This window comes from Bombina bombina, chromosome 5 (assembly GCF_027579735.1).
Source record: "Bombina bombina isolate aBomBom1 chromosome 5, aBomBom1.pri, whole genome shotgun sequence".
In the NCBI taxonomy this organism is placed as follows: domain Eukaryota; kingdom Metazoa; phylum Chordata; class Amphibia; order Anura; family Bombinatoridae; genus Bombina; species Bombina bombina.
This window is the reverse complement of record NC_069503.1, coordinates 1,044,792,220-1,044,936,398: the sequence shown is the minus strand read 5'-3', so window position 1 is coordinate 1,044,936,398 and position 144,179 is coordinate 1,044,792,220.

Below are 144,179 nucleotides of genomic sequence, written 5' to 3'. Positions count from 1 at the left end.
TGTAACTTAGGTTAGGATTTATTTTTCAGGTAAATTTGTATTTATTTTAACTAGGTAGTTATTAAATAATGACTATTTAATAACTATTCTACCTAGTTAAAATAAATACAAAGTTGCCTGTAAAATAAAAGTAAACCCTAAGATAGCTATAAATGTAACTATTAGTTATATTGTAGCTAACTTAGGGTTTATTTTACAGGTAAGTATTTAGTTTTAAATAGGATTAATTTATTTAATTGTAGTAATTTTAGTTAGATTATTAAGTTAGGGGGGTTAGGGTTAGGTTTAGATTTAGGTTTAGGGGTTAATAACTTTAATATAGTAGCAGCGACATTGGAGGGGGGCAGATTAGGGGTTAATACTGTAAATGTAGTTTGGGTGCGGCGATGTTGGGGGTGGCAGATTAGGGGTTAATAAATATAATGTAGGGTTCGGCAATGTTGGGGGCAGCAGATTAGGGGTTCATAAGTATAATGTAGGTGGCGGCGGTGTCCGGAGCGGCAGATTAGGGGTTAATAATGTTATGCAGGTGTCAGCGATGTCAGGGATGGCAGATTAGGGGTTAATAAGTGCAAGATTAGGGGTGTTTAGACTCAGGGTTCATGTTATGGTGTTAGGTGTAGACATAAAATTCCTTTCCCCATAGGAATCAATGGGGCTGCGTTAGAAGCTGGACGCTGCTTTTTTGCAGGTGTTAGTTTTTTTTTCAGCCGGCTCAGCCCCATTGTTTCCTATGGGGAAATCATGCATGAGCACGTTTAGCCAGCTTACCGCTACCGTAAGCAACGCTGGTATTGAGGTGAGATGTGGAGCTAAATTTTGCTCTACGCTCACCTTTTTGCGGCTAACGCCGGGTTGAAAGAAACCTGTAATACCAGGTTTGTCTTAAGATAGAGTTAAAAAAAAAAGGCTCGTTAGCAACGCACTCCTGTTACCACAAAACTCGTAATCTAGGCGAAAGTATTTTATAGAACAAGTTGCCACGGAAGAGAGATAATGAATCCATAGCATTTATCAACACCTTAACTTTTAGATGCTTTACTCTATTAGTACATCTAGTGTTAATTCTATTAGGTTCAAATATCTCTACCTTAATAAATCTTTTGGCACAAAAAGAAAACATACTAAATGCATTAAATGAAATGTTACTGTGCATAGTGCTATTTAAACAGACAAATTAATTGATAATTCATACATAAGAGTACCTCTTATCTTATAGTATGTCTAAATGCCGCACATGATATATTGGACTCCAACAGTGGTAATAAAACCTTATATTATTTCACCCACTATATAATGGAGGTTAATATACTCACAAGTAACAATAATTAAATGCTAAGTTGATGTTGAGCTTAACAGATAGTGAATTGACAATTCATTCCATAACCAGAAGTACATCTTAAAAATACAGAAAAAGAAACAAGATGAACCAAAATAAAAATCGAAAACAAAATCAAACATAATATAGGTGTTGGATACACAGACCCAGGACCATTACTCCCAGAAATTGATTAAATCAAATTCAGAGTTTAGTCCATCAGGTACTCTAGTCCTGAGCCTGTGTATCCAAAAAACCTCTCTCTTAGCCAACAATTTATCCCTGTCACCTCCTCTTCTCTTACTTTTAACCAGTTCTATAATGGTCCATCTAAGTGTATTAATACTTTTATTATGTGTCAACTTAAAATGTTGGACTAAAGGTGTTGTCAATTTTCCAGCTTTAATATTGGAGACATGCTCCCTGATTCTCTCACGGGTCTCCCTTGTTGTTAAACCTGTATATTGAATTCCACACTCAATACAGGTCAATAGATAGACAACATAACTTGTCCTACAATTAAGACATGTGAAGTGTCTAAACGACTCTCCGGTGACAGTACTCCTAAAGCCCTCTCATTGTTGTAAATATTTGCATGCTATGCATTGCGAATAGCTACACTTATAGGTCCCTTTAAATCTAAGCCAGGATGACCCTTCCAGGTTTTCTATCTTAAGCTGTGTTGGAGCTAGCATATTACCAATACTTGTACCTCTCCTAAATGCATATCTGCAACATTTTGACACTATATCCACCAAGCTGTCATCAGCTTTTAATAAATTAAAATGTTTCCTGATGATATTACAAACTTGGTGGTATTGGCTGCTATATTGTGTTATGAAAGATACACTATCAAAACTCTTAGTTTGTCTATTTCCTTTTTTAGACCCAAGGCAAACTTTCCTCTCAGTATCCATAATACTCTTTCTGTAGGATTTCACTTCACTTCTTCTATAGCCCCTTTCACAAAATCTCTCCTCCAGCTCAAGATATTGTTTTTCAAATTCTTCACCTGTGGTACAATTTCTTCTGAGTCTGATGAATTGTCCCTTAAGGACTGACCTGAACACCCTTTTAGAATGATTACTCTTGGCATGGAGAAGAGTACTTCCTGTGATGAGCTTCCTATAGACTTTTGCATTAACACTCCCCGCCTCTGTGTCTACCAATGTGACATCCAAAAAATGTATACTTTTTTCACTAAATTCATGTGTGAACATAATTCCTATCTTGTTGTCATTTAGTTTATGCACAAAGCTGGTGGCTTCCGCCTGGGTACCTTTCCAGACGACCAAAAGGTCGTCTATATATCTTCTGTAATAAAGTATTTTGGATTTCCAACGCTCATCACATCCAAAGATGTGGGACAGCTCCCACCAACCCATGAAAGGTTGGCGTAAGAGGGGGCAAATTTTGCCCCCATAGCTGTCCCACACCTTTGGAGGTAATGAACGTCTTCAAACACAAAAGCATTATGAGTTAACAAAAACTGAGTTACTCTCATAATGTATCTGCATAAGTCTTGATTGAAGTTAGTAAACATTTGTAAAAAGAAATTTAAAGCTTATAAGCCTTTATCATGAGGAATAGAGGAATACAGCGAGGCAGCATAAATAGTTAGCCAGCCGTATCCCTCCTTCCAAACAAAATTATCCATCTCCACCAACAGTTGCTTAGTGTCTCTTAGGTAACTAGTCAACCCCTTGACCAGTGGCTTTAAAATATCATCCAGCCACTGGGAAAGAGGCTCAAACAGAGAACCAATTCCGCTGATGATGGGTCTACCTTTGATCTCTACTAGAGATTTATGTACCTTGGGCACAAAATTAAAAACAGGTGTCACTGGATTTTCAGCTATTAAAAATTGACTTGTAGATAGATCTATAAAGCCCTCTTCTCTACCATCATCTACGTGTTGTGCCAACTCTCGTTTAAAGCGGTAAGTGGGATCAAAATCAAGTACCTGATATTGAGCTGGGTCTGATAACTGGTGTAACGCCTCCTGAATGAAAAAGCTTTTATCCATCACTACCACAGACCCACCTTTATCAGCTGATCTGATAACCAATTGCTGATTCTCTTTAAGACTTTTGAGAGTAGTTTGCTCTTCTTCACTTAAATTTGAGTTCTTTCTCTTGTTAGTGGTTTATGCCAATTTCGTGAGGTCTGATTCAATTCTCTTCTGAAACTTTTCTAAAATAGCTCCCCTAGTGTGTATTGGATAGAATTTGGAGGCACCTTGGAAAGTGGGACCTTTATTAATTATGTCAATATCTAAATTGTCTGACTTAAGTGCCCCTTCCAATAATAATGCCTCCAAAGCCTCCAAATCCCAGACTTCCTGGAATGTTAAAGTGGAAGCTGTTTCAGTTAACCCCTGTTCTAAATTTTCAGGCCTTATGGGATCATCTCTGTGGGGTATGTTGAAATATTTTTTAAGAGTAAGATTTCTTATCAATTTATTCACATCCACCAATGTCTGGAAAAGATTAAAATTCTCTGCTGGTACAAAACTAAGACCATAACTTAATACTATGGTTTATAACCGATTTTAATTGTATTTGGTTCTCGATCTCCCCCGTCTGGGTGGTAGTGATGACTCCTTCAATATTCCTTTTTCTCCCTTTTCTCCCCCCCCCCCCTTCGAATCCTCTTGGGGGCCTGGAAAAAAACTGTGCAATTTCTAAATTATCAGAACCTTTGGTGCTAACAAGACCTATCTCTTTATTTGATTCAGACTGATACTTAGAACCTGAGCATTCAGTCAGTGCAATAGATGCGACCAATGGCCTATGCTCAACATTACTAGCAGTGCTCTCTGTCTCTCTTTCCTCTCCAGAAGAAGAATATTCACCTGATGACTCAACCTCGCTTTCATTAAATGGAAAGGTTATGGGTTATTGTCTATCAGAGGATATAAGTGCCGACACATAAAGACTATTACATTTCACAAATGTAGATTTAGTGCATTCAGTATACAGGTGATACTGACAGCTACAATTGTAATCAAAGTCATATAACCACCATTGCAAATTAGGTCTATTGTCAAAACGTGGTTTCCCCAAATTCAACTTAAAATGCAACTTTTAATGAATTCTGCAGTCTCAAAATTATCCAACCCCTTGAATAGAATCCCTTACAACAGCACAAATATGCAAAACAGATGTTGTCTCAAGCATACCTGATGCAACTAATCAAGGGCTTCATTAGCTGCACCAGGTGTGCTTGAGCTAGAACACATGAAATACCTGAACTAGCTAGAGGTTTGTTGAGTGTCACGTTTGACTGCATGTTAGAAGAATGGTCCAAAAAGTTAATAGAAGAGATAATCGCCCTTTACAAACAAGGAACAGGATACAAAGAGATAGTGAAAGGCACTGAATGCTCATAGAGACACCGCTGGAAGCATAGTTCACAAGTTCAAAGTTAAAGGAACACTTGTTACACTACCTAAAACGGGCAGAAAAAGGAAGCTATCAACAGCTGCAACCAGATTTCTGAAAAAGCAGGTTGAGAAAATCCCTTGAGTGACTCCAAAAGACCTGCAGCAAGACTTGGTGGCAACAGGCACTGAGGTTTCATTTTGCACAGTAATGCAGAAGGTTTTTATGCCAGAACTCCAAGACGTACACCACTACTGACCCAAAAGCACAAGAAAAATCTGCTCCAATATGCTCAAAATCATATAAATAAGTTTTGGGATTCTGTTCTGTGGTGCGATGAAATAAAACTTTTTGGTCTTATGGATCAAATGCCAAAACAATGCCAAAGTATTGGAAGACTTGGAGAAGTAAAGGATGATCTCAAAATTTACAATAGAATTAATAGGGTCAAAAAAAGAATTTAATGTGAGAAAGTGTGATAGGCATTTATAATAAACTATTCCAAACGCTTCTGAGATGAGAGGGAGTAGAAAATAGAAAGGTAGTTGATAAAGGCGTCTGTGTTTAGAAAATGTTTCTATGTAAATGTTTTTTTAAGGATATGTGTGATAAAAATGTGCCTATATTAGGGGAGAGATAGGAGAATGTGGGATTATTACTGTAAGAGTTCATGCAATGGAGGGTGGCAGTTGTGAGGGAATGGCGACAAGGAGACACTTGGTAAGGATGTTAAGGACAGATATCAAAGGAGCAGAGTTTGTTTTTCTGGGAAAGAGAATAATAATCCTCAGTGTCCTTGGCCTTTTTGAAGAGATTATTTTTTTTTGCATGATAAAGTTGATTTTGTATTTTTAAATGGTAAACAGATTCTTATGTTGGGCAGGCATTGCTGGAATGTTGGGAGTGGGCAATGAAGGGCATTAACATTTAAGAACATATGTTTAGGATTTGAGAAAAGTGTTAAAAGGAGAGATAAAAAGTAGTTTTGGTTACAGAAAATTAAAACCAAACAGGAAAGTATCCATATTGCAAAGCGTTGCTCAGGACAGAAATGAGAAAAGAGATGAGATGTTGGATATAAAGGGTCTAAAAGGTTTGGAAATAGGGTTTATCGATTTAATTCAGCCTTATGTGGGATCTTCAAGAGCAATGAAAATCTCCAGTTTATTTCTGTTGTCAAATTTGCTTAATTCTTGTTATCATTTGTTGAAAAAGCATCAGTTTACTACAGGGAGCTTGCTGAACACATCTGGTGAGCCAGTGACAAGAAGCATATATGTACAGCCACCATTCAGCAAACATCTCCCAATAGTGCGTTGCTGCTCCTGAGATAACCTATGTACGGTTTTTAACAAAGGATAACAACCCAAATGAATTCTATTAAAAAATACATGTAAAAGTACAGTTACACTCATAATAACATTGTCTGATAAAAAATATTTAAAAAAAAGATATGACTTAGAGACATACATACATACACGTTTAAATATGTATATATGTATATATAACTGCCTGTGACTCTGTAAATAGTGTAGCTTTATGTGAGTGCAATAGCAACCAAAGCTGAGCCTGTTTATGGGTCATGGGATGTGTACCCGGTCCGGTCTGGATGTGCTGTCCTTTCTCCTTGTTTTGCTTATGCTCAGGGTGATTACATAAGTCTGTGAACCCTGACTTGTTCCCAGTTTGTTTGATTACTAGCTTGCATTTGTGTGCGTGGCTACAGTTGTGTGGCTGTATTAGGGACTCAGGTACTTGGAAGAGACCATAATGTGGTACCTGAGCTTGTCTCATTTGGCCAAATGCGGTAACTAACTCTTCAGTTTTGCTTTTAATCCTAGCTGAGAGCTTGTGAGCGAGTGCTGGACTTTTTTTTATTTGTATATATATATATATATATATATATATATATAGATAGATAGATATATATAAATATATATATGTTTATATGTGTGTACATATTTATTTATGTGTTTTGGTGATATTTACTACATATTTAACATTACAACATTCTTTTTATTGTATATATATATATATATATATATATATATATATATATATATGTACCTGTATATCTATTCCTATAGATATATAGGTATAGATATGTATTTTACATGAACAGAATCATATATATATATATATATATATATATATATATATATATATATATATAAAAATATAAAATAAACAGTACATTATTTTCTATATGAAGAACATAGGAATGTAAAATATTCATTTTGCGCATCAGGGTTAACAATTTAGTTTTTAACATGTCATATTAGCGCACATGAAAAGTTAGTAATCTTAAAGGGACACTGAGCCCAAATTTTTTCTTTCGCGATTCAGATAGAGCATGCAATTTTAAGCAACTTTCTAATTTACTCTTATTAACAATTTTTCTTCGTTCTCTTGCTATCTTTATTTGAAAATGAAGGCATCTAAGCTAAGGAGCCAGACAATTTTTGGTTCAGTACACTGGACAGCACTTGTTTATTGGTGGGTGAATTTATCCACCAATCAGCAAGAACAATCCAGGTAGTTCACCAAAAATGGGCCGGCATCTAAACTTACATTCTTGCTTTTCAAATGAAGATACGAAGAGAATGAAGAAAATTTCATAATAGGACTAAATTAGAAAGTTGCTTAAAATTGCATGCTCTATCTGGATCACGAAAGAAAATATTTGGGTTCAGTGTCCCTTTAAGGAGCGTTCTTAAAATTTTACATATAAAGTATTAATAAACATTATTAAATATTAATAAATATACTGTAAAATATCTAGCCATATTCTATGGATTATTTTACAGAATGTTTAATCATTTTTATATTTTTTTTGTATATTTTATATGTAATATTTCAATAACGTGCCATGTATGTTAACACAACCTAAAATCTAAATTGCCTATCTCTATGCACAAAAATGCATACTTTACATTCCTATGTTCTTCGCATAGAAAATAATGTAACTTTTATTATTAAATATATGTATATATTTTTATATATATCTAATACTGTTAATGTAAAATACATATCTATACCTAGATATCTATAGGAATAGATATATAGGTATAGGTTTATACACACACACACACATATATATATATATATATATATATATATATATATATATGTATAAAAATGTGCATTTAAGAATAAATAGAGCATACTCTGCTATGTTAAGAACATTGGAATTAATATGATATAATAGAGTGAAATATTTAATAGAGTGAAAATATTAATATATCATGTCGTGTTTAGCGCCCGTGTTAGGATTAGCGTGCGAGTATGGGTATTATTTTTTTTTCTCACTCTATTACAGTTTTCTATAGAAAAAGTTAATGTGGTCACAATATTTTTTTGCGTGTCGGGTTTATGTTCGCACGCAAACTTTTGAGCGCAACCCAACGCACGCAAAGCCTCAGCCTAGCAAAGTTTACGCTTGAGCAGGAACACTCCACTCATAATCTAGCCCTTAATTAGTTTGTTTCACAAGGTTTTTAATGCTTTTTTGTGATACGGTATCCTTGATAGTGGGGCTATGTGGACCAAAGGGAACAGTTGTTTATGAGTTAGATTTGAAACACAGACTACAATGGAGCGGAACAATCAAATTCTGGTTGGGACAAGAGGTGGTTACACATATTTGATTTATGGAAACTAAATTTTGATTTTGCAGCCATTTTTTTCCCCCAGGAGAAATTAGTTTAATAAATAGGTCTTATTGAACCCATTGTTTGGACTACTATTGCAAGAGACAATCTAGCACTTTCTGGAGCGGTTTGTGAAACTCTCCAGGAAAGGAAAACATTTTGGGAGTGGGAGATAGCTATAGGACATTAATTAAAAGAGTACAGATACCGTTTTTAGCATAGAATATACATAATTAAGGGATTTAAAAAAAAAGTAATTTTATTGTGATTTTTTCATTTTATTGTGAAAATGTCTCTGCTCTTCCTCAGTCCTACCCAACCAGACCTAATGAGCTGACTGGGAATTTGCTACCAGATTTGGAAAATAAAAATACATTTAAAAAAAAAAAAGTTTGTAATCAACACTGATTTACCAATTACCATATGAATACCATATATATATATTGGCATGATGGGCATACTTTTATAGTCACTTAAGGAAAACAACATCGACAAATAGCTTGTTCTTATTTTTCATGCTAATATTTGATTTTAAGTCACACTCTCACTATCGTGATTGTTACTAAGAGTACTGGCATCTTTAAAATCAGGTTTTAAATGGGAATCGAGCCATCACAAGTTTCATAGGAACCTATTGTAGCCGTGTCCATCCACACCACAGCTAAACCATCTGATTACATTGTTTATGTTGTCAGGATGGGCAGACTGTGCATCACTTTTTATCGCTATATGGTCACTTTTGAATTTTATTGTTTTTAAAAATATTTGTTCCTATTATTTTTTTAAGGAACTGTTTCCATTTTGTTGTCATCTGAAAAAAAGTTGGAGAAAACACGTTTCTATGGATAGGGCTTATAATATCTATCTTCTACTTATACATTAAACTGTAAATCATGATGCCTTGCAAAAGTGTATCTGCCTTGGAGACATTTAAACTTGATTGTACCTTTGTGACCATGTTTTTATTTGGGACGTGCCTCCATACACACAAAGGGGACGATTTACCAAGCAGTCAATCGGCCCCAATGCATCTGTTTCCGCGCAAACCTTCGGGCTCGCAAGAAACAGGAGTTAAGAAGCAGTGGTCTTAAGACCGCTGCTCCGTAACTCGTCTGCAATCTTTGAGGCTGTGGACATCAATCTGCCCGATCTCATACGATCAGTTAATTCACACCCCCTGCTAGCGGCCAATTGGGCACGAATCTGCAGGGGGCGGCATTGCCCAAGCAGTTCACCAGAAACAGATTATATTAGGTTTATATAAAAAAAAAAAGATTTTACTGTTAGTGGCAATCATGACAGTGTTAGGGTGACAATCAAATATTAAAATATTAAAAAACTAATATTAAAAAAAACACGCCATTTGTAGATGTTGTAGATGTCCCCAAGAGTAGCATAATTATATTTTGCGCAAATATTATTGCATAAACTAAATTCTATTGTTTTTATATTGTAAAACTATATATTTGTCCTCATCTGTCTCAAGCATTGAAGATATACTATATTAGCACTTACCTTGATTTCTGTTTTATGTTGTTTTTCTTCAGTTCCTGAATATCCTCAGCATGGAATGTCCCTGGAGGAAATGCATTAGTACAGAGAGTACAAAGATATATTTACAGTATTAAGTATTCACTCATATTTACACAATAAATTATAATTATTGGAATCTAGCACTGCATAAAAAGGTCCAGTTACAATTCCAGAACTAATAATATTCCACTGAATAAGCATTGTTTTAAAATATTTTCCTAAGGTGTATAACAAAGACTATAATTTCTCAGTTATTAAGGTGCTCTATCCCACATCATATTTCAGTGTATGTATTTGCACATACATGAATAACTCCTGGTATTGGTGAGTTTTTGATAGCTGTTTGTTATATCAAGTTCACAGAGAGGCATAATTATCAAAATGTCCTTATTTAAATTATACTGAAATATCAGTAGGGTGGGAAGATTGGGGTGTATAGGATGGAACACATTTTCATTTTATAATTATAGGGTACACAGTAAAGTACAGCGCAATCTACAATTTCAATAAAACTTACTGGGAGTGAAAGACACATACAACCAAAAAAACAGGTCTGCAAGGCTTCTTAAACTGAGGGTTCCTTAAAACACTTTGGGAGACCCCACAAGATTTCATACTGTACTTTGCACAGAGTGACAAGAGAGAAGGAGGGGCCACAACCGTAGGCTAAAAAAACAAAAAAAACAACAGTGACACAATTAGGAAGAAAGGAATAGGAGGTTGTTGCTGACCTCTGCTTGTTCTTTAAATGAATGTTTTATTTGGCTAAATGTCTTCAGCTTTTCACACAACCTTGTTCATAAAAGAAAATAAATGCAGATAAAATTCCCTGTATTAACTGCTTTGATGCACATGACAAGGTGTTCTTGTCACTCAGGGGGACTGCCAATCAGAAGATGTTTATGGAAATCCAATGGCCTAGTGAGAAGCACTCCCAAACCATCAATGGGAGTTCCGGTGATGTCGCCACAAAATTTGTCAACATCATAGAGGGTCAGAGTCACTGTAGCTGCAAGAGAGCTCGATGGCGGGAGGTTATTCAACCCTCTCTATCTCTGCTCCCTTAGCAGATACAGACAATAAAGAGCCCTCATTTGAAATAGAATCACCTGCTCTTTTAAATGGTGAACAAGCCCTCAACCCCCCCCCCCACAAATAAAATGGATTTCACTAGGGTTTGTTTCTTTAGGGACACAAAAAAATCTAAAAATGTTTATAGACCCCAATAAAGTTTATTTTATAGTGTACAAGTTCTTTATTAAAAAAAAAAAAAAAAATATGTGCATTTGATCTGATAAGCTAGGTGATCACTATGGTGGCAGTGACCAACTAGCAGAAGCCTTTATTTTTACGCAGAAAGGGGCATTTTAATTTTTATTACAATTCCCAAAAGCCTGTATGGGCCCCTTTTTCAAACTTGGATACCCCTGATAACAATTTAGTAGCAACAGTTGCCATCTGACTATTTTCAATGTTATTTTCTAAATCTTAACACAAATATAAATACATTTGTTGTAGTAGCCTTTTCAGATGCAATGAAGTTGAAATATAGTAATAAACAATACAGAGATGTAAAAAAAAGCTTTTTACTTGGGACACTGGTCCTGGGCTGTGTGTATGTGTATGTATGTTTTTATGTATATGCAACAACCATTTTACTGTTAAGGTCCGCATCTTTGCCTCCATAATAACTTGTCCTGACTCCCAATCAACACTAGGATTATGTTTCCTAAGCCAAAGTAACCCCAAAATAATAGGAGCATTTGAAGATTTAACCACATCAAACTTGATTTTTTTTCCACATGAGAATTTTCAATACACATTTCAAGTGTGCAAGTCTCAAATATAATAGGATCAGAAGCTCATAACTAATAGGACTACAATCTACCACAAACATCATGGCATGATCTTCCTTTGCTTCCAAAGGTAAAAACATCTGCTCAACATAGGTATAAACTAGAAAACAACCACTAGCACCAGTAGGGCTGGTGTTAGCATTTTTGGCTACACAGGCGAAGACACATTTTGCCACCCCCTCATAGAAATAATATATCCTACCATTACTGCTTCTTAACAAATGTTCTAGTAATGTGTTAAGCAGCTATAGATAACTCTTGAGCTTACGCCTCTATATCAATATCTATATATATATAGACACAAACAAACAAGGATGACATTTTCCATTACTCTTGGATATTAAAAAGCAAAAAAAAGTATATTTTTAATATTGAGTTGACAAGAATTGTATTTCCTAACAGACAAGACATCTTTTTTATCCTAACTGGTAAACTATAATGTTATTTTCCTCTCTGTATGTATATGTATGTGTGTATATATATATATATATATATATATATATATATATATATATATATACACCCACAAATACATAGTCATGGGACTGATGGTTTCAATCGCCTAGATTTAGAGTTCTGCGTTAGCCGTCAAAAGCAGCGTTAAGGGCTCCTAATGCTGCTTTTGGCCGCCCACTGGTATTTAGAGTCAGGCAGGAAAGTTTCTAACGCTCACTTTCAAGCCGCGACTTTTCCATACCGCAGATCCCCTTACACCAATTGCGTATCCTATCTTTTCAATGGGATCTTCCTAACGCTGGTATTTAGAGTCTTGGCTGAAGTGAGCGGTACACCCTCTACCGACAAGACTCCAGCCGCAGAAAAAAGTCAGTAGTTAAGAGCTTTCTAGGCTAATGCCGGTTTATAAAGCTCTTAACTACTGTGCTCTAAAGTACACTAACACCCATAAACTACCTATACACCCCTAAACCGAGGTCCCCCCACATCGCCACCACTATAATAATTTTTTTTAACCCCTAATCTGTCGACCGCACACTGCCGCCACCTACATTATCCCTATGAACCCCTAATCTGCTGCCCCTAACACCGCCGACACCTACATAATATTTATTAACCCCTAATCTGCCCCTCCAACGTCGCTGCCACCTAACTACACTTATTAACCCCTAATCTGCCGACCGGCCCTCGCCGCTACTCTAATAAATGTATTAACCCCTAAACCGCCGCACTCCTGCCTCGCAAACCCTATAATAAATAGTATTAACCCCTAATCTGCCCCCCCCTAACGTCGCCGCCACCTAACTTCAAGTATTAACCCCTAATCTGCCGACCGGACCTCGCCGCTACTCTAATAAATGTATTAACCCCTAAAGCTAAGTCTAACCCTAACCCTAACACCCCCTAAGTTAAATATAATTTTAATCTAACAGAATAAATTAACTCTTATTAAATAAAGTATTCCTATTTAAAACTAAATACATACCTGTAAAATAAACCCTAATATAGCTACAATATAACAAATAATTGCATTGTAATTTTGCTATTTTAGGATTTATATTTATTTTACAGGCAACTTTGTATTTATTTTAACTAGGTACAATATCTATTAAATAGTTATTAACTATTTAATAGCTACCTAGTTAAAATAATTACAAAATTACCTGTAAAATAAATCCTAACCTAAGTTACAATTAAATCTAACACTACACTATCAATAAATTAATTGAATAAATTACCTACAATTACATACAAATAAATAAACTAAACTAAATTACAAAAAACCCCCCACTAAATTACAAAAAAATAATAAAAGATTACAAGAATTTTAAGCTAATTACACCTACTCTAAGCCCCCTAATAAAATAACAAAGCCCCCCAAAATAAAAAAAATTCCCTACCCTATTCTAAATTACAAAAGTTAACAGCTCTATTACCAGCCCTTAAAAGGGCTTTTTGCGGGGCATGCCCCAAAGTAATCAGCTCTTTTGCCTGTAAAAAAAAAACACAATACCACCCCCCAACATTACAACCCACCACCCACATACCCCTACTCTAACCCAAACCCCCCTTAAATAAACCTAACACTACCCCCCTGAAGATCTCCCTACCTTGAGTCGTCTTCACCCAACCGGGCACCGATGGACCAAAGGAGGACATCCGTAGCAGCAGAAGTCTTCATCCTATCCAGGCAGAAGAGGACATCTGGACCGGCAGACATCTTCATCCAAGCGGCATTGAATCAGCCAATCAGATTCAAGTTCAATCCGATTGGTTGATACAATTAGCCAATCAGATTGAGCTTGCATTCTATTGGCTGTTCCGATAGAATCCTATCAGCCAATCGGAATTCATGGGACGCCATTCATCGGAAGGAAGAGGATGTTCCGCGCCGGAGTTTTTGAAGATGGAGCCGCTCCTCGTTGGATGGATGAAGATAGAAGATGCCGCTTGGATGAAGATGTCTGCTGGTCCAGATGTCCTCTTCTGCCCAGATAGGATGAAGACTTCTGCTGCTACGGATGTCCTCTTTTGGTCCATCGGTGCCCGGTTGGGTGAAGACGACTCAAGGTAGGGAGATCTTCAGGGGGGTAGTGTTAGGTTTATTTAAGGGGGGTTTGGGTTAGAATAGGGGTATGTGGGTGGTGGGTTGTAATGTTGGGGGGTGGTATTGTGTTTTTTTTACAGGCAAAAGAGATGATTACTTTGGGGCATGCCCCGCAAAAAGCCCTTTTAAGGGCTGGTAATAGAGCTGTTAACTTTTGTAATTTAGAATAGGGTAGGGGATTTTTTTTATTTTGGGGGGCTTTGTTATTTTATTAGGGAGCTTAGAGTAGGTGTAATTAGCTTAAAATTCTTGTAATCTTTTTTTATTTTTTGTAATTTAGTGTTTGTTTGTTTTTTGTAATTTAGTTTAGTTTATTTAATTGTATGTAATTGTAGGTAATTTATTTAATTAATTTATTGATAATGTAGTGTTAGGTTTAATTGTAACAGGTTAGGATTTATTTTACAGGTAATTTTGTAATTATTTTAACTAGGTAGCTATTAAATAGTAAATAACCATTTAATAGCTATTGTACCTAGTTAAAATAAATACAAAGTTGCCTGTAAAATAAATATAAATCCTAAAATAGCTACAATGTAATTATTCATTATATTGTAGCTATATTAGGGTTTATTTTACAGGTAAGTATTTAGTTTTAAATAGGAATACTTTATTTAATAAGAGTTAATGTATTTAATTAGATTAAAATTATATTTAATTTAGGGTGGTGTTAGGGTTAGGGTTAGACTTAGCTTTAGGGGTTAATACATTAGCGGCGAGGTCCGGTCGGCAGATTAGGGGTTAATAAGTGTAGGTAAGGTAGTGGCGACGTTAGGGGGGCAGATTAGGGGTTAATAAATATTATGTAGGTGTCGGCGATGTTGGGGGCAGCAGATTAGGGGTACATAGGTATAATGTAGGTTGCGGCGGTGTCCGGAGCAGCAGATTAGGGGTTAATTGTGTAATGCAAGTGTCAGCGATAGCGGGGGCGGCAGATTAGGGGTTTAATAAGTATAAGGTTAGGGGTGTTTAGACTCGGGGTTCATGTTAGGGTATTAGGTGCAGACTTAGAGAGTGTTTCCCCATAGGAAACAATGGGGCTGCGTTAGAAGCTGAACACTGCTTTTTTTCATCCCAAGCTGCCCCATTGTTTCCTATGGGGGAATCGTGCACAAGCACGTTTTGACAACTTGCCGCTACCGTAAGCAACGCTGGTATTGAGGGTTGAAGTGGTGGTAAATTATGCTCTACGCTCCCTTTTTGGAGCCTAACGCAGCCCTTCAGAGAACTCTAAATACCAGTGTTGTCTTAAGGGTGCGCTGGAAAAAAAAAGCAGCGTTAGCTACGCGGGTCTTTACCGACAAAACTCTAAATCTAGACGATTATTAGCAAAAGAGGGGCAACAGAAGGGGCAATATAAATAAATAAATAAATAACAGATTTGGCGCCTGAAATAAAAATAAACTTTGAGAATGTAATTATTGCTTTTTAACTCTTTTTAAACATGTCAGTGCTATCATTCACTGTACGATTATCATCAAATAAATATCAATCATCCATATTAGGTACAAGTATAATAAGACTGCATTATGCCCACTTTGGGATTAACATGTACACAGTGCAATGGATAACAAGTCCCTTCTCATTATATTAGTGTCAGATAGTCTCACCTCCAATCTCTCCCACTCTGTGAGTACTCCTCAAAGATCCTCTGACTCATCTGCTTCCCAGGAGCTTAAGCACCGCTTCAGTCAGCTCTTCCTCCACCTCCTCTTATCATGACTAACCGCTGCTTTATGTAGTTACGTGCAGCTGCAAGTCCTGCAGAAGACTCCCCAGGAAGCTCTGAGTTGCCCAGTCCTCCTCCATGCTGAACACTATGCGGGTGCAAGGGCCCGGAAGAAGCAGCGAGCAGCACTTGTGGGGATTCGGGTCTAAGGGACGGGGTTGAGTGACAAGGGGCTTAGATACTTAAAAGTAAAATAGGGAGCAAACGTTAGTCACCGCTAGCAGCATACTTACTGTAGTGAAGGTTAGGATGGATGAACTTTTAACCTACTATGAATGCTAGGCAGCAAAATAAAAAAATATATGGCCTAGATTTGGAGTTTGGCGGTAGAAGGGCTGTTAACGCTCCGCAGGCTTTTTTCTGGCCGCACCATAAAATTAACTCTGGTATCGAGAGTTCAAACAAATGCTGCGTTAGGCTCCAAAAAAGGAGCGTAGAGCATTTTTACCGCAAATGCAACTCTCGATACCAGAGTTGCTTACGGACGCGGCCAGCCTCAAAAACGTGCTCGTGCACGATTCTCCCATAGGAAACAATGGGGCTGTTTGAGCTGAAAAAAAACCTAACACCTGCAAAAAAGCAGCGTTCAGCTCCTAACGCAGCCCCATTGTTTCCTATGGGGAAACACTTCCTACGTCTGCACCTAACACCCTAACATCAGGGCCGGTGCTAGGATTTTTGGCCACACAGGCGAGGATACATTTTGCCGCCCCCCCCCCCCATTACATACCATACCATTGCTAATTAAAGAGGGATATGAAAAACATTTTTTTTAGAGCATGACATTTTAAGCAACTTTCTAATTAACTCCTATTATTAATTTTTCTTCATTCTCTTGGTATCTGTATTTGAAAAGCAGGAATGTAAGCTTAGGAGCTGGCCCATTTTTGGTTCAGCACATGGGTAATGCTTGCTGATTGGTGGCTAAATTCAAATCAAACAGTGGCAGTGCAGCACAGCAAATCATGCAGTGGCTGTGCTGCATAGCAAATCATGCAGTGGCTGTGCTGCATAGCAAATCATGCAGTGGCTGTGCTGCATAGCAAATCAGACAGTGGCTGTGCTGCATAGCAAATCAGACAGTGGCTGTGCTGCATAGCATATATATATATATATATATATATATATATATATAATTTGTTGCACTGGGGAGATAGAGAAATTTTACATTGACTTAATGTCACAAAAAAAGGAATGTTGTGGGTGAAAATTCAGCACTCAATATACAATATATGTGAGCAAAAGAAGATTTACTATCTCTCATCTAATGATTAGTCATTAGCTTGGTCGGCTGCAGTTAGAGAGGGAAAAATACAAATTTGTTTTCCCCCTTTGAATATATACTTTTTACTTCCAGCCATAGGTCACATTGCTATGGCACAATAAGCAAAGCACCTTTACCACCCAAAGGGATTAGAGCCAGACAATATTAACCACTACCTCAAATATACTATATATCTCAAAAGTACAATATGTGCCATTACTGTGATCTATCTATATATTATTTATACTACACATTTTAAATATATACTTACAGACACACACATATATATATATATATATATATATATATATATATATATACACACACATATACACTCTATACACACAAATATATATATATATATATATATATAAATATATATATATATGTGTATATATATATATATGTGTATATATATATATATATATATATATATATACACACACACACACATATATATATATATATATATATATATATATATGTATAAATACATACATATACACTACACACATGTATGTGTGTGTAAATATATATATATATATATATACACACACACACTATATACACATTCATATATACACACACACATATATGTGTGTATGTATGTATGTGTGTAAATATATATACATATATATATATATATATATATATATATATACTCTCACATATATACACACACACACTCTATACAAATTCATATATATGTGTGTATGTATGTGTATATGTGTGTGTGTGTATATATATATATATATATATATATATATATACACACACTCTATACACATATATACACATCACATACATATACTATTTGAGATCTTAAGAGGTATTCGGCAACCAAGGAGTTAAATGTTAGATGAAGGGGCCGGTAGTAGGACTGGAAGAAAATAAAACTTGACCTCTTAAACTAAAAGTGATGTCTAGTGACAGGAGAGCTACATTTGCCCTGCACCCGACCCAACAACTGCATGAGCCGCAGACTCACGCCCCTTCTCCCTCCCTTGTCTTACCTAAGCCTGCAGGAAACGCCACTACGCAGTAAATCTTCAGACTGGATTATCAGTGACAGACTCAGTGCCCTCCGGTCTCACTGACTAGTAACCCTCGTGTACTTGTTTTGATTCATCCCCCTCCCGGCCTCAGTTCAGGCCGGCTGCCGCCTGTATGTCACTCTGCTCTCAGTCTCAGAAGCAGAACAGACTGACTGACTGGCTGCAGACAGTGCTAAGCAACTTCTACTCTGTTGCTGCTGCCCCACACAGCTGCTGAGCGCTTAAGTTAGGGCGCTCCTGACTGCGTGCACAGTGTGCACTAACTAAACCGTTACTGCCAGAAATAAGTATTTCTCACTCTGCAGAGAGCCCGCTGCCCGGTGTCCTAGGCTAGTGGGCGGGCCTGCTGCCTGACACTTCTTAAGGTCCCTGGCCCTGCAGTCTGCAGTTAGAGCGGCAATACAAATTTTTATTTTTTTTTAAATATCAATGTATTGCCGCTCTAAGTTTGCGCGCCCTCACTGTTGAGCGCCCTAAGGCCGGTGCCTAACTTGCCTTTATGCAAGCGCCGGGCCTGCCTAACATGTACCCCAAGTCTAAACACCCCTAACCTTACACTTATTAACCCCTAATCTGCCGCCCCCGCTATCGCTGACACCTGCATTATATTATTAACCCCTAATCTGCCGCTCCGTAAACCGCCGCAATTTACATTATCCCTATGTACCCCTAATCTGCTGCCCCTAACACCGCCGACCCCTATATTATATTTATTAACCCCTAATCTGCCCTCCTTAACATCGCCGACACCTAACTTCAATTATTAACCCCTAATCTGACGACCGGAGCTCATCGCTACTATAATAAATGGATTAACCCCTAAAGCTAAGTCTAACCCTAACACTAACACCCCCCTAACTTAAATATAATTTAAATCTAACAAAATTAATTAACTCTTATTAAATAAATTATTCCTATTTAAAGCTAAATACTTACCTGTAAAATAAATCCTAATATAGCTACAATATAAATTATAATTATATTGTAGCTATTTTAGGATTAATATTTATTTTACAGGTAACTTTGTAATTATTTTAACCAGGTACAATAGCTATTAAATAGTTAAGAACTATTTAATAGTTACCTAGTTAAAATAATAACAAATTTACCTGTAAAATAAATCCTAACCTAAGTTATAATTAAACCTAACACTACCCTATCAATAAATTAATTAAATAAACTACCTACAATTACCTACAATTAACCTAACACTACACTATCAATAAATAAATTAAATACAATTGCTACAAATAACTACAATTACATAAACTAACTAAAGTACAAAAAATAAAAAAGAACTAAGTTACAAAAAATAAAAAAATATTTACCAACATTAGAAAAATATTACAACAATTTTAAACTAATTACACCTACTCTAAGCCCCCTAATAAAATAACAAAGACCCCCAAAATAAAAAATTCCCTACCCTATTCTAAATTAATAAATGTAAAAGCTCTTTTACCTTACCAGCCCTGAACAGGGCCCTTTGCGGGGCATGCCCCAAGAAATTCAGCTCTTTTGCCTGTAAAAAAAAACATACAATACCCCCCCCCAACATTAAAACCCACCACCCACATACCCCTAATAACCCAAACCCCCCTTAAATAAACCTAACACTAAGCCCCTGAAGATCTTCCTACCTTGTCTTCACCATCCAGGTATCACCGATCCGTCCTGGCATCCGGTGCTGAAGAGGTCCAGAAGAGGCTCCAAAGTCTTCCTCCTATCCGGCAAGAAGAGGACATCCGGACCGGCAAACATCTTCTCCAAGCGGCATCTTCGATCTTCTTCCATCCGGTGCGGAGCGGGTCCATCTTGAAGCAGCCAACGCGGATCCATCCTCTTCTTCCGTTGTCTCCCGACGAATGATGGTTCCTTTAAGGGACGTCATCCAAGATGGCGTCCCTCGAATTCCGATTGGCTGATAGGATTCTATCAGCCAATCGGAATTAAGGTAGGAATATTGTGATTGGCTGATGGAATCAGCCAATCAGAATCAAGTTCAATCCGATTGGCTGATCCAATCAGCCAATCAGATTGAGCTTGCATTCTATTGGCTGATCGGAACAGCCAATAGAATGCGAGCTCAATCTGATTGGCTGATTGGATCAGCCAATCGGATTGAACTTGATTCTGATTGGCTGATTCCATCAGCCAATCAGAATATTCCTACCTTAATTCCGATTGGCTGATAGAATCCTATCAGCCAATCGGAATTCGAGGGACGCCATCTTGGATGACGTCCCTTAAAGGAACCGTCATTCGTCGGGAGACAACGGAAGAAGAGGATGGATCCGCGTCGGCTGCTTCAAGATGGACCCGCTCCGCACCGGATGGAAGAAGATCGAAGATGCCGCTTGGAGAAGATGTTTGCCGGTCCGGATGTCCTCTTCTTGCCGGATAGGAGGAAGACTTTGGAGCCTCTTCTGGACCTCTTCAGCACCGGATGCCAGGACGGATCGGTGATACCTGGATGGTGAAGACAAGGTAGGAAGATCTTCAGGGGCTTAGTGTTAGGTTTATTTAAGGGGGGTTTGGGTTATTAGGGGTATGTGGGTGGTGGGTTGTAATGTTGGGGGGGGGTATTGTATGTTTTTTTTTACAGGCAAAAGAGCTGAATTTCTTGGGGCATGCCCCGCAAAGGGCCCTGTTCAGGGCTGGTAAGGTAAAAGAGCTTTTACATTTATTAATTTAGAATAGGGTAGGGAATTTTTTATTTTGGGGGTCTTTGTTATTTTATTAGGGGGCTTAGAGTAGGTGTAATTAGTTTAAAATTGTTGTAATATTTTTCTAATGTTGGTAAATATTTTTTTATTTTTTGTAACTTAGTTCTTTTTTATTTTTTGTACTTTAGTTAGTTTATGTAATTGTAGTTATTTGTAGCAATTGTATTTAATTTAATTATTGATAGTGTAGTGTTAGGTTAATTGTAGGTAATTGTAGGTAGTTTATTTAATTAATTTATTGATAGGGTAGTGTTAGGTTTAATTATAACTTAGGTTAGGACTTATTTTACAGGTAAATTTGTTATTATTTTAACTAGGTAACTATTAAATAGTTCTTAACTATTTAATAGCTATTGTACCTGGTTAAAATAATTACAAAGTTGCCTGTAAAATAAATATTAATCCTAAAATAGCTACAATATAATTATAATTTATATTGTAGCTATATTAGGATGTATTTTACAGGTAAGTATTTAGCTTTAAATAGGAATAATTTATTTAATAAGAGTTAATTAATTTCGTTAGATTTAAATTATATTTAAGTTAGGGGGGTGTTAGTGTTAGGGTTAGACTTAGCTTTAGGGGTTAATCCATTTATTATAGTAGCGATGAGCTCCGGTCGTCAGATTAGGGGTTAATAATTGAAGGTAGGTGTCGGCGATGTTAGGGAGGGCAGATTAGGGGTTAATACTATTTATGATAGGGTTAGTGAGGCGGGTTAGGGGTTAATACATTTATTATAGTAGCGCTCAGGTCCGGTCGGCAGATTAGGGGTTAATAAGTGTAGGCAGGTGTCGGCGACGTTGAGGGGGGCAGATTAGGGGTTAATAAATATAATATAGGGGTCGGCGGTGTTAGGGGCAGCAGATTAGGGGTACATAAGGATAACGTAGGTGGCGGCGCTTTGCGGTCGGCAGATTAGGGGTTAATTATTGTAAGTAGCTGGCGGCGACGTTGTGGGGGGCAGGTTAGGGGTTAATAAATATAATACAGGGGTCAGCGGGGTTAGGGGCAGCAGATTAGGGGTACATAAGTATAACGTAGTTGGCGGTCGGCAGATTAGGGGTTAAAAAATTTTAATCGAGTGGCGGCGATGTGGGGGGGCCTCGGTTTAGGGGTACATAGGTAGTTAATGGGTGTTAGTGTACTTTAGGGTACAGTAGTTAAGAGCTTTATAAACCGGCGTTAGCCCAGAAAGCTCTTAACTCCTGCTATTTTCCTGCGGCTGGAGTTTTGTTGTTAGAGCTCTAACGCTCACTTCAGAAACGACTCTAAATACCAGCGTTAGGAAGATCCCATTGAAAAGATAGGATACGCAATTGACGTAAGGGGATCTGCGGTATGGAAAAGTCGCGGCTGAAAAGTGAGCGTTAGACCCTTTAATCATTGACTCCAAATACCGGCGGTAGCCTAAAACCTGCGTTAGGAGCCTCTAACGCTGGTTTTCACGGCTACCGCCGAACTCTAAATCTAGCCGTTAGTTTGTTAAAAATCATGGACTAAATTTGCGCCCCCCTGCTGGGGCGTCCTTAGGCGGTCGCACTGGCCCTGAGCACCGGAATACAAGAAACCCCTTGAATTTCAGAGAAAAAAATGTCTAAAGTACCAGAGACCTTTTAGCATTTTTGCTATCACACTTTTCAAATAGAAATAGAGCATTTGTTTTGTTTTTTAATTTACCTATGAAAACTATATATTTTTAACGTAGACAACCCAATATAGATCCTTTTTTTTAATTCAATTGTTTTTTATTGGGTTTATAAATTACACAGTAAGACAACAAAAAGAGATGTTTAGATTATTAAGTGTTATAAGACAACCCAGTAGTTTAAGCATTTTTCTAAAAATATAACAGGTTTCAGAAATATACCATCTGTTAAGATATGGGGTAAAGGAAAGTGAGGAGGAGGAGGAGGAGGAGGAGGAAAAAAAGGGGGGGGGGAGAGGAAGGGATAGGGAAAAAAGGAGTTTGAGTCTTCGCATTAGTCCCATTCGTGTATATTAATAAAGTCCAGTAACATGTCTCAGGGGATCATCATTACAACAAGGTAAACCCTCTAAATTTTAAGGTGAGATAATTAAGTATTGGTAGATGCATTTCTACCATGGCCTAACTCAGTAAGTCCTTGTTCCCAGATGAAGAGCATATCAGTGATAAAGTTTTGTTTACCTATATAGTAACAGTGCTGTTTTTCAAACGCCAAGATATGTTCTACCTCAGATAACCATTGTGTATGTGTAGGGATCGTTTGGGTCTTCCAAAGTCTTGGTATAAGCCTTTTTGCACATGCTATCATTAATTTGAGTAATTTTGTGCGATATGTACAGTGGAGTGGTGGAAGGAGATTAAGAAGAATAAGACCAGGGTTGAGATTTATATGTGAGCCTAAGATCTTATTGACACTTTGTTCCAGTTGTGACCAAAAATCAGAGATGAGTGAACAACTCCATCAGATGTGGGTCATAGTCCCTATACCTCCACACAAGTAGATGAAGCGGTCAGAAAGATATACCTAAGTCGGTGCGGTGTCAAGTACCAACGGGCTAATATTTTATAGTTCATTTCAGATATAAGTAGTGAAGAGGAGGCTGAGTGAGAAGCTCTGAAGCAAAGCTTCCAGTCTTCATCGCTAATATTCTCTAATATTTCTGTATTCCATTTTGCTAGGTATGTAGGTCTCTGGGCAGGGAAAGACCCTTTGAGTATTTTATATACCAAAGAGAGATGTGCTCTCTTGATTCCAGGATTTGTGCATATCCGCTCAAATACTGTTAACGGTCTTAAAACATTAAGCTTGTGTATGTTGTTGTGTGTGTCTGATCTGTAGGTACGAATACCATTTGTGAAAGGGAGGGCCCAGGTCGTTATTTAAGGATACTCTATCCTTGATCACACCGGAGTCTAATAGAACATATATGGGCAAATTGTGCAAATGTTCGATATAGACCCTTTTTATATATTAGGTGCCACTATTTGGCCACCAGATACAATCATATAAAAACAAAATTGATAACTTTTTTGGCAAACTTTTGGGTTTTTACTGAAATTATTTACACACAACTACATCAGTCATATGAAAATGGTTGTTATATCTTCCCTGGGATCCCTTTGTTCAGTGTATATGCTTTTTTTTCATTATTATTTGTATTTTTTTTTTCTTTGCAATTTCTCCCCTACCTCCCCCCTCCCGCGACCATTAGTTAGGGTGCCCCCTTTCAATTCCCCTGGTGAAGTGCAGCTTCCCATCCCTCCCTCTCCCTTCAAAATTATTTTTGTAGCATATGGCCCATCCTTCCCCACCTCTGCCTCTGTGCCGACCACAGATAGTATTTTGGTACATATGCCTATATATATATATACTGTAGATGAATATTTATAAGTATAGATATATACAGAAATAGGAATATCTATTTAAAATATTTATAACATATTCCCTTATATGAAGAACGTTGGAATATTTACAGTAAATACACAGTATAATACTTTATTAAAAATAAATATTGCATAAATATGTTTTTACATGTTTTAATCTTACTTAACTGCAAAGGGCTCCAAAGCACTTCTGTACAGGGAGTGCAGAATTATTAGGCAAATGAGTACTTTGACCATATCATCCTCTTTATGCATGTTGTCTTACTCCAAGCTGTATAGGCTCAAAAGCCTTCTACCAATTAAGCATATTAGGTGATGTGCATCTCTGTAATGAGAAGGGGTGTGGTCTAATGACATCAACACCCTATATCAGGTGTGCATAAATATTAGGCAACTTCCTTTCCTTTGGCAAAATGGGTCAAAAGAAGGACTTGACAGGCTCAGAAAAGTCAAAAATAGTGAGATGTCTTGCAGAGGGATGCAGCACTCTTAAAATTGCAAAGCTTCTGAAGCGTGATCATCGAACAATCAAGCGTTTCATTCAAAATAGTCAACAGGGTCGCAAGAAGCGTGTGGAAAAACCAAGGCGCAAAATAACTGCCCATGAACTGAGAAAAGTCAAGCGTGCAGCTGCCAAGATGCCACTTGCCACCAGTTTGGCCATATTTCAGATCTGCAACATCACTGGAGTGCCCAAAAGCACAAGGTGTGCAATACTCAGAGACATGGCCAAGGTAAGAAAGGCTGAAAGACGACCACCACTGAACAAGACACACAAGCTGAAACGTCAAGACTGGGCCAAGAAATATCTCAAGACTGATTTTTCTAAGGTTTTATGGACTGATGAAATGAGAGTGAGTCTTGATGGGCCAGATGGATGGGCCCGTGGCTGGATTGGTAAAGGGCAGAGAGCTCCAGTCCGACTCAGATGCAAGCAAGGTGGAGGTGGAGTACTGGTTTGGGCTGGTATCATCAAAGATGAGCTTGTGGGGCCTTTTCGGGTTGAGGATGGAGTCAAGCTCAACTCCCACAGTAATAGTCACCTGCACACACAGATATCCCCCTAAAATAGCTAAAACTAAAAACAAACTAAAAACTACTTCCAAAAATATTCAGCTTTGATATTAATGAGTTTTTTGGGTTCATTGAGAACATGGTTGTTGTTCAATAATAAAATGAATCCTCAAAAATACAACTTGCCTAATAATTCTGCACTCCCTGTATATGTCTATATATGTATACATATATATTTATGTGTTTATACATGTACAGATGTTTTATATATATATATATATATATATATATATATATATATATATATATATATATACATATAAATACACATGTACATAAATATTTATGTGTTGATACGTGTACATATGTTATATATATATATATATACATATAAATACACATGTACATATATATTTATGTGTTTATACATGTACAGATGTTATATATATATATATATATATATATATACACACATATAAATACACATGTACATATATATATATATATATATATATATAATATTTTTAAATATATACCTGTATATATACAAATATATATATATATATATATATATATATACACACACATAGATATTTAGACATGTATATGTGTGTATCTCTATGTTAAAGTACTTTGCCTGCCTGCCTGCCCTTATAACTTTTTTTTTAAATGATTTTTATTAGTGTTATGAGTGTAACTGTACTTTTAAATGTATTTATGATGTGTTTTGTGACACTTTTTTGTTTTGCAAAACAGTTAACCCAAGCTCTGAGGTTGCGATATCCTGATGCATGTTAAATTTAATTGCGCTCAAGTGATCGTGTTTACTTTCAACTTTTAACACGAGCACAACATCCAATGTGCACAAACAGCCGCGATAAACCCAATATTGCTCTTACATAACTGCTATTGTGCCACTCATAATCTGGCCTTTTATAGGTAAAAATTCTTATTAATAAGTTTGGTTAAAGGCACAGGCCTCTATTTATCAAGCCGTCGACTTTCTTGAATTTTACGGCACCAATACGCTCGCCTAAGATCGCCTAACATTGCTGCCACGGACCTGAATACGTTCTCCAAAATTATCAAAAAAGCTGTCAAAAAGCCGCTCACCAAGTACTGAGGGATGAGCAGCGGACTGTTGTTAACTAACAGTCATCGATCTCGCTGCTCTTTGGCTTTTTTACAGCTTTCTTGGTACCCTGTCACTTAACACCCACAATATACTATACTGTTTTACCCACTTTACCACCGCTCCCAGACCCCGCCACACCTAAATAAAGTTATTAACCCCTAAACCGCCGCTCCCGGAGCCCACCGCAACTCTAATAAATGTATTAACCCCTAAACCACCGCTCCCGGAGTCCACCGCAACTCTAATAAATGTATTAACCCCTAAACCGCCACTCCCGGAGCCCACCGCCACCTACATTATACATATTAACCCCTAATCTTCTGTCCCCTATACCGCCGACACCTACATAAAGTTATTAACCCCTATCCTGCCGCTCCCGGACCCCGCAGCAACTAAATAAAGTGTTTAACCCCTAAACCGCCGCTCCCGGAGCCCACCACCACCTACATTATATTTATTAACCCCTAATCTGCCGCCCCTACACCGCCGCCACCTACATTATATTTATTAACCCCTAATCTGTCCCCCCTACACCGCCGCCACTACTGTATATTAAATGTATTAACCCCTAAACACTAACCCTAACACCCCCTAACTTAAATCTAATTTAAATAAATCGAAATAAATTATTCCTATTTAAAACTAAATACTTACCTATAAAATAAACCCTAAGATAGCTACAATATAACTAAGAGTTCCATTGTACCATTGTAGCTATCTTAGGATTTATTTTTATTTTACAGGCAACTTTGTATTTATTTTAACTAGGTAGAATAGTTATTAAATAGTTATTAACTATTTAATAACTACCTAGCTAAAATAAATACAAAAGTACCTGTAAAATAAAACCTAACCTAAGTTACAATTACACCTAACACTACACTATCATTAAATTAATTACCTACATTAACTACAATTAACTACAATTAAATAAAATTAAATAAAATTATCTAAAGTACAAAAAAAAAACACTAAATTACAGAAAATAATAAAATAATTACAATTTTTTTTTAAAACTAATTACACCTAATCTAATCCCCCTCATAAAATAAAAAAGCCCCCCAAAATAATAAAAAGCCCTACCCTATACTAAATTACGAATAGCCCTTAAAAGGGCCTTTTGCGGGGCATTGCCTCAAAGTAATCAGCTCTTTTACCTGAAAAAAGTACAATACCCCCCAACATTAATACCCACCACCCACACACCCAACCCTACTCTAAAACCCACCCAATCCCCCCTTAAAAAAACCTAACACTAACCCCTTGAAGATCACCCTACTTTGAGACGTCTTCACCCAGCCGGGTCGAAGTCCTCCACGACGCCGTCAGAAGTGGTCCTCTAGACGGGCAGAAATCTTCATCCAAGCCGGCCAGAAGAGGTCCTCCAGGCGGGCAGAAGTCTTCATCCAGGCGGCATCTTCTATCTTCATCCATCCGGAGCGGAGTGGTTCCATCTTCAAGCCATCTGACCCGGAGCATCCTCTTCCAACGACATCTGATGACTGAATGAAGGTACCTTTAAGTGATGTCATTAAAGATGGCGTCCCTTGAATTCTGATTGGCTGATAGAATTCTATCAGCCAATCGGAATTAAGGTAGGAAAAATCCTATTGGCTGATGCAATCAGCCAATTGGATTGAAGTTCAATCCTATTGGCTGATCCAATCAGCCAATAGGATTGAGCTCGCATTCTATTGGCTGTTCCAGGGGTCCGGGAGCTCTCGCTGCTTTCCGACTCCCATTGATTCCTATGGCATTTGCGGCCTCCAGGGCGGCGGATTGAAAACCAGGTACGCTGGGCCGGAATAGTGTTGAGCGTACCTGCTAGTTATAAGATAACTAGCAAAAGTAGTCAGATAGTTCCGAACTTGCGTTCGGAACATCTGTAGTGACGTAATCATCAATCTGTGTCAGACTGAGACCAGCGGATCGTATGTTACGTCACAAAATTCTACTTTTGCCGGTCTGTAGGGTTTGATAACTAAGGTGAATCAGGCTCGCCACATATACGCTGCTGAATTGCAGCGTATTTGCGGTTGACTGCTTGATAAATAGAGGCCACAGTCTACACCTTGGTCATCTTAAAGTCTTACCTTAGATTAAGCTGCATAATAAACTCCAGCACCTTTTCTATATCATGCAGCAGGAATGGTAAAAAAGTTATTTTAAAATGAATATTGTTTCTAGCCACTTTAAAATGGCTGCCAAGCTCAGCCCACTGATGACATCATGATCTGGGCTGCATATGGCTCCCAATCACAAAAGGTTCACTAGTTGGATTCAACAGGCTGTCAATGCTATTCAGCAAAGTGCCTAGATGCAGCCCAGATTGTGATGTCATCAGTGGGCTGAGCTTCGCAGCCATTTTAAACTGGCCAGAAACAATATTTATTTTAAAATAACTGTTTTACTGTTCCTGCTGCATGATATAAAAAGGGTGCAGGTGGCTATTTGTAGCTTAATCTAAGGTAAGACTTTAAGAGGACTAAGGTGTAGACTGTCCCTTTAAGTGGTTATTAGCAGAAGTCAGATTATAAAGAACCATATCTCTATCGGTTTCAGGCGCAGACATGCGCATAGGATGAGCGGCCACTCCAGTACCCAGGGCTCATCTTCCGGTTCAGGTTCGGCTTCAGGGGACTCCGACATGGAGGCACAAGCTGCCGCAGAGGTGGTAGGCGGCATTGTTACAGGAAAAACATCGGAGCCCAGGAAGAAACCGCCATCTGTGGAGGAGAAGCGGGTGATAACCCGCAGTGTAAGGAAACCATGATGAACTTAAGCCAGGTATCACTTTCTGATGATGAATTGTCAGTGCTGAATAAGGGACTATCCTACTGTCCACAGCATGATTTTGATGTGTTTGAAATACATAAAGATTTGTTTCGCTTCTTTAGATTGGTTTAATTAAAAAGTTGTTTTGCAGATACTCCTGAATGTGGTGCCATGGGTCATACCTCTACTGTATGTACGCAAGAGCAGGGGTTAAATTTGAAATCTTTAGGTTTGATGAAAAAGAGCACTTTTACACCGGCACAGGTTAATGCAGGGGTACAAACTTTCATTAAATTGGTAGAGAGAGATGTGTCAGAACTCTGTAAACATCATTATAATCAAAAGGGTCATAAGGATGATAGGGGTAATTTGTCTATGAATGAGAAAAAAAGCTCTTGATAAACTTAAGAAAAATAAATCATTGGTCATAAAAGGGGCTGATAAGGGCGGGGCCATGGTGCTCCTCGACAAACAGTATTATGTCAATGAAATTTATACCCAATTATCGGATAATGATGAGTATCAAAAGCTGGATTACAATCCTCTTTTTAAGATAAAAAGGAGGTTATGTTTTGTGTACAGACAGCGGTTAAGAGGGGTATCATTGACAATAATACTGCACAGTTCCTTTTAGACACAGAGGACATTACCCTGGTCCTTTACACCCTCCCCAAGGTCCACAAGAGCTCTACTGCCCCTCCGAGCCGCCCTATTGTGGCAGTAATGGGGTCTTTATTATCAAATATATCTATTTTTTTAGACAAAGCTTTAAGACCCTATGTTAATTCCAGCTCTTTTATTAAGGATACTGGGGATTTTCTGACAAAATTACAAAATATACCAATTGAGAATACTAAAGGGATCCTCTTTAGTTTAGATGTTACTTCATTGTATACATCTATTACACACGAGGCTGGCATTGGTGCTGTGAGTAAAATAATGAGTCAGGGTGAGCGATATAATTCCCAGCATAGGGAATTCATTTTACAACTGTTAAGCATTATCCTGAGATGTAATTATTTTCTTTTTGAAGATCATTATTACATGCAGCTCCAAGGTACGGCCATGGCTTCCAATGTCGCCCCTACATACGCCAATATTTACATGAATATGTACAGGGAGTGCAGAATTATTAGGCAAATGAGTATATTGACCACATCATCCTCTTTATGCATGTTGTCTTACTCCAAGCTGTATAGGCTCGAAAGCCTACTACCAATTAAGCATATTAGGTGATGTGCATCTCTGTAATGAGAAGGGGTGTGGTCTAATGACATCAACACCCTATATCAGGTGTGCATAATTATTAGGCAACTTCCTTTCCTTTGGCAAAATGGGTCAAAAGAAGGACTTGACAGGCTCAGAAAAGTCAAAAATAGTGAGATATCTTGCAGAGGGATGCACCACTCTTAAAATGGCAAAGCTTCTGAAGCGTGATCATCGAACAATCAAGCGTTTCATTCAAAATAGTCAACAGGGTCGCAAGAAGCGTGTGGAAAAACCAAGGCGCAAAATAACTGCCCATGAACTGAGAAAAGTCAAGCGTGCAGCTGCCAAGATGCCACTTGCCACCAGTTTGGCCATATTTCAGAGCTGCAACATCACTGGAGTGCCCAAAAGCACAAGGTGTGCAATACTCAGAGACATGGCCAAGGTAAGAAAGGCTGAAAGACGACCACTACTCAATAAGACACACAAGCTGAAACGTCAAGACTGGGCCAAGAAATATCTCAAGACTGATTTTTCTAAGGTTTTATGGACTGATGAAATGAGAGTGAGTCTGGATGGGCCAGATGGATGGGCCCGTGGCTGGATTGGTAAAGGGCAGAGAGCTCCAGTCCGACTCAGACGCCAGCAAGGTGGAGGTGGAGTACTGGTTTGGGCTGGTATCATCAAAGATGAGCTTGTGGGGCCTTTTCGGGTTGAGGATGGAGTCAAGCTCAACTCACAGTCCTACTGCCAGTTTCTGGAAGACACCTTCTTCAAGCAGTGGTACAGGAAGAAGTCTGCATCCTTCAAGAAAAACATGATTTTCATGCAGGACAATGCTCCATCACACGCGTCCAAGTACTCCACAGCGTGGCTGGCAAGAAAGGGTATAAAAGAAGAAAATCTAATGACATGGCCTCCTTGTTCACCTGATCTGAACCCCATTGAGAACCTGTGGTCCATCATCAAATGTGAGATTTACAAGGAGGGAAAACAGTACACCTCTCTGAACAGTGTCTGGGAGGCTGTGGTTGCTGCTGCACGCAATGTTGATGGTGAACAGATCAAAACACTGACAGAATCCATGGATGGCAGGCTTTTGAGTGTCCTTGCAAAGAAAGGTGGCTATATTGGTCACTGATTTGTTTTTGTTTTGTTTTTGAATGTCAGAAATGTATATTTGTGAATGTTGAGATGTTATATTGGTTTCACTGGTAAGAATAAATAATTGAAATGGGTATATATTTGTTTTTTGTTAAGTTGCCTAATAATTATGCACAGTAATAGTCACCTGCACACACAGATATCCCCCAAAAATAGCTATAACTAAAAACAAACTAAAAACTACTTCCAAAACTATTCAGCTTTGATATTAATGAGTTTTTTGGGTTCATTGAGAACATGGTTGTTGTTCAATAATAAAATTAATCCTCAAAAATACAACTTGCCTAATAATTCTGCACTCCCTGTATGAGGACTATTTTGTCTATAGTAATCCACTATTCTTACAGTATGGCGCCACCTGGTGGCGATATATAGACAATATTTTTGGCGTCTGGTTGGGCGACAATGGAACCCTGGAGGAATTTGTCAATGAATTGAACTCTGCTACATGCCATATTAAATTTAAGCTGATTTGTAGTGAGGAGAGTGTTGTTTTCCTGTACGCCAAGGTACTTAAAAGTGACCAGGGTCTGGTAGTTGATCTACACAAGAAAGCAATGGATTGCAACTCTCTTCTTCAATACAATAGTATGCATCCCCCCTCCTTAATTAAGTCGGCCCCTCCGAGCCGCCCTATTGTGGCAGTAATGGGGTCTTTATTATCAAATATATCTATTTTTTTAGACAAAGCTTTAAGACCCTATGTTAATTCCAGCTCTTTTATTAAGGATACTGGGGATTTTCTGACAAAATTACAAAATATACCAATTGAGAATACTAAAGGGATCCTCTTTAGTTTAGATGTTACTTCATTGTATACATCTATTACACAAGAGGCTGGCATTGGTGCTGTGAGTAAAATAATGAGTCAGGATGAGCGATATAATTCCCAGCATAGGGAATTAATTTTACAACTGTTAAGCATTATCCTGAGATGTAATTATTTTCTTTTTGAAGATCATTATTACATGCAGCTCCAAGGTACGGCCATGGGTTCCAATGTCGCCCCTACATACGCCAATATTTACATGAATATGTATGAGGAATATTTTGTCTATAGTAATCCACTATTCTTACAGTATGGCGCCACCTGGTGGCGATATATAGACAATATTTTTGGCGTGTGGTTGGGCGACAATGGAACCCTGGAGGAATTTGTCAATGAATTGAACTCTGCTACATGCCATATTAAATTTAAGCTGATTTGTAGTGAGGAGAGTGTTGTTTTCCTGGACACCAAGGTACTTAAAAGTGACCAGGGTCTGGTAGTTGATCTACACAAGAAAGCAATGGATTGCAACACTCTTCTTCAATACAATACTATGCATCCCCCCTCCTTAATTAAGTCGCTCCCAAGAAGCCAACTCCTAAGAGTGAGGAGAATTGTTTCTGAAACAGGGCCTGTAGTACAGAGACTTGAAGAAATGGGTGACCGTTTTAAGGATAGGGGCTATCCATCTGCTTTGATTCAGAAGGAGATTGAATATGTTAAACAAATCCCTAGACAGGATCTTTTGCAACAGAAGGAGGTAAAAAAGCAAACAATATCTAATAGATTGATTTTTGTTAGTCAGTACTCCCAATTGAGTAACAGAATAAATAAAATCATTTCTAAACATTGGCACATTTTAAGAACCTATAACCCTAATGTACATGAGTTCAAAGAACCACCCATGCCTGCCTTTAAAAGGGGGAAAAAAAATAAAAGATCTTTTGGTACATGCAGACATTGGTCCATCTAAGATGCCTGTACAGAGATATATTGGGAGCAAGAATTTAGGTTGTTTCCCTTGTTTAGGCTGTTCAAACTTTCAAACTGTAACAACATGATTAAGGGTTCCTGCTTTAGCCTACCAGGTACGGGTAAAAAATTAGAAATTAGGGGGCACTTTACTTGCAACACAGATTTTGCTGTGTACTATATTAAATGTCCTTGTGTATAATAGTATTTTAATATATTGAAAGTTTTTAAAATGTTTTTTATGTTCTGATTTGTTAGGAACAATATGTGTTTAACCTGACTTTTTATGATCTGTAAAGTAATTCTACAATATGACCACTAGAGGGCTACTACAATCAGTGTGTTGTATGTATCAGATGTAGTGGGTGTGGTTTACAGGTGTATTTAAGCTGTATGATCCTCAGGTGTAACTATGCATGATTAAGGACTAAGTCCGAAACGTTGCTGCTTGTTGGTCTGGCTTTTACAGTGTGCAAACTGCACGAATAAATCTGTTGAAACTACTGGATGGTGCTGCTTCTTTTTTGTGCTTTTCTATATTGTGGGATATGGTGCAATATCCTTGAAGCTTGCATACCTCATTACTTTCAGGTGCTGGATATTTTGTTTGTTTTACTGTATAATTGTAATGAAACAGAAGAAACATCTTTTGATCCATGGGCCCAAATATCTAATTCACTATATGTCTATTAATATCTTTTATTTCCTCACTTACCCAAAAGTTTTCTGCCTACCAGATAGATCAGCTAGAAAACAAAATCAGGTATCTGTTAAATAAATGCATGAGATCCCCAGAGACCAAGCATTTAGTTTCTCATGAAGAGTAGAATGAACAATTTGTTCAGAAAATATATCTTATATAGTACATATTACTAAATAATTATAGAAAGCTTGTCTGAGACAGGACAAAGGCTAATGTTCCTACATTAAATCCTGTATTTCATTACAGCCTTAAATTATTCTTTACTTGTTTGATTTTATGAGCAAAGGATATAAAACTGTGTTCTCAGAAGTCATGAACTATCTCAGATAAATCTGACTTACAGTATGCTAGAGCTAATTTATCCATTCTGTTCCTCTCTCATGAGTGCTTCCTTATCTTAGTGTCTCCATGGTTCTTTGCAGAGCACTTGAGAATGTTTACTTGCTGAAGACATGAGTCATTTTAATGACATAGTAATGTATCTCCTCTGTTTATTTATGTGTAAAATGCTAAACTAACATTTTTATTGATAATATTTGTAAACCCGTCTGGTCTAAATTTTAAGCAGAAACATTTTAAATGGTATAGCAGTACAGGTTAATAAAAATCATCATACAATTTTCCTAGAATATTGCATTTATTTCTGAATACAAACACCTTTGCCATAATATATATATATATATGTGTGTGTGTGTGTGTGTAAATAAAGGTGGATTACTAACGCTAAAACTTAAATCTTTGTTGGTTGTTATGTTATACAAATTATAGGTCTATGTATAGTATTAATCTATACCTGCCTAAAGTATTTATACAAGTGGGAGGGACAGATGTCCCAATGTAAATATTTCTGATCGAGCTGCGTGAGAATGATACAGTGTACCCTTAACACTGTTAAAAATTGTAATAGAAGAGAAAATCAGTATAGCTCAGCGCACAGATAAAGTCTTTTTACATTTTATATCTTACTAAAAAGGAGAGAGAAAAATATTAGAGAATACATTAATCCTCTGGGGACTGGGTAACCCCCGAAATGTCACACTTGTTAAAACAATAGAGAATACATTAATCCCTGCCATCTCAAAAATAGAGCAGAAACATGCAACCACACCACTATATACAAATTAAAACCAGAACTACATCTCATGTCAATATAATACAAGCCTGTATCATTAAATCACACAATTAGTACCATTTCCTGTATCGGATAGCTATAAAATCCAAAACAGGTAGAGCTCTAGTATATCACTCATACATGCAAAGGTAAAGTAACACCACAGAGCTGCATAAATATGTGATATATATATATATATATATTCTATATCAGTCGCATATAGCAAAGTACAGGTAATAAAAAATCAAATGAATTGTATCTAGCATTACAGGCATACATAGCTTTGCTTGAACAAACGGCAGGATACAATACAGATGAAATAATCCTTTTATTAATCCAATTTATAATAACCTGTGATCACAGAGTAAATGTATACAGTTTGGAACAAGACTGAGAAACATATACATATACATGAGCAAGCAAGCAAATATAAAGTTCATGCAATGCTAACAAAAGTTATTTCACCTCCTCCCTATGATGAATGTAGAAATGGGAGGGGTCAGCCTCCAAAAATCACCTGATTGGACAGGCCGTGCTGTTAGCAAGACAAAGCAATCTTCATACTGAATACAATGTATCCGTTTGAATCAAAAGATATACTTTTAAGCAAATGATTGCAACTTTTAGGCGTGTATGGGATACATATCTGATCTTACCATAGATGTACCAAGCAGGCCATTCTGCTACACCATCAGGCCCATTTATCAAAGGGCTTGCGGACCTGATCCGACACTGCGGATCAGGTCCGCAAGACCTCGCTAAATGCGGAGAGCAATACGCTCTCCGCATTTAACATTGCACCAGCAGCTCACAAGAGCTGCTGGTGCAACGCCGCCCCCTGCTGACTCGCGGCCAATCGGCCGCCAGCAGGGAGCTGTCAATCAACCCGATCGTATTCGATCGGGTTGATGTCTGGCGATTCCTGTCCGCCTGTTCAGAGCAGGCAGACAGGGTTATGGAGCAGCGGTCTTTAGACCGCTGCTTCATAAGTTGTGTTTCTGGCGAGTCTGAAGACTCGCCAGAAACACGGCCCTTCAAGCTCCATACGGAGCTTGATAAATGGGCCTGTATGTGTTCACACAGATAATAAACAACGCCTCACACTGGATATTTTGTTTGCAAATGCAGAAATCTTTGTAATGGATATTATATACCCGTTCTTACCAAGAGATGTACCTTAGGCAGCAAATTGCATAGTGAGCATATACAAAGTATACAGGTGATCTTACCACAGATGTGCCAAACTTTATATAGCAAGCTATCAGTTCCACTCCACTTTATATTCACACAGGTAGTGAGCCATGCCTCACACTTAGTACTTTGTATGCTTTATTACCAAGATGTACCAATAACGTGCTATAAGAGCAATAATCCACATCAAAGATTGTATTTTAGTGCATGCCTAGGGTATAGCATAGGTCTTACCATAGATGTACCATTCATCCTATGTCATGCAGTCCATTCTGTTCCAAAATTGCCATACAGAAGGAAGGTTACAGCATTCACCACGCTGAGCTCAGTGCATCTGGTCTCTCCACAGGTGCATCCAATCAGCAGGATAACACCTCTAGACCTGCAAATCACAAACTGTGCAATCTTACCACAGATGTACCATTTGGAGCACAGCAGTGTATCAGCTTTATTAACTTAATGCAGAGTTGCTCACACTGTTACAAACCAATGATAACAGGTAGTAAAAAATGAGAGTAGTTCACACACATAGAATATCATGAAGTATAGTCGACTCTTCTCCATGATAAAACACACATATATTGTAAAATCTTAACAGTCCAATGATGAAAAAACAATGTAGATGGTAAATGGTTTTCTTCTTACAAGAGATTACCCCAATCATATGAGGTAATGTTTGCACTCAAAAACCAGTGGTGTGATGATCCTCCAGTCTATGATTCCTCTCCTCGGTTGTTTCCTAAGATGGATGAATATTGTAGAACGCTCCCAACCGGTAGATAGAAAGAAACTTCCTTGTAGAAACTTCCAGCTCTCTCTGTAGCGACATATCTTTGTATCCCCCAGGAGTATGGTTTTATGGCAGTTGTTCTCAGTAGAGTGTTATGAAAAGACAAAGGAAACTCACATAGTGCAATGCTGTCATAAAAGTGATTTATTATAGTTACAAGTAAAAAAGATTTACACTTACTTTTATTGCCCTCAATCCTTAATGAGGTAAGCATATTCCTTTAAAAGTTACCAATAATAAAATCTATTGGTGCGTGCAAAAGCGCACAAGATAACAATCTCCTAAGGGCCTGTTGTTTGTATATAGAATTCAGAGACCATACAATACAATATTGCCCAAAAGAAAAACGGCATGAAAGTAAATAAGAATATAAACAAGATGCCACTAAAGGTTGCCGGTATCGTAATGAAAGATCTGTTCACCCACTCCAAATATCCTTATGCGTTTCGAAGTGTTTGTATACTACTTCGTTCATAACACTCTACTGAGAAGAACTGCATAAAACCATACTCCTGGGGGATACAAAGATATATCTTTACAGAGAGGGCTGGAAGTTTCTACCAGGAAGTTTCTATCTGCCGGTTGTGAGCGTTCTACAATATTCATCCATCTTAGTAAACAACCGAGGAGAGGAATCATAGACTGGAGGATCATCACACCACTAGTTTTCGAGTGCAAACATTACCTCATATGATTGGGGTAATCTCTGGTAGGAAGAAAACCATTTACCATCTACATTGTTTTTTCATCATTGGACTGTTAAGATTTTACAATATTTTATATATTTTACAATATTTGTAAAAAGACTGAGGTCTACTGATTTTCTCTTGTCTATTACAATATATATATATATATATATATATATATATATATATATATATTGTTAATAGAAAGAGAAAATCAAGTAATGGCGCACAGCTGATTACTATTGATCAATAAATTGAAGTATTGTCAATATCAATGTATTGCTGATTGATATGTCATACAAATAAAAGTAAAAATAAAGTGCATATGTCCATAAAATTGGTTTTGAGCTCAAGTTATTTCTTATGCTTCAACAGTTTTTATCCTTCTAGGGTAAGTAAGATGTGCTTACCAGAAAGTACCTCAATCCTATGAGGTAAGGTGTCAGCCTTTTTTGGGGGTTTACAGATGGTTCTTGGACTCTTGTCGAGATGAAAAAAACTTTTCTTTTCTTTTGAATTGTGTAATCTTGCAATTTCTGCAGTATGCCTTTAATGGAAATCCTGGACTCTCTTGTGAAGATGTTACAGCTGGATGTAATTTGACAAACAGTAATGGAGACTCCTGGACTCTTTTCTTTTCTTTTCCCTATGGTGGTAAGGATCTTTATCTTGTATCAGATCATTCCATGGATCAGCGTGATCTTCAGCAGGAATTCACGAGCATGTTCGTGAATTCCTGCTGAAGATCACGCTGATCCATGGAATGATCTGATACAAGATAAAGATTCTTACCACCATAGGGAAAAGAAAAGAAAAGAAAAGAAAAGAGTCCAGGAGTCTCCATTACTGTTTGTCAAATTACATCCAGCTGTAACATCTTCACAAGAGAGTCCAGGATTTCCATTAAAGGCATACTGCAGAAATTGCAAGATTACACAATTCAAAAGAAAAGAAAAGTTTTTTTCATCTCGACAAGAGTCCAAGAACCATCTGTAAACCCCCAAAAAAGGCTGACACCTTACCTCATAGGATTGAGGTACTTTCTGGTAAGCACATCTTACTTACCCTAGAAGGATAAAAACTGTTGAAGCATAAGAAATAACTTGAGCTCAAAACCAATTTTATGGACATATGCACTTTATTTTTACTTTTATTTGTATGACATATCAATCAGCAATACATTGATATTGACAATACTTCAATTTATTGATCAATAGTAATCAGCTGTGCGCCATTACTTGATTTTCTCTTTCTATTAACAATTAACTACAGTGACAAGGGTACACTGCATCATAGGCAGCACGCGTACACTTAACAGTAACCAACACAGAAATCAAATTAAAAAATAAGAAGTGTTATAGTTTTTTAGCGCTGGTGCCCCCTCTTGACTTTAAAATATATATATATATATATATATATATATATATATATATATACATATTTATGTAAACATGTATACTGTTTGTATATAGATAGATTTATAGATGATAGATATTCAGTATATATACAGTATCTCACAAAAGTGAGTACACCCCTCATATTTTTGTAAATATTTTATTATATCTTTTCATTTGACAACACTGAAGACACTTTGCTACAATGTAAAGTAGTGAGTGTACAGCCTGTATAACAGTGTACATTAGCTGTCCTCTCAAAATAACTCAACACACAGCCATTAATGTCTAAACCGTTGGCAACAAAAGTGAGTACACCCCTAAATGGAAATGTCTAAATTGGGCCCAAAGTGTCAATATTTTGTGTGGCCACCATTATTTTCCAGCACTGCCTTAACTCTCTTGGGGATGGAGTTCACCAGAGTTTCACAGGTTGCCACTGGAGTCCTCTTTCACTCCTCCATGACGACATCACAGAGCTGGTGAATGTTAGTCCCCCACCTTCCATTTGAGGATGCCTCACAGATGCTCAATAGGGTTTAGGTCTGGAGAAATGCTTGGCCAGTCTATTAACTTTACACTCAGCTTCTTTAATGCAGTGGTCATCTAGGAGTTGTGTTTGGGTCGTTATCAAGTTGGAATTCTGCCCTGTAGCCCAGTCTCTGAAGCTCTGCTTCAGTATGTCACAGTACATGGCATTCATGGTTCCCTAAATGAACTGTAGCTCCCCAGCGCCGGCAGCACTCATGCAGGCCCAGACCATGACACTGCCACCACCATGCTTGACTGTAGGCAAGACACACTTGTTTTTGTACTCCTCACCTGATTGCCACCACACATGCTTGACATCATCTAAACTAAATAAGTTTATCTTAGTCTCACCGGACCACAGGACATGGTTCCAGTAATCCATGTCCTTAGTATGCTCAGCAAACTGCAGGCTTTCTTGTGCATCATCTTTAGAAGAGGCTTCCTTCTAGGATGACAGCCATGCAGACCAATTTGATGCAGTGTGCTTCATATGGTCTGAGCACTGACAGGCTGACCCCCCCCCCACCCCTTCAACCTCGGCAGCAATGCTGGCAGCTTTCATACATCTATTTCCCAAAGACAACCTTTGTATATGATGCTGAGCACTTGCACTCAACTTCTTTGGTCGACCATGGTGAGGCCTGTTCTGAGTGGAACCTGTCCTGTGAAACCGCTGTATGGTCTTGCCCACCACACTGCAGCTCAGTTTCAGGGTCTTGGCAATCTTCTTATAGCCTAAGCCATCTTTATGTAGAGCAACAATTCTTTTTTTCAGATCCTCAGAGAGTTCTTTGCCATGAGGTGCCATGTTGAACTTCCAGTGACCAGTAAGAGTGTGAAAGAGATAACACCAAATTTAACACACCTTCTCCCCATTCCCACCTGAGACCTTGTAACACTTACGAATCACCAGGGAGGGAAAATGGCTAATTGGGCCCAATTTGGGCTCACTTTTGTTGCTAACGGTTTAGACATTAATAGCTGTGTCTTGAGTTATTTTGAAGGGACAGCAAATTTACACTGTTATACAGGCTGTACACTCACTACTTTACATTGTAGCAAAGTGTCATTTCTTCAGGGTTGTCACATGAAAAGATATAATAAAATATTTACAAAAATGTGAGGGGTATACTCACTTTTGTGAGATACTGTATATATATATATATATATATATATATATATATATATATATATATATATATATATAGTATATATATATATATATATATATATATATATATATATAGTATATATATATATATATATATATATATATATATATATATATATATATATACATACAGTATATATAATCCCAAACAAAAATGAAGCACTCACTGGTCTTCAGTTGAAAAACAAACAATTTTATTAAGGTGTGACATTTCGGGGTAAACAAGCCCCTTCTGCTGACAAGAAAACTATGAAATAATAAGCCTTATAAAGCCTAAGAAGGCCCTCCTCTAGCAGTCTGCCAATAGGGGAGCAACGTGTGCAAAATCAGAGCATATGTAATCAAAATAATCTATTACCTGTGTAAAACAAGTGATGATATAACAGACTCAATGGTATTCAAGCCATTATCATAGGGACACCCCAGTGGCGAACTGATGCAATTAAAAGAGCACAACATAAATAATACAAATGATATTGGAAGGAACAAGTGTTTTGAATAGCCAATATAATTTTATTAGCTCTTACCCTATTGGCTGATTTAGACAGCCAATAGGATTTCAGTAGCTCTCATCCTATTAGCTGATTTGAATTTCAAAAATCAAATCAGCCAATAGGAATGCAAGGGACACCATTTTGAAAAGGCTCCCTTTCATTGAAGATTCAGTATACGGCGGTGACTGTATGAGGAGGACTGATGCAATAAAAATAACGCAACATAAATAATACAAATTATATTGTAAGGAACAAGTGATTTGAATAGCCAATAGAATTTAATTAGCTATCATCCTATTGGCTGATTTGAAAAGCCAATAGGATTTCAGTAGCTCTCATCCTATTGGCTGATTTGAATTTCAAAAATCAAATCAGCCAATAGGAATGCAAGGATTGCCATTTTGAAAAGGCTCCCTTGCATTGAAGATTCAGTGTACGGCTCTCCGCCGGATGTCTTCAAGGATGCACCCGCTCCATACCGCTGGAATGAAGATAGAAGACGCTGCTGGAATGAAGATAGAAGACACCGCCTGGATGAAGATAGAAGACACCACCTGGATGGATGAAGACCTCGTCGTCTGGATGAAGACTTCTCACCGCCTGGATGTCTGGATTTCAGAAACTGTGAGTGAATTTTTGGGGGTTAGTGCTAGGTTTTTTTATACTTTTTTGGGTGTTTTTTTTTTTTAGATTAGGGTTTGGGCTTTATGTAAAAGAGCTAAATGCTATTTTTCGTAATTTAGTATTTTTTATTTTTTATAATTTTAGACATACTTTTAGTAGTGTTAGTTTTTTTTTTAATGTGTAATTTAGTTTATTTAATTGGTATTTTAGTATAATAGTTAGTTTAATTATTAGGTTTTTTTAATTTCACAGGAAACTTTTTATTTATTTTAATATAGGGATATTGTAATTTTAATATAAAGTTAGGTTTAGGGATTAATAGTTTAATTTAGTTTTTGCGATGTTGGGGGCTGGCAGTTTAGGGGTTAATAGGTTTATTTAGTGTTGTTGATGTGGGAGGCCAGAGGTTTAGGGGTTAATAACTTTTATTAGTGGTGGCGATGTCGGGGGACGGCCAAATAGGGGTTAATAACTTTATTATAGTGTTGTGATGTCGGGGAGCAGCAGAATAGGGGTTAATGGCTTTATTATAGTGTTGTGATGTCGGGGAGCAGCAGATTAGGGGTTAATAAATTTTAAATAGTGTTTGCGATGCGGTAGGGTGGCGGAATAGGGGTTAATAGGTAGTTTATGGGTGTTAGTGTACTTTGTAACAGTTTAGTTATGAGTTTTGTGAAACATTTTTGTTACACAAAATCTATAACTACTGCTTTCAGAAGAAGGTATGGATCATGTTGGTATAGACTATCTCACCGCACAACTTGTAATACCGGCGCTATGGAAATCCCACGCAAAAACGTAATTTTTTTGAGTGCGGGATTGACGTAAAATGCTTGCGGTATAGCTATACCAACTCGTAATGGCTGTGTTACAGTTTCAATATCTTTCAATATTAACAGAACAAACAACTCGCTGATTGATTTTAAGTCAACGACTAGCTCACAGAGGCACAGAAGTCATACAACTGCATGTTCCAATAGCTCTAGTCAAAGTGATTAAAAAGGCCTGAGCCTCCTCTAGTCTCCCAGCTCCCTATGCTAGTTTAAGACTTGATTGGACAAGACTATATGATTAAAATCCAACATTTAGTGCCTGACTGGCTGTCCCTAACATCAGTAATACTTAGGCAGGATTAGACAGGGACAATGGACATGTAAATGTTCAAACTCCCTGTCCATTGTAAAAACAAAGGAGATTAACCAAACAATATAGCTCCCCCCTTCCTGCAAACAGCATAAACAAATTGATTTTATCATGCAATCATTAGTTTTTCGTCCGTCTCCTCCAATAATGTATTTGGCTGTTCGTGTGTCGGATGACTCAATGAAACAGCAAAGATCTGACTAATTTGCATTCTTCCGAAGCCCAAATGCACATCTCTAATGCAGAACACACCACAGTTCTGCATTCTATGGGTTTGCCACAGTTTGAATGTTCTGCCCCGCTGCTCTGCAATCAGCTTTCTATTTATTTCACATTATTCTAGTTTCTAAAGTAAAATCATTTACCATCTAGCTTTGCCCATGACTTTCACCAGTTATGCACATAGTCAGAATAACCCTACCAACACTCAACTCTGCCCACAGATCAGTACGACTTCGCCCACTGATTATGACTGCCCCTACATAACACAGTCTTCCTTATTCATCTTCAGATGGCTAATGATAGATAAATCAAGATAGCTAAATGTGGAGAGGTATGATTAATGTGATGTACTTACTCTACCCTCTTGCCAAGCAGCAAGTCAAGACATTTTAAAATTAAATGTAATTTAACGTAAAAATGGACAGCACATTTTTTTTACGAATAGACAAAAGAGCAGGGAATATTATTTCCAAAAGAGCTCATATTAATGCATTAAAGCTGCATTTGGAAACAAGTTACTTCTATCATAGATAAACACTACTTAAACTTAAGTGTCTGAGGATTAGTAAATATGCACCTCGATCACATACTTGGCAACGGGCGCAAAAACCAGCGTTGTCATTCTTTCCTCAAATCACTCGATCACAAATTCGATGCAGCACACAAGTTACATGCGTAGATTTTACACGGCGTGCATATTTTGTACTCCTATAGACTAACATAGAACTGGCGTCAACAGTCGGTATCACTAAGGCAGTGCATGAACTTACACGTGCAGAATTGATATATTTTACTCTAGTTTCAGCTTGCCACACATAGGCAGACGCAGCAACCCTTGCGCACAGTAAAAAATCAGCGTAAGTCCCAGGAAGGCTTTAACAAACACCTAACGCATGTGCACTCACATACATTTCAGCTGCACATATTAAACATTTAACCCTTGTATTGCTACTTAATAAATCAAACCAGTATCAACCCTCTGCAAGTGTGTCAAACCAATCACAAACATTGAAAAAGGACTTTTTGAAAACTTCGGTAGTTACGTTGCGTTACGGCCAAAAAAGTGTGCGGTGCAGCTAAACCTGCAAGACTCGTAATACCAGCGGTAGTGAAAAAGAGCCATAACGCTGCTTTTTCACTCATACCACAAAACTCGTAATATAGCTGTTTATTCTTTATGTATCATATGTATTTTAAAAAAACATGGGAATTTTTAGAAATTCTATATTTAAGTTTTCAGTTAAAATGTGCTATAGCCATGAAATTTCTAGACTTCTGGAAATTACGTTTTACACAACTGTGCATACACACTATGTTAGGTGGAGGGGAGGCAAGAACTACTATTTCCATTAAGAGTGGTGTTGAACCCCAGGAATTTATATATTTTTTTTTTATCTTTGAGGGCCCTAAAGATCACCGGGTCCATGAGAAATGCTCATGTTAGTCTTGCAAAGTTCCTATTGGGTGAAATAAAAAGTGGGCTCAGCCTTAATGTCCTCATTAGTGGTTATGGGCCTTCCATTGGATAACAATAGGGCTTGCTGCCTGGGCAGTGTGGAGGGCACATGTTTTCAAAGCATGTTTACGCAACATTAACGGCCACATTACAAGTGAAGCGTTGAAAGCAAACTGTTTTCGTTTGCATGCTAACCCGACACGCGTAAAAAGTTAAACTTAGAATAGCGCCCGCAATAATGTATGCCCCCTTAGAAGTCAATGGAGCAAAAAAAAGTGGAAAAATCCTAACACTCTACTCACGCCCAAACAAGATCACTTATTCTCAAGTGCGCTAACTTGACATGGAAATATGAATATTTCACATTCCAATGTTCTTCAAATAACATAGGGCCAGATTACAAGTGGAGTGCAAATATTTGTATGCAGGATAAATTGATTTTGTATTACGAGTTGAAAGTAAACTCGATCTCTTGAGCGTAATCACGATTTACGCTAGAATGATAACCGCAACTTCAGTGCTCTGGTTAACTGTTTCACAAAAATAAAAAGTGTCACAAAACACATCAAAAATACATTAGAAAGTACAGTTATACTCATAATAACAACATCTAATAACAATTATTAAAAAAAAATATTGCACACAAAAGTTATAAGTGCTCAAAGATATAAGATCTCAGGTTTTTTTTTTAAAAAAAAGCAGGCAAATGTCTTTAACATTGAGATACATATATATACATGCCTAAATATCCTATAATATAAAAGGCCAAGTGTGTTTGTCTAAAGCTGTCATGGGCAGTAGAGACAGCGCGAGGACAAACACACCTGGCCTTAGAGTCTACCTGATCTGCTGTCGGCAGCGTGACAATGGTGGGCGGGAGTGGGCATGACCGGGTGTGAGCAGGCTTGAGGGGGCGGGACTGGGTGAGATGGGGGGTGGACCAGGCGGGACGGGGGCCAGGCGCGGTGACACGCGTGCGAGAGAGACAGATCAAAAGAGAGGGCGGAGAGAGAGAGAAAGAGAGGGGTATAGAGCAAAAGAGATGAGAAAGAGCAAAAGAGAGGGGAGAGAGAGAGCAAAAGAGAGGAAGAGAGACAGCAAAATAGACGGGAAAGAGCAAAAGAGATGGGAGAGAGAGAGCAAAAGAGATGGGGAGAGAGAAAAATAGAGGGGGGAAGAGAGAAAGCAAAATAGAGGGGGAGAGAGAGAGAGCAAAAGAGAGGGGAAAAAAGAAAGAGAAAGCAAAAGAGAGGGGAAAAGAGAGAGAAAGAGAGCAAAAGAGAGGGGGAGAAAGAAAAAGAGAGGGGGGAAGAAAAAGAGAAGGGGAGAGAGAGAGCAAAAGAAAGGGGGGGAGAGAGCAAAAGAGAGGGGGAGAAAGAAAAAAGAGAGGGAGGGAGAGAGGGGGGAGAGAGAGCAAAAGAGAGGGGGAGAGAGAGAGCAAAAGAGGGGGAGAGAGAGCTCAAAAGAGAGGGGGAAGAGAGCGCAAAAGAAAGGGGAAGAGTGTGCAAAAGAAAGAGGTGAGAGAGAGCAAAAGAGAGGGGGAGAGGGAGAGAGAGGGGGGATAGAGAGAGCAAAAGAGAGGGGGAGAGAGAGCAAAAGAGAGGGAGAGAGAGAGAGCAAAAGAGGGGGAGAGAGAGCAAAAGAGAGGGGGGGAGAGAGAGAGAGAGAGAGAGAGAGAGAGGGGGGGAGAGAGAGGGGAGAGAAAGAGAGGGGGAGAGAGCAAAAGATAGGGGGGAGAGAAAGTGCAAAAGAGAGGGGAGAGAGAGCAAAAGAGAAGGAAAGAGAGCAAAGAGAGAGGGAGAGAGAAAGCAAAAGAGAGGGGGAGAGAGAGCTAAATAGAGGGGAGAGAGAGCGCAAAAGAGAGGGGGGAGAGAGCGCAAAAGAGAGGGGGAGAGAGAGCACAAAAGAGAGGGGGGAGAGAGCACAAAAGAGAGGGGGGGAGAGAGCGCAAAAGAGAGGGGGAGAGAGAGAGCACAAAAGAGAGGGGGGAGAGAGAGAGAGCAAAAGAGGGGGGAGAGAGAGAGCAAAAGAGAGAGGGGAGAAAGAGAGCAAAAGAGAGGGGGGAGGGAGAGCAAAAGAGAGGGGGGAGAGAGAGCAAAAGAGAGGTGGAGCGAGAGAGAGCGTAAAAGAGAGCGGGAGAGAGCAAAAGAGAGGGGAGAGAGAAAGCAAAAGAGGGGAGGAGAGAGCAAAGGGGGGGACCGCTGTACTGCAAAAAATGGCCTGTGTGAACGAGCTTTAGGACTAGTATATATATATATATATATATATATATATATGTGTATTTATGTATTTATATGTGTATATAAGTATTTACAGAGATATATAAACATTTAAACACATATATACATATTTACCCACATAGAAGAAAGTAAGTCCCACCAGGGGGAGAGAAAGTAGGAGACCTGAAGACAACAAACTTGAGGTAAATTAGTATCTTTTATTCAGCCAAATAGCCAAATGACAGATGTGAGTACAGATGGACACCTGACGCGTTCCGCGCATGCGTACATGCGCTTCATCAGAGGCTAAAGAATCAAGACCTATATAGGGGCCAAAAACCAATCAACAAACAAGCTGTAGATTGCAATGAGCAAATGGTGAGTAAATTGTTGTTTGTGAAAGGATGTCCGCTCCTCCACAGGTCTCACAAGATACAATATTCATATCTAACGATACACACAATAACATGTCTTAACAATAGAAACTAAGATAAAATAATAATAATAGTAAACATTATACATTTTCAAAAAATAGTATGATTTCCTTAAAACCCTTTGAAGATACCCAGAAACATTCAGATTACACTAGACAGCTTAATGAGACAATAGATCAGTTAGACACTACTCTATCTGATAGGAAAGTACAAAAATACCAAAGAGACGTCAAGGATTATGAACTTGACATAGTTTACTCCTGGCAAAAGTACAAACCTACCAGATCAAATTGGTCAACAAACAAAAAGAATAAGTCTAAAAATAAAAATAAAAACAAACAGAGTGACAAAATTAAACATGATACTAATAAACATGTAACTTTTTCCAGCATTGACACCGGCCATTATGATAGCAGTGAACAAATGACGGAAGATGAACAAATACCTAACACATCTGAGTCAAAGATACTGAATCCAACACCTAATACCAATAGAAGGGAACTTAAATCCCTGGTAAAACAACCACACCAGACTAGCACTCCTAAAAAGAGAGATACCATTGTGGAATCTGAAAATTCAGAACCTACCTATCGCTACCCCAGCAGGGTCAGAAAAAATGTAAAGAAATAGCAGTCATTAATCTCTCTGAATACTCTCTGTCCAACACTGAAATAGATTTATTAAACAAGGGTCTGTCATATGCACCTGTGCACAATTTTGATTTAGTCAACACTTTAATTGACATAAATAAGTTTGTAAGAAAGATAGTTTTGAGACAGCACTTTCAATATACACATACAACACAGACAACAACTGATATCACCACTCAAAATACACCTCCACTTACTCAGGATTCTGTATCCACTACTCAACTCTCATCTGTAGGGTTAAAATTTACAGATTTGATAGATTTAACTAATCTTGTCACTTTAGAACAAGAATCACTTAGACACACTGATGCTTTAACTAACAAATGCACTAACTTCTTTTATAAAAGCACTTCTCACTTTTACCCAATACATTCAAGACAGAGAGGGAACTTACAGATCTGTATAGATCAGTTGATTACAATCCTTTAAACATCGATCCAGACAACATTACTAAAACACAGAGAAGAGCACTGATCAAACTTCAGAAAAATAAAAACATTGTCATAGTCCAAGCGGACAAAGGAGGGACCGTAGTACTATTAAACAAACATGATTATGTGGAAGAAATTAATTCTCAACTTAGTGACGAGCCAACCACCCCCTACTTTAGGATTGTACCTAAAATACATAAAGGTTTGGAAAAACCACCTGGCAGGCCCATTGTGACCAGCACAGGGTCCCTTTGTGAAAGACTGGGTGATTGGCTTGATCACATACTTCAACCTACAATGTTGGCACTCCCAGGATACATCAGGGATAGTGCACACTTAATTACACAACTTAAAGACATTAACTGGAAAGACACATATACATGGACTACCACACATATACATGGACTACCATTGATGTCGCTGCTCTATATTCCAACATCCCTCACACGTTGGGCCTTAGAGCAGTGGATGCCATGTTACATCGACACTCTAATTATGGAGATGAATTTATATCTTTCATTGTTCAAATTACTGAATTTTTACTTCAAAATAATTTCTTTGTGTATCAAGGAGATTATTATTTACAAAGATGCGGCACAGCGATGGGGGCAAAATTTGCCCCCGCCTATGCCAACATCTATATGGGGTGGCTGAAACTAAATCGTATTTTTTCCAGCTCTTTCCCCTTTACAACCAATGTCATCCTGTATGGTCGTTTTATCGATGACATTATAATCATTTGGCATAGTCATGATGGACATTCAGTGGATAAATTTATAGATTACATGAATCACAATAACTACAATTGGACTTTTACAGCAAACAAAAACGCAACTAGTATTGACTTTTGGACCTCAGTATAGAGAGTAGGGGTGACAAAATAATTTTCACATGTACCTACCGAAAACCATTGGCACGCAATACGATATTGCGTGCCGATTCTTGTCACCTCTCCCATCTTAAGAGAGGTATCCCAAAGGCGCAATATTTATGATTGTGCCGAAATTGTACTGAATTAAACCAATATCACACACAAGCACATGAATTGACAGCTCGATTAGTGGATAGGGGTTATCAGAAACACCTACTAACACGCATCCAAGCACAAGTAGGGAGGATAAACAGACAAGACTTACTTATAACTAATTCCAAACAAAAGAATATTGAATTTAATCGAACTAGCACCCACAGGAATATGTTATTCATCACCCAATTTAGCAAACAATACCAGCAGATCTGTAGAATAGTAAAAAAGAACTTGACCATCTTAAAAGGTGATGAAACACTATCAAACATCCTTACACAAGGAGTTAGGTGTGTAGCTAGAAAAGCACCAACTCTAGGTGATATCACAAGGAAAATTTTTGCGGGTAAACCCACTATCAATACTAACTGGTTAAGCCCCAGACCTGGCTGTTTTAAATGTGGACATGTCCCCTGCAAGGGTTGTACTTGTATTACAGTTACTAACACATTCTCCTCTAATATCACCAAACAAACTTTTCTGATAAGAGACAGGATAGACTGTAATTCCCAATTTGTAATCTATCTGATTAATTGTTTATTCTGCTCAAGCCAATACGTTGGCATCACGACCCGTCCATTAAAGGATAGGATTCGAGAACACCTACGCTCCTTAGATGAGAAAGAACCAAAAACACCTGTTGCAAAACATTTCAGATCTCATGGCATAGGTCCCAAATATTTCTCCTTTATTGGCATAGATACCATAAAACAACATCCCCGAGGGGGTGATAGAGGAAATATTCTTCGGAAAAAAGAAATATTTTGGATAGTAAAATTACAAACTAGGGCCCCAGAGGGAATGAATAAAAGAATGGATGTGGATCTTTTCACTGAATAATTCCAAATAATTTTGTATAATATTGTATAATTTTGTATGACTTTATATAATTTTAAACAGATCTTGCCTTAGCAGGTAGACAGCAAACTTAAATGTTCAGGTTGAGAAGTACAAAATAAATATTTGAATACATATATACATATATATAAAAAATATCCAATAATAAATAAATAATAAAAAATAAAAAATAATAAAAATAAAAAATCAGTTTGAATTCCCCATAGGTAAATACTCCTGTCACCACTTAGGTCTCTTTGGTTGTTTAGATTGTGCTTGAATCTCAACCATTATTTCTAATATCATTTGAACTGATCCTCAATAGAGTTGTCGGAATAGTTCTTCTCCTCGACTTATTCACTTATGTTCATATCTATATATATCCCTTATATTATACCATTTACAGCCTTCTGATGGTAGAACACATAATATATATCGGATATTAGATTGTCTCAATATGATAGGATTTAGGTAGTTGTGCAATATCACCATCATTTTTGTCACTGTCTTATATGGATTTTAATTGACAGTTGATATGTGATGTTAATTCACAGTGGAGACATAGCACAGCACCATTGTTATAAAATGTCTTTTATCGGGGCCACTGACTTGGCTATATAACTTCCTAAAATGGATTTTGTCTTATAGAGTGACCTCAGATTAAAAACCATGGCGTTTTCTCAATTTACTAGTGTATATTGCCCGATATTAATAATGTTAGTCACCTTTTTTTGGACACTAACATTAATCCTTAACATATTGTCATGAGACAATCATTTGCAATGATCATTATTATATTTATGTTATAACATTTATTAAGGTTTTATTTTATATTTGTTTTTATTTTAGTGATTACTTATGTTTCTTGTTTTCAAAAAATGATTCTATTTAGATAATATACTTATTTAAAATTTTGCATATTATTTGTTCATTTTTACATTTATTTATAATATCTTTTAAGCAAAAAATCCACTTGCCGAAATATTATCTAATTTTTTTGAAAATGTATAATGTTTACTATTATTATTATTTTATCTTAGTTTCTATTGTTAAGACATGTTATTGTGTGTATCGTTAGATATGAATATTGTATCTTGTGAGACCTGTGGAGGAGCGGACATCCTTTCACAAACAACAATTTACTCACCATTTGCTCATTGCAATCTACAGCTTGTTTGTTGATTGGTTGTTGGCCCCTATATAGGTCTTGATCCACCTAGACTCTTTAGCCTCTGATGAAGCGCATGTACGCATGCGCGAAACGCGTCAGTGTCCATCTGTACTCACACCTGTCATTTGGCTATTTGGCTGAATAAAATATACTAATTTACCTCAAGTTTGTTGTCTTCGGGTCTCCTACTTTCTCTCCCCCTGGTGGGACTTACTTTCTTCAATATTCAGCGGACGGGATACCGCTTGTTGGAGCCCTTAGACTTTACCCGACCTCTCAGCGGAGCCATTCTCACCCTTGACCTAGGATTTTGTCATCAAGCGCTTACTTGCAGCGCGCATTCCTGACATCAGAGAAGGGATTACGGTGTGCAACGCGGACCAAGGCATTACCTACAGACGCGACTGGAGGGGTTTGCACCAAGCCACGACCATCTGTGGAAGTTGTCTTTGCAGTCTCGCTTACGATCCAGCACACCGATTTCACTGGCTAAAATAGCACTTTGGCTGATTTTTACACACCCGCTGCTGACTGAGGATACTAGCTAAGTATTTACCTTTCACTTACCTCTTCAGTGCTTAGAAGATACTTTTTCTGTGACTTTCACGGGACATAAGTTACTATTATCATTAGTATACTGGAACACATTGGATACCATTCCTTTGCTACATAAGTTTGTGTTTTAACGGACACTAAATAAATATCACTGCCTTTACAGGATAATACACTGGGCAACATTTTCCATATATCTTCTTACACTGGAACGGGCTAATGGAACTTTTCCAAAAAAACATTAAATTCAGTAGCGTAATCTAATACCATACTTTGGATTCGCCTATACGAATATTGAATACATAACTGTTTATGAGAAAGGAAAACAATACTTGCCAGTAATTGTACTACTATCAATGCTTTGTCTGTATAATATTTACCCACATATATACATATTTACACACATATAGACATTTATAGAAGTGCATTGGAGCCCTTTGCAGCCAAGTAGATGAAAACATGAAAATTCATATTTATGCAAAATTCATATGTATATTTTCTGTAAATATTTGATATTCCAATGTTCTGCACATAGCAGATTATGTTCAATTGGGTCTATTTATAAAGCAGCGGATGCTGCTTCCGGCCCTCTCCTGCTCCTTAACTCGTCTGCCACCTATGAGCGTATGCTGTCGGCATTTATCGATGTGCGGCGGACATGATTCGCTATAGCGGATCATGTCTGTCCGCACCTACATAAACAGAGCCCTAAGTATTTATAAATAGATATTTCCATATATTTATCAGTATATATCTATACCATATATAATTATATATATATATATATATATATATATATATATAGGTATAGCTATATATTGTACCCGAATACCATCAGATATATGTAAAAACAAATATTTATGATTAAATATGTGAGGAACATTGGAATGTGAAATTGGGTTAGCGCACCTGAGAATATGCGATCAGGTTAGCGCACTTGAGACAATGTGATCGGGTTAGTATTGTAAATAAATGTATCAACATAGCTCCTATATCCATAATAGGGAGTTTGTTTGTTTTTTGTCTTTATTAGTCAGGTATAGCGAAGACATGACGTAGGCGCTCTGTGAGAGTTAGCTGAAAAGTAAACTGCATTTTAATTGGTATACATTGCCTGTAGTGCAATACATTCCAAGGGCAGCCCTGCACGTTAGGTATAGAGTTTCAGCCATACTAGTCTCAACACCTTTCAGTAGTGAGATTTTCCAGTGTGAAGAAGGTATAGTGCAATACATTCCAAGGGCAGCCCTGCACGTTAGGTATAGAGTTTCTGCCATACTAGTCTCGCCACCTTTCAGTAGCGAGATTTTCCATTGTGAGGAAGGTAGTATTAGTTTAGTTACAGTTAGATTAGGTATGTATTATTTGAAGTGTTCCTACACATAAACCATTTTTTGTTTCAGTGAGCGCACAGTCTGTGTTGTGTGGGAACACTTCAAGTAAAGCCTTGCTGAAAGTTCTGATGAGTGGTGATGACGGCGTCATTTTGCAGAAGCCACAATCTCTATTATTACCTATGGCAGACACATCGCCACTTGTCTGCATTTTGCTGGTCAGCCCACTTTTTTAGAATATATTGACAGATCGACGGACTGTGAACCTGGCAAACCCAAGTAGGCAGTCTGTCGATGTTTTGAATATTGGGGCCTAAGAAAGCAACTAACTTTCAATATTCTGATAAATCATTTGATACTCTCAAACAACTATTTACATTTGCACCCATTCTGATCCTCCCAGATCCAAGAAAACTATTCTTTGCGGAGGTAGATAAATCTTGCTGTACTATCTGCACTTACCTGGTATCAGCCTCACCAACTGTACCTGCTGTGTCTCCAGTGCCGGCTGAGTCTCCTGTACTTGCTGTACCAATCGCTGCTTACCTAAATCCTGTTGTATCAGCGGCACCTACCTGGTATCCCATACCAGTCTCACAACCTGTACTTGCTGGGTTTCCTGTTGAATTTCTTGTACCTTGTTGTTGGGCTGATCTCCTGGTACCCAACCTTTGGCTTATTCTTGGACTTTGCTCCTGTTTTACCCCTTGGTACCGAGTTGCTGAACGGATCTCACGGTACCCAACCTTTGGCCTGTCTTTGGACTTTGCTCTTGTTTATCCCATGGTACCTTGTTACAGGGCTGATCTCCTGGTACCTGACCTTTGGCCAATTTTCAGTTTCAGTTTCTCAGATTCTCAGTGTATCTATTCCTGCATGTATTCTGGCATTTGAGTTCCACTCACATACACCCTCACAAACTAACTGATTACTGAAATTATAAGCCTTACAAACCATTTTTTCATAAAATATTTCTCCCCCAAAACATTAGCCATTAATAAACTGGAATAGATAAAAGGCTATCCTTTATTCTATAACAGTTATAACAGTTCATTTGTTCCAGACAAATCATCAAACCTGAACTGCAACTAGATTTTCTTTAAATTGGCAACTCTTCTTCATCTGAATTTGGTGAGAATGAAGATCACCGGACTCCTGGAAGTATAATGAAAAAGTAGAGTTATCCTCAATAATATCTTAGTAATGTATCAGATGGAAACTGTTACTTAATAGACATGTGCAGAGTATATAGACTTGTTTTGGATTAATGATTCATCACAGAAAAATGCATTCTTGTTATTTTCAAGATTAGTTCAATGGGTAGTTCAGTTCACTTTGTTAACACCTTTTATCTCTATGGAAAATCTTCAGGACAACAGAGGATCAGATAGACAGCTGCTTATACTTAAATAAAGTTAAATCCCTAGCTAGTCCCACTGTTGCAAGTCAGCAGTACATCAAAAAGGATCTTTTTTTAAATTAGTTTATTTATGTTTTATTAGGGTCAGGATTGCCAACAACAAAAATGAAGCTTAGATAGCTATAGCTGAAACAGGAATCAATCATCTGCCAATGACTTTGATGGATTACTACTGATTAGTGTACAACTGTCAAACTCTCTATTAGATGATACACTATACAATGTCACATTCAAGTGTACCAGTAAGGTGCAAGCAAAGTAGTCTGTGTAAATTTAAAGCTCCTCAGATCACTGTCACTCCCCAAATGGTTCAGTATAGCTCTCATAAACACACTAGTCAGGGTCAGTTCTCTATTGCTCTGATACAAAAATGTATACAGCCACAAGCCAATCCTGAAATAAAGTTATCCAGAGATAGAAAGACATAAAATCGAATTATCTAATTGTCTTTGTTCTTTTTGTATCCTTTGTTGAAAAGTATAATTAGGTAGGCTCAGGTGCAGCAATGAACTATATATGGCTTTTGTCATCGGCTCACCAAATGTATTCAGCTATCTCCCAGAAGTGTATTGTCGCTCTTTCAGCAAAGTAGTAAAATGGAAAGATTTTAAAATTATATTCTCTTAAGGGATTAAATGCCATATCCTCCTCTGTGGGAAGAATTAACATAACTTAACTATTTACATTCTCAATTTTAATTTAAACCTTTAACTTTATTTCTCACATAGAAATAAACACACAGACAACTTCTTGGTTATAAAACCCGCAGGTCACGTTTATTGTGGCAACACAGGACCCAAACGACCAGCACGAAAAAACATGGACCAGGGAGGTGGCAATCAGGTACTAGCTAATGCGTAGTAACCCATGCTAACAAGATGGTCAGTACCAAACCAAGGTGCAGGAGAGGAAGCAGAGTGTAGCTCAATACTGGAAAGGCTTAGGGAGTTCTCGGCTTCAAATCACACGGGCAGGAAGTAGCCGTCACTCTACCTCGATCACATCCTGCCCCTGGACACTGTCCACCCTCTAACCCAGGGTGCAAACCAACCACTCCGTACCAGTAGGACCAGGGTCAATAAGGTGCAAACCACATTGAACACCTGGGGAGCTGAAACTTAACGTCCTCTGGCTTACAGAAATAGGCTGGCTAGCCCTCATCATGCATTGGACACCCCTAAGCTTAGGGACCACCATAGAGATGGATTCCCTTAACGATTGCCGCCTAAAATAATAAAAATGGGAGGGACAGGGTGGGGAAAACTTTGAAGAAACCAGCAGAAAGAGGACTTGTGCTTCCTGTACAGGGCTTAAAAAGGTAAGCTGGAACCCCTCCTCTCTATCTGCAACATTGTTTCAAACACACAAACCAGAGCACTCCCACTCCTCCATCTTGGCCTTAACCCTTATGTGCATTCCAGGCAATTTGTCTTACATTTCCTTAAGGGATTAAATTCCATATCCTCCTCTGTGGGAAGAATTAACATAACAACTATTTACATTCTCAATTTTAATGTAAACCTATAACTTCATTTCTCACATAGAAATAAACACACAGACAACTTCTTGGTTATAAAACACGCAGGTCACGTTTATTGTGGCAACACAGGAACCAAACGACCAGCACGAATAAACATATACCAGGGGGGTGGCAATCAGGTACTAGCTAATGCGCAGTAACCCATGCTAACAAGATGGTCAGTACCAGAGTGCAGGAGAGGAAGCAGAGCTTAGCTCAATACTGGAAAGGCTTAGGGAGTTCTCAGCTTCGAATCACATAGGCAGGGAACACCCCAGACACGAGTCTGAGGACTTCACCCCTGGCCGGAAGTAGCCATCACTCTACCTCGATCACATCCTGCCCCTGGACACTGTCCACCCACCACGAGATCACCCACATATTCAGGGCCACTCTCGCCGCCACCCAAACTCACACAAATAGGAATAGGGACTGTCTTAGGTCTTCAATAAACAGGTCCATGCCCTGGTCCGAAAGATGTTGCCTGTTGCCTCGGTAGAGGCTCCGGTCTACTGCCGTAATGGTTTTGTGCTCCACAACAAAGCCCCTCAGCTCAAACATCAATTTTTTTGTACGTCCCTATTGAGCTTCTTCCTGAACTGAAACGCTGCCCTATGGCTGGCCATATGATGCCATGTCAACCTAGGAATAATGTTTGATCATCCCATTCTCACACCAGACATCCAAGCTTTGAAGGTGCGCAGGTCCGACTGGATCACCGCACTCAAATCCTATCCGGGAATTGAGCCAAGATCGTTGCCACCTAAGTGGATGAGCAAAACGTGGGATTTCCCCCAACGTTTCATTGCATCTTGCAGTAATCCAGGCAGATCTGCCCAGCAAAGGCCTCTCCTTCCTAGCCACCTAACAACTACCCTAGATGTCGAGAACCCCAGTTGGTGTCCTCCAGGTCGATTAGAAGCTCGGATAGCTGCCCAGTGCACAAACGAGTGCCCCACAATCCAGGCACGAAGCGGACCACTGCTAGGCCCTGTAACAGAAACAAGTGTTAGGTTCATACCACAACAGTGAAAACATCACAACATCAACACACCATAATTCTTAGCAGTGGGATAAAAGGGGGTCTCACATATAATTGGTATCTCCTAGATTTCCACCTCCCCAATGCCATTATATGGTCAGCAGACCAACCTAAAGCCGCCGCAGTCATAGCAGCCCCAAGCCTAAATGAGTGAGGAGCTATGTTAATGGGATTTAAACCCGCTGTATCTGCAGCCCATCCCAAGACCCTCCAGAACTGGAATCTTGTAAGAGGGGTAGCGTCCTGGTGAATTAAAAACCTCTTTGAACCCACTGGACGCACGTCCGAGAAGGCCTTCAACAGGACATAAGGGCAATTGGCGGAACCCTGATGCACAGGGAGCGACAGCTTTGGATCTAGGAATGAATAGCAATACCCCATTATCAGCGAATCTAACATGTTTGGTCAGCATGCCTCCCACTTTCACCATCTTAGACTGCGGTACTAACTCCCCCACTCGCAGGGCACCATGAAACGCCATGGCAAACGCAGCTGAACCTCGTATTCCCGAGAAACAGACGTCAGGTAGAACCTGAAGCAAAAGGAGTAACAGATCAGCAGTTATGGGTTCCCGAATGTCAGGTCGCCGCACTTCCGACCTCCCCCAGCCCCGAATAATTTGGCGAACCAAAAATGTCTTTGAAGAGTCCGTCAGCGCAAACAACTTACAGAAAAAGGATACCGCTGCCAACTGTGCAGTTACCGCCCCCTTTTTAACTTGCTTAGTACTAAGCGCTGCAAGCCAGCTCAATAACCAACCTTGCTCACCTGCGCAGGAAGGAAATCCCTGAACATCACAGAAGAATACCTATTCTTCCCATACTTCACATAAGACTTCCAAGTGGAAGGTGCCAGGGACGCCTTCAGTAATGGAATCAGAGACTGCCATCCAGTGCCACCTGCCAAAGGAAAGGAGGACAGGGAACACCATAAGTCACAGCGTTAGGAGCAAACTTCCTAAAAATTTTCCATTGGAAACGAGAAAGCACATCTGCTATAATATTAGCAACTCCAGGGACATGCCTAGCCTGAAACTCAATGTTCCGCTTAAGGCACCCCAAGACCAGGATCCTAAGATATCTAACCACTGCTGGGGATGAAGATGAGAGGCCATTGATGGCAAAGACCACACTCATATTGTCAGTCCAAAAAACCACGGAACTGTTTTTAAGTTCATCCCCCCAGATCTCCAACACAACCAGAATGGGGAAAAAACTCCAGGAGGCACATGTTCCTGGTAAGCCCCTTAACGGTCCATTCGACCGGCCACGGCTCAGTGCTCCACCTACCATCTAGGTAAGCACCGTAGTCAAAAGCCTCCGCAGCGTCTGTAAAAAGATGAATGGACTGCGCGGACGTCTGAGGTTTTCTCCAAATGCAAACCCCATTGAAATCCCTAAGGAACTGATCCCAAACCTGGATATTGTCCTTCATGTCTTTGTTAATCTTTATTCTTGCCTTGGGGGAGGTCATCCCCGGCAACAGGCGCTCCATCCTTTTTAGAAAAATTCTCCCCATAGGGATGACTCGCCCTGCAAAGTTGAGCAGACCCAACAGGGATTGCGTGCAAAAACTCGCAGCAGCAAGTCTTCTCACTTCCTCCAGTATCTTCAAGACTTTATCTGCCGGAAGTCTACATTCCTCGGCTAGGGAGTCAACTTCTATCCCTAAGAATGTAATACCTGTACAAGGGCCCTCAGTTTTCTCCTCTGCCAAGGGAACACCAAATTTCGTCATTAATAGCCTCATGGTGTGCAGAAGTAACTCATATTCCCTGGAGCCCTGTCTGCCCACCAATAATAAATAATCTAGATAGTGAGCAATTCTATCTTCCCCCGTCACCTCGGCAACAGCCCAGTGTAAGAAGGAGCTGAAAGCCTCAAAATAGGCGCAGGAGATTGAACACCCCATGGGTAAACAACGGTCGACATAGTACGATCCATTGAAAAAACATCTCATTAGATAAAAGGATGATGGGTGAATCGGCAGGAGTCTGAAGGCAGACTCTATATCAAGTTTTTGCCAGCAAGGCATCTTGACCTGATCTACGAAACCACCCATAAGGCATCATCAAAGGATTGATAATAAACCGTACTCAATTCCTGCGGGATGGCGTCATTGACTGACCTGCCTTTCGGGTAGGAAAGATGTTGAATCATCCTAAACTACCCTGGGTCCTTCTTTGGCATGACCCCTAAAGGAGAGATAACCAATCCCGGCATAGACTTTACCCTAAATGGTCCGGCCATTCTACCCAGGGAAACTTCCTTACCCAATTTCTCCTTTAATGCCTTCGGAAACTGGTAAGCAGATTTCAGATTCCTGCGGCCCGCAGCACCCTTATCCTTACCTTGTACCAGAATAATGAAACCTTCTTGAAGACCCAACTCCAGCAAGGCAGCCGTCTCCCTTTCAGGGTACAGCGCGAGCCAAGGTCCAATTGCGGCCGCTCTTACCGACAACAGGGCCCCTTGATCCAGCCCTGTCCTGTTTCTCGCCTTTCTTGACGCAATCTGCGTCTGGGTGAGGTCCCCCGCAGTTGCGGCACGTGTGCTGAAAGGAACATGCAGTTCCCAGCATGCAGTGCTTATCTTGAAATATCCAACAGATCACGGGGCGTCTGCGAAACCTACTTGCAGAGCGGATCTGGTGTGATCCCGCTGGAGGAGCAGAAATCCCATGGGACTTTCTCAGGACCCAACCGGGCCCAAAGCTGCATCTCCACACACCTAAAGTCCAGCAGAGGCTTACCTATCATCTTCCTCATCATAATCCCGCCAGACTCCATCGCAATAATTCTCTGCAATGATTTCCATATTCTCCATATATTTTAATATGGCTAAACACTGATCCGGCCATTTTTCTAAAAAACAAGAAGCGTAAATCCTGAAACAATGTCGCCATTCATGGAATGCGTCAGGGCGCTGGTATTTCTTTGGCCCGGTCCCATCTTCGGCTCTCTCCTTCTGCCTCAAGGCTTCCACAGAGAGCTCAAAGATATTAACATACTTCCCCTCCTGAATGCGCCGAACCGTCTTAGTCTTAAGATGTTCGTGCAAATCGTAAGAGGACCAAGATCATGTATCGCCGTGGAGTGCCACCTTGCGGTTAGCATGTCCACGTAACTCACTGACTCTAGATCTGGGTTGGGATGCCCTATCAGACTTCTCAGAGGTAACAGGTTCTGAAGATCTTTGCAACCCCTTCCTAGCAGATTTTCTTTCCTCTGTCAACCACCTGAGCATTTTGTACATGCGCTTATGCCCCTTAGCATTTAAACCCAACATTTTGTCATTCTCTGACCCAGAATCATCCGAGGATGATGTGAAACCCCTGAACCCCATTGAAACTAAGGATTCACCGGTTTGCAACCCCGTCCTTGGTGGTATCGCCACCACTCCCGAAGTCGATGGACACTCATCCTCCGACACCATGGAATCTGGACCGCTCTCTGCTCCTCTCTCCATGCCACTTCCGGAATCCCCAGTAGTCGCCATGTCGCTCTCCTGCAAAACAGAATGCCAGAGAGGAGTACCACACAGGGGAAGTTCAGCTCTACCCTTCCCCCTGCTCTCAGACTGCTCGCCCCTCCCCTCATGCATTCCAGGCTCGCCTGCGCGATTGCCACGCTCAACATCAACATGCACACATCGTTCCTCCTTCGAAAAATCCTCAATATTCTTGCTGAAGTGAACTGTCTTAGGGGCCTGGGAAGAAGCCTTCCTGTGACTCCTAGTCGGCGCTAATGCCAAATCTAAGCTTGAAATTGATCCAGGGGACCCTGCCCCCACCCTCCTTACAGCGGCCGGAACCACGACTGCACTATGAGGCCTACTACCCCTAACATCACCATCCATTCCAAACACACTGCCAGCCATTATGCCAATCTTCCTACTCGTGGCATTAGCAACACCGCCAGCGCCACTCATCCTACTCTTATTGGGCCTAATAGGTGATGCATCACCTTTATGGTTGCCTGATGAGGCCTTTGCCCCCGACCGCGCACTAGCGGAATTAATGGCCTCCTTATTGCGCTCACCTAAGCCACTACCAATGGCCCCCTTTGGTACCTGCCCTGCAGATTGCCCCCTATTTTCAAAATGCCCCATTTCTGCCACAATGTCCCCTGCATTAAACACCACATGCCCTGCAGTATTAATGACAGTTTTTGCCCCCATCGCCCTCACCGGCCGGGCCCCTGGAACAAAAGTTCCCCCTGCGGCACTCCTCTCTTACCTAAGCTGCCGCGTGGGGAACTCGATTTGCTCCTTTTCATGGCCGGACGCAAAATGGAGGAACCGGAAGTGACGTCACCGGAAGTGACGTCACCGGAAGTACCACTGCTGGAGGACCCGAGACCGGAAGTCGGCGTGTAGAAGGCCGGAGATGTCGGGGGAGCCTGCGCAACTGACGACAATGGACCATGGACCATGTGGGACCCGCCCGGAGCCCCGGACAATGACGATGCCCACAATTGAAAAAGGGACACCGCCGCCATGATGGATTCCTGGGACAAGTCCGCAGCAGGTACTGGTAAGGCCGATGCGCTCCCACTATACCCACCAACTATTTGGGGAACATTAAAGGGCCACGAGGAACCGGGGTTAGTCACGGGAGGGCCCAAAACGAGCACCGGAGTTCCAGGAGGGACACTGGGGGGACTGTCAGCCGCTGATGCGCTCCCACTATACCCACCAACTATTTGGGGAACATTAAAGGGCCATGAGGGACCGGGGTTAGTCACGGGAGGGCACCGGAGTTCCATGAGGGACACTGGGGGACCGGGAGCCAATTTAGATGGGCCAGCCACCGCATCATGACCACCACATTGGGAAGGCCCTACATAGGCCGCATGGCCCATGGGCTCAGACGCCACATCTGAGGGCCCAGCAGTAACTCCCCAACCACCCTCTTGTGAAATGGCCTCTAACAGGGCCTGATCAGAAATTTCTGGCATAATTGCAGCACCATCGCCCTCACTAGGCTGACCCAGGGAAGGGACAAGGGAAGAAGAAAGCAAAGGGGTTCGACCAACGTTTCAGGAGATGGCGCAATCCATTCCGCAGCTTCATCACGTTCCTCTACCACTTTTCTCTCTATAGGTTCCTCCCTAGCCTCCATGATTCGCTTTGGAGGCAGTTTAGATCTCCTTGACTGCTTCATGTGAAAACTTTGAAGAAACCAGCAGAAAGAGGACTTGTGCTTCCTGTACAGGGCTTAAAAAGGTAAGCTGGAACCCTTCCTCTCTATCTGCAACATTGTTTCAAACACACAAACCAGAGCACTCCCACTCCTCCGTCTTGACCTTAACCCTTATGTGCATTCCAGGCAATTTGCCTTACATTTCCTATCTGAATCATGAAAGAAAAAAATTGGGTTTCATATCTCTTTAAAAAATGCAAGTACCTTGTTGTACAAAGAATAACAGTATCATAAAACTAATTCCTGCACTACACTTTTTTAATATTCTTCACTCAAGAACTTTAAATATTGAATAATTGAAAGTATTTAAAAGTTTTATTTTCTTTAACCTTTTCTTTCTCTCTTCCAAGCTGTAAATGTTACAAAGTTCCATAAATTAAATACTTTGTGTATGTCAAATTTTAGTTGATTAGTAGTGATTTTATTTCTGTGCTTTGTTTATTCAAGGAGCAAATCATTCTAAAAACACCAATTTTGACATTACCTGATATTTATGATTATCCATATACCTGATTAGACTTGTCAGGTAAGAATTATACAATGCAAGGGAATTAGAGTGAGGCACATTAAGAATTACAGCTACAGCTTCAATCTGGTATGTGTTACATTTATTTTCTTTAAAAACAACAAGGTATTTTGCATTTTAATGAATAATTTATGAAACATGATGTATGAATCACATATTATTTCTTTATTTGCAAGAAGTATGAGTTATTTCTGATTAGACAAGTTTAACTTTTTTAAAGGGGCATATAAATCCTTGCAGTTGGTGAACATCATTATTAAATGCGTCACTTGGACAGCACAAAACAGGTTATTTAAAGGGATATGAAACCTAATTTTTTTCTTTCCCAATTTTTTTTCTACATTTAGCCACCAGTCAGCAAGTGCTACCCAGGTGCTAAACCAAAAATGAAAGAAAAAATGTAGGTTTCATATCCATTTACCATGATTAAAAAAACAAGAATAACTGTATTTAAAAGCACTGATGGTACTGCTGGTCTGAGGATTACCACAACGCTCAGAATGAGCATTCTAGGGAATTACTTGTATTGGCTCTGGTTTTACCGCAACTTTTGGTTGGAGCAGAGTAACTTCCATTGTCATCAAGTATAGTATGATGATGCTCAACATGGTAGTGCACTTGTCATTATTCCTAGTCATATAAAGTGACATTAAACACAATATAATACAAATAAAATAAAACAACAATGCAATATACTTCATTATTTATATTGCTTCCTTAGGGCTCCATTTATCAAGCTGCGGATGCTATGAGCTGGCATTTTAAAATCCCCCTGACTGATCTGACCGTGGTGATTCACCTCTGCTTTCAAGTGATAGGTTGTGCGAAAGCAGGGAGCAGTGTTGCAGGAGTAGTCACTTGTGCACTGATAAATGCAAGCAGCTCAATGCTGCCTGCTAGCCATGATCTCAGGTAGACAGATTCACAGACTGGGAACCCTGTCCACACACGCATTGAATGATAAATGGAGTCAATTATCTGTAAAATATATCTGAATAGTGTCTTTGTTCTATTCCCTCCTAAGTTCCTCCATCATACTTAAGTATGGTAAAATGACCTAAGACTGTGAAATTCTAAACAGTGATTGGCTAGACTAGAGCACAGCCATCTGTCATTAATTGGCCAAAGCAAATGAGAAAAGAAATGTGGATTTTTTACCTGTTTTTTCAAGGGGCATATCCCATTAATAGTCTTGATTTTCAAAACTTTGTAAACTTTGCAAATTTGCTAATAAAATAACAGTAATAAATTATTTCTTACTAGTCCTAAAGCCTGTTTACATTGGCCATTTTTTGCAGTACAGCGGTCCCACCCCTTTCTCTCTCTCTCCCCCTCTCTTTTGTGGTCTCTCCCCCATCTTTTGCGCTCTCTCCCCCTCTCTTTTGCGCTCTCTCTCGCTCCACCTCTCTTTTGCTCTCTCTCTCCCCCCTGTTTTTGCTCTCTCTCTCTCCCCCTCTCTTTTGCTCTCTATCCCCCTCTCTTTTGTGCTCTCTCCCCCTCTCTTTTGCGCTCTCTCCCCCTCTCTTTTGCAATCTCTCTTGCTCCATCTCTCTTTTGCTCTATCTCTCCCCCCTCTCTTTTGCTCCCTCTCTCCCCCTCTCTTTTGCTTTCTCTCCCCCTCTCCTTTGCTCTCTCTCCCCCTCTCTTTTGCGCTCTCTCTCCCCCTCTCTTTTATGCTCTCTCTCTCCCCCTCTCTTTTGCGTTCTCTCTCTCTTTTGTGCTCTCGCTTTCCCCCCCTTTTGTATGCTCTCTCTCCCCCTCTCTTTTGCGCTCTCTCTCTCCCTCTCTCTTTTGTGCTCTCTCTCTCCCCCTCTCTTTTGCGCTCTATCTCTCCCCCTCTTTTGTGCTCTCTCTCCCCCTCTCTTTTGCGCTCTCTCTCTCCCCTCTCTTTTGATCTCTCTCCCCTTTTTTTGCTCTCTCTCGCCATCCCTCTCTTTTGCTCTTTCTCTCCATCCCTCTCTTTTTCTCTCTCTCTCTCCCCCCTCTCTTTTGCTCTCTCTCTCCCTCTCTCTTTTGCTCTGTCTCTCTCCCCTCTCTTTTGCTCTCTCTCTCTCTCTCTCTCTCTCTCTCTCTCCATCCCTCTCTTTTGCACTCTCTCCCCCCTCTCTTTTGCTCTCTCTCCCCCTCTCTCTTTTTCTCTCTCTCTCCCTCTCTATTGCTCTCTCTCCCCCTCTCTTTTGCTCTCTCTCCCCCCTCTTGTTTCTCTCTCTTCCCTCTATTTTGCTCTTTCCCCTTTCTTTTGCTCTTTCGCCTCTCTGTTCTGCTCTCTCCATCCCTCTCTTTTGCTCTCTCTCTTCCCCTCTCTATTGCTCTCTCTCCCCCCTCTCTTCTTTTGCTCTCTCTCCCCCTCTCCTCTTATGTTCTCTCCCCCCTCTCTTTTGCTCTCTCTCTTCTCCTCTCTTTTCCTCTCTCTCTTCTCCTCTCTTTTGCTCTCTCTCTTTGCCCCTCTTATTTTCTCTCTCCCCTTCTCTTTTGCTCTCTCTCCCCCTCTCTTTTTCTCTCTCTTCCCTCTATTTTGCTCTTTCCCCTCTATTTTGCTCTTCCCCCTCTCTTTAGTTCTTTCCTATCTCCTTTTGTCTCTCCCCTTCTCTTTCTATTTCTCTCCCCTCTCTCACGCCGACCACACCCGGCCACACCCCCCATCACGCCCGACCGCGCACGGTCACGTACGGCCACACCCACGCTCCCACCCTGCCATGCCCACGCTCCCCTCCGACCACGCCCACTTTCGCCCCACCGCCGCAAACAGCATGTCAGGTAAGGCCAGGTGTTTTTGTTTTTGTGCTGTCTCTACTGCGCATGACAGCTTTGGACAAACACACTTGGCCTTTTATATTATAGGATGGAGAACACTACTTAGTTGCTGAAATAAACTATGAGTTTAATGTTAACATGCTTAAGACTTGTGTGCAAAAATCAAATCAGTGGTTCCTTCTCTATACTTAACAGGATGATATTATATATATATTTACTGTGCACCTGAAGAGAACATGAATACACACTGACAAACCAATCCTTTTTTAATGTCCAACATAAACACTTTTATTATTTTAAGGGGGTAATCATTATGGTTGCACCCCCAACTATCAATGTTCTTTGCTTTGGCAGGACAAGGTTAGAGGTAAATGAGAGAAAAAGAAGGATGTTTTGAAAATTATGATCCCTACAAATACCAGTTTGTTAGTGTCTCTTTAAGGGAACATATATTTGATACCCATTATACCCATTATGCTAAAGAACAAGAAGTAATTAAATTAACAACGTGGGGGCACCATTAAGAGGACAGAAAGCTGAAGACTACTTAATTAATGCTCATAGAAAGAGCAGGAGTATGGATAGGTGGATACAGGGTTGTGGGTGCTCTTTGTGAACAAGGTGGCTAGGGCATGTGGCTAGATGCCTAAAGAGGATGCTACAGAGCTCAGGGACATGGCTAGATGTGTGGAGTACGCAGTAAGGATGGGCAATTTTATCCCTTCTCCTTAGCCTGACCATTTCAAAGGGGGTGCAAAGTAAAAGTCTGGGGTACTTAAAGGACCAGTCAACACAGTAGATTTGCATAATCAACAAATGCAAGATAACAATACAATGAACTTCAAATGAATAGTAGATTTTTTTTCTGACAATTTAAAAAGTTATGTGTATTTCCACTCCCCCTGTACCATGTGACAGCCATCAGCCAATCACAAATGCATACACGTATCCTGTGACAGGCATTAGCCAATGTCAAATGCATATACACTTAATCTGTGAATTATTGCACATGCTCAGAAGGAGCTAGTGACTCAAAAAGTTTAAATATTAAAAGAGTGTGCATTCTTTTTTAATGGAAGTAAATTGGAAAGTTGTTTAAAATTGCATGCTCTATCTGAAAAAGGAAAATTTAATTTTGTCTTGAGTGTCCCTTTAAACTGGGAATAACAGTACAGTATATATCAATACAGATACATCATAGGTAATAATGCCATTCAAACAAACACTTCTTTCTGTGTGTGAAATAAACTATATTTTTTCTTTTTATCGTTTGTATACTAAGGATTCCAGCAGTATATATGTTAACATTTCAGTAATAGCTCAGATCTTAGGATAAGCTGTTAACAAGCTAGAACAGATTCACCATTGCTCATTTTTACTGTGCTACATATTTTTATTTTCTAACATCGGTCGCAACAGAGCTCTGGAGATTATGGACTTAGTTCACGAAGCCTACATGCAATCCAGGAGAGATAGAAATTCTAAACACTATTGATATGATAAACAATATTTCTGTATCACTGCAGAGTTCAACAAAATACATTTAGTTATATTAGATCCTCATATTATAAAATAAATGTCAATCCACATGCAATGTATACAGGTAGGAAAGTTGATATATCTTCCCCTAATGCCTTTAGTGCCTTAACCACTACACTGAAGGATTTATGATGCTGCATAATATTATTTCTTTGACTTATATTATGCATTTAGTGGCTAGAGGCATGATAGAATTGTAATTTATATAAATAAAGGAAAGCTGGTTTGTCAAATGTGTTGATGCACTGCAAACCCAGAAGTATAGTCCCAAACTAGATGTTGCTTGAATGTCGCCCTTCTAAGCAGACATATGTTTTTTGTTTTTTCCTATCAAACAAGATCAGATTTCACCTCCATTTGTTATGTTCTTACTTAAAGGGATAGAGGCCCATTTATCAAGCTGCGTACGGAGCTTGTGGGCCGTGTTTCTGTCGAGTCTTCAGACTCACTAGAAACACCAGTTATGAAGCAGCGGTCTAAAGAACGGTGTTCCATAACCGTGTCTGCCTGCTCTGAATCACCACAATTCAACCCGATCGAGTACGTGCATTCAGCGAGGTCTGCCGGACCTGATCCGCACTGTCGGATCAGGTACGCAAGAGCGTTGTTAAATAGGCCTCTTTGTTTAGTCAAAATTAAACTTTCATGATTCAGATAGAGCATGCAATATTAAACCACTAATTTACTCCTATTATTAATTGTTCTTCATTGAGCTTGATAGAGCCGGCCCATTTTTGGTTCAGCATCTGGGTAGCGCTTGCTGATTGATGGCTACATATAGACACCAATCAGTAAGCGCTACCCAGATGCTGAACCAAAAATGGTCTTGCTCCTAAGCTTACATTTTTGCTTTTTCAAATAAAGATACCAAGAGAACAAAGAAAAATTGGTAAAAAGAGAAACTTGCATAAAATGTCATGCTCTATCTGAATGATGAAAATTTAATTTTATTTTGACTATTCCTTTTAATGAAGGTAACTGTTTCTTTATCTTTAATTATTAACAAAATGTATAAAAATTTTTGGAGATATAAAAACTGAGGGCTACGTTACAAGTGGTATGCATTCAATAGTACTGAGTGCATTATCTTTTGTGCGACTTTGTACTAACACACGGCTAGATTACGAGTTGTGCGCTAGCCTTAAAAAGCAGCGTTGAGAGGTCCCAACACTGCTTTTTTCCTAATGCTGGTATTACGAGTCTTGCAGGTACAGGTGTACCGCTCACTTTTTTGGTCAGACTCAAAAATACCGCAAATCCACTTACGTCAATTGCGTATCCTATATTTTCAATGGGACTTGCATAACGCCGGTATTATGAGTCTTCCAAAAAGTGAGCGGTACAGCCTCTCCCGTCAAGACTGATACTGCATTAAAAGTCAGTAGTTAAGAGTTTTATGGGCTAAAGCCGTAGTATAAAACTCTTAACTAAAGTGCTAAAAAGTACACTAACACCCATAAACTACCTATTAACCCCTAAACCGAGGCCCCCCACATCGCAAACACTAAAATAAAATTTTTAACCCCTAATCTGCCGAACCAGACATCGCCCTCACTATAATAAATATATTAACCCCTAAACCGCCGCCCTCCTGCATCACAAACATTAAATTTTATTAACCCCTAATCTGCTGTCCCTAACATCGCCGACACCTACCTACATTTATTAACCCCCAATCTGCCGCCCACAACGTCGCTGCAACTATATTAAATGTATTAACCCCTAAATCTAAGTCTAACCCTAGCCCTAACCCTAATTTAAATAAATCTAAATAAAATTACTACAATTCACTAAATAATTCCTATTTAAAACTAAATACTTACCGATAAAATAAACCATAAGCTAGCTACAATATAACTAATAGTTACATTGTAGCTAGTTTAGGGTTTATTTTTATTTTACAGGCAACTTTGTATTTATTTTAACTAGGTACAATAGTTTTTAAATAGTTATTAACTATTTAATAACTACCTAGTTAAAAATAAATTCAAATTTACCTGTAAAATAAATCCTAACCTAAGTTACAATTACACCTAACACTACACTATAATTAAATGAATTACCTAAACTAAATACAATTAAATACAATTTAAATAAATTATCTAAAGTACGAAAAAAAACCCCCACTAAATTACAGAAAATAATAAAATAATTACAAGTTTTTTAAACTAATTATACCTAATCTAATCCCCCTAATAAAATAAAAAGCCCCCCAAAATAATAAAAATCCCTACCCTATACTAAATTACAAATAGCCCTTAAAAGGGCCTTTTGCGAGGCATTGCCCCAAAGTAATCAGCTCTTTTACCTGTAAAAAAAGTACTATACCCCCAACATTAAAACCCACCACCCACACACCCAACCCTACTCTAAAACCCACCCAATACCCCCTTAATAAAACCTAACACTAACCCCTTGAAGATCACCCTACCTTGAGAAGTCTTCACCCAACCGGGCCGAAGTCCTCAACGAAGCCGGGAAGAAGAGGTCATCCAGACAGGCAGAAGTCTTCATCCAGACGGCATCTTCTATCTTCATCCATCCGGCGCAGAGCGGCTTCATCTTCAAGACATCCGACGCGGAGCATCCTCTTCAAACGAAGTCCAACTGAAGAATGAAGGTTCCTTTAAAAGACGTCATCCAAGATGGCGTCCCTTGAATTCCGATTGGCTGATAGAATTCTATCAGCCAATCGGAATTAAGGTAGAAAAAATCCTATTGGCTGATGCAATCAGCCAATAGGATTGAGCTCGCATTCTATTGAGCTTGCATTCTATTGGCCCCAAAAGGATTCTTTCTACCTTAATTCGATTGGCTGATAGAATTCTATCAGCCAATCGGAATTCAAGGACGCCATCTTGGATGACGTCATTTAAAGGAACCTTCATTCTTCAGTTGACTTTGTTTGAAGAGGATACTCCGAGTCGGATGTCTTGAAGATGGACCCGCTCCACGCCGGATGAAGATAGAAGATGCCGTCTGGATGAAGACTTCTGCCCGTCTGGAGGACCTCTTCTTCCCGGCTTCGATGAAGACGTCTGCCCGTCTGGAGGACCACTTCGCCCAGCTTCGTTGAGGACTTCGGCCCGGTTGGGTGAAGACTTCTCAAGGTAGGGTGATCTTCAAGGGGTTAGTGTTAGGTTTTATTAAGGGGGTATTGGGTGGGTTTTAGAGTAGGGTTGGTTGTGTGGGTTGTGGGTTTTAAAGTTGGGTGGGTATTGTACTTTTTTTTAAAGGTAAAAGAGCTGATTACTTTGGGCAATGCCTCGCAAAAGGCCCTTTTAAGGGCTATTTGTAATTTAGTATAGGGTAGGGCTTTTTATTATTTTGGGGGAGTTTTTTATTTTATTAGGGGGATTAGATTAGGTGTAATTAGTTTAAAAATTATTTTATTATTTTCTGTAATTTAATGTTTTTTTCCGTACTTTAGATAATTTATTTAAATTGTATTTAATTGTATTTAGTTTAGGTAATTAATTTAATTATAGTGTAGTGTTAGGTGTAATTGTAACTTAGGTTAGGATTTATTTTACAGGTAAATTTGAATTTATTTTAACTAGTAGTTATTAAATAGTTAATAACTATTTAATAACTATTGTACCTAGTTAAAATAAATACAAAGTTGCCTGTAAAATAAAAATAAACCCTAAGCTAGCTACAATGTAACTATTAGTTATTTTGTAGCTATCTTAGGGTTTATTTTATAGGTAAGTATTTCGTTTTAAATATGAATTATTTAGTTAATGATTGTAATATTTATTTAGATTTATTTAAATTATATTTAAGTTAGTGGGGGTTAGGGTTAGACTTTAGGTTTAGGGGTTAATAACTTTATTATAGTGGCGGCGACGTTGGGGGCGGCAAATTAGGGGGTAATAAGTGTAGGTAGGTGGCAGCGACATTGGGGGCGGCGGATTAGGGGTTAATAAGTGTAAGATTAGGGGTGTTTAGACTCGGGGTTCATGTTAGGGTGTTTGGTGTAGACATTAAAAGTATTTCCCCATAGGAATCAATAGGGCTGCGTTAGGAGCTTTACGATGCTTTTTCGCAGGTTTTTTTTCAGCCGGCTCTGCCCCATTGATTCCTATGGGGAAATCATGCACAAGCACGTTTTGCCAGCTCACTGCTACCGTAAGCAGCGCTGGTATTGAGGTGAGATGTGGAGCTAAATTTTGCTCTCCGCTCACTTTTCTGCGGCTAACGCCGGGTTTCTAAAAACCCGTAATACCAGCGTTGTCTGTAGGTGAGCAGTGAGGGAAAACTGCTCGTTAGCACCGCACGCCATTACCGACAAAACTCGTAATCTAGGTGACTATTTGGTATTACATATTTTATCTATAATTTTAATGGATAGTGCAGGGAGCACTATTAGTGTGCTTATTGCTCTTGTGTTACAAGTGGTGAGCTAAGTGAGCGCAATCGATAATACACCTGCAAAATGTAGCACAGGGAGTGCTATTAGCTGGCTTATTTAGCTTGCATTACAAGTGGTGAGTTAAGTGTTGTACCCAAGCACAATCCATAATACTGCTCTAAAATAAATGGTAAGGTCTGAAATAAACCATTATTATTAATAGTATAGCAGAGAACTACATGAAGAACCCCACATCTTGAGTACCATCAGATTTGCACACCCTTGGTTTAGCTCACATTGGCTTAAAGGGATATGAAACCCAAACGTCTTTTGTGATTTAGACAGAGCATACAATTTAAAAAAAAAATTGCTTTCTTCCAATGATATTCTTTGTTGAAGAGATACCGAGGTAGACATTTGGAGCACTACATGGCAGGAAATAGTGCTGCTATCTAGTGCTCTTGCAAATGAAAAACCTTCAAGCAAAACTACTGCCATATAATGCTCCAGAAATGGGCAGGCTGCTAACCATAGCCCCTTCTTGTCAAAAAAAATATACCAAGAGAATGAAGAAAAATGTATAATAGAAGTAAATTTGCATGCTCTATCTGAATCATGAAATAATAATTTTGGGTTTCATATGCCTTTAATACTAATACTGTATATTTTACATACATTTTACTGTGCACTATTAAAGCCTATTATGTTAGGGATTTAGTGCACCAGCACTGTGCGACATTCAGTGTTTCTCAACTCCAGTCCTCAAGTACCCCTAACAGGCCTGATTTTCACAATATCTTAACTAGAGCACAGGGGAAATAATCAGCTGATCAGTAACCATGGTTACTAACCTGCTCTCACCCACGAGCTGATTATCTCACCGGTACTGAAATTCAGAAAGGGTTGATGGCACCACTCATAGATTTTACACTGGGTCTTTAACCGTTCTATAATAAGCTCAATGGCCTTAATATTCTACAGTTAATGTGGTTAGGTGCTATGTATCAACAAAGTTACATTCCAAATATGTTAGTTAGAGAAACTAACAGAAAAAGATACTATATAAGCACTCAAATGACCCTAAATTATCTGGAATTGAAAAAAGATTCACACACATTAAAACATTAATCTTTATTAGAAATATTAAAATATGGGTTAATTAAAACTAAAATGCTGGTGTTCCTAGTACAAAGACTGGATATTAGAGACTAGAGTCAATTATAAATATTATCTGGTTATTAGTAATGAAACCAACGACTAGAATAGTGGTAACTACTAGAGCAAATTGGAATCAATATTGCCATAAAAATATATGTGTTCTTAACCAATGCAGCACTATACCCTAACGCTACGTATTAACATTCCATCACATCATTGTGTGAAGTAATAATACTGGGTATTAAGAACATAGATACACTGATATCAATGACTCAGAATGTGGTATTGTAAATTTCCTTGAGTTGGTAGCATATGATGGATTACATATGATTGTTCCTAGTATCTGCTATAAAGTATACAAAGTCATGCTTATCAAGTGCATTGGGAACTAGGAATATAGGAAATTTCCCTCTGAGCAGTAGATAGATCAAAGGCTCGTACAATTCACCTTATGGGTTACTAGATAGTATAATCCTGATATTGGATACTATTAGAAAGTTGATCGAATAGTATTTGAGTCACTATCAAATCTAAGTGTTATACTCAAATTGCTAGGAAAAGGTAATGAGTACTCAAGACATACCAGTTGCACTGTTTATACCAAAATAGTTTGGCTTATTTAAAACTTAAATCAGTGACTTATATAAGTCGCTATTTTAAACAGTACTGATCCTGCTGATATTACCATATATTATGTTACAACACTGTTAATGAATTGAGACTATTATAGTACATTAATTAATGTGATAGCAATTTACAACTGAGATAACAGTAGGTGACTGTCAGTCTACAATCAACGTGGGATTTCTCAATATGTATGAATCAGACATAAGGGAATTAGTAGTGCTTGGTGTATACTATAAAGATCATAGAGCTGCTTGTCCGACCCTGATACACAGTAGAGTTGGTTACAGCACAGTAAATAAAGCCGAGTAGTGAAGTTGAATTAGAACAGCTGACATTCAGCCCCAATATAAATGTTGGATCAAATGTACTTCTATTGTACCCCTGAGTTGCGTATAACATTGGTTTCAGAGTCCATTAATATTTAAATTGCATAATATATTTGTATATATGCTATATATGTGTATATATTTTTCTTGGAATTCTGCCAATTATAACACTTGTTGGTACTTTGTATCAAGGGTTAGAATGAATCTAGTGCTATATGTGCTGCTGTCAGCGGTTTAAGGTTACTTAATAACAAAATCTAGTTGCTCAAGAATCCCTTAATATCAAGTGCTATCATGGATTTCACTCAGAATTTCAATGCTGTGCAGTACTGTTAGTATACAGCGTTGATAGCTAAGACACACATGAATATACTGTGTCAGCAAGTTTGTCTACCCTGCTGCTTAACCGCAGTCCTCTGTTGAATTCCTGAATGATTAAATAGCTATATTTAGCCACAGGCTTAAAGTATTATTTAACAACCAGTACTTATCATTATATAGCTTAAAGATTTACAAATCAATATTGTGCAGTGCTGTTAGTATACAGCGTTAATACTCATGGCACACATGGAATACTGTGTCAGCAGGTTTGTTTGCTCTGCTGTTTGGTCGCGGTCTTATGTTAAATTGCTAACTAGTTAGATAGTTATATTTAGCCCAAAGTTAGTAGTATTTTTGAACACATAACACTTATAATATGCAATTGTGCAGCAAAATTATTTACCGGTCCCTACCATTGGTGACATACTGATATCTATAGTCTAATCCAATCGAGTGTTACCAGTGCTGTATTATTTACTGAATTAAGTATCACCTCGAGTTAGCTGCTATTGTCAAAGTATTCACTACACCAATTGTATTCATTTGTATTCACTACACCAATTGTATTTTACAGGTTCTAGTCTAAGGAAATTCAACCAGCAAGTATTTTAAAAAAACTACACTGAGCTCCCATGAGCTCCCCCTTCCTCCCTTGACATGTTTCGCCGGGTTTCCGGCTTTATCAAAAGGCAGGGCGCCGCGGCAAACGCGGCTATTTATGAATCTAACTCCACCTCCTTCCTATATTCTGACCAATCGGAAACCTCCAATTTCGTGTCTGTATGACGGAGGAATCCCTTAAAGGCAAAGCTTCTCAATTCACTTGTATTGTTCAATACTGGAATTATGTTCATCCAATCTTATGAATTGGATATAGTTTTGAGTACCCATCATTCTTGTTGCGTGTTAACTGCAGATAGTGGTTCTATCACTGCTTGGGTAATTCCTATATTTTTTTTTTTATATATATTTATTTTGAAACCAGTACAGTGTACAATCAATAACATCAAACCTTTTCTGCCTCACAGGGCAAGGTCAAGCATATTGCAAAATAAAAACATAATAGAGTACAAGACATATATACTTTGTCACGTTTGATTCATCATCTCAAAAAGAACAAAACTTGTACACCGAGCTGGGTATTTTTCTGTTTTCCATACATCAAGAGAAAAGAAAAAAAAAGAGAAAGAAGAGGAGAAAAAAAAATAAATAAAAAAAAAAAATAATAGAAAATAATAGAGAACGTAATCCTCTCACTTCACCCCCTATCTCTTAACCAAGATTAATATTAAATTTCTGAACTATTGGAAATCCATGTATGTGGAAAGAGATTTAGTATGACCATTTCAGCGAAACTTACTGAAGATGTAAAGGGCACTAAAATCTGTTTTTGTATAGGCCTGGGAAAGGAATTAATAATGGGATACCACCCTAGTAGAAACTTTTTAATTCTGGCTTCAGAGGCCTCTTGTAAATGATATGATTCAAAAATAATTTGATCTTGGATGGCGTGCAGGATCTCGGATAGTACCGGCCCTTTTTTCACTTTCCATTTTTTAAGAATGCTCTGTCTTACAGCTAATATAGAGGTATTTAAGGAACAGGTCCAATGCCGGTCCGCACTAATCGCTGGAACAACCAGCAGGATAATGTCCCGAAACGTGAGAGAGACAGTGACACTGTGTAAATTATTAAACCAATATATAAATTTCAGCCAAAGCTGATTTATCTTAGGACAGGTCCAGAACATATGTAGTAGGTCCGCTTCCCTATACACACACCTAGGGCAATAAGCTGATCTAGATGGATAGAATCGAGCTAATTTAGCTGGATAGAGGTAAAAATTGTTTATTAATTTCATATGTGATTCTTTCCATGTTGAGGGAACTTTACAATTTTCTAAAGATTTAAAACTTTGTGTAATTCTCTCAGGCTCTGTATCTCCGATTAACCTACTCCAGTGATCGCTGATTCTGCTGAGGAAACCTTGCGTTTGTTTAGAAAGCATAATGTCATAAATTAGTGAAATCGAAGTGACTCCTGCCACAACTTTCTGTATTAAACCTCTGATATCGGACCATGCAACCGATAAGGGGAACCTCCAACCCTGTGACACAATAAAGTGACGTACCTGAAAGAACGCAAATAGATCCGATCTTGGTAATTGAAAAAGGGAAAACAAGGTTTCACCTTCTAATACTGTCTCATCTACGCCAATTAATTGGGAAATTTTATTTAGCCCTTTTTCGGCCCAATTTTTAAAAGTTTTCTGACGTAAACCGGGGGGGAAAAGCGGATTACCCCTGATTGGGAGAAACTCCGAAATTGAAAAATCTATTTCCAAAAATCTACAGAACTTATGCCATGCCAAGACTATATTTTTGATTGTAATTAATGAGGAAACGTTGGACGGCAGTTGACCTGATTTACAGTGCAAAATCGCAGGTAATGCGAAGGGGTAAATCAGCAAGGACTCCTGTGCCAGAGAGGCAAATGTATTTGTATTTGCCAACCAATCAATGGCAATTTTTACCATCGCTGCAATATTATAAAGATTAATATCGGGCAATGATAGGCCACCAGCCCGTGATTTCTGCATTAATCTGGCCGATGAAATGCAAGGTTTTTTATTTTGCCATATAAATTTGGAAACAGAGGTATATAAACTTCTACAATCCCTGTTTGTTATGAACAAGGGCAAGTTTTGTATGGGGTAGAGAAGACGTGGAAATATGATGGTTTTGATTAGATTTTCTCTGGCAGTGAGGGAGATCGGGAAAGAAATCCATAGTTTCAGATCTAGTTTAATTTTTTGAAATAATGAAAGATAATTATCTGTATACCAAAATTTCGGGTTTTTATGTAGCATTAGACCCAAATATTTAATAGAATCTACCACTTTAAACGGGTTACCCAGGTAGCTTGTGGCTATATTCCCAATATACATTAATTCACTTTTTTCTGTATTTACTTTGTAACCTGAGAAAGAGCTAAATTCCTCTAATATCTGTCTCAGAATTGGAATGGCTTGTTGTGTATTTTCTAGAAAAACTAGAATGTCATCAGCGTATAATAATGTAGTTAGACGTAGAGAACCCATTGTAATCCCTGCTAGACTATTTCTTAGTCTTATCGCTAATGGTTCCAATGCTACGTTGAATAGCAGGGGAGACAACGGACATCCTTGTCTAGTGCCTCGCTGCAGAATTATTTTAGGCGAGATCATTCCGTTTACCAGTATGTATGAAATTGGCTTCGCATAGATTCTATAGATAAATTGCAAGAAGTTTCCCTGTATCCCGAATTGTCGGAGTGAGGTAAAAAGATGATCCCATACAATAGAATCAAACGCTTTAACAGCGTCCAGGGTAAGGACTGCCCTGTCTTTATACATATCTGTACTGGGTTTTTGCTCCATATTCCACGCGTAGTCTATCAACGTGATTAGCTTACGAATGTTTTTAGAGGAATTCCTTTTGAGCATAAAGCCTGTCTGATCTTCATGTATAAGTTTCTGTAGGGCGAGAGAGAATCGGTTAGCTATGATTGAGGCTAAGATCTTATAATCACAGTTTAAAACTGATATCGGCCTGTACGACCCTGGATCCTCTGGATCCTTACCCTTTTTTAATATCAGTGTGACGTTGGCCATAGAGAAATAGGATGATATAGGGAAATCTGAAATATAGTATTCATTAAAAAGTTTTTCCAGCACAGGTACTAGATCATCTTTGAGACATTTGTAGTATTCCGCGGGCAATCCATCTGGACCAGGAGCTTTATTAGGTTTCAGTTTATCAATGGCCTTGCTAATTTCTGATCTAGTTATTTGTTCATTTAACAATATTAATTTATCCGACTGGATCCTAGGTACTACAATCTTAGACCAGAACATCTCTTGTGCGTCAGGATTAATTTTAACTGAAGAGTATAGATCTTGATAGTACGAAGCAAAAACCCCACAGATCTCTGCAGTCTCAAAGTATCTGGTCTTATTCTTTTTGATGACTGGTATTATGTTCTTTCTTTTCCTGATTTTAGTAAGTTTGGCCAAATATTTGGCAGAGGAACCATGAAAGCCCTTATAGTGCCTATTTATTCTTATCTCCTCAATTTGGGCTTGTTCTTTGAGAAAGAGATCTCTTTCCTTTCTGATAAGAAAATAATCATCCCAGTTCTCTTGTGATGGGGTATTCTGCACTAAAATAAAAGCCTGCTTCACTCTCTCAGCCAAGGTGACTTCCCGTAGTTTAATCTTTTTCCGACGTATATTAAGGTAGGCTATAATGTCCCCTCTTAAGACCGTTTTAGAGGCCTCCCAAAAAATTTATACTTTATTTCCAAATTCCCTATTATTGGAAACATATTCCAACCATTTAGATTGTAGCCACAACCGAAACCTTGGATTAGAGCATAGATATCTAGGAAAACCAAATGCTGGTCTCTGGCTCCTGTCTTCTTTACCTGATGAAAAAGTTAATTCAATTATTGCATGGTCCGATATCAAAATTTCCCCTATCGTCGCGTTAAATTGCCGAACAGACAATGACTCCGAGATCAGGAATAGGTCAATCCTAGAGAATGTTTTATGACCTTTAGATTCACAGGTGAATGTCACACTGTCAGGATTTTGCATCCTCCAAATATCTATTAGTTTTAATTTATGGCAAAGTCTCTGAAAATGTTTTGCACTTTGTCTATTACTCACTATATTTTTACTTGAGAATCTATCTATTGAGGGATCCAACGTCATATTGAAGTCTCCACATAAAATTAGGTTGTTCCCAATAAGAGGGAACAACTTCTTCTGGATATTATCCCAGAAACGAAGTGAGAATTTATTGGGCACATAAATACTACAAATTATAAATTTTATGTTTTTTATCATTATATGCAATAAAATAAATCTGGCCTCACTATCAATCTCAGTTTTTATAATCTTATAGTCTAATTGTTTGTGTAAGAGTATTGCGACTCCACATTTTTTATTGGAGCCATTAGTGGAGATTACTTCCCCAACCCATTTCATCTTAAGTTTAACTGCTTCTGATGCCTTAAGGTGTGTTTCTTGCAGACAGGCCATATCAGGGTGCATCTGAGCTAATGTTCTAAGAATCAATTTACGTTTCATGGGTGAACTAATGCCTCCCACGTTCCAGGAGAACATCCTAATTTCTGCTGTCATTTCTTAAATCTTAAAGGGGATCAGAATCACGAAAGGGGGAGGGGACAAAGAAAGAGAAGGGGGGAAGCGAGAGAGAGAGAAAAAAAAAAGGAAAAAAAAACAGAATAGAAAAAAGAGAACACAAATCCATTGACATTTTAGATATCATTTTGGATATAACATTTTAAGCAATAAACATCAATATCCCAATATTATCCTATTTCCTTTAAAAATTTAATTACCTCAGATGTTTCACTAAAGACCTGCCTCTCACCATTCTTGTTAATTATAATTCTTGCCGGGTAGCTCAGCCAAGCATTAATGCCTCTGTTTATTAATTGCGTGCAATACAGGGCCATAACTTTTCTTCTGGCTGATGTCCCACTAGAAAAATCTTGAAATAACATAATTTTGTTGTTCCCAATGAGTAATGGTTCTTTTTTCTTTTTATAGTGACTAAGGATCTCAGTCTTATCCTGGAATCTCAGGAGTTTGAGGATGACCATCCTTGGTCTGGTAGCCTCACTGGTGGTAGGCTTCTTGGGTCCCACTCTATGGACTCTCTCTATTACCAATGGTATCATTTGTGTGGGAATGCCCAGAGCCTGTGGCAGAGTGGTTGATGCAAATACCATAAGGTCCTCAAACTCCGGAGACTCCGCTAGACCAATAATTCTAATATTATTGCGCCTGGATCGATCTTCGAGATCCTCCAGGCGCAATTGGATACTTTTTATTTTAGACTCATGTTCTTGTAAGACAGTGTGTTGTGAATTTGCCTGATCTTCCAATGTGGATATCCTATCTTCGGCTTCAGAGAGTCTTACTGCAAAATGTTTTATTTCTGACGAGAGTGTCCCTATGTCAGCTGAAATGACACCTAGTTCTGTTTTTATAGAATCAAATTGAGGTGTGAACAAAACTACTAGCTGACTTGTAAGGGCCTGAGTATCAATTGTTAAGGGTGAAATTTCAGTTATGTTTTCTGCACTATTGTCTGCCAGTTTGGCCTTTTTATCTTTTACTTTGGCTGGCATTTTAGGGGAATTAACTTTGGTTTGTGTAACAAATTTTTCCATTTATGTTGTGAAAAGAGAGTGAGAAAATCCGAAAACAATGTGCTGAAAAGAGGAGAAAGCAGACGTGTAGTGAGGGGAAGGAAAAAAGGGGAAAGGAAAAGAAAAAAGAGGAAAAAAGAGTGTCAAGACAAACTAAGTGCCAGAGAAAACCCTGCTAAGGGTTTCTGGTGGAAGACAGTGATGAGTGTATAAAATGGGAATTCTTAATTGACAATTTAAAGGGTGTATCCTGTTAAACAGAGAGTGAGAGTGTAAGTGGAATTAGTGTTTTGGAAGTGAGTTCAGAGGAAAATGACTAATAACACCGATTAACTTAGTTAATTCCCTGAGGTAAGCCTATCCAGTTTGTGCTGCCTAATGACAGTGAGCCTAGCTACTGTAGTATAGCAGTACTTCAACCTTAAATACTTATGGTTTCAGATTATTCTGATACTCTGGATGTACAATAACTAAAATAGCAAGTTTTAAACAATCTTTGCACAATACAAAAAGTTTATCAGGCTTCCCTACTATTTTCAGAGAAAACCACTTAAGCTAGACACTTCCTGAAAACTTTTATAACACCTGCATTAGGCCTGATGTATTAAGATTACTAAACTGAAGCATATAAATAGTATTTGAACAGACATAATTTTCAATCCACATTACATATATGATCTGAAAAACAAGAAAATATACAGAAGGGAAAAACACATAGTGTTATGTCTTATTACTTCAAATTGAAATTCCCTAACACAGAATATCCAGGTTCACACTGTCTACTGGCCACGTGCCTAACTGCTACAGTATCTTTTAGTAGCAGCCGGCCACCCAAACTTATATGATTTTGACTTGTGCCTATTCTTATGCAGTAAATAAGAGATAAGTATAATGAGAATTTTAGTCAGTTCCTTGCACAGTGTATAGAGTATATCTGACTCACCTGCTTAATTATATCTAAATTACTTAGGCCGGATAATTCCTGGGGCTTTTATAAGGCCAGTAATGGGCCAAGTTTAAAAATATTTCTAAACTGTAGTACACAGATAACATTTTATCAGATACATACTCTTATCCCCATTGCATGTAAGATTTGAAAACTGTATAAGACCACATGTGGAGTAACAGAGAATGTTATATCTTATTACTACAAATTATATAACTGTTTACATTGCCATTATCCTTTCAGTGAACATTATTTAACACAGAGTCACTATTACAGTTCTTTTCTTTCCTTTTTTCCTTTGCAAGCCGGGCAATAATATAACATAACTGGTATTTATATAGCTTGATCAGTCTGCTGGATAAATATTCTCCCAACTGTGAATGTTATGTAATACCAGAGGAAAACTGTGTTTGTTGCAAAAGAAGAGAGCCTTACAGAGGACTTAACAGACAAAGAGTATACTTGCGGCAGGAATAGTCCGTTTTGTTACTTCACTACCGGTACAGATCCTCTCGATAGATGCGGTGGGGCTAGCTGCCTTACACTTCACGGTCACCGGTTTTGCCCCAGGATGCCATTTCAGCAGTAGTTACTGCTGCATCGAAATCCAAAGCTTTGGGATACAATCCGGGGTCTCCTGACCGAGCACCGCGGATCTCCAGCAACCGACACTGCTCACCCGATCCAGTCTCCAGCCGGGGCTCCCACACTGTACGACTACCGGCTGTGCACCACCTTCCGGCTCCTCACTCATGGAGACTAACTGCAGATCACTCCGCCGCCCCTCCGACCTCGGTCCTCCTCCGCTCAGGTAGGGCCCGCTTAGGCTGCAAGGGTTGGGCGTCACAATATTCTGGTGAGTAGTTTGACTGCCCCCAACTTCACACTTAAACCAGGAGCCAGGCCAGGTTATTTAGGTGGGGGGAATATATGACCGGGGGTACTACAACCAGGGTAGACCACGGAGGCTTCCACTTACAGGTGCTTTAGAGGTGATTGTCGCTGGATCAAAACTTAGGAATAAAAAGATGCGGTAAAAAACGCTGACCTAATTGGCCTTAGTGCGTTCCTTCTTCGGCAAGATCACACTTGCCAGGGCTCCTCAATGCCACAGCAGTCTGGGGCTATGGAGCAAGCGAGTTGGGTGTGATGTTAGGTGTCGATCTGCACGCCGACATGAGACATGCTGCCATTAGTCTCCACCCATACAGGAAACGCAGGGTAATTCCTATATTAATACCCTCATCATATATACGTTCATAGGTATATTAATTGAGTGCTCACAGGGCATTATTAACCTTAAAAATAAATATTAACATTGATCTATGTCCCACAATTATTAACTTACTGAAGTGATATTTCTGTGACACAGTGCATTAATAATAATTTATTACATTATTCTGACAATTCGTATGTCAGTCTCTAGTTAAAATATATAATCCTTAAAAAGTGCCAAATATTAACGTGTTAGCCTTATTAATGGCTCATAATGAAATATTGTGAATATGTAATAATTAAACTACATATTTCTGTGATAACGTGCATTAATAATAATTTGTTACATTATTCTGACAATTCATATGTCAGTCTCTGGTGAAAATATATGATCCTTAAAAGGTGCCAAATATTCATGTGTAAGCCTTATTAATGGCTCACAATATAATATTGTGAATATGTAATAATAAAACTACATAATTTATTACTGTAGATTCTACTTATCAGTGATATAATACTTTATTTAATATGTATAGTGCTCTAAAGTAGTATGTTGTCCTTGGTTCAAAATTGGACCGAATTTTATCATGTGAGGTATATAAGTGAGGTTGGTGTCAACTATTAAAAATAAAAAAACAAAAAGTGAAAAAACAAAAAGTGAGGAAACCAAAAGTGGTCAGAAGTTTAATAATTATGAAGCTATTGTTCTTCTTCTTATTAAATACAATAGATTTATTTTACAAAGACATGATTTTATAAGTAATTCTGATTTGCATATGGAGTTCTAATATCTATTTTATTTATAGATCAATATAAATCTATGCCCCCTCGTGTGTATGAGCATTTTTTAAAATCTAAAAGGTAAAGATTTTTAGTATTTTCATCTTATAAGTAAGTGAAAAAATTATTGTTTTCATTTAATCCATGAGGTTGTAATGAATTAAGAAGATAAATCCAGCGGCTCTCAGCTCGCAGGAGTTGTTGTTCCATATCGCCTCCTCTAATTCCAAGTTTAACTATTTTTATTCCAAAACAGTGGAAATCAGAGAGCTTTGATCTATGTTTCTTGTGGAAATGGGATGCAACTGATGTAATAACTTTCTTGCCTTTTAGGTCTTTGTCTAATGTTACTTAGATGTTCTAACATTCGAGTCCTGAATTTTCGTGTAGTCATACCGACATAGACTTTCTTGCAATTACAAGTTATCCCATAAATTATGGATTCTGTATTGCAATTAATGTGAGAATTGATGGTGTGAGTTTGATTAAATCTATCTTTGATAGATTTTAATGGCAGGAGATATTGACATATTGAACAATTTCTGCATTTAAAATTTCCCAAGGCAATTGGATTTGTTTTACATTTTTTCTTTTTGAAATGACTGGGGCTGAGGTGATCTTTGAGATTGTTTGGCCTCCTATACCCCACTTGAATCCTGTCCCCTATAATATCCTTCAAACTTGGGTCTGTTTGCAGTATTCCTACATGCTTGTTAAGAATGTTGATTACCTCTTTTACTTGAGGTGAATAGGTTACAATTATTCTGTTAGTATCATCTTTAGCCTTTTTATTTTTATACACCGGTACCCCAGGACTGGAGTTAAGAAACACTGCTCTAGAGTCCAGACCAGGGGTGCCCAATAGGTAGATCGGGATCTACCAGTAGATCCGGAAGGCGCTGCTGGTAGATCACTGCCAATGTGATCAAAATGATGTGGTCAAGTTAAGCGATCTCAACACTGAGGCATGAGTATAGTATGGTTGTTAGAGATACCGCTTTATCTACCGCAGTGTGTGAAGGGGCAGGTCATTAAACAGTCTGATGGTCGGACATGAAAAGTGCTACAGGATTGAATCTTGAGGTACATTGGTTTCAATCAATCAATGTAGAAGATTTTTGAACAACGCAATTGACCTATCTAAAGCATGGTTGAGTGAGTACTCTCCCAATGCATATGGCGGTATAGTTATGAGGGTAAGCGTCAATAGTTAGAAAAAGTAAAGGCAGAGGCTGCTGTGCTATGCTAAAGGAACAAGTCTGATTGATGTCTGGCAAATGAACATGTTGACCAAATAAGAAATGGTCTGCATGGTGCGCTATTGAGATTTATTTGTTTAAGTCTCCCTGGGTCACTTCAGGCCAAGCTCGCGGCGCAAAGTAAAGGAGGTCAGTGGCAGTAATTTGAATGCAGTGTTTTGTAACATGGCACAAGGGCTTGCTCCTGTTTTGTCATCAGGATTAATCTGTTGTATCTTTATGCTTTTGCACATCCATGTGTTGCTAAAACATGCAACCTTAAAGGGATATAAAACACTCATTTTATTTTTTTTCATGATTCAGATATATAACATACCATTTTAAACAAATGTCTAATTTACTCCGATCATCAATTTTTCTTCATTCTCTTGGTATCTTTATTTGAATAGGCAGGAATGTAAGCTTAGGAGCCAGCCCATTTTTAGTGGGTAGATCTCGTTGAGCTGGTCATTTGAAAAGTAGATCCCAACACAAAAAAGTGTGGTAACCCCTGGTCTAGACTATGACATATCTATGATTGTGCGAGCGGACATGATCCGATATTGCGGATCATGTCCTCTTCACGTCGATAAATGACGACAGCATACACTCTCGGCATTTATCATTGCACCAGCAGTTCTTCTGAACTGCTGGTGCAATGCTGTCCCCTGCAGATTCGCGGCCAATCGGGGCATCAAGCTCCGTACAGAGCTTGAAAAATATGCCCCTATGGTTCAAGTAATAAAAAATAACTTTGTATAATATGAATAATATGAGTGCAAGAACAAAAGCAGCCTTTTATTCCAAACTGCTTAGGACTGGAAAAGGGTTGGATTTCAGAATAGTATGGATTTCAGAAAATTTGTATATATTTGCAACTGAAAAATGGGATTACATGAATAAGGGATGAGACCCAGTGTAGACAACATTTTATGTCATTTAGGCAATATTTACATGTCATAATGCAGATTATATTCACTCTAATGGCAGTTTTATATAATTTGTAATACTATTGTATACATGGTAGTACTGACTGTAATCAGAAATGTAATAGTTGTTTTAAATATTACATATAGACTAGCATTTATATTTTAGAACCCATAAAAACAGAGGTAAAGAAGTCTGTGACTTACTTTAGGGGAAAATGGTAATTTATTAATAGTAATGTTTTTAAAAACATAGGGCTAGATTTAGCGCAGGTTGAGATAAGCAATATTGCGACCTTGCTAAATTACACTCAAAACAAAATATGCGTTCAATGGGTTAGTATGCTTGACGTACTAACGTAAAGTGTAAGGGATAAAAAAAGTGCACCAAACACAACATAAATATAGCAATGTGTTTATCTAAGAGATGTGCTGAACAATTTTGGTGTTCATCTTCATGGCTTCTGTCTGTGAAATATTTTTAAACAAACACAACATGAATACATTAAAAAAGAGTTACACTCAAATACACTTTCTGATTATTATTAATAAAAAATGTTTATGCGGGTTAAAAGGTATATTGTATATAACAAGGTATTTGACTGGAAAGGGCTATAATGTGTAAATAGATACATAGATATTATTTTTTAACAATTTAAATATGTAATGTGTGGGGGGAGGAGCTAACTCTGGAGCTGAAAGGACGCATTTTCTCACAGCTCCAGCTATAACATATATAAAAAGTAACCTTAGCGGGGGGGGCGGAGCCAGCAGCATAACTAGCAAGACGTGTAGTGACTGAGCTCTCCTTGCAAAAGCGGTATTTTAGCCTTTTTTAGCTATATACACCTAGCGAATTTGCTCACAAACCACCTGGGGCAACTAGTGACACTACCCGGAGCAGATCCCTGTCCGATTTTTCAGTCAATTTTGACCGCAAAATTAGACTGCCCAGGAGAACCGGACCGCTTCCCAGGAAAGACCGCGGCTGCGGCCTACACCGGCACTCGACACCAGGCCTGAAGAAATAAAAGTGTACCTGGTGACAACAATACACCTTGTAGACTTACCGGACCTACAATAACCCTAGGAGAGAGGGGAAGCAACGACTGGATTCTGCTTTTTTCCACTTTGGCAGATGTGGTGACCCCCGCAGCATCCCACGTGGCGGCCTGTAAGTAGCGAGTTCCTTGCGGCTCCTATAAGGGACACATAGACTGTGACTTTTGTATCCAAATCGCTATGTATATTACCCCCCTCTAAGATACAGTCCACAGGCAATTGCTCACACAGACTTTTTCACAGCGGCCTTTTAACACTGTTACGGCCCTATATACTCTGGACACCTCTGAAGTTCGCTGCAGCTCACTTCTCCCTCATGCTTACTTGCAGCCCCTCAGAAGCCCACACTAACAGAATTCTCAGTACCTACCGACCACAATAAGGGCCCGGCACTACTCACTATCCTTATTATAACTGCTCTTCACTAGTCCCCCCCCCACCCTTTCCTGCAGGAGCGGGGTACCTGTGGGTCATACCCCCCAACCTTTTACCGACTTCGCCGATAGGAGGCATATCCCCGGGGGGGAGACAGTGCTTGCAGAAGGCTTAACTCTGTTAATTGCTTTTTCCTCATCCTGAAACTGCTTGAAACAAAGGAGGCTCTCACTATAAGCCGCCACTGGGCGAAGTACAACCATATGCCGGTTCTAATCTTAAACTAGTCGATCCACATGGCTCACAACATGCACTAGGAGACAGGGGTCCTTAGGGCCGAGGCATAAAATGGAACATAAAGGAATATGATCTAAGAAACTAAGAGATCTCTACCCAATCATATCATTTCATATTGGAGTACTTCTACTGAACCCCCACTTCCTTTATCATGCCACAAGGGTCTAGAAGAAAAACCGCTAATCCCTCAGAGTATAGGAAATCGGTGGTAGACCACTTTAAAGTCAAACCTACTCTGGGAAAGCCTGCAACCGATCCTGACACTCCACAGCAATTACTAGGAAACGGCTGTGATATGGCCGAAGCTGCTAACATTGAGAGCAGTATCCCTGACTCTGTAGCCTCAGATATTGTCACTACCCTTACTCAGAGGATGAATTCTCTCCAAGATTCCCTTACAAAAGCTATTAAGAGCTCCACGGCAGACCTCAGGCGAGATATTGGCGTTATTAGTGAACGCATTGATGTCCTGGAAAAAAAACAAGAGGACTTAACTGTTGAACAGGGAAACTTGGCTAACCACTCTCAAGTTCTAGTGGACATGCTAGACACAGTTGAAGCTAAGATGGCGGATATGGAAGACCGCTCCCGCAGAAACAACTTAAGATTTAGAGGTGTACCTGAAGAGATTACCCCAACTGATCTTAGCAAATACCTTCTTGAACTGTGTGAAATACTCCACCCTCCAGGTTTCCCCAACGAGACCCTGATAGACAGAGCGCACAGACTCCCCAGGGGGAGGAATGTCTCAGCAGAGAAACCAAGGGATGTGATAGCCAGATTCCACTACTTCACATACAAAGAACAAATTCTTAGAGCCATGTTTCTTCGCCCCACTCTGCCAGCCAAATTTGCCTCTATACAAATATTTCCAGATCTGTCTCAATTTACGATGCAAAAGAGAGGCACATTCCGTGAAGTGACAAAGACATTGAGACAGATGGGAATTAAATATAGGTGGGGATACCCTACTAAACTTCTGATTCAAAAAGATGGAAGATTCTACACAGCGGATACCCCAGACAAAGGCCTCTTCCTTCTCAAGGGATGGACCAAGTTCCCCAACCAATTTGGAGAAAATAGCTCCCTTATCCCTCAGGATATGGAACTCAACACTACCCCCTCCTCTATCCTAAGACCATCTGCATTTGAATGGAGGCCCCTTGCTCAGAGAAGTACCCCTTCTAAAAGACAGAACTTAGCACCTCAGCAACTATCATCAGATAGGGTAGAAGAATCCTCAGGAGATGAAGACTGATAAGTATATCCTTTGCTACTAAATATTTTTTGTTATATTGTTTTGCAGGGGGGATGTTTTATTTGCTCCCTAGTTATGCAACTGTTATGAAAGGGGGAATGTTAAACTACAGGACTAGAGACATTGGATCCTGATTGAAGATAAGTTTCATGGACACATACATATTATAAGAGACTTCCTACCTTAGGAACCGTGCTCCTGACTCAGCTCTAACTGTGAAAATATCTGAGTACTACATACCTTTCTTGCAATGCTTAGATTTCCTATTGCTGATAATGTAAATGCTAGAATTCTTTTTATTGTTTGCAGTGCCTACAGTCCTTATGTGTTACTCTTGATATTGATTGCATGTACTGTCATAAGAGACTTTCTGCCTCAGGACTCATCCTCCTGCTTTGGCATTGACTGTGAAAATGTCAGAGTAATACATACCTTTCTTGCAATGCTCAGGCTTATTCTTCATCTGTGTTTACAGTTTTCATGTGTTACTCTTGATATTGATTACATGTACTGTCATAAGAGACCTTCTGCCTCAGGATTCATCCTCCTGGTCTGGCTTCGACTGTGAAAATGTCAGAGTAATACATACCTTTCTAGCAATGCTTAGGTTTATTTCTTATCATCTCTGTTACTTGTTGCAAATTTCAATGAATCCTATATGGAAGGTATATATGGGGATACGCTGCAAGGATATGGACACGCAATATGAGACTATCCCATTTTGCCCTATTGCTGATAACGAAAATGCTTGAATTTTTTTCTTTCTCTTACAATGTTTACAGTTATTCTGTGCTACTCTTGACACTGATTATATGCAATGTTTATCATAACTCACAAGCCCTATGTTTATCATATGTTACATTTGTCTAGAGATTTGAGACAGGTAATTCCTAACCAACCTAACAGCCTCTACAAGAGATAAAATATTACTATCTCTGTTCCAAAGTACGTATCATTTCCCAGGACCTTGACTCCCGCACCCTATTCCCTAGACACCCATACTTGCTTTAATAGCTCTCAGCCCATAGTACTCTACAATTATATTTAAACCTAGCATACACCCACTAGGTACTAATAGAGACACATAAGCCGCTGAATATGCGAAGGGGTATGTTAAGATGGATGTGATAGGAAGGATATGTTTCATCACATGACTAGAGCCTGTTAGCCTCAATCGGAGAGTCTCGCTTGATAAGGCATAACTTATTGAGTCCTAAAGTAAATGCTATAAGACAAGTCCTAAGCATATCTGACAAAAAGGCTTTACTAGATCCCCTCTAGTTCTCTATTGCCTATATGAGTTAATTATTAATTAAGATATATTAGTTTTGCACCTGTGAGTATAGATTAGCCTAAATATCAATAGATAAGCCACATAAGAGATGCGAGATCAGAACTGAAACACCTGACCTTGGCAACTAAGCTGCCATTATGCACTTAAATGTAGATTCGCAGGTTTTGGTTATACAGAGTGAAGCTACTATGACCCATACCAGATGTTAGATCAGAACAGAAACACCTAACCTAGGCAACAAAGATACCATTATGTGCTAAAATATAGTTGGTAGGCTCTAATTACACAGACTGAAGCTATTATGATTACTGTGATCCTTCACCATTTTCTCTCGCATTTATGATTGAAAGATATTGTTTTGATCAGATAAAGTTTTTACATGACCTTCAGGACAGCACACTGAACCATTAATATCTCATTTTTCTCTCCTTGACATCTGCACTTTTAATCATTTACGGTTAAACCCTATACAGGAACACCTTTTTCTTCTTTCCTCATGACCTATAAAATGATACTAATTTATACAGTTACACCTCGATAAATATACATAGAATTGACCCTGCTTATCAGGGAAGTGATACACATTACTGTTTCTCTTTCCCCCTCCCCCCCCCCCCTGCTTACAGACTTTGCCTCGGCCCGAACCCCATCTCCTCTCTCCTCTCTCCGATTTTCAGTTTTTCAGTTTTTCTTTCTCTTATTTCTTACTCTTTTGGACATTGGTTAATGCAGTCGTAGGACTGTATCTCTCCACCCCCCCCAAGGGTAACACCATAGCTTACCGAAAGTAAGCACAAGAACACAGATTCAATCGCACTCAATAAGTGACCTACTTTTCATATTTTCATAACTTATAAACAGACGATAACCACCAGCCCACACTCATTACTGCTCTCAGACTACTAACAACGGCTATTTAACTTCCCTTCTTCCTCCTTCCTCACCCTTTAGATCCCCCCCCCCCCTTTTTTTTTTTTTTTTTTTTTTTTTTTTTTTTCTTTCGCGATGAACCCTGGTCTTAAATTTGTCTCCCTCAACACGAAGGGACTTAACTCGCCAGAGAAGCGAAGCATGGTACAAACTTACTTAAGGAAGCTCCAGTGTGATGTTTCCTTTTTACAGGAGACGCATTGGTCTTCAACTAATACTCCAATATTGAAATCTAGACACTTTCCGGTGGTCCTTAATTCGACCTACCATGAAAAAACCAGAGGAGTCTCAATTTGCATCAGTGCAAGAGTTGCATTTCAACCACAACATATAGAAATGGACCCAGAAGGGAGATTTCTTTTGGTGGTTTGCAAACTGAATTCACACCTCTTCACTCTAGTAAACTTGTATGCCCCTAACCAAGGTCAGATAACCTTCCTCCGCACGATGCTGCATCTTATCGATGGCCTGAAGCAAGGCACATTAATTCTAGGAGGAGATTTTAATCTAGTCTGGGACCCCCATACGGACAAAAAACTCCCGAAAGATAGAGTTTTAGACAACTACTCTAGATCTACAGCTCCTAAATTTCAAAACCTGATATACCAGTCTGAGCTCTATGATGTGTGGAGGGCATGTCACCCTGACTCACGAGATTACACGTTTTTTTCTCCCCCTCACCGATCATACTCGAGATTGGACTACTTCTTTGTCGACTCCTGGTCTATGAACAACATCACAAACTCTAGCATATGCAGCTGTCCATGGTCAGATCATGACGCTGTTACAATGTCTATTGACATTGAGAGATCCGCACTGGCTAGACCGTCATGGAGGCTCCCGAGGTTTCTCTGGGAGGACATCTCTTTTGTCACAGAATTGGTTGACAGGGTCGAGGAATTTTTAGACACTAACAGACCCAATCAGACTTCACACCAAATCAGGTGGGCAGCATTAAAGGCGTACATCAGGGGATTCTGTATTGCAAAGGCATCGAATATCAAAAAAAAATGGGGGGCCCCGCTAGGCAAGCTCACTTGCGACCTTCGGGCGAAAGAAAGGCAAAACAAACTAATGCCTACAGCTAGCCTATCCACTGAGATTTTGAATTTGAAATCACAGATTAAAAACCTGGAAGTGGAGAAATTTAAACGAGCCCTTTTGAGATTCAAAATGATTATGTACTCAAAAAGCAACAAAGCAGGCTTGATGCTTGCAAATAAACTGAAGCAGAAACTAGCTAGCTCCCGAATACCATACCTCGTCCTTGAAGGTCAAAAAGTACATGCTCCTGAAGACATAGGAAAGGCTTTTGCCGACTTCTATGAACGCCTGTATAACATCAACTCTCATGAGACACCCAGAGTGATGTCTCCTCCGGATATCTCCTCCTTCTTACAGAGACTAGGCCTACCCAAACTCTCAGAGGAAGACAAGGTTAAGCTAACTGAACCTATTACTGAAATGGAACTCGGAATAGCAATTAAACAGTTGAAGACTGATAAAGCCCCGGGCCCGGATGGGTTTCCGGGGCAATTGTACAAAAAATTACAAACGCAACTCAAACCTGTACTCTGTCAAGCGTACAACGAAATCAGAACTGAAGGACAGATACTACAAGAATATCTTGAAGCAACTATAGTTGCGATCCCAAAGCCGGGTAAAGACCCGACCCTTTGCGGCAATTTCCGTCCCATTTCACTTATTAATGTAGACACAAAATTATATTCTAAAATTCTCGCGGAAAGGCTGTCTCCCCTGCTGCCGGGATTAATCAACACAGATCAGGTCGGATTCGTGAACGGCCGGCAGGGCCCGGACAATACGAGACGACTGATTTCCGTCTTTTCCGAGGCGAAGAGACGAGCTGTCCCCCTTCTGGCCCTGTCACTAGACGCTGAAAAAGCGTTTGACAGGGTCAGATGGGAGTATATGTGGAGAGTTTTGGACACGTTTGACTTTCCACCCGAAGCCATAACCATGATCAAAGTCTTGTACTCTAATCCAAGTGCCAGAGTAAGAGGGTTGGGCTTCTGCTCTCCTCCCTTCAATATTTCCAATGGTACCAGGCAAGGCTGTCCACTATCCCCCTTGCTATTCGCCTTGGTCATGGAACCATTGGCAGAACTGATTCGGATGTCGCCTGTCATTGAGGGATTACCAGTAAGCACCAGTCAGGAAAAGATTGCTCTGTATGCGGACGACGTTACTCTCTTTCTCACAAACCCCCAAAGTTCAGTCCCGGCGGTTTTCACTGCCCTAGAACAGTTTAGCCTCCTGAGCTATTACAAAATAAACGTCTCAAAAACAGAGGCATACAGTATTAACTTGCCCGAAGACCAACTCCTGAGCCTACGTGAAACGTATGACTTTCACTGGTCTACATCGTCCCTCAAACATCTAGGTGTTCACCTAAGTGCAGACCTAGACGTCATCCTCTCTTTAAACTTTGACGCCCTCATCATTGAGTTGCGATCCTTAACACACAGATGGGATTTCAGAGAAATCTCTTGGATGGGCCGCATCGCCACGGTGAAAATGTCACTGCTTCCTAAAGCGCTGTACCTATTCCGATGTCTCCCATTGAACATCCCGCATGGTACATTACAACAAATTCACCGAATTTTCTCTAAGTATGTATGGGGGAAAAAGATGCCTAGGATTGGCTACAAAACCATGCAGAGAGAGTTCTCCAAAGGTGGAGTAGCTTTTCCAAATATATTCCTTTACTATGAAGCCGCTAGACTATCACAGATCACGGCTTGGGGCCCGACTAGAGAGGAACCGAAATGGTTCAAAATAGAGGAACTACACCTACCTGAAGGCCTAAACTTACCAAGTATTCTCTGGGTTCATGAACACAAGCAGCTGGTAGATAGAGTTCCTAACCCCATAGTACAACAAAATATCAAAATGTGGCATGTACTTAGACATCATAAGGAGATTGCCCCACATCCCTCACCGATTCACCAGATAAGGGGTCTTCTCTGGGACCTACCGAATATCCATCTTGAGTTTTGGATACAACACAACATAGACATGGTGGAACATCTGTTTTCAAACGGTAAACTTATGACAGTTCATCAAGTACTTGACTTACTAAGCGGTTCTCCCTTATGGCTCTACTTTGAATGCTGTAGGGTACTCAGCTTACTTCGCTCCTGGAAATTTGGCACTCAGACGCTCAGACCCCATTCTAAATGGGAAGAAAGATGGCTGCTTGAGATGGGGACGTGGAAACCCATCACATTCCACTACAAAGCCATGCTACAAGACCACTCAGAAGGCCTCCCAAGCCAAATCAAAATGTGGTGCAAGGAGTTGGCTTTAATCATATCAGATATAGAGCTGAAAGCAGCGATTGAATTGACAAAAAAAACGATCCATTGTATAACGATCTTCGAAAGTTATATGAAACTAATGCTACAATGGTACAGAGTCCCCACCAAACTGTCGAGAATGTTTCCTAATGTATCTCCCGATTGCTGGAGATCGTGCGGAAGGGTAGGCTCCAATTCCCATATATGGTGGTCATGTCCTAAAATAAAGGACCTATGGAAAGATGTCGAGACACTCTTGCATTCTATGAATCTGACTATACAGCTAACGCCAAGGGTGGCACTCTTCCACATCATGGATAATACTCTCCCCAAATGTAGCAAACAACTGGTGATCTATGTGATGGCGGCCACCAAACTTTGCATTGCTAGAGCCTGGAAACAGGTTACCTCACCCACGATTTCGGAAGTCTGTGAGGTAATACAATACTTAGCCAACATGGAAAAATTTGCATATAGCTCGTTAGAGCGAATGGAAGTTTACTGGGCAATCTGGGGTGACTGGATTCAGATCCAGTAGACCCATACGGACTCCCGTACTGCTCTTCCTCTCCCTAGGCAGTTGGGACTGGAGATACCGCGCACAAGTAGTTTTACCTCCCCTTTTTTTTTTTCTTTTTTTTTTTTTTTTTTTTTCCTCCCCTTTCTCCCCCACTCACTCTCTTCATGTCTCTATCTCTACTACCGCGTTCTTTACCCTAACCCCTTCCCCTTTCCTCACCTCTTCTTACCTGAACTTCCCCTCCCCCTCCCATGTGATGACTCCCTCCCTACTAACCCTATAACCTACCCCTTACTCCCAATGCCACTGAATGACCATGTCAAAATACAGACCGACAAAGTAATTGAGAAACGTGGTTACAACTGTCACTTCAACCCTATCACTACGACTCTGGAGTTATACTCCGCTATCCGTGACTTCTAGATACATAGTAGACTCCCCGCATTGACCGAATAAGAAGCACAAATATTGTTTACAATATATATGGATGTATATAACTCTGCAATACACCTAATTGTTATATGTTAATGCTATGTAATTGTTTTGATGTACTTGTGGAAAGTAATTTCTTTCTTTGGTTATTTAACTGTATGTACCTTTTGTTCTTAATAAAGAAAAAATTTAAAACTAAAAAAAAAAAAAAAAAAAAAAAAAAAAAAGTAACCTTAGCGTCCGTTCAAGCCCAAATTTTAACCCACTATTGGACAATCAGTCAGCCCAGGAGACCTGAGCAGCTGCACTTGAAGAGGAGAGCAATAAATAGACGGCACAATTTTTTTTTCGGGGCTTATCTTACTGACAGGAATTACTGAGAGCGGCCATTTTTGTTGCCCACGTGGTAACTGAGGTGTAGAACAGGACAAATAGTTAATTTGCCGCCTAGGATAGAGATACATGCTACATAATTACAGGATGGATGTGGCGGCGTATATCATCCAAGAGATTAGTAACCTCTTTGTGGAATGCTGTGTTGAGGTTGAGTACGCACTTACAACGTCATCCCAACAGGCCGAAGCCCTTCTTATAGAACACTATGCCCTTCAGCCTCTCTCTAATGTTGCCTACAATGGTGGTGACGCTCTGCGGCCCCAGCGTTCGCCACGCGCTCGACATGTCACGGAGAAGGCTGTAAGAATTGAGAGTACAAAGGCCAGAGACATGACATCTGAGACAGAGAGTCTGATTACCCCGTGTACAACCGACGGAGCAAGAGCAGCACTATTCCACACCGCTCATACCATAGACCTGACGCCTAAGATAACGGTAACATGGAAGCGGCTTTAGTTAGTGTCAGCGGAGCCTCTCAAGAGACACTATTTGCTTATACCATTCAGATGGCGAGACCGATGCGACGCAATTCCTCACACTGGACAGACTTGGGAACCGAGTTGTGTCTATAATGTAGAACTGATCCTACCGTGCAGTATGTGGATCTCTAAGTCTGGTATCGGCTAAACATCATCATTGTGTGAGATTTTTGCAACAGGGTACCTGGTTACCTCTCACTTCTCTTGTCCCATATGTTAATCTCTACAGACTTTTACCCTATCTCCTATATCCTATATTACCGGAGATCTTCAAATATTTTATGGACTAGAATTTATAACTAGGGTGTATATTGTAATACATAACTTGCAAGTTATATTATCTATGGAACTATTTACTGTTTGATAACACTGATAGGAAAGTCTATACATAACTATATAGCTGTGTATTCTGTACAATATTTTTGTCATTTTCCCAAGGGGCTTATATTTTATAATAATAAAAGATCTGATAAAAATCAAAGTCAAAAACAACAAATGGTGAATGAGAACAAAGCCAGAAGCAACACAAGTGATGTGCCCAAATCTATTCTAAAGAACAAACGCAAACAAGAAAAAAGAGTTATTTTCAGTACTGATGATGGGGATTCCTCAGATTCAGAAGCAACTTCTAAAACCCCAGGAGGGTCTACTTTTTCTTCTTCTTTATCCTCACTCTCCTCTATTTCCCCTCTTTCTACTCCCTCTTCTTCTCCACCTGCTTCTCCCTCCCTTCCTTCTGCTTCTTTTTTAGGAGAACCAACGCTGGAGGATCAGCAGCCGGATATTCGTCCACAAACAAGAAGAACATTGCAAAAAGAAAGAGAAGAAGAAAAAGATGGAAGAATAAAAGGAGAAGGAAAGAACAAAAAGAAGAAGGGACATTAATTGAAAATTTTGAAAATTTTGAAAATCCTGATAATTTAGAGAATTCTGTTAACAGGGAAACTGACAAAAATGTTGTTAATATCTCTGATTATGCTCTTACTCAAGATGAAATTAGAGTATTATCAAAAGGCTTAGGCTTTGCTCCAACAAGAAAGTTTTCTTGTTTTGATACACTCCTTGATATTAACAAATTTGTCAGAAAATTATCTTTGAAGAAATATTTTTCAAGCTTAAAAGATAATGTAGATATGTCAGAATCCAACATGACTTCCTCTGTTAAAGAGAATTATGAGGTTACTTCACATTTAAATTTTGCAGACGCTTGTGCTGTTACCGACTTAGAAAGTTTATACTGTGAGGGCCCTGAGACAATTACATCTGTATTAATACCTGCCCCCAAAAAACATAGGTCTGATTTTTACCCTGTTCACTTTAGAGGTCCAATGATAAATGCCTTTCAAAAATCTGTACAAAAAGATACAGACATTGCTGCCCCCCTTAATCTGACTTTTAAAGAACGCCAGGCTTTAGATCATTTGGCCAAAAGTGAGGATATTGTAATTCGGAATTCGGACAAGGGGGGCAGTATTGTCGTTATGAATACACAATTTTATATGGACGAGGCCTACAGGCAGTTGTCTGATAATAAAGTGTATAGGAAGCTGGATCATAATCCCACTAAACTTTTTCAAAATAAATTTATTAAGATAGTTGAAGAAGGTATCAGCCTGGGTCTCTTCAAAAATACCAACATTGATACATTGGTACCTCAATACCCTATTTGCCCAATTTTTCATCATGTCCCAAAAATCCATACGGATGAGAGGCGTCCCCCAGGTAGGCCCATTGTGGCTGGCATAGGCTCACTTTTTGAGCCTATGGCAGAATGGATAGACACAATTTTACAGCCGCTAGCAGTGTCACAGTTGTCATATCTTCGGGACACCTCTCATCTTTTGCTGACTCTCGACAAAATTAACTGGAAACCTGGTTTCTCTTGGGTGACAATGGACATTGTCTCATTATATACATCTATCCCCCAATCACTAGGTATACAAGCTGTCACCTTTTTTCTCAAAAAAGAATCACATTATCCCATTGAACACATTGAGTATATTTGTAGTGTCTTGAATTTTTTATTGTCACATAATTATTTTTTATTCAATGAGGAATTTTTCCTCCAAATTTGTGGCACTGCCATGGGCGCAAAATTTGCACCTTCGTTCGCAAATATTTATGTTGCATGGTGGGAATTAACCTACATGTATACTCCAATGAACCCATGGCAGAATAGAATTGAGTTGTTAGTTCGCTACATAGATGACCTGCTTTTGATAGTGAGATACCCTGTAGTTAACTCAGAATTTCATGATTTCTTGTCATTTTGTAACCATAATGAGTTGGGACTTTCATTTACGGGGCCTTCAGTGAGAAGCAGGTAAACTATTTGGATTTTAACATCAGCATTGAGAATATGCAAATCATTACTAAAACATATTGTAAACCCACAGCGGGTAATACAATTTTACATGCTTCCTCACATCACCCGGATCACCTTATCAAGTCTATTCCTAAGTCTCAATTTCTTTGTGTTAGAAGAAACACCAAGAGTGACCACATTTATGACCAACAAGCAAGTGAACTTAGGGATAGACTTGTAAAACATGGGTATAAATATAATTTTCTTGAATCCTGTCAAACAAAAATAAGAGAAAATAAAACAGCATCTAGCAATAAGAGGATAAATAATAATAACGATTTTGCTGATTCAATAGTATTCTCAACAGAATATAGCCAACAATATGATGAAATTGTAGGGATTTTAAAGAAGCACCTACATATTTTAAGGGCAATTGAGACTCTTTATCCTTTTACTAGCAACTGTAAATTTGTTTCTAAGAAATCTAGGACCTTGTCACAAATTTTATCGCCTAGTCAGATTACATGTGGCTCTCATAAAAAAAGAGGAACATGGCTTAAAAAACTGGGCACCTTTAAATGTGGACATACAATTTGTTACACATGCCCTAATGTTACAACAGGACACCAATTTTGTAGTCAAGTCACAAGTGACATCTATGACATAAGTTTTTATGCAAATTGTGGTTCCCAGTTTGTGGTCTATCTCTTGACATGCGATCTTTGTAATTGTCAATATATAGGCAAAACGACCAGAATGCTCAGGACCAGATATAGTGAACATGTCAGAGATGTCAAAAACTACAATAAAGACTCTGCAGTAGCTAATCATTTTAATAACTTTCATCTAACTCATATAGCCAGTCTTTCAGTACAAGTTATAGATAGGGCCAAAATTTTAGAGAAGGAACTTTATTGGATCCTTAAATTAAATACTCTTGTTCCTCAGGGCATGAATAGAGAATGTGATATAGATTATTTTATTGATAATTAATATTTGGGGTTGTTCTTTTTAAAATCAACAACTCTTTCTTCACTTCTCTATTCATGTCTTGAGATATATATATATATAATATAGGATCCCTCTGACAAAACAGATTCTTCTCTTTTCTGAAATTTTTTCTGAATTTTATGAGTTTGCATAACTTTGAACCAGTATACACACAAAACATTCCTCAAAGTTCCCAATTTACCATTTTGCTCTTTAATAACATAAAACCATTTACCAAAATAGTTTACTAAAATTTACTATTATAGTGCATAAAATGTCTGTAAATCTGTGCGCTGTCTGTTCTCATCTATTTGATTATTCACCTTGCCTACTGGGATTCTACCACTGTATCTAATTACCTTAGCAGTCTGTTTTTAACCTTTTCTCTTTTTTATGACTGTGAGGCAAGGAAATAGTTAAATCTATGACTCTCACAGCATAAATAGCTGAGGTTTCTCACAGAGTCCCTCATCTATGATTAAGCGCCTGTAGGGGGCGCAAAACATGTAAGATTACCTGCTAAAGTTTTTACTGCCATGTCTGCATAACCTTTTAACGTTGTTCAATAAATTTTTACCTTTTATCTTCAATTTGGGAAAGAGAGCCTGCCGTATTTTTTCTACACTTTTATATTTGGCATCCTGATCCTCTGCTCCCTGGCTACGGCTCTCCGTGCATATGTTACTCTGTATAAGGGACTTTTTTCTCCATACCGCATTGCATAGCGGTTTGGTTTCCAATTTGACTTCCGGTTTGTTTGGTGACTGGCAGGCTGCGTTTACCGCTTGTCTCCCTCTGCTTATATTTTAAGGTACACTACCTTAGCAAGACTTACAAACAACGAGATTAATATAGACACTTTTTATTTCTAAAGATTCATAGGCCAAACTAAGTACAGATGGACTGCTACAATTAAGTAAGGAATTGACCTATATATAACTGTCACTAGCTGTCTCAATATGATAATTTAATTGTCTAATTGACACAAGGTAATGGGCTCATGCATCTGTGATAGACCTACATTCTCCTTAATACCCATATAATATTTCTTTAAGTCAGGAATAAATAAATTAATTGTTTAACCCCCTAAACCACCGCACCCGGAGCCCTCCGCCACCTACATTACATTTATTAACCCCTATCCTGCCCCCCCTACACCGCCGCCACCTACAGTAAATTAATTAACCCCTAATTTACCCCTTCTACACCGCCGCCACTATATTAAATGAATTAACCCCAAAACCCTAACCCTAACACCCCCCTAACTTAAATATTATTTAAATTAATTTAAATAAATATTCCTATCATTAAATAAATTAATCCTATTTAATACTAAATACTTACCTATAAAATAAACCCTTAGATAGCTACAATATAATAAATAATTAGATTGTAGCTATTTTAGGATTTATATTTATTTTACTAGCAACTTTGTATTTATTTTAACTAGGTACAATAGCTATTAAATAGTTAATAACTATTTAATAGCTACCTAGTTAAAATAATTACAAAATTACCTGTAAAATAAATCCTAACCTAAATTACAAAAACACCTAACACTACAGTATGAATAAATTAATTAAATAAATTAAATACAATTATCTAAAATAAAATACAATTAAATAAACTAAACTATATTAAAAAAAACCCCACTAAATTGCAAAAAATAAAAAAATTCTACAAGAATTTTAATCTAATTACACCTAATCTAAGCCCCCTAATAAAATAAAAAAGCCCCCCCCAAAAATAAAATTCCCTACCCTAAACTAAATTACAAAAGTAATCAGCTCTTTTACCAGCCCTTAAAAGGGCATTTCCCCAAAGTAATCAGCTCTTTTAAATGTAAAAAAAGCAATACAATACCCCCCCAGCATTACAACCCACCACCCACACACCTCTACTCTAAAACCCACCTGATCCCCCCTTAAAAAAACCTAACACTACCCCATTGAAGATCACCCTACCTTGAGCCGTGTTCACCCAGCCGGGCACCACTGGTCATCCGATGGGGCAGAAGAGGACATCCGGACCGGCAGAAGTCTTCATCCTATCCGGGCAGAAGAGGACATCCGGACCGGCAGAAGTCTTCATCCGATCGGGGCAGAAGAGGTCCTCCAAGCGGCAGATGTCTTCATCCAAGCGGCATCTAATATCTTCAATCAACCGGAGCAGAGCCATCTTGAATCCAGCCGACACGGAGCCATCCGCTTCTTCCGATGTCCTAACAGCGAATGAAGGTTCCTTTAAATGACGTCATCCAAGATGGCGTCCCTCGAATTCCGCTTGGAGGACCTCTTCTGCCCCGATCGGATGAAGACTTCTGCCAGTCCGGATGTCCTCTTCTGCCCCATCGGATGACCAGTGGTGCCCAGCTGGGTGAACACATCTCAAGATAGGGTGATCTTCAATGGGGTAGTGCTAGGTTTTTTTAAGGGGGGATCGGGTGGGTTTTAGAGTAAGGGTGTGTGGGTGGTGGGTTGTAATGTTGGGGGGGGTATTGTATTGGGTTTTTTTTTACAGGTAAAAGAGCTGATTACTTTGGGGCAATGCCCCGCAAAAAAGCCCTTTTAAGGGCTGGTAAAAGAGCTGATTACTTTTGAAATTTAGTTTAGGGTAGGGAATTTTATTTTTTGGGGGGGCTTTTTTATTTTATTAGGGGGCTTAGATTAGGTGTAATTAGATTAAAATTCTTGTAATATTTTTTTATTTTTTGTAATTTAGTGGGGGTTTTTTTGGTAATATAGTTTAGTTTATTTAATTGTATTTTATTTTAGATCATTGTAGTTTATTAATTTAATTAATTTATTGATAGTTTAGTGTTAGGTGTATTTGTAACTTAGGTTAGGATTTATTTTACAGGTAATTTTGTAGATTAGGGGTAAATAGTTATAATATAGGTGGCGGCGGGGTCTGGGAGCGGTGGTTTAGGGGTTAATAAGTTTATTATAGTGGCGGCAGGGTCCAGGGGCGGCGGTTTAGGGGGTAATAAGTTTATTTAGGTGTGGCGTGGTCCGGGGGGCAGATTAGGCGTGTTTAGACTCAGGGTAAATGTTAGGGTGTTAGGTGCAGACACTTCCAAATTACTTATTATTGGAGTTTTTTTTAAGTGAATTATTTTTATCTGAGTTTCAGCTAGTTTTAATTGTATGTGTGTGTGTGCATGAGTATGAGTCCAGTCGGACTTCTATTTTTTCTCCAATAAAGTTATCTTGTATAAATGAGTATGTTTGTGTGATTTGATCAATATATTGATCTATCTTTACTTGTCTGACCTTAATTATAAGTGGGCAAAAGCATTATACTAATCCAGTAACCTGCAGTCTTTCTTCTTGTGTTGCAAGTCTTTTTGCATACATTGTTGTACATTTTGACTTCCCATAGGAATTAATGGGATATCGGGCAGCAGCAAACATGAGCTCTTGCTGCTGTGAGACTCCCATTGATTCCTATGGGATCCGCCGCCTCCAGGGCGACGGATTGAAAACCAGGTACGCTGCATGGAATAGTGGCGAGGGTACCTGGTAGGTATTTGATAACTACCAAAAGTAGTCAGATTGTGCCAAACTTGCGTTCGGAGCATCTGTAGTGACGTAACCATCGATCTGTGTTGGACTGAGTCCCGCGGATCGTATGTTACGTCACTAGATTCTACTTTTGCCGGGCTGTAGGTCTTGATAACTATGGCGAATCAGCCTCGCCACAAATACGCTGCGGAATTCCAGCGTATTTGTGGTTGACGGCTTGATAACTAGAGGCCACAGTGTATGACTAATTATCCAGCCTCTAGTTATGCTAAGTATATTTACATCCAAACAGTCTATCATATATTTCTGCGTCTATTATAATACACAACCTGCAAGTTATATTATTTATGGTAATATTTATTGTTTGAAAACATTGATAGGAAAACCTATACATAACAATATAGCTGTGTATTCTGCACAATACTCTGGTCATTTTCCTAAGGGGCTTATATTTTAAGACATACTAACTTAGCAAGACTAGCAAACAACTAGATTAATATAGTCAAAACTCCTTAATTCTAAAGTCTCATAGACAAAACTACGGGCAGATGTATTACTACAATTGGGCAAGGAATTGACCTAATATCTTTGGGTCAGAAGATTACACATATAGTGTATGGCTAATTATCCAGTCCCTCATTGTATTAAGTATATCTACATTCAAATAGTCTATCATTTGTTTATATATCCCTGCTAGATGTAGAGGATAGGCTAATTGAAGATGGTTTCATATGTTTTAAACAATGTGACAGATTGTACTAGTTTTTGAAAGTATCATATTGTTATTATGGTCCTATATACCACAAGTGTCTCCATTTTGCTCAGCTGGGATAACGGTGTGATATTCAGTGCCCCTCTATACCGAATAAAAAGTGTGAAAGGTACCTCCCCTCATCCTTTCCCACTCTATGTGACAGAGTGGGTCATATCTTATACCCCTTTTCCGTCTCCGTCCAGTAGTGACAATAATCCCTGAGGGGAGGTACAACATATTTCTGTTTGCCATATTGGTTTGTATATATTTTAAGCAACTGAAGTTTTAGGCTGTTTTGTTTTGGTGTGCTAAGGTTAGGTACTTGGATCATTATGTCCACCTGAAATATTCCTCAGGCTCAGAGAATTTTTGTGCCTTATTGAGACCCCACACGTGACACTATTTTCCAATACAAAAAGTTCTAAGTATTAAGATTACCCTTAATCTTTGCAAGCTATGGGAAATATACCCTATAGAAATATCTGTTTATTTTTCTTTTTTAGTATGGAAAATATCGGTACACATAGGGTGGTAATTGTGATTGCAATGTTATGTGTGCCCTCCCCCCATCTTTTCTCTACACCAATGAGCTTACTACGTAAGCAAAGGAAAATATATCCTATAGCACACTTACTTCTGTTTTTCATGTATGTCTATGCTTATTAAAGGACCAGTCAACACATTAGATTTGCATAATCAACAAATGCAAGATAACAAGACAATGCAATAGCACTTAGTCTGAACTTCAAATGAGTAGTAGATTTTTTTTATAACAAATTTCAAAGTTATGTATATTTCCACTCCCCTTGTACCATGTGATAGCAATCAGCCAATCACAAATTCATATATGTATAGTCTGAATTCTTGCACATGCTCAGTAGGATCTGGTGACTCAAAAATTGTAAATATAAAAGATTGTGCACATTTTTTTTAATGGAAGTAAATTGGAAAGTTGTTTAAAATGACATGCTGTATCTGAATCATGAAAATTAAATTTAACCTGAGTGTCCCTTTAATGATCTGTTTGGGAATATAATATTAATGTGACATACTATATATCTATTTCAAATTTCCTCATTATTTCCTCAATTTTGATATTACTATCCCCAACTGCTTGCACTATCTATATTTATGGCTCAAGAGTAGTCGCTGTTTGAAATGGGGAATAGCTAAATACAAAAAATAAAAAGGAGGTTACAAACTAAATATATAGGTTAATAATTTATATATTGCTATACTTATGTTTCAGAGTCATATTTTCTCTCTACTGTATGTTGTAAAGTACAAGATGTATATTGTAGAAAAGTTTTCATTATTATATTGTCTCAATGCAAAATACTGTATTATGACTATATTGCAACCTTGCTTTTGTTGATATTCTATATTACCTCAATAAAAATACATTTAAAAAAATAAATAAAAAAATAAAATAAATATGTAATGTGTTTGTGTTCTTAATATAAATATTTTGCATTCCAATGTTCTTCACTTAGAAGAAAATGTTCTTTTTATATATATATATATATATATATATATATATATATATATATATATATATATATATAAAAGAATATATACATTTTACAAAAAATAAATCATATATAGAAATATATATTTAAAAATAAAAAAGAACATTTTCTTCTATGTAAAGAACATTGGAAAGTAAAATATTTATAACTGCATTCGGGTTTAGCGCTGTAGGTCTAACGCAGTGCTGGTTACCACGCGGGTCACGATATCCAAAGTTCTGAAGTTAGCGTGCATCAGGTTCCGCTCATGCGCAAACAATTTCTTTTCAACCTGTGATACATGCACTAACCTGCCCGTGTTAAAAGTTTACTTTAAGTGGTGTTTGCACACGCGGGAAATAAAAATCCGGGCACCACTTATAATTTGGCCCATATTAATTTAAAAATGTCTGGATTTTGGAGTCTGAAATTCCGGATTTGAGGATTTGTACCTGTATCACTAATATCTTTGTAATCTAGGCCTAAGTGTTTAAAGGTCACCTTGTCTTGTATTATAAATACATGAACATATAAATTGACAGAGATTGAAACGTAATTGTAGAGAAAAGTGTAACTGAAAATAATTGTTTGTTTTTTTTTACTTTTCTTTTTTTGATAAAATATATACTAGCCAAGAAAATGTAAATTAATAGAGTGTTTGTTTTTCAAGCGTGAAAAAGCCAGGTTTCAGAAAGCCAGAGTTCTTGGTTTCAGATTTCTTATCAAGTTTTTGTTCTGCTATACTTATCCTATACTGGCACCCTGGCAGTTGTGCTCTCGTTTGATATTTTATATATATATATATATATATATATATATATATATATATATATATATATACTGTATATATATATATATATATATAAATAAATATATATAGGTATAGATTTATACAGATATATATAAATATATATATAGGTATAGATTTATACAGATATATATAGGAATTTTTATTTATATATATATATATATATATATATATATATATATATACATACTGCACATACATAAACATATTTAGACATGTACATGTATGTATCTCTATGTTAAAGCCCTTTGCCTGCCTTTTTGTTTCGCAATAATTTTTATTTGTTTTGAATCATACATACAGACAGAAATTGGTTCGCAGAAGTTTGTAGAAGTGAATTACCAGAGTCCCTTAATTGTCAGTATGACCATTACAATCCAAACAATTAAACCGGTTAACTTGAACAAAAACATGAATAACGTGAACTTGATACTAGGTACAGAAGGTTCATGTTTAGACAGAATATTACATTATTTAACATTTGCTTATGTATCGAGTGGTTTACTGGTGTGTTTCAAGTACTTCATTCCGGCATCAGGTGCTTTATGTATATTTCTCAAGTGAGTTTGGGGCTCAGGGAGAAGGTGAGGTGAAAGGCATTGAGAGTCAGTAGTTTTGTATTCTAAGGGGGTGTGTCATTAGGGTTTATTAGCGACTCCCAGTAGATCTTGACATCTAGGAATAGAGAGAGTTTGTTACATTGTAGTAATCATATTGTTCTAGGGGTAGAGTTTCATTCATCTTTAGTAGCCATTGTTGTCGTGTAGGTACTAGTGCTGATTTCCAATTTTGGGCTATTAGTAGTCTGGCGCTATTTAGGCTCATTTTGATTAGGATATAGTGTATTTTGCAGTTGCAGTTTGGATTTTTATTTAAAAGGGCTATATCAGGTGTTAGTGTAAACTCCGTTTCTGATATCTTTTGGAGCGTTTGTTCTATAGATTTCCAGAAGGGAGTAATTTTAGGCCACCGCCACCACATGAGCAGTGTGTTTCCTGTTTCATTACAGCCTCTCCAGCATGAGGAAGAGGAGGAAGGGTATATTTTGTTAAGTCTGGCTGGTGTTAGATACCAACGCAGAAGTATCTTAAAATTCATCTCTATTATTCGCATTGAGGTAGAAGATTTGCAGGTATTGTTAAAGATTTTTTTCCATTCTTTCTCTTCTAATTGTTAATATAGCTCTCATTGACAATGTGTTGCGCATTTCGGGAGTGGGGATAGTTGGACTGTGTCCAGTATGTTTTTGGAGAGTGAGAGGGTTCCTCTAGAGGGTATGGATGATAAACGTAGTTGCTCAAATGGCGTAGAGGTTGGGTTAGATATTGTTTGAATTGATTGCTGTGAATGAAATGGGATAGCTGCATGTATTTGAGCCACGATGTAAAGGCTCCATTTAATGTGTTTTATAAGCTGTGTCGTGGCTTAAGTTTTTGTTACTCCAGCATGGTGATAATGAGAACTGACTCAGGGAGTTCCTGTGTGGCTACTGTTTTTCCTATCGGTTCATAGCCTCCTGTAAATTCCATGTTTGGTTATATTGGTGTCAGTGGGGATTGCGGTGTGAAAAGTTCTAGCATAATTTTAACTAAGTAATCCCAAATGTTGAATATATTTTTAGATAAAGGTGATTTATGACATAGGAGGGGTATAAGATTTTTAGGTATTAGGCAGATGGACCCAGGTTTAGGTGATTTGAGGATCTGGGAGTCCAGTGAAATCCAGGCCTTTGCTTTTCTCTTGCTATGCCAATCTAGTATGAGTTGGAGAACTATTGAGTGATTGTATGTTGCTAGCTTCGGAACACCTAGTCCTCCTCTCCTGAGAGGGCGATACATGGTAGCGGCATTTATGCGCGCGCGGGGGGGGTGTTTGGTTCCATATGAAGGAATTGATAGATCACTGGAGTTGTTAGAGAAAGAAGCTAGGTAGTGTGAGTGGTATGGTTTGAAATAGGTAGAGTATTCCTGGGAGAATTGTCATCTTTATTGACTGTATTCTACCCCACCACGAGAGTGGTTTGTCTTGCCCAGTACGTAAGGTGTGTTGGATGGAGTTTAGTAATGTTTTATAGTTGAAGTCAAATAGCTGTGGTACTTTGGGAGTTAGTGATACACCTAGGTATTTCAGAGGGGAGTTTTGGGGTTTATAGGGACATTTAGTCTTAAGGGTGTTAAAATCTCTCATTAATGAAACATTAAGTATTTATGATTTTTGTTTGTTGATTAAAAAATTGGACAATTTGCCAAAAATATCAAATTCCGTCTGCAGCGCTTGTAAGGATTGAAGGGGTGAGGTCAGTGTCAGAGACTGTGCGGTGCTAACGAGCAGTTTATGCTCACCGCTCACTTACAGACAGCGCTGGTATTACGAGTTTTTACAAACCAGACAAGAAGTGAGCGTTGAGCAAAATATTGCTCATTACCGCACTCCAATACCAGCGCTGCTTACGTTAGCGGTGAGCTGGTGTAATGTACTTGTGCACGATTTCCCCATAGGAATCAACGGGGAGAGCCGGCTGAAAAAAAGTCCCATTGATTCCTATGGGGAAATAAAATTTATGTCTACACCTAACACCCTAACATGAACCCCGAGTCTAAACACCCCTAATCTTACACTTATTAACCCCTAATCTGCCGCCCCCGATATCGCCGCCACCTACAATATATTATTAACCTCTAATCTGCCGCTCCGGACACCGCCGCCACCTACATTATACTTATGAACCCCTAATCTGCTGCCCCAACATCCCCAACACCTACATTATATTTATTAACCCCTAATCTGCTGCCCCCTACATCGCCGCCACCTACATTATATTATTAACCCCTAATCTGCCGCTCCGGACACCGCCGCCACCTACATTATACTTATGAACCCCTAATCTGCTGCCCCCAACATCGCCGACACCTACATTATATTTATTAGCCCCTAATCTGCCGCCCCCAATGTTGCCGCAACCTACCTACACTTCTTAACCCCTAATCTGTAGCCCCCAACGTCGCCGCCACTATATTATGTTTATTATAAACATATTAACCCCTAAACCGCCGCACTCCTGCATCACAAACATTAGTTAAAGATTATTAACCCCTAATCTGCCATACCTACACTTCTTAACCCCTAATCTGCCGCCCCCAACGTCGCCGCCACTATATATGTTTATTATAAACATATTAACCCCTAAACCACCGCACTCCTGCATCACAAACATTAGTTAAAGATTATTAACCCCTAATCTGCCATCCCTAACATTGCCGCCACCTACCTACATTTATTAATCTCTAATCTGCCTCCCCCAACGTCGCCGCCACTATTCTAAATGTATTAACCCCTAAACCTAAGTCTAACCCTAACCCTAACACCCCCTAACTTAAATATAATTTAAATAAATCTAAATAAATATTCCTATAATTAACTAAATAATTCCTATTTAAAACTAAATACTTACCTATAAAGTAAACCCTAAGATAGCTACAATATAACTAATAGTTATATTGTAGTGCTAAAAATAAATACACAGAGCGCCTCCTAAAAGGCTAAGACACTAGTAGTGACAAGATTATTTAAATAAAAAATATATTGAAATTCTATAGGGGTATATAAAATATTTTATAAGCTACTTATAGCTAAAATATACAAACAAGATACAAAAGTGGATCCACTTAAAATTAACAATAAAATATGCATATATCTATATAAAAAACAATACAATTGTGGTTAAAAACCACAACAATATACAATCTTAATCACAAAATAAATTACAATAAAACAGCTGTTGATGGTTGGATAAAAAATATAAATATATAAAAACATCAATTTACTGAGTAGGTGTCCATAAATATGTGGGTCCCAAACTTTAAATTCTTTCCAGAGAGTGACTGTCCAATATGAAGATTCTATTTTAAACAGTTATCCTTATATATCCCTCGATAAACGGTGAAATGATTAAGTGTGTAAAAAAGAAAAAACCGTAGTGGTTTTCAAATCAAATTTCAAAAATTATTGTGAATATCCAAAAAATCCTGAAAAAATGATGTGATGAAGTGGGCGTCAATAATCAAAAATGTGTGTACACAAAAATTAAAAAAGAAAAAGGAAAAAATGTGAAAAAATAATCCAAATGAATATTTAGGATGTGTTAAAGTGAATAACACACTTATAAAGTGACCCTTATGTGAATACAAGATGTGAAGAGATGCTCCTAAAAAGTTATTCCTGTGTGTAAACGATGAAAAAATACAGAAATGGATCCTATGTCTCAGGGATCAATTCATTCAAAGATATACCTGTAATAAAACAAATATAACATAGTGCAAAACTGCTATTCAAACTTAGTCAGTAATTGAAAAGAAGCTTACCATATATGTCAACGCGTTTCGGCCCTAAGAACTGGGCCTTTATCAAGACTATAGATGGATTTAGCATGGTAGCTCCTTTTATAGGTATTACTGGCCAATAAGTGCCAGTGTTGTTTTGGCGCCAAAAAATAACCTCTACTTCCTGTTCCTGTTGACCTGGAAGTAAAAAAATAACCTCTGCTTCCTGTTCCTGTTGACCTGGAAGAAAAAAAATATAACCTCTACTTCCTGTTCCTGATGACCTGGAAGTAAAAAAATATAACCTCTACTTCCTGTTCCTGATGACCTGGAAGTACTATCGAGTTTATTCTATTTTTGTATATATGTTCCTAGTTTCATGGAAAAATCATGCTATGTTTCAAATAAAGTACATGTTCATTTTTATTTGTTTCATTAATATTTGAAAGATAATATTTGCCTAAAATCGGCAAACCGGAAGTGTGTGTTCAGTCATTTATCACCATGGAAACCAATATAAGAGTGAATGAATAGAACAATTTTCAGTCATATATTTAGATTTACCATGCCTGATCTGAAAATAGGCTTAATCTATCCTAAGGTAACTAGCTATTTTTGAAAATTGTAAGGCTGCTTGTTAGGCCCTTCTTTGACAGAAAAGACGAGTGAATGAAAAATGTATTCTACTTAGGGAAGACATCAAAGTAATAAATATTATAGTGGATATGACACTATTAAGGAATAAAATAAAATAGAAGATTCTTATTTAAAAATATATAACAATCTAAAAGGGTCCTAAAATGTAAGCAATAATATCACTGTCCCTATAGAGATATCTATTTAGGAAAAGCGTATAGAATGTCTTCTGGAATGTCATAAAAAATCATATTTTTTTTTGATATATAGAAATATCAAGAAACCTATTAAGATAAACATTGTCATATAGCCTCCTATATGGAGACGACCCAGGGCTAAAAAACATTGGAATGATAAACATGATAAAAACATTGGGTTAATGAACATCGATTGTAAACATAATTAAAATATAATTAAATTGTTCGAATGATAAACATGATAAAAACATTAGGATAATGAACATCGATTGTAAACATAATTAAAATATGTAAAAATTAGAATATTAAAATATTTCAATATTTGAAACTCTCCATCAGTAATAGTAATGCAAAGTGGCAGGTGAAGAGGGGGGGGGGTGCATGGTTATATTAACAGAAGTACTTGAAATCACAATTACAATAAGACCTATCTCTTACAAATGCCTACATATACTCTATGTGGGGGTGTGCCTAATCTATGCTAGTATGAAAATACATGCACCTATTTAAGCTACACCTATAGGATAGAATAATAACAGCGGCTATCATCTTAAGTTAATAACAAAGAAGATCTATCTCACCTTCTTAAGACCCTTAGGGTAAAGGCAATCTAAATTGAAAATCCATTTTGATTCAGCAGTTAATAGTTTCTTTTCATAGTTCCCCCCTCTCCAATTGGCTGTAACCAATTGGATACCTATGTAGCTAAGATCTTTTTGTCTTCCCTGATGTTGCTGCGTGAAATGCTGATATAGTGGTGTGTCTACATTTTTATGCTTGATTTTTAACAGGTGTTCTTTGATTCTGTCTTTCAAAAGTCTGGAGGTCTGGTCTACATATTGTAGACCACAGTTACATTGTATCATATAGATGACCCCCTTACTTGTATATCTTATTGTATCTTTAATTTCATACTTCACTTTAGAATTGTGTGAAATAAAGTTTCGTGTTTTTATTCCCCTTTCACACGCTTTACAGTTTATAGAAGGAAAGAAACCCCTTAGGTTTCTACCAAAGACATCTTTGCTAGTTGTTTTCGGAGTCTTGGGAACACTAGGGGACAATATGTTCTTGAGATTATTGGCTTTCCTGTAAATAAATGTTGGGTTAGGTGGAAGTTTTTCTCCTATAATTTCATCGTCTTTCAGGAGTGGCCAATGTTTTCGGATTATTCTTTCTATTAGATATCTATTTTCGCTATATCCTGTAATGAATGGGACAATAAGAGTATCTTCACTATTGGTTGACAAGCCCATCTTATTTTTGTTTTTATTTTTATATTTCAATAAGTCTCTTCTATCTTTATTCCGGACTTCTTCCATATTTTGGTGTAGGCTATCCTCTTCGTAGCCTCTCTCTAAGAATTTCCCTTAAAGTATTGTTGCTTGTTCTTCCCACTTTTCTAGGTTTGAACAATTTTTCTTAAGGCGAAGAAATTGTCCCTTAGGAATATTGGATTTCCACTTGAAATGATGGCAACTCTTCTGGTGGATATAATTATTACAGTCCACTTCTTTGAAGAACGTGGATGTTTCCAATATTCCATTTTTCACCTCAATTTTCAGGTCTAGAAATGTAATTTCCTTGGCACTGATTTCAAAAGTGAATCTTAAGGTTTTGGTATTATTGTTCATAACCTGTATTGTGTGTAATAGGTCCTCCTTTGTGCCTTTCCATATCATTAAAATGTTGTCAATATAGCGTGCATAGAGGACCAGGTCTGCGCTAGCTGGGCAGGATTCCCAAAATATGTGTTCCCACTGCCCCATATATAAATTAGCGTAGCTCGGCGCGAGCCTGGTCCCCATCGCTGTGCCACACGTCTGTCTGTAAAAAATACCCTTATGATTAAAATAGTTATGTGTTAAAATATATTTTATCGCATCAAGAATAAAATTTCTCTGTAATTCTGGTACTTCTTCATCTTTTTTCAGGAAAAGTTCCACTGCCTCTATACCTCCCTCATGGGGTATGCTAGTATAGAGGGATGTGATGTCGCATGTAGCTAATATGTAATTGTCATTCCATTCTATATTATTCAATATGTTCAGAACCTGGGTTGAATCTTTAAGGTAGGATGGTAGTCCTATAACATATCTCTGAAGGTTTCTGTCAACATATTCCGACAGATTGCTTGTCAATGATCCGATGCCTGAAATTACTGGTCTACCCGGTGGGTTCACCAAGGACTTATGTATCTTAGGGAGGTAGTATATTACCGGAGTTATTGGATCTTTTGTCCCTATATACTTGAACTCCTTATCGTTCAGTATTCCATTGTTTTTGGCTTCTCCTAAAAGTCTGTCTAACTCCCTTTTGTTTCAATGTCCCTTTATCATATTGATCTCTATTGCCTTGATGGGGATTACCCCGTCTAACTCTCTCATCCCAAGAGTTAGCATTATTACGGTAACTGTAGTCATCATTATACCATCTGTTATTCGCATAATGATGGTTATAGTGTGGAGTAGTATGTCTCCTATCTTGTGGAGAAAAGTGGGAGGAGACGTTATTCCCATCATTATTAAATTGATGCCTTGTACGAGATGGATCTGGATAATGTCTATAATTTTGATATGATCTATAATTGTTTGTATTATAGGTTCGATCTCTGTAATTTTCTTCCCACCTATTATTCTGTCTGAGAGGTGTCTGTGGCAGTGGGTTATCTGTGAATACAGGTCTTCTATTATATGATCTCTCCCATCTCTCATTATGATTAAAATTACGTGTAGAGTCATCAAAAGTGTATGGGTTAGAATCGTATCTGTTTCTTCTGTGTGGCGGTCTAAATGTTAGCCTTCCTCTCTTATGTGATACTTCTTCCCATTCCGCTCTCTCATTAGATTGTGTAGTGACCCCATCATTAGTTCCAGTCTCATTGGTATTGTTAGGTGTATATATTTCAGTCTCATTCTGTTCATTCTGTTTCATCTGTTGTAATTCTTTGTTTAATTTCCTTGATTTCTTGTTAGTGATATCTTCCCTTATTTTGTTGATCTTCTTCGTGAGGTTTTCTTTTCTATCTAAAAGGTCTTTGGTCTCAAAGATTACTCCTTCTGGGCCTATGAGATTGTCTTCATTAGTTTTAATCTCTATATCTACACCAATAAGTATAGATTCCCTGTGATCAATTATGACCTGCATTAATTTCCGTGAAGTCTCAATCAGAATTTCTGACCATTTGCTTATTGATTCTGTTTTCTCTAATGGAAAGGCACATTCTTTCTTAATAAGTAGCCCTTTAGGTATTATATTGAGTTCTAGGCATTTCTTAAGGAATGTGATTTCTGCTTTGTATTTAACCTCCTGAATCAATAATTTCTCTAAATTTTTAAAAATAGATGGATAATCTATAGGAGTTGTACCGTTAGGATCTGGATTAGGTACAATATGGTCAATCTCAAGGGTTATTTCCTGTCTTATGGATTTTGTTTCTTTTCAATTACTGACTAAGTTTGAATAGCAGTTTTGCACTATGTTATATTTGTTTTATTACAGGTATATCTTTGAATGAATTGATCCCTGAGACATAGGATCCATTTCTGTATTTTTTCATCGTTTACACACAGGAATAACTTTTTAGGAGCATCTCTTCACATCTTGTATTCACATAAGGGTCACTTTATAAGTGTGTTATTCACTTTAACACATCCTAAATATTCATTTGGATTATTTTTTCACATTTTTTCCTTTTTCTTTTTTAATTTTTGTGTACACACATTTTTGATTATTCACGCCCACTTCATCACATCATTTTTTCAGGATTTTTTGGATATTCACAATAATTTTTGAAATTTGATTTGAAAACCACTACGTTTTTTTCTTTTTTACACACTTAATCATTTCACCGTTTATCGAGGGATATATAAGGATAACTGTTTAAAATAGAATCTTCATATTGGACACTCACTCTCTGGAAAGAATTTAAAGTTTGGGACCCACATATTTATGGACACCTACTCAGTAAATTGATGTTTTTATATATTTATATTTTTTATCCAACCATCAACAGCTGTTTTATTGTAATTTATTTTGTGATTAAGATTGTATATTGTTGGGGTTTTTAACCACAATTGTATTGTTTTTTATATAGATATATGCATATTTTATTGTTAATTTTAAGTGGATCCACTTTTGTATCTTGTTTGTATATTTTAGCTATAAGTAGCTTATAAAATATTTTATATACTCCTATAGAATTTCAATATATTTTTTATTTAAATAATCTTGTCACTACTAGTGTCTTAGCCTTTTAGGAGGCGCTCTGTGTATTTATTTTTAGCACTACATTCACCTTTTTGGGGGCGCTGGTACCCACAATACTAGGAGCTACAGACACAAGGTTGAGCGCTGCCAGATTTTAACAGATTTTTAATAGTTACATTGTATCTAGCTTAGGGTTTATTTTTATTTTACAGTCAAGTTTGTATCTATTTTAATTCGGTAGAATAGTTATTAAATAGTTATTACCTATTTAATAACTACCTAGATAAAATAAATACAAAAGTACCTGTAAAATAAAACCTAACCTAATTTACAATTACACCTAACACTACACTATAATTAAATTAATTCCTAAAATTAAATACAATTAAATACAATTAAATACAATTAAATACAATTATCTAAAGTACAAAAAACAAACATACTAACACTAAATTACAGAAAATAATAAACAAATAATAAACTAATTACACCAAATCTAATCCCCCTAACAAAATAAAAAATCCCCCCCCCCCAAAAAAAAATCCCTACCCTACACTAAATTACAAATAGCCCTAAAAAGGGCCTTTTGCGGGGCATTGCCCCAAAGTAATCAGCTCTTTTACCTGTAAAAAAAATTACAAATCCCCCCAACATTAAAATCCACCACCCACACAACCAACCCTACTCTAAAACCCACCCAATACCCCCTTAAAAAAAAACAACACTAACCCCTTGAAGATCACCTTACCGGGAGAAGTCTTCATCCAACCATCATTTAGTAAGAAGACTTCATTGGAAGAGGATGCTCCACGCCGGATGTCTTGAAGATGGACCCGCTCCACGCCGGATGGATGAAGATAGAAGATGCCGTCTGGATGAAGACTTCTGCCCATCTGGAGGACCACTTTGCCCGGCTTGGATGAAGACTTCTCCCAGCTTCCTTGAGGACTTCGGCCCGGTTGGATGAAGACTTATCCAGGTAAGGTGATCTTCAAGGGGTTAGTGTTAGGTTTTTTAAGGGGGTATTGGGTGGGTTTTAGAGTAGGGTTGGTTGTGTGGGTGGTGGGTTTTAATGTTGGGGGGGATTTGTAATTTTTTTTACAGGTAAAAGAGCTGATTACTTTGGGGCAATGCCCCGCAAAAGGCCCTTTTAAGGGCTATTTGTAATTTAGTGTAGGGTACGGCTGGTTTTATTTGGGGGGGGGGGCTTTTTATTTTGTTAGGGGAATTAGATTAGGTGTAATTAGTTTAAAAATCTTGTAATTTGTTTATTATTTTCTGTAATTTAGTGGGGGTTTTTTGTACTTTAGCTAATTTTATTTAATTGTATTTAATTTAGGGAATTAATTTAGTGTAGTGTTAGATGTTAGTGTAATTTAGGTTAGGTTTTATGTTACAGGTAAATTTGTCTTTATTTTAACTAGGTAGTTAGTAAATAGTTAATAACTATTTAATAACTATTCTACCTAGTTAAAATAAATACAAACTTGCCTGTACAATAAAAATAAACCCTAAGATAGATACAATGTAACTATTAGTTAGGGTTTATTTTATAGGTAAGTATTTATTTTTAAATAGGAATAATTTAGTTAATGATAGTTATTTTTATTTAGATTTTTTAAAATTATATTTAAGTTAGGGGGTGTTAGGGTTAGGGTTAGACTTAGATTTAGGGTTTAATAACTTTAATATAGTGGCGGCAACGTTGGGGGCGGCAGATTAGGGGTTAATAAATGTAGGTAGGTGTCAGCGATGTTAGGGACGGCAGATTAGGGGTTAATAATATTTAACTAGTGTTTGCGATGCGGGAGTGCGGCGGTTTAGGGGTCAATATATTTATTATAGTGGCGGCGATGTCCGGTTCGGCAGATTAGGGGTTAAAATTTTTATTTTAGTGTTTGCGATGTGGGGGGCCTCGGTTTAGGGGTTAATAGGTAGTTTATGAGTGTTAGTGTACTTTTTAGCACTTTAGTTAAGAGTTTTATGCTACGTCATTGTAGTGTAAAACTATTAACTACTGACTTTAAAATGCGGTACCAGTCTTGACAGTAGAGGGTGTACCGCTCACTTTTTGTCAGACTCTGGGCTATGCAAGTCCCATTGAAAAAAGAGGATACGCAATTTACGTAAATGGATTTGCGGTATTTCCAAGTCTGGCCAAAAAAATGAGCAGTGAGCCTGTACCTGCAAGACTCATAATACCAGCGGGACCTGCCAACGCTGCTTTTTAAGCCTAACGCACAACTCGTAATCTAGCCGATAGATATTTTATATTCATTTGGGCCGATGGTAATCCCTTTAATCTCTGGGTGGGTTCTGATGTGGGAGGCTAAGGCTTCCATTGTTAGCTTGAAAAGGATAGGGGATAATGGACATCCCTGTCGTGTACCGTTTGACATGGGGAAATTATGGGAAAGGACTCCATTTACCTTTACTTTTCCTGTTGGACTGGTATAAAGTTGGAAAATTCTGTGAATTATTTTATCGCCAAAACCAAAGTGGTGTAGTGCTCTTCGTAGAAAGGACCAGCTAATCCTATTAAAGGCTTTCTCAGCATCAGTGGAGACCAGGACTGTGGGGATTTTTTTTGCTGTGGCATACTTCATCAGGCGTAAAGTTCTGATGGTGTTGTCTCTGGTCTCAATAAGAGGAACAAAACCTGCCTGGTCGACATGAATGACTTGGTTAATTCTTCTGGCTAATACTTTTGGGTAAATTTTTATATCCCCGTTAAGTAATGATATTGGGCAGTAACTGCTCGGGTCCGATGGGGGTTTGCCTTCTTTGGGGATAACTGATATGTGGGCTTCTAATAGTTGGGGTGAAAGGTGACCTTCTTCGTCCAGAGAGTTAAATAGGTCAGCCATATGTGGAGATAGTATTTGTTGGAATTGCTTATAGTAGGTGTTAGTTAAACCATCTGGGCCTGGGCTTTTTTGTGAGGGGAAGCTCTTTATCGCATTTATAATTTCTTGTGTTGTGATAGGGTCCTCTAAAGATTTTGCCAAGGGGCCCAATATTGTTGGTAGGTGTGCATCTTTTAGATATTGGTCTATGTGACAAAGGCTAGCTTGTCCGCTGGAAGGCATATTATACAGGGAGTGGTAATAAGTACTGAAGGTGTTTGCTATTTCTTTGCAATCAAAAGTTTCTGTATTAGTGGGGGTGGTTATTTTATGTATATAGTGTATATATGCCTTTTTCTTTAGCGTTCTAGCTAGTATGGAACCCGCCCTGTTGCCCTCTCTAAAATATAGCCTTTTAAGGTGATATTCCTTTCTATGTGCCTGTTTATTTAATAGGTTGTTTAAATCTTGTCTCACTTTTTGAAGTGTGGATAAATACTCGTGTTCTGTATCGCGTAGTAGGTTTATTAAGCGGAGATACTCAGTGTTATATGTTTTAGTTAGGATGGCTTTTTGTTTGAGGAATTCTCCCCGGAATAACTGCTTTGTGCGCTTCCCAAATTATTACTGGGGAAGGTTGTGGGGATTGGTTATGTTGGAAATATTCTTCTAGGATTTTGGTTATTTTGTTTAGTATTTGTGTTGTCTTATCTCCAACAGAAATCTGTGGTCAGTCGTTCTGGCCATTCAAGACTTGAATGAGATTGAGGAGTGATCTGACCAAGGGGTTAGTTCTATATCAGAGTCGTGTGCTAGTGATAATCCTGTTTGGTCAATGCAAATATAGTCAAGCCTGGAATATATTCGGCAGGGGTTTGAGTAAAAAGAGTATGATTTCTGTATCGGGTGTTGGATTCTCCAAACATCTAGAAGGGTGGCTGAACGTAGGCATTGGGAGATTGTTTTGAGGGTTTTCTGGGTTTGTGAGCTTTTAGAACATGAACAGTCCAATGTGGGATTTAACACTATGTTGAAATCGCCTGCTAGGATTATAGTTCCTTTAGCTACACCTAATAATTAATTGATCAGGCATTTAAAAAAGCATGCCTGGCCTGTGTTTGGAGCATAAATATTTGCTAAGGTGATTGTTTTGATGAATAAGTTTCCTACTAGTATTATGTAGCGACCTTCTGGGTTGGAGTGTGTGGTAAGCATGTGGAAGGGCAGTGATTTATGTAACAATATGCCTACTCCATTTCTTTTTTTATATATATATGTGAGTTGAAGTAACCGGTGGGTAGTGTTTGGATGAAAATTTGGACTCAGAGCCTCTATTAAAGTGGGTTTCTTGAATAAAAACGATTTTGCTTTTACGTTTGTGGAACCAATTAAGCGCTATTGATCTCTTTGTTAGGGAGTTGAGACCCTTGGCATTTTGTGTGAGGATTTTTATTTTACGTGCCGTGTTCATTTTGCTGATTGAGGGTTTGTTGTTTACTTCTGATTAATGTGATTAGGGGTTGGGGTGTGGGGGTCTGTAAAATATAGCTATCTCTGCTATGTTCATAGTGATGCTGTGCATAATACTTGGACCTGCAGGGAGAGCAAGTGGAATAGACAGATTCAAAGCCACTATCTGTGTTAATACTTAAGTTAATGCTTAATAGAATTCTGCTTGGGGAATGTTGTTGTAGCTCACGGGGCTGTACCTGTTGTTCACAACAATCTAACATTGTGGTAAATCTGATTAAGTATACAATTTTGCTTTCCATTAAAGTAACAATAACAAAACCAATAACAATAACAAAAGCAATAACGATAGCAATAACAATACAGTTGCATATTTCCATATACAATATATTAAGGTGGGGGAATACGTCTTGGTTCTCAGTAAATTGCAACCCATAATGTATTTGCTGCTTCCTTTTAAAACATAAAAGGGTAATAGGGAGAGAAAATTATAGGCCTAGTCAGACTATACTATTATTTCTTAACAGAGTCTTGTAGGTGAGTTAGCTAAGCATTGAGTGACAAATATTTGCCAAGGAGGGACATACTTACTCCAGCAGGGGGATCTATGATGGGGGTTTACTGAGTAATTAGTCTAGTTGTATAAGCGGTAGTGGAAATTACCTAGGATGAGATTTAACCTGTTATTGGAGCCACCAGGAGAAATCAGGTAGGTCTAGAGTCAGTAGCTTGAGAGCCGGTTGTAGGTTTAGCTCTCTTCCTGTTTACATTGGGTCATGTGGTGGGTGGTGATCTCTCATTAATGAAGACTCATTAAGAGAGGGTAAAGTTGTCTTTGGGATGTTGAGTTGCTTGCAGAAAGTTTCAAAGTATAAATGGCCACTTGTGATCCATGTATTACTTTGATGCAGAAAGGAAAGCCCCATCTGTATGGAACCTTTAGCTCCTGCAGGTGTGGGGTTAAGTATTTAGCTTCTCTTCTTTTTAGTGTGATATAACTCAGATCAGCGTAGATTTGTATGTTGACACCTTCATATGTGATTAGACAGAGCTTTCTAGCCGCTTCCATTATCTTTTCCTTGTCTGTAATAATGTCTCTGGGAGGTTTGTCTTCTGGTGGCATCGGCCTTAAAGCCCTGTGTGCCCTTTCCACTGGCAGATTAGGGAGTTCTGTGGTTTGTAGCAGGAATTGAAACAATCCCTGGAGATATTGAGGAATTTGGTTTAGTGTGATTTTTTTCCAGAACTCCACGGATTTGTGCGTTGTCCCGTCGTCCTCGGTTGTCGAGATCCTCTAGCTGGAGTTGCATCAGTTGTATTAGTGAGTTATGTGTTTCCATAGCTCGGTTTTGTGTATCAGCATCATTGTTAGCTTGGTTCATATCTTCTAATTGTGCGATTCTATCAGCACAAAACAACAAAAATATGTTAGCTCCATCTAGATTCACTTCAACAAAAACTCACCCTGTAAGCTCCAATAACCATTGGCTTAGCAGAAAAAATGGAACTTGGCCTTGTAGGGCAAAAAATTGCAACATGTGCAGTCGCATCATTGGAGGGGAGGTGTTCAAAAATATTGATCAAACCAAATCTTACAAGGTCAAACACCAATTTTCATGTACATCAAACTATGTGGTCTATCTCCTGGTATGCGGCTGCAATTGTTACTATATAGGTAGAACTAAAAGAATGATTAGAAGTAGGTTCAACGAACACTTGGGTAACATTAAAAACCAAATTGAAAATCATAGTGTACCTTTTCATTTTAAACAGTCCCATGAGGCGAACAATAAGAGCCTCAAAATTATGATACTGGATTGGATTCCTCCGAATTGCTCTAATAACAGATTGAGATGTCTGAGACAGCGTGAAACCTTTTGGATTCACGAACTCAGAACCCTCAACACTGATAACTCTAAAGGCTTAAATATAGATCTGGACCTACAAGCCCTGTAATGATAAAGATAGGTCTAGAATAGGATTATAGTGACATGTATAACTTTGTGAGGGTGATAGGAGGGAGTACAAAATATACCATTGTAATTACCCTTTGAAGTGATACTCCCTTAGAAAAGTTTTGGTTTGTAGGGCTAATGCACGCATTAATGGGCTTAGATTTTTTACTTGTAGGAATTTTATTGTAGCAAGATTGCTCCTTAGGAATTGTCTCTTAATTGTCTCCTTATGAATTGTCTCTGGAGTCATGAATTTATGTTTTGTGTGTGTTTTATTATCCATTAATCAAGTGCTTAATTTATGTGTTAGGTTTTATGACATCTCACATGTACATATATTTTTATGTTTTATGAATTGTTATATATCTCCATGAGACCCTATTAAATGCTCTATCGAGATAAACACTATATGAAATGCTCATATTAGAATTCATTACATCTTTTTTAGCGGCTTGTAATAAATATATTATATTTTGATTGTTTTTTTATTTTCAAATTTTCCATAGAAAAACTTACTGCCTGTTGCTTTAAGGGCATTTAATGGACTGCATTCGTTTTTAAAGACTGGGCGGATACAGTGTGGATGCACCTATCAGATCCGTTGGTCTTGGAGGTGTGTCTGTCCCCGCCATGCTCAAATAGGGAGCCACCACTAAAGTAAACACATACTCTTGAAAAAGTCGGGTCGTAGCCCGACGAAACACGTAGAAGCACTGTGCACTGAGGATCTTCAGCTACTTTGTAGCAACTTTGAACTTTCAGGAATTCGTGACGTTACCCCTGCCGTGATTAGTTCCGGCGACTACGTGGACTTCCGGCTTGGAGGGTTTGTCGGATAACAACATCACAACATACAGTATCAACAGCGTTAACCGGAGATAAGATCTTGTATGCCAGAGACGGAGTATCATCTATACCAAGCTGTGATATCGTGGAGTGGTGACTTTTTTATGCCTGCAATTTTATCTGTTTTGTACGTCCTTGCCTTCATTTGTTTGGTTTTTTAGCTGTGTAACACATTAAACAGTTTTACGGTCAAGAGGTTTGCGCTCTGTGTTCTCTTTGTATTTTGGGACTCTATCGCCTAGTTCAGATGTATCTTTTTTCACCTCCATGAGGCCATCTTTTATCATTTTCCCAACATGTGTAAGGAAGGAGGCAAAGTCTTCCTTTGTAGGTAAATTGTCTATGTCTGCCCTTGTTAGTGGGCCACAATCTTGCGGAGAAGATGTGATATTCACTGTTGCTGAGGGTTCCATGTCTTGTTCTTGCGAAATTGGTGCATCTGTTTCTGGTAATTCCAGAACTTTGAAGAAATTGTTTAACTTCGCAGTTGTGGACATGTGACTTTTAGTTGGTTTGTCTTGTCTAGGGGTTCTTCTAGAAGCCATTGCTCTATATGTGAAAGTCTATATTGAGGCCTCAATCCTATAGTGCTGGTATAAATATACAGTTTATGTATAAAGGTCTTCCTGTTGTGTGGCTTCACTCAAGTATATTTCTAGTGGTTATATGTATAACCGTGTTTGGCTGGTCTCTTTACAAGGCTGTTTGGTCTCTAGGCTACAGTATAGCTGCTGTTTATAAAGATGTTATCCTCCATGTAACATATCTCTTGTGTTTGGCTATGCTATGAGGATGGTAGTTAGGCAGCACTGTTTGTCTCCTGTATGCCCTAAAGTGATCAACTTGTGTCCCTTACTTACTTACAGCCTATACCGACACAATCCATACCGCCATCTGAAAACAGTAGTTACGGATTTTGTGTAACAAAAATGTTTCACAAAACTCATAACTAAACTGTTACAAAGTACACTAACACCCATAAACTACCTATTAACCCATAAACCGCCACCCTCCCGCATCGCAAACACTATATTAAACCTATTAACCCCTAATCTGATGCCCACCCACATCGCCAACACTATTTAAATATATTAACCCCTAAACCGATGCTCCCCGACATCGCAGACACGAAATAAACCTATTTACCCCTAAACCGCCAGCCCCCCACATCTTAACTACTAAACTAAACCTATTAACCCCTAAACTGCCGGCCCCCCACATTGCAAAACACTAAATTAAACTATTAACCCCTTTAAATTTGTAATTTAGTTTTTTTTAATTGGTAGTTTTTTAAATTTTATTAGAATAGTAATGTTAGGTTAATTTATAGTTTAAACTAAGTTTTTTCCATTTCACAGTTAAGTTTTTATTTATTTTAAGATAGTTATATTGTAATTGATGTCGGGGAGCGGAGGATTAGCGGTTAATAGCTTTTATTAGTGTCGGTGAATTTGGAGAGCGGTAGATTAGGGGTTAATAGCTTTTATTTAGGTGTCGGCGATGTCGGGCAGTGGCAGGAATAGGGGTTAATAACTTTTATTAGTGTCGGCGATGTCAAGGAGTGGCAGGAATAGGGGTTAATAACTTTTATTAGTGTCGGCAATGTCGGTGAGCAGCGGATTAGGGGTGTTTAGACTTGGGGTTTATGTTAGGGTGTTAGGTTTAAATGTAACTTTCTTTTCCCCATAGACATCAATGGGGTTGCGTTACGGCGATTTGCCATTCCGCACTTCAGGTTTTAGTTTTGTTTTTCTAACACTTTCTCCCCATTGATGTCTATGGGGGAAAGCGTGCACGAGCATGTCAAATCAGCCAATGGCTTTTGTGTGGTATGGAGCTTAACGCACCATAACGCACAGCACAAGGAGGCTTTTCAGTAACTTGTAATGGCAGCGCTATGGAGAGTGAAATAGCACAATTTTTTTGGCGTTTTTTTTTTTGCACCGTTTAGCGCTAAACTCGTAATCTATTGTGTCACACTTGGTGTCGAGTCTGGAGAGTGAAGCTCATTTGCTGAGGCATATTTGGTTACAGACTCTAGTTTATTGAAGGGGGCTAATGTAACTTTCTTACTTTTAGGCATAATGACAGATGAGAAATACAGAAACTGCTATCACAGGCAGAATACTTGCAAGGCCATGTAAAAGCATTTCTTGAACACAGGATACAGCAGAAGCTGAGCAATGGCAGGTCACAGCAGTTCAGGCAGGCAGAGGTTAAACACAGAAAGAATGCAATTGCAGCACTCTGTGCCCAGACTAGGAGGCAAAAAATACCTATTAGGGTTGAAATATAACTTTTATTAGGGTATTAAAAAAAAGGGTGAATAATTAAAAATATTAAGGGAAATTAGCATGGTATTAGTGTTAAGTGGAATGAATGTGCATAAGGTAAGATCAATAAAGGAAGAGATAGTTAAAAGCGCCAAATAGGTGTGCACACAAACTCACAAACTTACTAAGAGTAAAACGATCACCTAACACGATCATTAACAAAGAACACAAAGTGAAAAAAGGGTAGGATCGCCAGAAATAAGGCTAAAGGCCTCTAGTTATCAAGCCGTCAACTTACCTGCTTTCGACGGCCCCAATGTGCTGGCCTAAGTTCGCCTAACATCGCTGCCGCGGACCTGAATACGTTCTCCAAAATTATCAAAAAAGCTGTCAAAAAGCCGCTCACCAAGTACGGGGCAATGAGCAGCGGACTGTTGCTAACTAACAGTCATCGATCTCGCTGCTCTTCGGCTTTTTCACAGCTTTATTGCTACCCTGTCACTAAGCACCCACACTATACTATACTGTTTTACCCCCTATACCTCCGCTCCCGGAGCCCCCCGCAACTAAATAAAGTTATTAACCCCTAAATCACCACTCCCGGAGCCCCCCGCAACTAAATACAGTTATTAACCCCTAAACCGTCGCTCACGGACCCCGATGCAACTCTAAAAAATGTATTAACCCCTAAACCGCTGCTCCCGGAGCCCACGGCCACCTACATTATACATATTAACCCATAATCTGCCGCCTCCTATACTGCCGCCACCTACATAAAGTTATCAACTCCTATCCTGCCACTCCAGGACCATGCCGCAACTAAACAAAGTGTTTAACCCCTAAACCGCTGCTCCCGGAGCCCACGCCATCTACATTATATTTATTAACCCGTAATCTGCCCCCTACACCGCCGCTACTATATTAAATTTATTAACCCCTAAATCTAAGTCTAACTCTAACCCTAACACCCTCTAACGCAAATATAATTTAAATAAATCTAAATAAATATTACTAGCATTAAATAAATTATTCCTATTTAAAACTAAATACTTACCTATCAAATAAACCCTAAGCTAGCTACAATATAACTAATAGTTACATTGTATCTATCTTAGGTTTTATTTTTATTTTACAGGCAACTTTGTATTTATTTTAACTATGTACAATAGTTATTAAATAGTTATTAACTATTTAATAACTACCTAGTTAAAATAAATACAAAAGTACCTGTAAAATAAAAAGTTACACTAACACCTAACACTACACTATAATTAAATTAATTAAATAAATTAACTACAATTAACTACAAATAAATACAATTAAATAAAATTAAATAAAGTACAAAAAAACCCACTAAATTACAGAAAATAAAAAAATAATTACAAGAATTTTAAACTAATTACACCTAATCTAATCCCCCTAATAAAATAAAAAAGCCCCCCAAAAAAGTAAAAATCCCTACCCTATACTAAATTACAAATAGCCCTTAAAAGGGATTTTTGCGGGGCATTGCCCCAAAGTAATCAGCTCTTTTACCTGTAAAAAAAAGTACAATGCCCCCCCAATATTAAAACCCACCGCCCACACACCCAACCCTACTCTAAAGCCCACCCAATCCCCCCTTAAAAAAACCTAACACTAACCCCTTGAAGATCACCCTACCTTGAGAAGTCTTTACCCAACCGGGCCGAAGTCCTCAACGAAGCCAGGCGAAGTGGTCCTCCAGATGGGCAGACTTCCGATGCAGAGCATCCATCCTGGCCGATGACTACCCGACGAATGACGGTTCCTTTAAATGACGTCATCCAAGATGGCGTCCCTTGAATTCCGATTGGCTGATAGAATTCTATCAGCCAATCGGAATTAAGGTAGGAAAAATCCTATTGGATGATGTAATCAGCCAATAGGATTGAATATTCAGAAGAATTTGTGTAGATAAAGGGGCGTGATACACTTAAGGGATATATTTTAATTTTAGGAAATATGGATTTTCCAATTTAATGCTGAAATCAATTTATAAAGGTGAAAAAAAGGGAGGTTAATAAAACTTATTAAGTGAATATAAACAAGTGAGATGATAGTGCTTAGACCTTTTAAAAATAATTTTTTAAATTAATTTGTTGTACAATAATTATTTGGTGTATATGGTAAATAAATTACCTAAAGAAGGCCTGATATTTATACATTGTGACGGTATATAACCTAATATAAAAACTAAGAGGTTTAGAGGAAATATATTTATTAATCTCTAATCCACAAGGGTGCAATATTGGTGTAGATTTCTTATGTAGAGGATTTTTAATAGAATAATTTCTGTGTAGATAATGTGTTGCTAAAATCTTAAGTGAAAATATTTGTTAAGTGAAAAACAATAATAAGTGACTCCAAATGGTGAGAATGAAATAGCTTAAGATTTATTTAAAATATTAAAAAAATAAAAATGAACCACATAACATTATATTTATCAATTGATGTTGATATATCTATGGGACGTCTCCCAGATACAATTAGATTATTCAAATCAACAAGCCCTGTATAGGTTGAAACTATTGCATATAACCAAAAAAAAAAAAAGGAGATACAAAAAAAGTCCATTTAAAAATCACTTCCTATGTCCCAATAAGAACTCCAAATATCTTTTAGGCTTTGATTAGCTATTATTTCTATATTGAGGATTAAGAAGCTCAAAGCAGTTTGAATTATAGTTGCCGCTTCACAATTTGCTGAGTACCGCTCTTAGTGCTATGCATGCGGTGAAAGAAGTAACTATGTGTTTTTAAAATCCAAGGTTAAGATGTATCTATAGCAAACACTCTTACTTGAAGTTTTTTCAGTGTTTGGTTTAAAGCCGTTAAAAGTTCATATACCGCTCTTAGTGCTATGCACGCGGTAGATAAAATGACTTATAATGAAATCCAAAATCAAAATGAAGATTATTTACACGTTCACCTTTTCAGTCAAAAGTGTCCCAGTTGTATCACATTGGTTTTACTTACAGTTTTTACTGTTATAGGAGCCAGCAATACTATGGCCGCTTACTGTTTCTCCAAGGTGTTCTGCTCTCTCCGTTGTTTGTCTTCGGCGTCTGACGTCACACTCCTCCGTGGGAGGTCGTCTTTCAATGGGAGTGATACCGCTGCTCTGTATTGTACATTGTATTCCTTAGTGATGATGAAGAATAATAACTGCACTTAGTGCTTATGCACGCAGTTAATTGTAAAGATCTTTAGCAATTCCCCAAATGGTTAGTGGGATAGAGATGTGGAAAAAAGAATAACCCGAGTTATTTTAGTGAGCTATATATTCAGATATAGTGTATAATGTAAGTTCATAGGTAAAAAAAAGTCACACAGCTCGACGCGTTTCGCTCTTCTCAGAGCTTTATCAAGATGCTGGTGACTAGTAATTTCTCCCTTTTTAAATGTCCTGCTTGATCCTTATTGGTTGTTTCTTGATTATGTGTAAAGGTGGATTGTCTAATATTTCCATAGTTACTTCATTATTGTTCCTGTAATTTCCTCATATAGAAATAATTTAACTTGATTGTTATATGAATTTTTATATATTTAATAGATCATTTTGATCCACATTCGTTATGGAAAGTCAAAAAAAATTCTATTTGTTCTCTTGATTATTCCTTTAAGGTGGTATTGATGTATATCCCTGCATTATAGCTATATATGTATCAATATACAGTTCTGTAATTTCTTTTGTTAGAGGCAACAGTATTTTATTATGTAGCTATAATCCATTTTATCATCTTATCTTAAAAAACTTAAGAGATACTTAATAATTTTCATTATTCATATGAAAAGATTATAAATCTGGATCAACTTATGTGTGTATAGTGACTAAACTTTTTAGTAAGCATAGAATTATTACACCTTCCCATATGTGTGTATAGTGACTAAACTTTTTAGTAAGCATAGAATTATTACACCTTCCCATATTGGTGTGATCAATGATTATATCCTTAGTTTCACTAATTTGTAATAGTTAAGACTTTTTTATTTGACATATAGTTATTATATATTCCCATATTCGTGAGACTAATATATCCTTGGTGTCAGTTTGATTCATCCTGATATTAATGCCTCCATCTATGTGTTAACATATAGTGAAATTTTTTTTTTTTTTTTTTTTACTATATGCTCCATCTTATGATGTATATAATGTAGTTACACTTGGGCATTATAAGTTTCATCTTTGTAATTTATTAAGTTCTTACTTTAATATGTTCTCCCACTGATTGAAATGTATAGTATGTATATACGAAAAAAAGGTTTATTTTAAGCAATATATGAGATATGTGTATTGAATTCTGATTGGAATTTTATAACTCAAAGAGGAATGGGGACAAATCTAATTCAGAATTTAGACCCAACGGGGAAAGGGTATTATATTGATATATTAACTCTGCTTCCTTTATCAACAACTTTTTTTCCATATTTCCTCCTTTCCAGTGTCTTTGTACTTTTTTTTATTCCCCAGTATGTCAGGTCTTTATTGTTCCCTTTGTGTACACTTTTAAAATGTTTGTAAAGGTAAATGTTATCCATTCCATTTTTTATATTATTCAGATGCTCCCTAATTCGATCTTTTAGTTTCCCCAAAGTAAAATAAGTTGCACGAACATTTTAGGATATAAATTAAATTTTTTGTTGTGCATCTTATAATGTTTTTTATTTGAAAAATTTCTTCTGAGTTATTTATTTTTAAATTTGTTATTTTCTTACTATGGTTGCAGGCCTTGCATGAGTAGCATGGGAAGAAACCCCTTACACTTTTACCCATTAGATCTTTTTGTATTTTTTGGCCTATCATTGGTTGTTTAAGGTCACTAGGGGCAAGAATTGATTTTAAATTACTTGCTTTTTTGAAGATAAATTTTCGGTTTTCTGAGATTTTATCTCCTAAGATTTCATCTTCCCTTATTATATGCCAATATTTTTTAATGATTTTTTTGATAATGTTATGGTCTGCATAGTAGTCTATTATAAATGGTATTTCATTTTTTTCTGTATTTTTGGATAATTTTTCTTTATATATGAGTAAACCATCCCTATTTGTATTTTTAGCTTTATTCAGTGCCTTTTTTGTGGTTTCAGTTTTATATCCTCTGGCTAAGAATTTGTTTTCTAACTTTTCTGCCTGTTCTTCAAAGTCAAAAGGCCTTGAGCAGTTTTTTTAAAGGGGAGAAATTGACCTAATGGGATATTCTGTTTCCATGTGTCTAAATGGCAACTTTTTGAATGTATATAATTGTTTGCATCAGTCTTTTTAAAATGAGTTTTTGTCTCTAGTTTATTTTTTATGACCATTTTATGACAATTATTGTATCTTTACTCCAATTTGAAGTGAAGTGAATTTTAAACCCCAAGTATTATTGTTCATGTTCTCTAACATATTAATTAGCCCTTCTTGAGTCCCTTCCCATATAATTAACAGGTCATCTATATATCTTCTATAGAGCACAAGGTTTGCGCCATAGTCATTTTCGCTGAAGAAATCATTTTTCCAAGAACCCATAAATAAGTTCACATAACTTGGCGCAAACCTTGTGCCCATAGCCGTACCTTCTATCTGGAGGTAGATTTGTTTTTCAAAAGCAAAATAATTGTTTTCCAATATATATATCTCATACTCTTTATAATTAAATTTCTGTGTTGGTCTGTCATAGATTTGTCTGTTTTAAGGAAAGATTCTGCTGCTGATAGGCCTTTGGAGTGGTTAATGGTGGTATACAATGATGTGACATCTGCCGTGGCAAGAATCATATTTTCATTCCATTTTATAGATTCTAGAGTATTTAAGACTTGTGTTGAAGCTCTGAGGTATGATTTTAAATTTTTTACATGGGTTTGTAGAAAGTTATCTACATATTTTGATAGATTGGCAGATGGAGAATCAATCGCAGAGATAATGGGTCTGCCGGGGGGGATTGACTATGCTTTTATGTATTTTTGGCAGAAAGTAAAAAAATCGGAATTTTTGAGAATTTAGGAGTAAGAAATTCAAATTCATTTTTATTGAGTATTCCTGATTTTTCACCTTCTGCCAGCAATTTATTCAAGTTTTTCTTAAATTTTTCTGTAGGGTCAAACTCTAATTTCTTGTATGTGTTAGTGTCTCCCAATAATCTGTGGGCTTCTTTTAAATAATTTTCTGTGTCCATAAGGACAATCCCTCCCCCTTTATCTGCCGCTTTAATCGTTATTTTCTCATTCTTTCTCAGATTCTCCATCACCATTTTTTCTTTAAGACTCATATTATAGTCTTTAATTTTTGGTAGATTATATTTTCTTACTTCTTTACAGGCTAATTTTTCAAAGGTTTCTAGCAGATTTCCTTTGGCATGTAGGGGGTTAAACTTCGATTTGACTTTTAGATCTGTATGTGTAACCATATCTTTATTCACTGATTTTTGGTTCGTCTGTCTTTCTATGGGATTTTTTAGGAAGAATCTTTTTAGGGTTAGGTTTCTTACAAATTTGCTCTTTTAAAGTGGTGCTTACTTTTTCTTGTCTGATCAACTCTCTTGAAGTGCCCTCCTTTAGAGGGCTCTTCTCTAAAAAAGTCACCTCATCATTAGTTAGTTTTTCTTTAATGGGTATTAAATCTCTAGGGGTTTCGGGATGGTTATATGTTGGATCTCTTAATTTTTCAAATCTATTGTATGTTGGTGTAACCCATCTTTCCTCTTGTCTGTTACTGTCCCATCTTTGAGTTCTTCTGGGATATTCCCAGTTAGACCTATTATCTCTCTGATAATGTGGTCTAAATATATTATGTTTAAATTCTGATTGGAACTGTTCCTTGTCTCTATATCTAGGATACCATGGTCTGTTGTCTTGTGTGTTTCTATTTTGGAATCTATTGTAATAATAACTTTCATTATAGTTCATTCGCCCCAACAGTTAGAATGAATAAATTCAACACACACATTCACATAAAAAAAATTGTAAGAAACCTAACCCTAAAAAGATTCTTCCTAAAAAATCCCATAGAAAGACAGACGAACCAAAAATCAGTGAATAAAGATATGGTTACACATACAGATCTAAAAATCAAATCGAAGTTTAACCCCCTACATGCCAAAGGAAATCTGCTAGAAACCTTTGAAAAATTAGCCTGTAAAGAAGTAAGAAAATATAATCTACCAAAAATTAAAAACTATAATATGAGTCTTAAAGAAAAAATGGTGATGGAGAATCTGAGAAAGAATGAGAAAATAACGATTAAAGCGGCAGATAAAGGGGGAGGGATTGTCCTTATGGACACAGAAAATTATTTAAAAGAAGCCCACAGATTATTGGGAGACACTAACACATACAAGAAATTAGAGTTTGACCCTACAGAAAAATTTAAGAAAAACTTGAATAAATTGCTGGCAGAAGGTGAAAAATCAGGAATACTCAATAAAAATGAATTTGAATTTCTTACTCCTAAATTCTCAAAAATTCAGATTTTTTACTTTCTGCCAAAAATACATAAAAGCATAGTCAATCCCCCCGGCAGACCCATTATCTCTGCGATTGATTCTCCATCTGCCAATCTATCAAAATATGTAGATAACTTTCTACAAACCCATGTAAAAAATTTAAAATCATACCTCAGAGCTTCAACACAAGTCTTAAATACTCTAGAATCTATAAAATGGACTGAAAATATGATTCTTGCCACGGCAGATGTCACATCATTGTATACCACCATTAACCACTCCAAAGGCCTATCAGCAGCAGAATCTTTCCTTAAAACAGACAAATCTATGACAGACCAACACAGAAATTTCATTATAAAGAGTATGAGATATATATTGGAAAACAATTATTTTGCTTTTGAAAAACAATTCTACCTCCAGATAGAAGGTACGGCTATGGGCACAAGGTTTGCGCCAAGTTATGCGAACTTATTTATGGGTTCTTGGGAAAATGATTTCTTCAGCGAAAATGACTATGGCGCAAACCTTGTGCTCTATAGAAGATATATAGACGACCTGTTAATTATATGGGAAGGGACTCAAGAAGGGCTAATTAATATGTTAGAGAACATGAACAATAATACTTGGGGTTTAAAATTCACTTCAAATTGGAGTAAAGATACAATAATTTTTCTAGACTTAGAAATAATGGTCATAAAAAATAAACTAGAGACAAAAACTCATTTTAAAAAGACTGATGCAAACAATTATATACATTAAAAAAGTTGCCATTTAGACACATGGAAACAGAATATCCCATTAGGTCAATTTCTCCGCATAAAAAAGAACTGCTCAAGGCCTTTTGACTTTGAAGAACAGGCAGAAAAGTTAGAAAACAAATTCTTAGCCAGAGGATATAAAACTGAAACCACAAAAAAGGCTCTGAATAAAGCTAAAAATACAAATAGGGATGGTTTACTCATATATAAAGAAAAATTATCCAAAAATACAGAAAAAATTGAAATACCATTTATAACAGACTACCATGCAGACCATAACATTATAAAAAAAATCATTAAAAAATATTGGCATATAATAAGGGAAGATGAAATCTTAGGAGATAAAATCTCAGAAAACCCAAAATTTATCTTCAAAAAAGCAAGTAATTTAAAATCAATTCTTGCCCCTAGTGACCTTAAACAACCAATGATAGGCCAAAAAATACAAAAAGATCTAATGGGTAAAAGTATAAGGAGTTTCTTCCCATGCTACTCATGCAAGGCCTGCAACCATAGTAAGAAAATAACAAATTTAAAAATAAATAACTCAGAAGAAATTTTTCAAATAAAAAACATTATAAGATGCACAACAAAAAATTTAATTTATATCCTAAAATGTTCGTGCAACTTATTTTACTTTGGGGAAACTAAAAGAATGTTAAAAGATCGAATTAGGGAGCATCTGAATAATATAAAAAATGGAATGGATAACACTTACCTTTACAAACATTTTAAAAGTGTACACAAAGGGAACAATAAAGACCTGACATACTGGGGAATAAAAAAAAGTACAAAGACACTGGAAAGGAGGAAATATGGAAAAAAAGTTGTTGATAAAGGAAGCAGAGTTAATATATCAATATAATACCCTTTCCCCGTTGGGTCTAAATTCTGAATTAGATTTGTCCCCATTCCTCTTTGAGTTATAAAATTCCAATCAGAATTCAATACACATATCTCATATATTGCTTAAAATAAACCTTTTTTTTGTATATACATGCTATACATTTCAATCAGTGGGAGAACATATTAAAGTAAGAACTTAATAAATTACAAAGATGAAACTTATAATGCCCAAGTGTAACTACATTATATACATCATAAGATGGAGCATATAGTAAAAAAAAAAAAATTTCACTATATGTTAACACAGAGATGGAGGCATAAATATCAGGATGAATCAAACTGACACCAAGGATATATTAGTCTCACGAATATGGGAATATATAATAACTATATGTCAAATAAAAAAGTCTTAACTATTACAAATTAGTGAAACTAAGGATATAATCATTGATCACACCAATATGGGAAGGTGTAATAATTCTATGCTTACTAAAAAGTTTAGTCACTATACACACATATGGGAAGGTGTAATAATTCAATGCTTACTAAAAAGTTTAGTCACTATACACACATAAGTTGATCCAGATTTATAATCTTTTCATATGAATAATGAAAATTATTAAGTATCTCTAAAGTTTTTTAAGATAAGATGATAAAATGGATTATAGCTACATAATAAAATACTGTTGCCTCTAACAAAAGAAATTACAGAACGGTATATTGATACATATATAGCTATAATGCAGGGATATACATCAATACCACCTTAAAGGAATAAAGCCCAAAAAAAGGAAATTCAAATCAAGAGAACAAATAGGAAAAAAAAAATTTTGACTTTCCATAACGAATGTGGATCAAAATGATCTATTAAATATATAAAAAATCATATAACAATCAAGTTAAATTATTTCTATATGAGGAAATTACAGGAACAATAATGAAGTAACTATGGAAATATTAGACAATCCACCTTTACACATAATCAAGAAACAACCAATAAGGATCAAGCAGGACATTTAAAAAGGGAGAAATTACTAGTCACCAGCATCTTGATAAAGCTCTGAGAAGAGTGAAACGCGTCGAGCTGTGTGACTTTTTTTATTTATGAACTTACATTATAAACTATATCTGAATATATAGCTCACTAAAATAACCCGGGTTATTCTTTTTTCCACATCTCTATCCCACTAACCATTTGGGGAATTGCTAAAGATCTTTACAATTAACTGCGTGCATAAGCACTAAGTGCAGTTATTATTCTTCATCATCACTAAGGAATACAAAGTGTAATGTTTAAGTATGAACTAGTACCCTTGTTCATGCAGGACCACTCAGTCTCACACCTTACCTCGGGTTCACTAAGATCTAACTTGTGTGAACCCTGTTATGCTCATAGATCTGAGGGTCACTACTGTAGGATACAGAGTGAAGATGGTATACCAAAAGGAGTTGGATATGAGCTAAACAGTAATATAGTATGGTAATGTAGGATAACTCAGAATCCAAAGTTTAGTGAGAAGCTTATTCACATCCAAATGAGTTGTAGACTCGCATCACACACATATAAAATATTTACATAACTTGCACAGGCACACACACACACTTTAGATAGAGTTGTGCAGAGTAGCTTCGTTGGTTAAAGTCAGTTTAAGCACATAAAGTTCATCAGAGGTTAATGCAAATGGAGTAGTGCTATTTAGGCAAATGATAGATACGGCAAAAGTCACTGTGCAAGTCAATATAGTGAATCACAAGCGGAATAGTACATGTAACAGCAAGTGCATGAGATAAACTGGTTAATGGCTTAGTATGGCAGGTAGACTTGATTACTTGATTATTTGAGGCAAGCAGTAGCAAATGACATGAAAGGCAAGATATCCTTATTTGTAAATTGGTAATACAGACCGGTAATCCAGATGATATTATATACAAACCGACTTCCCAAATAGTATCCTCAGAGTGGAGCAGAAGCGGAGTTACCGGAGAAGAAATGCACACAGCGTGTGCCGAGATTCAGTGAGAGTGTGTGGCGGCTGCGGTTTCACCTAGTGACGTCACACGCCAACGGACCAGCATGCGAGTAAGCAGGAAGCAAGCAGCGAGAGAGACAGGAACAAAGTTGTGGAGCTGCAAAACCACAAGACTTGAGTAACAAGAACTAGCATCAGAAGCAGGAAATCCCAACTTAGACAGGAGGGAATAGCTGGGTGCGAAGTGTTCAGGAACAGTGGGTGACTGAACAAATTACCAAGCAACGTTCAACAGTAGGTGGAGCCTTAAATAGCAGTATGATAATTAGTTGTTAAAGGTACAGAATGGTAAAATCCTGACAGAACTCCCCCCTCAAGGAGCCGCTCCGCGGATCAAGGACCAGGACGTTCAGGATTTCTCCGGTGGTACAGAGAGAGGAGTTGGGGGGCAGAGAAGTTTGAGGATGGCTCCCACGAATCCTCCTCAGGAGCATAACCCTTCCATCTTACCAAATACTGTAGTTGATCATGAAGGTATCTGGAGTCCAAGATAGATTCGATTTCATATTCAACATCATCACTGACTTGAGGAACAACAGAAGAACTCTGTAAGTTACCCCTGACCAAGGAGTAGGGTTTTAACAAGGACACATGGAACGTTGGATGTATCTTCAGAGTAGATGGTAATTGTAGAGTCACGGCATTAGGATTGATTACTTTAATAATCTCATACGGACCTAAATACAATGCACCTAATTTTTTACTAGGAATCTTTAAACGTAGGTTTTTTGTACTAAGCCAGACCTTGTCGCCAACAGCATAATCTGGAGGTTTAGATCTGCGTAAATCATAATGATGCTTCTGGGTAGTTTGTGCCACTTCTAATACTGTTTTTAAAGAAGCAAAACCATTAGCAATGGAATTGATTGTATCATTTACCATTGGAAGTGTAGAATCGGACGTACAGGTAGGATGATACGATGGATGAAACCCATAGTTGATGAAAAATGGTGTGGTTTTCATTGAGGAGTGTAGTGAGTTGTTATGAGCAAATTCGGCAGTGGCCAACAGTGAATGCCAATTATCTTGTTCTAAAGTACAATAGCAGCGGAGATATTGCTCAAGTGACTGATTAGTTCTTTCCGTTTGCCCATTTGTCTGGGGATGATAGGCTGAGCTAAGTCTTCTACAGATGTTGAGGGTACGACATAGCTGGGTCCAGAACCTGGATGTGAATTGTGACCCCCTATCCGTAGTGACAGATTTAGGCAATCCATGAAGTTTCACTATGTTGTTTAAGAATAGAGAGGCAGTTTCTGAAGCTGTTGGAAGACCCCTGTGGGGGATGAAATGAGCCATTTTAGAAAACAAATCAACCACCACTAATATGGTGTTGAAATTTGATGAAGATGGTAAGTCCACTATGTAATCCATGGCGATATCTGTCCAAGGTCTGTCTGGGATTGGAAGCGAAAGAAGGTAACCATAAGGGCGGTTATGTGGGTGTTTTTTAGTGGTACATGTGGGACAACTTTGTACATATCGAGTGACTGTGTCATTCATTTTGGGCCACCAGTAATCTCTCTTTAATAAATGCAATGTTTTATGAACTCCAGGATGACCTGCTAATAGTGAGTCATGAGCATAACCAACAATCTCATCCCTAAGAGCTTCAGGTATATAAAGTAGATTGTCATGGTAGTACAAACCGTCCTGATGTTTGTTTAATCCAAGTTGCTGCAAAGATGAGTCCTGAGAGAGATGCTGTTTTAGGGTGGTTTTAAAGCTGGTAGTTAAACAGATTATTCTGTCTGGAGGTATGATAGATTCAGGTGTTTCTATATGTGAAGGTTTCGGATCCTTCCGAGAAAGAGAGTCTGCCTTGAGATTTTTGGAGCCGGGCCTATAAGTTATGATATAATCAAATCGTGAAAAGAAAAGACTCCACCTGACTTGACGTGAAGTCAGGGTTTTGTTAGATTTCAGAAATTCAAGATTCCGATGGTCAGTATATATCAGAATAGGGTGTTGTGTTCCTTCCAAAAGATGTCTCCAGAACTCCAGGGCGGATTTGATAGCAAGTAGCTCCTTATCACCAATACCATAATTCATTTCTGCAGAGGTCATTACTCTGGAGTAGTAAGATATTGGGTGAAGAGGTTCTGTTGGAGACTTTCTTTGAGAAAGGATTGCCCCAAGGGCATACTCGGAAGCATCAACCTCCAGGGTGTATTGACAACTGGGATCTGGGAACTGTAGAATCGGAGCTGTAATAAATTTCTGTTTCAGACTAATGAAAGAATCTTCTGCTGACTGATTCCAAACAAATTTTATATGTTTACGTGTTAAGTAAGTCAAGGGTTGAACAATATGTGAAAACCCTTTAATGAATTTGCGATAAAAGTTCGCGAACCCTAAGAATCTCTGGATTTCTTTCTTATTACGGGGAGCAGGCCAATTGGTTATAGCATCCACCTTGTTAGATTCCATGGAGATACCTAGAGGGGATATGTTGTATCCTAAAAAGGAAATTGTATCTGTATTGAATATACACTTTTCCAGCTTAGCAAAAAGACGATGAGCTCTTAATCGTAGTAAAACCTGCTTTACATGTGACTCATGTTTTTCGTATGATTCCGAGAATATAAGAATGTCGTCCAGATAGATGACAATACATACATCTAAGAGATCATGAAACACATCATTTATGAAACACTGAAACGTCGCCGGTGCGTTGCATAAACCAAACGGCATTACAGTGTATTCATAAAGGCCGTAACGTGTACGGAAGGCTGTTAACCACTCATCCCCTGCTCTCATCCTAATCAAATTGTAGGCACCTCTAAGATCCAATTTTGTATAAATTACAGCACCACGTAACCGTTCAATTAGTTCAGGAATGAGAGGCAGGGGGTATCTATTTTTCTTTGTACATTTGTTAAGTTGCCTATAGTCAATGATTGGACGGAGACTACCATCCTTATTCTTAACAAAAAACATAGAAGCTCCAACTGAGGGTGTGGAGGGTCTAATGAAGCCTTTTTTTAAGTTATCATCCAAATAATTTTTTAAATGAGCTAATTCTGGCTCAGAAAGAGGATATATATGTCCTATAGGTATGGTACTGTTTGGTATGAGATCAATAGGACAATCATACGTCCTGTGTGGTGGTAGTGTGTCTGCCTCAACCTTATCAAAAACGTCACTAAATTCTTTGTAACATTCAGGTAGGCCATTGACAGATAAATGGTATAAAGAGTGTTTGGTAAAACATGAATGTTTACAAAATGCTGAATCAAATATCACAGACCCCTCACACCATGAAATAGTGGGGTTGTGTCTTATTAACCAGTTCAAACCAAGTATCATAGGATATACTGAAGTGGGAAGTACATCGAAAGACAATTGCTCAATATGACCAGACTTAGTTACTACAGTAATAGGAATGGTGTGATGTGTTATTGGACCTGAACTGAATAGTGAGCCATCAACCAAACGTATAGCAAGTGAAACACTCTTTTTTATTAGTGGGATCTTATTTTTAACAACAAAAGAAATATCTACAAAATTCCCAGATGCGCCAGAGTCAACTACGGCCTGTACGTCTATCTTCCGGTGATGCCACTGTAGGGAGAGAGGAAGGGACAAATGAGAAGTGAAATCATGTACCATATTGATTATATGATAACTAGGAGGTGTCTTACCCTTCTTTTGGCGAAGAAGTATTGGACAATCCTTAACAGTGTGATCTTTGTCAGCACAGTATAAACAAAGGTTCAATAATTTGCGCCTAGCTTTTTCTTCTGGTTTTAGAGGAGCACGAATCACTGCTACATCCATAGGTTCATCAAGGGACCTTGCTGGCAAGGTTGAAGGTGTAGCATGATAAGTGGGTAGTTTTCTGTAACTTGCATCACTGAAGGATCTTTCAGATTTTCTTTCCCTTAATCTTCGGTCTATACCAATGCTAAGTGTCATGAGGGCTTCTAAATCATCAGGAATGATACCACGTGCAAGCTCATCTTTTATTGCTTCACTGAGACCTAATCGGTATTGATTCCTTAAGGCTGGAGTGTTCCACTGAGTGTCTGGTGCCCAACGTTTGAAATCTGTGATATATTCTTCCACGACTCTCTTCCCTTGACGTAAGGACCTAATAGCTGTTTCTGCTGTGTTCTGTTTATTATGATCCTCATAAAGCAGAGACATGGCAGAAAAAAATGCATCGAGAGAATTTAAGATGGGATCATCCTTTTCATAATAGGTATTAGCCCAAGACCTGGCCTCACCACGTAAGAATGAGATAACAGTTAATACCCTGACCCTATCTGTTGGATATGATTTAGGTTTCAGAGTAAACATCAGTGTACAAGAGTTCTTAAAATCCCTGAATAAAGCTCTCTCCCCAGAGAATTTTTCAGGAGGGCTAATTAAAGGTTCAGCTGAAGTTTCAGCTACAGGAGGTTTACTGGCAAGCTGCTCATTTATGAATTTTCTGATATTTTGGTTCTCCAATTGTATCTCCCTTAGTCCCTGTATCATGTGATCCATACTTTGAGCTAGGGAGCCAACCCTATTGTAAAGCTCTGTTATATCCATTAAACAAAGTACTAGTTATCTTTATAGGCTTGGTAATATGTAATGTTTAAGTATGAACTAGTACCCTTGTTCATGCAGGACCACTCAGTCTCACACCTTACCTCGGGTTCACTAAGATCTAACTTGTGTGAACCCTGTTATGCTCATAGATCTGAGGGTCACTACTGTAGGATACAGAGTGAAGATGGTATACCAAAAGGAGTTGGATATGAGCTAAACAGTAATATAGTATGGTAATGTAGGATAACTCAGAATCCAAAGTTTAGTGAGAAGCTTATTCACATCCAAATGAGTTGTAGACTCGCATCACACACATATAAAATATTTACATAACTTGCACAGGCACACACACACACTTTAGATAGAGTTGTGCAGAGTAGCTTCGTTGGTTAAAGTCAGTTTAAGCACATAAAGTTCATCAGAGGTTAATGCAAATGGAGTAGTGCTATTTAGGCAAATGATAGATACGGCAAAAGTCACTGTGCAAGTCAATATAGTGAATCACAAGCGGAATAGTACATGTAACAGCAAGTGCATGAGATAAACTGGTTAATGGCTTAGTATGGCAGGTAGACTTGATTACTTGATTATTTGAGGCAAGCAGTAGCAAATGACATGAAAGGCAAGATATCCTTATTTGTAAATTGGTAATACAGACCGGTAATCCAGATGATATTATATACAAACCGACTTCCCAAATAGTATCCTCAGAGTGGAGCAGAAGCGGAGTTACCGGAGAAGAAATGCACACAGCGTGTGCCGAGATTCAGTGAGAGTGTGTGGCGGCTGCGGTTTCACCTAGTGACGTCACACGCCAACGGACCAGCATGCGAGTAAGCAGGAAGCAAGCAGCGAGAGAGACAGGAACAAAGTTGTGGAGCTGCAAAACCACAAGACTTGAGTAACAAGAACTAGCATCAGAAGCAGGAAATCCCAACTTAGACAGGAGGGAATAGCTGGGTGCGAAGTGTTCAGGAACAGTGGGTGACTGAACAAATTACCAAGCAACGTTCAACAGTAGGTGGAGCCTTAAATAGCAGTATGATAATTAGTTGTTAAAGGTACAGAATGGTAAAATCCTGACACAAAGTGTCAAATGTACAATACAGAGCAGCGGTATCACTCCCATTGAAAGATGACCTCCCACGGAGGAGTGTGACGTCAGACGCCGAAGACAAACAACGGAGAGAGCAGAACACCTTAGAGAAACAGTAAGCAGCCATAGTATTGCTGGCTCCTATAACAGTAAAAACTGTAAGTAAAACCAATGTGATACAACTGGGACACTTTTGACTGAAAAGGTGAACGTGTAATAATCTTCATTTTGATTTTGGATTTCATTATAAGTCATTTCAATGCTGGTTATCAGCTTTCTGGATATTCTCGGTATCTTTGAATATCCAGAAAGCCGATAACCAGCATTGAAAGCTGTCAAGTATACCGATGACGTCAGACGCCAAGACACACGCGGCGCACTGATTCGGCTTGGAATTTGGATCCTAACAGACGGCATCGGTCTTACACGAGAGGTGAAGTGAGTAAAAAGAACCTTAAAATACTAAGATTAATAAGGTACACTGACTGTATCGTGTTATAAGAAGTCTTACCATTGTTCTATCGTTCACCTTCGAGTCTGGTCAGCAAAGCCTATTTACAAGGCAACGGCATTTCACAAATACTTGATACAATATAAAGAGACTGACTTTCCCTGTATAAACAGAGTGGATTACAAATACATTTTTCAGCTAAGCATTTTTGTGTATATCATATCTGCTGTGGAATATCAACCTGCTCAATATTGATTTTAACATTTTATCTTTGGGGAGACGTCCCCTTACTTTTAGTTTAAATTAAACTCTGATTTTTTGGTGTTAAAAATAAAAATATCTTTTTATATCATAACAAGGTCTTAAGTATTTTTAGATTATTATTCAAGCATTCACTTTTGGATATATAGTATATATTATTAGCGTATGTTTGTTTTTAACAATATTTTGTGGCACTATAGTAAATACACATTGTTTCTGTCTGACACTTTAGTTATAAAGTAACTACACTAATCTACTACATAGGATTATAGATTATTTCCCACTAGTATATTGTACCACTGTTTAATGCCATATATTTTCAGCAATTTCCTTTTAGAATAGAACATATTTTTGAGTTTTTTATAGTTTCCCAGTGTAGGGATCAGAAATATTATATGGTGGGTTTTAATGTTGGGGGGGTATTGTAAAATTTTTTTACAGGTAAAAGAGCTAATTACTTTGGGGCAATGCCCCGCAAAAAGCCCTTTTAAGGGCTATTTGTAATTTAGTGTAGGGTTCAGCTTTTTATTATTTTTGGGGGCTTTTTTATTTTATTAGGGGCATTAGATTAGGTGTAATTAGGTTAAAACTCTTATTATTTTTTTATTTTCTGTAATTTAGTGTTTGTTTGTTTGTACTTTAGTTAATTTTATTTAATTTAATTTAATTGTAGTTAATTTATTTAATTTATTTAATTGTAGTGTAGTGTTAGGTGTAATTGTAACTTAGGTTAGGTTTTATCTTACAGGTAAATTTGTAATTTTAGCTAGGTAGTTATTAAATAGTTAAAATAAATACAAAGTTGCCTGTAAAATAAAAATAAAACCTAAGCTAGATACAATGTAACTATTAGTTATATTATAGCTATCTTTGGCCTAGATTTGGAGTTTGGCGGTAGCCGTGAAAACCAGCGTTAGAGGCTCCTAACGCTGGTTTTAGGCTACCGCCGGTATTTGGAGTCAGTCAAAAAAGGGTCTAACGCTCACTTTTCAGCCGCGACTTTTCCATACCGCAGATCCCCTTACGTCAATTGCGTATCCTATCTTTTCAATGGGATCTTTCTAACTCCGGTATTTAGAGTCGTGGCTGAAGTGAGCGTTAGAAATCTAACGACAAAATTCCAGCCACAGAAAAAAGTCAGTAGTTAAGAGCTTTCTGGGCTAACACCAGTTCATAAAGCTCTTAACTACTGTGCTCTAAAGTACACTAACACCCATAAACTACCTATGTACCCCTAAACCGAGGTCCCCCCACATCGCCGCCACTCGATTAAATTTTTTAACCCCTAATCTGCCGACCGCCACCTACGTTATACTTATGTACCCCTAATCTGCTGCCCCTAACACCGCCGACCCCTATATTATATTTATTAACCCCTAACCTGCCCCCACAACGTCGCCGCCAGCTACCTACAATAATTAACCCCTAATCTGCCGTCCGCACGCCGCCGCCACCTACATTATAGCTATGTACCCCTAATCTGCTGCCCCTAACACCGCCAACCCCTATATTATATTTATTAACCCCTAATCTGCCCCCTCAACGTCCCCTCCACCTGCCTACACTTATTAACCCCTAATCTGCCGAGCGGACCGCACCGCTACTATAATAAAGTTATTAACCCCTAATTGGCCTCACTAACCTATAATAAATAGTATTAACCCCTAATCTGCCCTCCCTAACATCGCAGACACCTAACTTCAAACATTAACCCCTAATCTGCCGACTGGAGCTCACTGCTATTCTAATAAATGTATTAACCCCTAAAGCTAAGTCTAACCCTAACACTAACACCCCCCTAAATTAAATATAATTTAAATCTAACGAAATTAATTAACTCTTATTAAATAAATTATTCCTATTTAAAGCTAAATACTTACCTGTAAATTAAATCCTAATATAGCTACAATATAAATTATAATTATATTATAGCTATTTTAGGATTTATATTTATTTTACAGGTAACTTTGTATTTATTTTAAC